We start from the raw sequence: 144,179 nt of genomic DNA on the forward strand, positions 1-144,179 counted from the left end.
AAGGACAAAGAGATCCTCAAGAGAATGATAAACAGATCCTTAGGAGGAGGATAGGAGATCCTTAGAGAGGGATGAAAGATTCTTTTGAGAAGGTGACTGTAAATCCCATGGACTTGGGTGAGCCTAACAGCTCTGTGTAAATCCTTTAATAGGGTAACATTCCAAGTTGAATGTTTTTAAGTCCTCTAATAGGGCACACTCCTAACAGGATGTAGAAATCCTTTAATAAGGTCACATTTAACAGTGTGTTGTAGCCTTTAATAGGGTAGGCCTTTAACAAAGCAGACCATCAGAAGTGGTTGAAATCAATTGCACAGTTAATTTGTGGGTATCATCCCCACCCCAATTTTACCTTCTTATTCTTGGAGGGTTTTTGGGTCATCAAAATCCTTAGTGCTATGGTGTGATGCATTTTATCTTTTATGGTTGTTCAATGTTTAATTGCATGCATGATAATTTCAGTTATGTGCATTATGGATTTGACAGAAAGTTTGAATTGGACATCATTGGACCTTGGATAACTGATTCACCCCCCCTCTCAATTATTCTAAAAGAATTCTAACAATTGGTATCAGAGCTCACTACTGATTTGTTTCAAGGTACTAGCAGCAGGAAGATCAAGATGTCCAAGAGAGAAGTTCCCAAGCTAAACAAAGACAACTTTGTTGCATGGCAAAGTCTAATGAAGCTACACCTTGGATCAATAGGTGACTATGCACAAACCTCAATCACAGTTGATCATGCAGACCCTATAGGACCTCTCACTGCAGATGACATGAGCAAGAAGAAAGAGCACAATCAAGCAATGTTAGATATTGCTTTAGCACTAAGCTATGTCGAGTATGATGACATCAAAGGATGTGATACTGCACATTAGATGTGGGAAACATTGTCAAGAATCTGTGGAGGAGATGAAAATGTCAAGAGAGCCAAAAGAGAGAGCCTAAGAGGAAAATTTGATAAAATGAAAATGGAAGAAGGAGAAAATGTTGCTCAATATGGTGCAAGAATGAAGGAAGTGGTAAGTGTCATAAGAAGCCTAGGAGGATAGTTATCAAAAGAAATAGTATGTAGCAAATACTTGAGAACTTTGCTTCCCAACTATGCTATAAGAGTGCCAGCCATCCAAGAGTTAAGGTGTGTACTAGGCAACACATTGTCATTTGAAGGAATAATTGGAAGGCTCACTGCCTTTGAGCTATCCAACTTTGACAACTACAAGTCAGAAAACTTTGAATCTGCATTCAAAGTCAAGATAAAGATAAAAGACAATGATGAGGTGCAAACAAAGAAAAAGAATGGAAAAGGAAAGTATGTATCCAAGATGAAGATGATGTAGACCAATTGGAGGCATTACTAGCAAGAAGATTTCACAGAGGAAGAGGAAAATTCAAAGGTAAGCTACCAATCATTTGTTTTAATTGTAATGAAGTTGGTCACATTGCAGCCAGATGCACACAAAAGAAAAATTACAAGGATGGAGGCAACTTCAAGAACAAGAAAGAGGACAACAAGGACTACAGAGGTAAAGGCAAAAGATGCTACATTGTTGAAGAAGACTCTGACGAGAATGATGATGAAGTAGTCTATGTGGCTATGAAAGATGAATTAGATGAAGATGAAGCAACTACTCCGGTAACCTGCATGAATAAGAATGATAGGTGGATCATAGACAATGGATGCTCTCATCACATGACTGGAGACAAAAGTAAGTTCATTACCTTTACTCAATATGAAGGAAATAGTGTTAGATTTGGTAACAATGCACCATGTCAGATGAAAGGGAAAGGTAGTATGAAGCTTACTGAAAGGATAACATGTGATAATGCATATTGTGTTGAAGGCCTAAATTATAACTTGTTAAGTGTCTCACAGTTAGGCAAAATAGGATACAAGGTTAAATTTGGAAATAGAATTGCTAAGATCTACGATTCTCAAGGAAGTCTAATAGGAAAAGGTGACCAAACTAGGAGTAATTTGTTTTACCTAGACATGGAAGATGCCTCTTGTCTCATTGTTCAAACTGATGGTGTATGGTTATGGCACAAGAGCCTATGTCATGTAAATTTTGACAATCTGATAAGCATCAACAAGATGAAGAAAGTCAGAGGTCTACCAAAGTTGAAAAAGCTTGATAACACCATGTGCAAACAATGCCAACTAGGAAAGATGACCAAGTCAACTTTCAAAAGCAAGTCCTATACTTCTAATGAAGTGTTAGAGCTAGTTCATACTGACTTGTGTGGTCTTATTGAAGTACAAAGCTACAAAGGTGACAAATACATAATGTTATTTGTAGATGACTATTCAAGGATGATGATGGTCATGTTTCTGAAACTAAAATAAGATGCATTTCAAATGTTCAAATGGTACTTGGCTAGAGTAGAGAAAGAGACTGGGAAGAGCCTAAAATGTGTCAGATCTAATAGAGGAGGTGAATTCACATCAAGAGAATTTGAAGAATTCTGCAATGAAAGAGGAATTAAAAGGAAAACATTAGCACCTAGGACTCCAACTCAGAATGGTATAGTAGAAAGAAGGAATAGATCATTCATTGACTATGCCAGGACCTTAATGATGGAGAAAAATGTTGCACTCAAATACTAGAGAGAAGTTGTAAGTACTGTAGTCTACACACTCAATAGAGTTCAAGTCAAGAAAGGTACAAATGCAACACCTTTTGAATTATGGTATGGGCATTCTCCTAATGTAAAACATTTCAAAATATTTGGATGTAAATGCTATATATATATATATATATATATATATATAGAGAGAGAGAGAGAGAGTCTAGAAATGGAAAGTTTGATGCAAAGAGTGAGGAAGGCACATTTCTTGGTTATTCTACTAGAAGCAAAGCTTATAAGTGCTTCAATGTTAATACTAACAAAGTAGTAGAAAGAACAAATGTAAAATTTGATGAGCTTGCAGAAGTTCAAAGTGTTGAGAACACCAAGAAAGCAGAAGAATACAAGACCTTTGTATAATTTTATGAAGGTATACCTAATAATGGTGAAGTTGCAACTCAGAATGACAATCAGCAACAAATTCCAGTATCTGCCAAATCACAGACAGTGAATGTCGAGCAACAGACACATTTAGAAGCCGAGCTGTAGAATACAGAAAATGTTCATTCAAATTCTAAGAACAACCAACAAGAAGAAAATGAACAAATACCTAATGAAAATATACATGAAGCTTCAGATTCTGAAAGAGATAATATGCAAACAAGGAAAGAACCAGTATTGGAGAAGTATGTAAGAAGAAATCATCCTGCAAATCAAATTGTTGGAAATAAAGAGGTAGGGCCAATGACAAGGAATAGACTCAAAAGTGAAACATGTCTGCTCAGCAAAATGGAACCAAAAATAGTAAGTGAAGCTATAAAAGATGATAACTAGTACAATGCTATGAAGGAAGAAATAGAAAAAATTGAGAAGAACAAGACATGGACCTTAGTCTCAAGACCAGCTAACAAGAATGTAATTGGAACCAAGTGGGTGTTTAGAAACAAGTTAGATGAGATTGGTGAAATCACAAGGAACAAGGCAAGACTAGTTTGTAAAGGGTACGCACAAGAAGAAGGACTAGACTATGAAGAAACTTTTGCTCCAGTTGCTAGAATGGAAGGTGTAAGGACCTTACTGGCATATGTAGCCTTCAAAGGATTTAAAGTCTATCAAATGGATGTTAAGTCCGCATTTCTGAATGGTATACTTGACGAAGAAGTCTGCATAGAGCAATCAGAAGGTTTTGTTAATGAAAAGAAAAAAAATAAGGTATAAAAATTACACAAGGCTCTATATGGATTAAAGCAAGCCCCTAGAGCTTGGTATGAGAGACTTCACAAGTATCTAGTGCAAATAGGATTTGAAAGAACTGATGACAACAACAACATGTACATCAAATCAGAAGAAGGTAAGGATATTTTTGTATCTGAAATATTTGTGGATGACATAATTTTTGGAGGAAAGGAAGTACTTTGCAAAAATTTTGCTGACAAAATGAAACATGAGTTTGAGATGTCAATGTTTGGAGAAATCAAGTTCTTTGTAGGATTGCAAGTACATCAACTAAAACATGGCATATTTGTGACACAATCAAAATACATCAAGGAGATACCCAAGAAGTTTGGATTGGAAGACTCCAAACTAGTCAGCACACCAAGGGCAATAGGACATAAGCTATCCAAAAATGATGAATTAGCTTAAGTCAATCAAACAATGTATAGATCCATGATTGGAAAACTACAATATGTTGTACATAGCAGACTAGACATAGCATTAGTAGTTGGAATAGTGGCTAGATTCTCTGCTAATCCTAGAGAAAATTATCTCATGGCAGTAAAAAGGATAATGAGGTATCTCAAAGGAACTGATAATTTTGGCCTATACTACAAAAAGAATCAGAAGTTTGAGCTCAATGCATACACAAATGCAGATTGGGGAGGCAACATTGATGATAGGAAAAGCACAAGTGGAGGAGCATTATTCTTAGGTAAAAGGCTAGTTACTTGGACTAACAACAAACAAACATGCACCTCTCAATCCACTGCAGAAGCAAAATATGTGGCAGCAGCAGTCAATTGTAAAAACATTGTGTGGCTTAAACATCTATTGAAAGGAATGAAAGAAGAGGTAACTAAACCTATGATACTGTATTGTGATAATACAATTGCTATAAACATATCCAAGAATTCAGTAATGCATGCAAAAACCAAGCATATTGCAATCAAGTATCACTATGTCAAAGAATTAGTGGAAGACAAACAAGTGAAGATGAAGTACATTCACACAAAGGAACAAACTACAAATATCTTCACTAAACCACTGCCCAAGGATGCTTATGAATATCTTAGAGGCAAGTTTGGGGTAATGCCCCTAACTCAAGCAGTCTAAAGCAACAAAGAAGCTACCCTGCATCAACAAGAATAGATCATTGAAATATCAGAAGAACGATGTAGAGGATAACAACAGGAGCAGAAACTTCAGATCAGTCACAAGCATGGTGACAAAGGGAGAAAACATGAAGATGCAAAGCTTATATTTAGCATGTTGAAGATGCTACATCTTTGGCATTTATGTCAAAGAGGGAGATTTATGAGAAACTGAAAAATGAAAGGATTAGATATGGAGATGTATGAGATCAGTAGTAAGGATGCAGCAGTCAAGAGGGAGAAGCAGAAATGAGGATTCAGTTTCTATCAACAAAAGAGGGAGTTACATACCAAATAGAAAACATATATAATTTTGATGGTAACTAAGTTGATCAGCTTAATCATTTGATCAGTTTGGTTTGCCATCAATGCCAAAGAGGGAGATTGTTGGAAATGATTAAAAAGATCATGAATGAAGAATAATGGAATTGGTAAAGAATGTTTTCAATCATTGTTTTGTCATTGATGTCAAACTTGCTACTTGTAGGAATGACAATTGCTTAAGTGATCCAAATACTATCAATTGGTTGATTGACAAGGAGGTGGCAATCAATAAGATGTAACTAAAGTACCTAGAGAAAGGTTGAAGTTATGATGTTGTAATGAAGTATAAGGATCAACTAAGTCATTGATGAAATAGTGTATTGATGACATACTCTAAGAAGATGGACACACTAAGACACAACAAAGATGTAAGGTTTAACTAAGTCATTTGTAAAACCTAACTAAGTTCATTAGAGTGAGTCGAGCAAGCTATTTAGAGCTGAGAAAATTCTTAATTGAAGCTAAGAAAGTTCAACTTTAGTGTAAGCCGAGTGATTACTCAGATGTCGAGTAACACATAATCCTTCAGGTGCCGAGTAGCAGAAAAAGATAATGGATGTCGAGTAAGTCTTCAAGTGTCGAGCAAAAAAATAAAATGCTATAGGTGTCGAGCACCAATAAAATAACAATAGAAGCCGAGTAACACAGAAGCAACCGAGCATTAGTAAATCAATGATGCCAAGTTGCTGCATTATTTGTTAAGTCAAAGATTTGCCAGATCAGCGGCGATAAGTTTGTTACATCAAATTTTGTGAATTAGTTGGATGATAAGGATGATGAGTAGATGTCACAGAATTTTATGTAAACCATGCAAACCCATTCAAGGTGAATGCTAATGGACTTATCATGAAGTTTCTAGAAGAAACAATTTGGAAGGAAAACAATACTGTTTTCTCTAGATCAAATTAAGATTTGAGCAGGAAATGAAGAACATAACTTCTTTATAAAGAGTTACAGGTCAGAGATCAAATGTGTGTGCATGAGAGGGAGTTGGTCATAAAGTATGGTCATGCAAGGAAGCCAAGAGGAGTAAGAATAGAGCATCAAGACTCTGAGTTGATCAAGTGACCATAGAGTGCATTGGCATAACGAGTGGAAGAACTCAAGGAGACAAATCTTGAAGGGTGAACAAGCTATCAGCACTGCAAGGAAGGAAAGCCGAGCAAAGAAAAGAACTGAAGAGTGATATGAAATCTGCACAGTTAGGGTTGCAATCTTTATCAGGTCAAAACCCTTCTAATACTCTCTTACCATTGTATTAGATATTGATATCCTACATTGCTAGGTTAGCTTAACAGCTAGGTGGATAAGCCTCAGGAAAAGGATAAAGAGATCCCCAAGAGAAGGATAAAGAGATCCTCAGGAGAAGAATAAAGAGATCCTTAGGAGGAGGATAGGAGATCCTTAGAGAGGGATGAAAAATTATTTTGAGAAGGTGACTATAAATCCCATGGACTTGGGTGAGCCTAACAGCTCTATGTAAATCCTTTAATAGAGTGACATTCCAAGTTGAATGTTCTTAAGTCCTCTAATAGGGCACACTCCTAACAGGGTGTAGAAATCCTTTAATAGGGTCACATTTAATAGTGTGTTATAGCTTTTAACAGGGCAGACCTTTAACAAGGTAGACCATCAGAAGTGGTTGAAATCAATTGTGTAGTTAATTTGTGGGTATCATCCCCACCCCAATTTCACCTTCTTATTCCTAGAGGGTTTCTAGGTTATCAAAATCCTTAGTGTTATGGTGTGATGCATGTTATCTTTTATGGTTGTTCAATGTTTAATTGCATGCATGATAATTTCAGTTATGTGCCATTAAGGATTTGATAGAAAGTTTGAATTGGACATCATTGTACCTTGGATAACTGATTCACCCCCCCTCTCGATTATTCTAAAAGAATTCTAACAGTTACTCTAACTACCTATGATGTTGGAACAATCCACCTATTCTGTTATCAATGGCTACAAGAGCAACAGAGTTCTACCTTACCTAGAAATGAACAGGAAAATGAATTCTACTCTAATAGAACAATTCACTCACTAAGTGGGCCCCCTTGGATTAGTGAATAGAAAATACAATCAAGATAAGAGATATAAACTTGAACTGAGCATTCTATTCATTCATGGAGAAAGATTACACTTGATTGGAAAATAGTATCACAATAGTTCTTTTATGAAAATCATCTCATTTTACTTCTTCGACTTCTTTCTAAAAAGTTACAATAATCATTTATTTGAAGGAAAACTTCCAACTACCTCCTAAATCTAAGATCACTCCATAAATGAGGATCAGTTACAGACTCATAAAGTTTTAGAATAGAAACAACATTAAACATGAATAAATCTTCCAGGAATATAGCATGTTGAGGGAACTACATCCACGTGCTACATGCAACAAAAAGTAATAATTGATTTGCCCCACTTGTGAAGGTCTTGCAATCCACAGTTGGTTTGAGTATTCCAATGCTACAATGTTGATCCTTGAATACCCACGGTAAACACCTGCAAAATAATCAATATGCACATAACCTTCCATATACATATATTCTTATCATCAATATTGTGAAAAAGGTGTAAAGTTCCAATTAACACTCTTGCAAGTCCCATGGCTATGTGAGCAAGACTACCCAAAACATAGCATAGGAAAGGAAACATTTATCGGCATGTATAGCTACTACATTATACCATTCATGTTCATGAATTCAAGCATCATGTCTTTAAACTATCCATATTTATATTCCATGTCTTCACACACACACACACACACACACACACAAAACCATAAGTTCATATGTTTGAAAACCATAAATTCATGTTTGCTTGCAAAATAACTATTTGAAAGGAGGATAAAAAGAACTAAGAAAGATAGCCATTTGGAGGCCCATCACTTATAAGTGAGGAAAAAATATGTTTTGTCCTGGAAAGATTGATATATGACAACTTCATTCTAGCCCAAGAGGCTATTCATTCAATTCAGAATAATAAGTTATCCAATATGTTCATTAAATTGGATATTATGAAAGCATATGATAGGGTCAAGTAGCACTTTTTATGAAAATATCTTGAAGCTTATGGCTTCTATAAATAATGGATAGAGTTAATATTTGAATGTATATCTACTCCAAAAATGATGTAATAAATAGCACTCTAGTAGTCTTTTTTAGTATTTCTAATGGATTGAGATAGGGAGACACTATTTCTCCCTTTCTATTTATTTTAATGGTTAATGTATTAGGGAGGTCAATTATGTGAGCAAGAATGGAAGGAGCCATAAAAGGTATCCCAATAACCAATGGGGAGGAACCATCTACACATCAATATTTGTTAGATGATACAATGTTATTTGGAGAAGGATCGACTAGAGAAACCTATGCTTGGAAGGATATTTTGGGTTACTATACTAAGGTGTCATGTTAGGAGATCAATAGAAATAGATTTGAGATCTTTTTCTTCAACACTTCCTCCAATTTGGAAGCACAAATTTGTGCCATTTTAAACTTTAACAAAGGTATTTTTCCTTGCATATACTTGGGTCTCCATCTCAATTTAGGTAACAATGTCTCTAAACTTTGGGATCCCCTAGTAGAAAACTTGAAAGTAAAAATGGTTGGTTGGAAAGGTAAGTGGATTTCCTTAGCAGTTAAGAAGACTATGGTTTCTATCATTTTATTACCACAACCTATTTACCATCTTTCATATATAGATCTCCCAAATAGAAAATTGTCTAAAATTGAAGGTCTTCTTAGAACCTTTTTCTGGTAGGGTAATGCAAATTGACATTAGTTTTCTATTCTTTCCTGGAACCAAATATGCAGGTCTAAGAGTCTAGATGGAGTTAGCCTTAGGAGAAAGGTTATTATGGAGGATGGTTAGATTCCCTTACCTTAAATGGGTTAGGATTATTTCCCACAAATACCTTTCATTCCCCAATCTAGTCAATATCTTTAGGGAGGTCAACCCTCCCAAAGGCTCAAGATTCTAGAATTTCCTCTTGAAATGCAAAAATATTATTTAGAATAAGCTCTCATGGAATTTGGGGGATGGTATGGAGGATTTTTTTAGGAAGACTCTTGGGGTGGCTATAAGCCCCTTGTTCATTATCCTTCCCTTTTGAAAGCCAAATCTTATTTGGTAGAAAGATGGTGAACAAAGGTGAAGGGCTATGTGATTTTTGGAAAATATGGACATCATTAGAAGTGGAGAGAACTTGATGATGAAGAAATTCCATTAGAAGAGAAAATTATTCTTTAGTCAATCCTAAGATCCAGAGTGATATCTTTTAAGGGAGGAGAGGACAATCTTATATGGGATGGGAGTAAAATTAGAGAGCACAACTCAAAAATGGGCTATTTATATCTTGAATCTCTTCAAGGTTTTTCTCCATCTCCTTTCCCTCTTCATCTATGTTGGGATAAGTTCTACCTTCCCAAGGTAGGATTTTTCTTTTGGATCATCCTTCACCAAAGGGCCCTTACAATAGAAAGGATTAAGAAGTTTGGGATTTAGGGGCCTAGCAAATTCCCATTATGTGAATCTGATGAGGGAACTATTGACCACCTCTTTCTTAATTTCCCTTACTCAAGCTCATGTTGTAATTGGTTATGTTTATAATTGGGAATTGTGTTGGCTTTTCCAATTTAAATTAGGAGCATGTTGACTTCTTGGCATCTTTTGAGAATAGGTAATATATATCATAGCCTCTAGATTACATCTCCTTCCATAATTATATGGGAACTATGAAAGGAGAGGAATCGTAGAATCTTCTAGGATAAGTAGATGTATGTTGACCAACTTAAGTAAAAGATTGAAGTCTATATTATTAAATTAACTAATAACAGACTACCTAATTCCCTCCCCAAACAAACTAAGATGGCTCGTTGGGATGAAAGGATGAGAGGTAGATGGATTGGTCTAAAAATTCCTCCCTTTATGGGTGATGGAGGGACTCAAAGTAAATCAAAGAGATTAGAATGTGTTTGGCAGGCTCTGAAAGATGGTTGGTTCAAGCTCAATTTTGATGGAGCCTCTAGAGGAAATCTAGGTTAAGTAGGCATAGGGTGTTCCATTCACAATTATCAAGGGAATTAAGTAGCTAAATTGGCAAAATACATAGGTGAAGCTACTAACAACTAGACAAAGATTTTTGCTCTAGTGGAGGACCTTAGATTGTGTATATCCTTGAATATTAAACTTTTAGAAATTGAGGGGATTCTTCCATTATAATTAATACCTTTCTAGCATCGAAAGTTTGATAATTGCCTCATCCTCCATATTAATTATTATTTGCAAGGCTCGAAATATCTAGTAAGTACAATATTGTCTTTTAAGTAGGAAAGAAAGATATCTTTAGTTTTTTTGCTCATCCCCTTTCTTGCCTTTCTTGCCTTTCTTACTATTTGTCTAGTCGGATTTTTAGATATATCAATCTGATTAGTAATGTTTCTTTAAGACTTATGACTTTCTTCTCTTCAATCTTCAGTTGATGACCTCATGCAATTTCATGCTTTTATCTTTTCAATTGTATTTGTATTTAAGTTTTTAACCCCTAACATTGAAATATGGAGTTGTCTATTTTGGTTAGTGTTTTTTTTTTTTTTTTCAAGTAATTTAAGACACAAAAGTGGATCTCTTTGAAGAATATGAAAATTATAACCATTGGATGTGGAATAAAGGTTATATTTTTAAAATTTTAGGCTAAGCTGAGGGACCATCACCCAACTCCATCCTTTCGGTGCCTCACAAGTTTAGTTGTACTCTTTTTATATTTAATATATGGCCTTGGCCTCTTGCTTATCAAAAAATAAAATAAAAAATGTGTTTAGTATAAGATTAAAAAAAATTATAATAAAAATATTTATGATTTGATTCTATTTTGTATGATAATTTTTTAAAATTATTATTCTTTAGTAAAATATTTTTGATATATTATATATTGAAATAGTTTTTGTTAGAGTAAAAGGTGTTAACTACCTTTTATCCCTTCTTCATATTCTCATTTATGCTTTTTTGACATTCAATAATTATTTTTTCATTGTTAAATGTTTATTTCCCTATAGGGTAACTTTAGGGTTCCTTTAGGGATTGCATGATCTTATTTTATAAGGATTTGATCATTTGTATTTGAAAACTCAAATTCATTCTCTCTTAAACATATTTTTCATCTTTAAGAGAAATCTTATTTCTTTTGCTTCACTCCTTGTAACAAGTTATTTTCTTGTTGTTGATTACGTGGACTCTATGAAGTTGGTTTTCTCAACTTTGACATGGTACCAAATCTTAAAGGAAAATATTAAGAAGGGATAAAAGGTGTAATGTCTACCCCTAGTTTTCTTTTCATGTTGGATTGTCAAATTCTTTTAGGCCAGTTTTATGATCACATTTTATGATTAGCAGTACTTGGTTACTAGATTTGTTTGGATGTTATTTCATACTTAGTTGATATATTTGATGAGCTACTTCATACATGATTATTTTAGGTATTTATGTTTATCCTTCCGATGATGATGTTTCATATGTTCATATAGTGATTTTATTTATTTCATGATGATAGATAGTATTGGAACAATTGATTAATTATGTATTATCTTTGATGTTACACAAAATGTCATATCATCACCAATCGGTGTATGTCAAGCTCACTCAGGCATTGAAGACAATTTTTTGTGTCTACCGAGCATTCTAGAGTTTGCCTAGTTTAGAAGATAGTATCTATTGAGTTCACTTGGGTACCAAAGGAAAGTTTGTGGAAGTTGAGTGTTAACCGAGCTCACTCAATTAATGAAGGAAATATTGGATGGAACCAGTGTTAACTAAGCTCACTCGGTTACTAAAGGACTTTGCGAATATGCAGTGTTAACCAAGTTCACTTGGTTAATATAGGAAAATCATTTCCAAGTTAGTGTCTATTGAGCAAGTCGGCTAACAAAGGATTTTCTTGTTTTGGCATATTGAGTTTAATTGATTTATATGTTGGTTCTAGCCGACTAGGGAGATGAATATTAAGTTATATTCTAGCCAACTTGACAATATGAAAGATATAAATATAAGGTCAAGTTGAGATTTAGCAAGTGTGTGAATGAATGAAACACAATTGAAGATTTAATGATGCTAAGAGGAAACAAATCAAAAGGATAAGTAGAATATCCTTGTGGAGTTGAAAAGACACATTCGATCAAGAAGGATCAAGTATACAAGCCAAAATTGAGATCTGTAATTAGCAATTCAGTTGCATTAGAAATTAGGTCATCTCATTGTTACTCTCAAACCATTGTAACAATGATCTAAATTTCTTAACAGAGTTGGCTTAACAGCTATTTGTAAATAGATTTTCATTACAACAAGGGAAACATTTCAACATTTGGCCAACCCCAAAGAATCGGGAAGAATGGCGAGTAGAAGTGGAAGCGGTGTGAAGGAATCAAGCAGGAAAGTGCATTTGAATTCTACAGGATCAGCACCAGGACTGCGATTACTGTCAACTGGTGATTTCTCTATTTTAGGTGTTGTTGAGGATGGAGGTATGCTAGAGGACCCAGGAGGAGGCAGGCTTTTGGAGGACTTGGGAGGAGGGCCCAAATCAATTTTAAAATGGTTGAGTTTGTTTGGAGCACGACCTACAGGAAAATCAAGCTTTATGTCAGTTAAAGATATGTCAGCTAAGGATAAAGGTAAGTTTTCCATTGAAATCCCTAACTAGATCATTGATAAAAACATTGCAAGCATGGATTCGACTCTGGTTGGGAGGTTTATTGGGGCTAGACCCAACATTGATGATGTAAGGAGTTTTGTGCACAAGAAATGGAGCTTCAAAGGTCAAGTTGATGTCTCTACGATGGTTAAAGGGTGTCTCTCTTTTTGTTTTTCCTATGATGAGGATAAATGGGACATCCTTTGCAGTAGTCCTCAGGTGATGGGGAGCATACTCTAATTCTCCAGAAATGGTCCCCTAATCTTTATGCTTTGGATGACTCTGCTATTCAAGTCCCAGTTTGGGTTCAATTACCAGGACTCCCCCTTGAGTTTTGGGTGGAATTTTTTTTTTTAGAGCATAGCGAATACCTTTGGTGAGCTCCTTTCCTTAGATCCAGTGACAGTATCTCAAAAAAGGATGAGCTATGCTAGATTCTGTGTTGGAGTTACATAAGGAGTGGATATGCCTGAATCTATCTAGTTAAAATCCAAACTAGGTATATGGGATCAACGCATTGAATTTGAATCATTCCCCTTTGTCTTCTTTCACTATAAGAAAGTTGGGCATTGGGCTAGAAAATTTCCCTCTTTAAGACAGAAGCCCAAAAAGAAAAATAAAGTGTGGCAGTGGAAGGCTATGAATAGGGATGCTGGTTCTTTGAAGGGTGATGAGGTTATTCTAGATGGGGTCATTTCCTCAAAGGAACAACATAAGGATGTTGTGGTTGCTAAGACAAATGGAGAGGTAGTAGGTGGTGGGGGTGTGCAACTAGAACCTCCCCTTTAGAAGCGACAAGCCAGTATTCCATCATAAGTTTTGGAGATAGGCTTGGAGATTAATGCTCAGAACAAGATAGAGATCTCCTAAGAATTTGAAGAAAGGTCCCAAACCAAAGGGAGGGATCTTATAGAGTAGGTCAAATAGTCCCTCTTCTAAGTCTCTTGGGACTACTCTTAAGAATGGGGATGTTGGGTCTTCCCTTTCTTCGATTGGTAGACCCTCTAACCAAAAAAAGAGAACAATTGAGACCATTAGGAGCATTGTTGATGGTAGTCAGAGAACCATCCTAGAAGCAAAACATTTCCATAAATTATGAAGATAATTTTGTGGAATATTTGAGGGTTAAAGAACCCTCATAAATAGGATATATTGAAGAATATGATCAAAGATAATAGGCCGGATATTTTGGTTATTCAAGAAACTAAGATGCTTAAAGATAAGGTGGAATGTCTCTCAATTTTTAAGAATGGTAAGATTATTGGAAATGATTCAGAGGAAGCTTTAGGTGGTATGGCTATTTTTTGGTCTAATAGATGGATTCAAGGGGACATTATATCCCAAAAATCTAATTTTATGAATATTAGATTCACAAATTCTAAAGATGACTTTAGTTGGGTCCTCACCAATGTTTATGCTCCTAACTCTAAATGGGGTAGGAAGGCATTATGGACTGAAATCTCTAATCAGAGGACATTTTTTACTGATGAGAATTGGATTGTTATTGGGGACTTCAATACTCCACTTAAAGAAAATGCAAATGGGGGGGGGTGAGCCAGACTAATATGGACAATAGAATTGATTTAATGGAGTTTATTGATCAACATCTTCTTCGTGATATTGATTTACATGGGATTGACTATACCTAGACTAATTAAAGGTCGGGTAAGGATCTAATACAAGTCAGGTTGGATCATGCTCTCATTAGTAATGACTGGCTCCTAAAGTATAAATGTAACCTAAGTGCTCAAGTGAGGGTGGGATCAGATCATTACCCTATTTTTCTGGTTGCTGAAAAGATTAATTTTCATAAGAACTTCCCATTCAGGTTCGAAAAAATGTGGACTCTCCATCTAGACTTGGAGTCTCTTATTAAGGAGTGGTGGGATATTCAAGTTGAAGGCACAACAATGTTTAAAGTTTCTGCTTAAGTGAAGAATGTTAAGAAAATGATTAAGATATGGAACAAAGATACTTTTGGTAATATCTTTGAGAATAAAAAAAGATCTTGGAGGAACTTAAAGATATTCAAGATAGGATTCAGATTGAGGGTTACGAAACTTTTTCTAGGGAAGATGAAAGTGGTAAATTGGTTGAACTACATGATATCATCTCTAAAGAGGAAACATTTTGGAGGCAGCGCTCTAGAAAGGTCTTTTTAAAGGAAGGTGATTGTAATACAAATTACTTTCATGTGACTACTCTCAAGAACAGGATGGCCAATAGGATTTGTAGACTCAATACGACTGAGGGACCTACTAATAATGAAGAAATTATCAAAAGGGAGACAGTGGATTTCTTTAAAACTTTCTTACAAGAATCCAACCTGGATCTGGAGAAGTAGGATTTGTTTATGGAGTGCATCCCTTCTCATGTCTTTGAGAATCAAAACATGTTTCTCACATCTATTCCTTTATCTAATAAGATTTATAAGGCTATTTTTTCCTTTGAAGGAGACAAAGCCCCGAGTCCTGATGGATTCTCGCTCTTGTTCTTTCACAAGTATTGGCATATTATTGGGGTGGATATCTGTAATGGAGTGAAGGAATTTTTTTGGATGTAGGAACATCCTTAAAGAGTTGAATGGTACCTTCCTTGCTCTTATTCCTAAAAAGTTGGGAGCTGATAGCATGGGCTTGTTCAAGCCCATTAGTCTATGTAACTCATTTTATAAGATCATTTCTAAGGTTCTCATTTTGAGGATTCTATCACTTCTTCCTAACATTATTTCTAGACAACAAAATGGGTTTATTCCTAGTAGACAGATTGTGGATTCAATTATTATAGTGCATGAAAATATTCATTCTCTTTTGGTGTCTAAGAAGGAAGGTTTTTTACTTAAGCTTGACCTTTCTAAAGCTTATGATAGAGTGGATTGGCACTTTCTTCTCTGTGTTCTAAAAGCTTTTGGTTTTAATAAGAGATTTCGAGATCTAATCTTTATGCCAGTGTCATCGGCATCCTTTTTGGTGCTTGTGAATGGTTCCCCCTCCTCTTTTTTCAAGGCTTCTAGGGGCCTCAGACAAGGTGACCCTATTTCACCTATTCTCTTTATGATTTTGGCTGAATGTTTGGGAAGATTTACCGATCGTATGGTTCTTAAAGGGGATTTTGTGGGTCTCAATCCTTCCTCTTCAGCTCTAGTGTGTTCTCATCAACAATTTGTTGATGATTCTATCATTATGGGAGAAGCTTCGATGAAGAATGATAAAAGTATCAAGAAGGCTTTGGGGGATTATGGTAATGCTACTGGTCAAATTATTAATTGGAATAAAAGTCTAATTTATTTTATGAATGTCAACGTGGAGAGGCAAATGAAGATAAAAAAGATTATCGACTATGAGATAGGCTCTTTGCCCAGTTCTTATCTGGGATTACCTTTGGGATTATCTCCTCCTAACAGTTTCTGAAACTCTTTGATTGAAAAAATCCATTCGAAACTTGTAGGATGGAAAGGTTCCTTGCTTAGTCAAGTAGGTAAGGTTGTTGTTCTTAAATCTATTTTGCAAAGTGTCCCACTTTATGCTTTGAGTCTTTTTAAAATTCCTCAAAAATATGCTCTTGCTATTGAAAAGATCCAAAAAACTTTCTTGTGGATAGGCATGGAGAATAAAAAAAGACTCCCTCTCATTGCTTGGGAAAATGTTTATATGCCTTATAAGAAGGGAGGACTTGGTTTACAAAGGGTTTCTTCTATGAATGATTTTTCAATGGAAAAACTATTATGGAGATGGCACAAAGTAGATGGGGAATGGAAGTATATTTGGAATGATAAATACAACTTTGATAACTTTGAATTTTACCATTTCCTTTATAGTAATGTGGATCAAGGGAGATCTATGATATGTAAATATTCTCAAAAACTTAAAGATATTATTAGAAAAGGGATTAAATGGAAGGTTGGTAATGGTAGGAGAGTTCATTTTTGGGAAGATGTTTGGATTTTGGATCACCCCATGTGTGATGACTTAAGATGGAATAGGTATATGGAGCTTTGTAAGACCCAGATTGGAACCCTTGTGGTAGACTATTGGAAAGAGAATGAATGGATGGACCTCTATAGAGTGGACCCCAATTTGGTTGAGCTAAGGAAGTGCCTAAATATGTTCTTCTTAAATCAAAATGAGGATGAGCTAATTTGGAGAAACGATTCTAACGGTGTTTTCTCAGTTGCCTCAGCCTATGCTAATTCCTTTGATGATTTTGAAGAACCGTGTTGGGCTAAAGCTTGGATGAAGGGGTTGACGCCCAAAGTCAATATTTCCTTTTGGATCCTTTTGCAAAATAAAGTTCTCACTCTGGATAATCTTAAAAAGAGAGGGATTATTATTATTAATAGATGTGTTCTCTGCAATAATGATGGGGAATCAGTTGATCACATCACCTTGCATTGTCCTTTTTCTAAGAAGATTTGGGATAAAATATTCTTCTTATTGAATGTTAAATGGGTGTTCTCTTCCATTATTCAGTTGTTCTTTGCTAGTTGGAAGGCTCCTTCAAAGAACACTCTGATTAGTAAACTGTGGGACTTCATTTTGTCATATGTTGGATGGGGTATTTGGAAGGAGCATAAAGACAGAATCTTCAGAGATGGGGAATCTAGCCCGACTTAGGTCTTTCATCAGATAAAGACTATTTTGATAAAGAATATTAATGCTATGGGATTTAAACAAAAATTGTGTAATGAATGGGAAACTACTGTTCTTCTAAATTGGAATTTGAAAATTAGGACTATGGATGATTAGAGACCTAATCCTAGAGAACATGTTAGATGGGACTATCCTCCTGACAATTGGTTTAAAATAAACTTTGATGGGGCCTCGAAAGGAAACCCGAGTAATGCAGGGTGTGGTATTATGATTGGAAATTCCAACAGAGATAATATGGGAAGTTTGGCTATACCAATTGTAAATCAATCTAATCACGTTGCTTAAGCCTCTGCTGCTCTTCATGGTCTTATTTTTGCCAAAAAAATTGAATTTGAATAATATTTGGTTGGAAGGGGATTCACTCAATATTATTAATTGTCTTAACAAAAAAACTATACCCTCTTGGACAATTAGTAATATAAGTTATGAGGCAATTAAAATTATAAATTCCTTTGATAATTGTGTTATTTCCCATAATTTTAGAGAGGCCAATGGGACTGTTGACTGGGTAGCAAATGTGGCATGTGGGAATGATCACACTATCATTTGGGAAATTCATGACCCCTTACCTCTGGAAGCTCGAAAAATTTTCCGTTATGATAAATGGAGGTCTCAGAAAAAGGTTTTTTAATAATGATAGTGTTAGTACAGGGGTATGATGTGGAGTTAAGAGGCCGCAAATTTTGTGCTTTAATTTACAATGATTTGTGCCTAGCTTCACATGGATTATGGGTCTTTTGGGCCATTATTATCATTTTTTTATGTGAGATTTTTTTCATTTGGAGGTTGCAGACGAAGAAGCTTTGGATTTTTTATGTGAGGAAAATGGGAGGAAAGAGGAAACGAGTTGAACCAGTAAGTTGTATGGAGTGGATAAAGAAGGAGGAAGTTTGGGATATTCTGAGGGCTAATTTTACCGGGTTCATGGAGAGGCTTAATGGCAATAACCCGGCCATCACACAATAGTTCATTAAAACTTGGAAGGAGGGTTCGATGATGGTGGGAAATCAGCATATGGAGATTTTGGAGGAGGTGATCACTGAGGATACTGGCTTGGAGCTTGAGGGTATCAATTTCTCTAGGAAGCAAAAATTGTCAAACATAGCTATTGAAGAATTTGTTGAATTCGAGCTTGAGAAGAGCTCTCTGATCAAAATTGGTAAGTCTTATATCAACCCGACTTCTGTCTCACAGCCTTGGCACTTTGTTTTGTTTGTGATAATGGAGTATTTAACTTTAGATGAGAGATTCACGAAATGCTATGGATATCATTTTATGCTTGCCAACCACTTTAGGCATAGTGTTAAAATTAATTTTCCCTACTATTTGAAGCAGTCGCTTAGTGTTTCTATTCAAGCTATCCAGAATGACCCAAATGGTGAACATGTCTACCATGAGGGTCTCATGGTTCTTATTATGAATATTCTAAAATCTAAGAGGATAGTGAGGAACAGAGGTCACATTAAGGATGCAGATTATGAAACAGAGGAGAGCATTTAGGAGAAGGGTTATGACTTTGAAACCCAAGATGAAGTTGAAGGGGGTGAGGTGAATTTGAACAAGGGCACTGGGAGTAGGTCTAAGAAGAAGAAAAGATTGGCTGGTCACTCTAATTTTGAGAAGGAGAGTGATTTTGTGAAGGATTTGGTGAGGGATTATAAGAAGAAAAGTGAGGTTAAGGGAAAGAGGATTAAGGATAGTATGGTGGTGAGGGCTTCTTCTCCTTCAGATGACGAGACCCTTTCCCGTAGATTGGAAAGGAAAAAATATCCTTCAAGATGCCCGGAGAAGAAATTTTGGTATAAAGGTGAGTAGAGTGATGAGGGTTCTCAAGAATAGGGGATCCAACCGAATTATGATGAGAAGTATGATGGTACTCCAAGATTTTTTAAAGGTTTGCATGGAAACCCTAGAACTATTCTAAAAGAAATTAGGGTTATGAAAAGTCAAATGTAGACGTTGGGTAGGGATATGCAAGCCTTAAGGAAGGAAGTTGGGCATGCTAGTCAAATTGCTCGTGGTGAGCGTACTCTTGGACAACATATTGACATATTAATGGAGGTGGTTGGGAGTGCTGAAGATGCCAAAAACTTAATGCAGAAAATCCTGCAATTGGAGGCTAAGAACAGGGCAATGGATAGAGATTTCAATGCTAACCAGGGCAAGGTCACAATGATGGAAGCAAAGATGAGCAACCTGGAGAAAATGATCAAACAAATGGCAGAGAATGTGAGTACTCTACTGAAGAAAATAGATATGGATAAAGGCCAATATTCCCCTTAGGTTGTTGATAGCAAAGGTCCCAAAAAATGCACTAGGGCTCACTCGAAGAAGATTGAAGACATGGGCAAGAAGGACGAGGTGAAGGCAGTGACTGAAAATATTCAAATTTTGGTGGATTAGGCACTAGACCGGATCAAGGCTACCTAGCTAGTTCTTTTTTGTCTCTTTTGTTGTCTTTTTGCTATCTTTGTGTTATCTTTTTGCTATCTCTGTCAACAATCCTCTCTTCGACCTCATCTTTGTTCTTTTTGGAGGTCTGTTTTGTGTTGACTTTTATATGCTCTATATGTTTCTTGAAATACTAGTTGTAAAAAGGTTTTGGGTCCTTTAAAACCTGCTTTTACTTAATCAAATTAGCTATTTGTAAATCCTCTAACAAGGTGGCATTTCTATTGAGTTGTCCAAAGCCCTCTAACAAAGCCACTCCTAACAAGGTGATTAAATCCTCTAATAGGGTCACACCTAACAATGTGTTTTGTAACCTTTAACAGGGTTGGCTCCTAAGAGGGCTCACTTCAGAAGAGTGAAAATCAATAACTAGTTGCAATTGGTGGTTTTTCTCAAATTAGGTTTCCACGTTAAATCTTGGTGTGAAATGTGTTCATACTATTTCTCTTATGTGGTTGCACCCAAGTTAAAGTATTAATAATCATAGATAATATCTTAAGATTTTCATGTTAAATATTTGTCAAGCATTTTTAGTGTTTATCGAGTTACAACTTATTTCTATGTGTTTGTCGTGCATCAATAGTGTCCAGTTTTCAAAGTTTATTTTGTACTAACATCTAAGGGATCTAGGATTTATTTTTGTGGTAATTGACTCACCTCTCCTCTCTCAATTACTCCTCTTATATTTCCAACAATATAGATGGATGTTTCATATGCAGTTTATATAGTTACTTACCCCATACTTGCATGTGTATGGTGTACTTGTATGTTTTACTTTATGTTTGACATTTCTGATGTGGTTGAGGGAGGGATTCATAGTTACCTACTAGTCGAGATCTACATGATGCACCACTCCCTACCATTGTCTATTTAGTTTAGATTTGTGTTTGTGTGTGTGTGTGTGTGCGCACATGCGCGCGTGTGTACATGCTAGGATATTATGCAGATTGCAGGTATCGGGCATTGACTTCCCTGAATTGCCAAGATGAGTGTGCCCTATCACAATATCTCAATGGTAAAAGAGAGGAGATAATTCTTGAGTCCAAATCCTAACCTTAAGCAAATTTCCCTAGAAAGTAGGACAAGCATCTAAGTTCTACCCTTCTAAATTCATCAAGTGACATGAATTTGTGATTTTGACCCTTGAGTTTGATCTAGTGCTCTGTCCTTTATTATGGGTTTTCTTATTTGGATTTGTGAGTCTGCAATGATTTTCAATTAAAATTAAATCAAATAAAAAGATAATTAAATGATTTAATTTAAAGATTTTTTTATAAAGAAAAATCAATATTTAATTAATTAAGAAATTAATTAAATAAAAGAATTAAATCTGTAGATTTAATTAAAGTTCTAATTTTGGCATAGTTATAGTTATTTATTTTAATAATAATTTACTTAGGAGTTTCAATTTTTTATAATAAACTCTAAATATTATTATTAGTTAAATTAATAAATATTTTATTAAAGATTTCTTATGATTTAATAAAAAAATAGAAGAAATAAATTTTATAAAGTTTATTTTAATTAAAATGCAAAAAGTTTGCACATGAAATTAAAATAAAATAAAATAATAAAGGAAAAGGTTTCACATGACTGCAAAATCGACACCCTAATTGGAGAAAGCTCTTTATTAAGAAATTAGAGCTCATTTGTCCACACATGGGTTTGGAGGAGCCAATTTTAGGGAAGAGGGTTTTCGAAAGAAAGGGAATTTGCTAGTGAACTCTAAGCATCTGATTCTTTAGCATCAAATCCAGGTAGGATCTTGTTGAAGTTTTGAGCCATAATTCTTCTTTTGAAATCTGTGTCTTCTCTATGTTTGTGGATCTGTATTCAGAATTTAATTGGGTTGAAACCCTTGTTTGTGAATTTATTGTTCTTTATTTCAAAAACATCTATAAATGAATTGAAGATTTGAACCCTTGTTTGGTAAATTTTAGAGATCCGTAATTTGATTGATCATAATTCGGGTAGGGTTTGGAGAAGAGATCAAAATTTGATATACAAAATTTGATTGGTTGTTCATATTTTTCCTATCAGATCTATTACATAATTTATTATTAAAAAATGTTAATAAAAATTACTACAGTAAATAATTATATTGTGATAATTTTATCACATATTATATTCTGGAAATCGAGGAATATTGTTTTTTTTATGGGGGGAAAGCTGTGATTTTTATTTATAAAAAATTAAAAATTAAAATTGAAAGAGGGAATCAGGGTGGTGACTTCCCCATCGCCACTTCCCGTGTTGCTACAGCCACCGACTACAAAGGCAGTCAAGGCTGCCTAAGAAGCTAGCACTACTGTTGCAACTATGGCCAACAAGCCTTAAACATATGGCATTGGAAGTTTTTTTTTAAATTTTATATATGTATGTATGTATGTATGTATGTATGTATATATATTTTTGTTTAATAATAATTAAATTTATTAATATTAAATATTATTAATAATCATTAAATAATTAGTATTATATTATTATTAATAATAAATTAATATCATTTTTTAATAATTAATAGTTATAATTTTAATAATTATTAATAATTATTTAATTTTAATAATATTTATTTAAAACATTTTTAGTTAATGAATTCCAAGATTTGGAAAATGGATTTTAGTTTTAAATCAACTAGGTATAATTGAATTATTTATTTTAAATCTACTATTAATTTAATTAAATGATCATTTATCTGTAAAAAGGGGAAATTTGTAAACCTTGGTAAATCTGAGACTTAAAATGAAACGAAAACTTGAACACTATTGTTTAAACAAAATCTTATGTTTTCAAAACCAAACAAAATTATGATTACTATGATGTATGTTTTGCTCTGTGTTGGGTTTGGGGTTGACTTAGTGTGTTGACTAGTTTTGGATGTTTACTAAAGGCTTGGGGGTTTTTTATTCTATGATTATATTATGTATACGATATTTTATACCTAACCATGTGATGTATTCATGTATTTCTATGATGAGTTTTGATTAGATGTTTGTTAGTGCTTTTTTGTTGCTTGTATAGAATTGAGGTGAATGTTGTGATTTTTCTTGCTGTAAGCTTTGATTTTTCAATCAATCATCCTCTGGTGCTTTCCAGTTGCTTGTATAGGATTGAGGTGATTATTGTGATTGCTCTTTAGGTGATTTCTAGTTGTTGGTTGGGTAATCCATTGTAAGTTGTTTTAATAAGCTCAATAACATTTTATTAAATAAGAGTAACATGAATTAATAAGAGTTTGTATTTTTCCTCACCCGTGCCTTGAGTGCTTGTACAAGCTAGGATGGGAGTAGAGAGGATGCTTGGTTGCAACCTTGCTTTGTTAGTATGCCTTATTGATATGAAAGGATACTGATGTTGCATAGAGACATTAGGGGGCCAAAGTTCAGAGAGGCTACTAGGATGACCTTAGAGTTGGCTTATGTGATGACACTTTCCCACTTGCATAGTGGATTTCATACATGTCTTTTTTGCCTCTAGGATTAGATGATACTTGTGCCTTAATACCTTTGAGATAGATTGTTATTAGGATTCCCTTGATCTAGATGTTGGTTATGACTTATGGATTGATATCCATATGGGATTTGAGATTATCTCATTAGCACAGTGGGAGTGGGCCATTTAGGTTCCATGACGTCGGGTGGTAGTGTTTCTTATACCATTGAGATCTAACAACTAGATGTCATTGATGGATGTACTTGTGCAATTGTTCCTTTCTTTCTGATCTTGTATTTTTGTTGGATGGTTATATCCTATTGTATTGTACTTGATTTATCAAAGATCTTATGAGATGAGGTATTGTATTGATGATGTATATTATTTAAGTTTTACATACCTTGTGACTTGTACAATGGATGATTATGCATTCTGATTTTTCCAAGTGGCATCTTATGTAATTATATATTATTGAATTGGAATTGTACTTGTAATAATGCTTTGATGTGGATTTGTTGTGTATTGGATTTAGTATTAATAAGACTTATTTATCTATGTGATTCAATGTCATGGGACCCTTAAGAGATGAATTCTATTTATTATGGTTGTATGTATGTAAGTTATTGCTTCTACTATATTATCTCTTATTGTTATTATCTTTTAAAAAAATGTATGACAAACTTAGTGAAACTTTAGGTTAATTTCTTTTGGGTTCCCTGGCAGAGCATTGCAAAAGGTAATTAACACCCCACCCCCCAAGATGAGAAATAATAAAATTATAAACAATGCATAAAAATCAAAGAAAACTAAAACGCAAAAGCAAACTTGGGTCTTGGAAACCTTGCCTAATGAGATGCCCAATCATAACCAAATCCTTGTAAAGTGGAGAAATAGAGATTCACCTAGAAGTGAGAGTTTCTCTAAGACACTTTTAAATCTACTTCAAAACCAAAATCCAATCATAAACATGGTTTTAAAGTCTAGCGAGTCTTTCTCCAAGACTAATTAGAAAATAAGTGATCCTTGGAGTTTGTATAGCAAGGAAAGACATCCAATTTCTCAGTGTTGGAAATTATTAGAATCTTTAGAGAATCCATGAAACAACATCATGTCTCACTACCTCAACCTCCTTCCCCATCCATAGGTAAAGTTCATGCTCTTTCTGCACAAGATTTACCTTCAGGATTTACATGGATCCTTGATTCTCATGCTTAACACCATATGACACATTCAAAGGATATGGTTGTCACACCTATCCACAATGATACTTTACATATTGTAGTTGGTGACTTAGCACAACTCCTAGTTATAGGTTCAAGCGTAGTTTCATTGGATGGTGTTTATCTTTAGGATGTACTTCTTGTTCCCAACATTCTGATGAACCTCCTTTATGTTTGTCGTATTGTCATTCTAGCTCTGGTAAGACATTTGAGTTCTCTATACATTATGTGGTTATTCGAGACCTTCATGCTCTTGATATGATTTTATCTACTAGCAATGTTGATCTATAATCTCACTTATATAATTTTCATGGCTTTGAGAGTTCAAATAGTTTGGGTTCCTCTCTTATTGCACATGCAAACATATTGAGAAAGCTTTGGAATGCATGTTTGCCATGGATGCGCTCTTGTTATTGGGCTACCAAATATCTCTTGTACTGATCATGTTTGCCATGGATGCGCTCTTGGAAAGCATCATCACGATCCCTTTCCTAAAAGAATAACCACATGTGCTAAGGCACCCTTGGAGTTGGTCCACGGTGATCTTATGTCCTTTCCCACTCCTTATTTAGGGGCCTAATATGTGCTCACTTTTATTGATGACTTCTCCAAGTGTACATGGGTGTACTTTCTTATGTACAAATATAATGTCTTTGATTCATTTCAAATCTTTAAGACATTTGTGGAGAAGTAGTCTAGATTTTCTATTAGATAGATACACACAGATAATGGGAGGAGTATGTGAATCAAGATTTTAGTGATTTTTGCACTGAGCATGGTTGACTTCATTGATTTTCAATATTATACCCCTCGTCAAAATGATGTTTTTGAAAGAAAAAAATAGAACTCTACAAGAGATGGCTAATTGTGTGATTCAACCTCGAGCTATGCAGTCTTTGTTTTGGAAGAAGTAATCAATTGTGCCAACTTTATTTAGAATCGAATGCTCCATAAGGCATTGTGACATATAAATCTTGAGGAGGCTTGGTTTCATGCCAAGCCTTCTATTTCTACATTTGAGTTTTTGGTAGTGTGATTTGGGCTTTTATTCCAAATGCTTAGAGGAAATCCATGGAGAAGAAGAGTTGACCACTCATATTTGTTGGCTATTGTGAGGAAGGTTTATAGGTTATTTGATCCTGATTCCAAAGAGGTCTTATTTCAGATAGATGTCAAATTTGACGAGTGCTTTCATCTAATGGATTCTTCATCACTAGATTCTCCCATTACCTACTCCTCCCTCTTAATCTCTTAAGGATTATAGATCACTTGAGGATGATGCAGATGATGATCCACCACCATCACTAGTAGTTTCTCTACCTTTTCCCAAGTGAGTACATTTTACTATTGAGGCAAATAGATATTTGGCAGGTGTTCCTTTCAACACACATAGTACTCAAGATCAAACATCTAGTTCTACTCTTCTAAGTCATGCTATTTCAAAAAATCCTCAGATGTTTTCAGAGGCAACATGGCACCTAGAGTAGGATAGGGCCATGGATGAGGAGTATTATTCTTTGATGAAGAATAACACTTGGGATCTTTATTCTCTTTTGAAAGTGGGAAAATTGGTTCGTTCAAGAGGGTGTACCATCCCAAGTATGCTACAAATGGTTCTATTAATAACTATAAGGAACATCTTGTTGCAAAGGGGTTTTCTCAAGTAGAGGGTAATTATTACTCTAAGAGCTTTTCTCTTGTCACCAATATGAATCCTATTCTCTTTTCACTTTCACTAGAAAATTCATAGGGATGGCAAATATATCTATATGGATGTGAAGAGTACATTCTCACATGGAAACTTATGTGAGGATATCTATATATATGGAGAAACCCTAGGGTTTTGTGTAAGGTTCTTCCATAGTTTTTAGGCTTCAACGATTATTTTATGGTCTCAAATAAGTCCCTCAAGCTTTTTATGAGAAGATGGACTTGTTCTTTCTTTCTTGACTATTCATACATTGTCATTCCAATCACATAATGTACATTCATTATTATGGGGGTTGATATTATGATTCGTGTGCTATACATTGATGATCTCAACATTACATGTAGCTCATCCTCCATGATTCAGAGTGTTCAAAGAGCTTTGATGGAGCAGTTTGAGATGATTGATCTTAGTCTTCTAAATTATTTTTTAGGCCTATAAGTTACTCAAACTTCATATGGTATTTCCATCTATCATCAAACTATTTTTTTGATATGCTCCAACAATTTGGAATGCTTGATTATCTTGGTTATGATCCTATCACACAGTCTTGCAAGAAGAAAACTATTATTGGATTACCATCTAAAAAGATTGAGTATTGAGCAATGATGTTAGCTAGTTAGGAGATTTGTGGCTTCGACAATTAATGATCAAGTTTGGGTTTCCTTTAGATAGTCCAACTACTCTTTGGTGCAACAACCAAAGTGTCACTCATATTTCCCACAACCCAATGGAGCATAAACATACTAAGCACATTGAGATCCACGTGAACTTCATTAGTTAGTTTATTTAGGATGATTTTCTCATCCTAGAGTACATTCCTACCAAGGAGCATGTTGCCAACATCTTTACTAAACCTTTGGCATCATGCGCCAACTTTAGTTGCACACCATGCTTGGGGTGAAGGAAGTTGTCCTTGGGGGGTCTTAATGAAGCCTTCCTTCCTTCATGTTTTCCAATATGCTTCTTTCCATCTCTTTTTAGGGTAGAGTTTTTCCCATGTGGTTTTCTCTATTCCTCCACTTTATAGAGATTTAGTTGTGATTTGGCACCTCATCATGCCATGTTGTCAGGACCCAAGTTTGCTTCTACATTACATTTTTTTTTCCCTTTTCATGCATTGTTTGTAGCTACATTATCATTCATCTTGAGGGGGGGTGTTAGAGTAAAAGGTATTGATTACCTTTTACCCTTCTTAAGGTTTTCCCTTTATGCTTTGTTGACATTTAATAATTATTTTTCATTATTAAATATCTTTTTTCCTTTAGGGTTCCTTTAGGAATAACATGATCTCCCTTTATGAGGATTTGATCATATGTATTTGACAACAAAAATTCATTCTCTCTAAAATATATTTTTCATCTTTGAGAGGAATATCTTTCCTTTGCTTCATTCTTCCTTGTAACATGTTATTTGTGTGCAATTGATTACTTGGACTCCATGAAGTGGTTTTCTCAACTTCTACAGTTTTGGTGTTTTTCTTTCTTTTTTTGAATATTTTCTCCTATTTGCATTTCATAATATATTTTATTACATGAAGTATTAAAAAAAAATACCCTAAAAGTGAGAGTAATTATAAAGATAATATAAAATTTTAATTGATAAAATTAAATATAAATGTATTATTATTATTCATTATATTTTTGAAGAATTTTTAGTATATAATATATTGATCCATTTATTATTATTTTTCTTAGTAATTATATTTATTGTATTATAAAGTAAAGATTAATACATTAAGGAGTCCTCAAATATCATAATTTTACGAGGCTCATGATTCAAAAATTACAATAATTTATATGTCCCAACAAACAAACAAAACACCATCTAGTGTATTACACAATCCTTTACAACCTAATTGTCATGCCTAAATAGCCCAATACAAGCTTCTTTACAAACTTGTCAAAATTGGTGAAGCTAGAACATGAACACTAGCTACATTTTGAAAAAAATCAGCACCTCAAAGTTGAGTATTCCAAAAAGCTTGAACTATAAACATTGACAACCAACCCTACCATTATGCTTATGTGCATTAAAACTCCCTTTACAACCCCAAATAAGTAACCATGAAGGAAATGGTGAAATTGAACCAAAAACATCTTTAAACAATTACTTGTGCAGTTACATATACACACTATCCACTAGAGCAATGAAGAAAAACAACCATAAATTTATCAAAAATTAGCCTCCAGGAAGAAATCATCAAAAGGGCCAAAAACCAAATGTTTGATAGTGTTTTTCTATGAGAGAAACCATGCCAATACCCCCAAAATAGGGCAATGTTCACTTGTTAATTAACAAACATTGAAACTTAAAACAATTGTCAAAGAATGTAGAAAACCATAAACATCCATACACACACACCCCACACACCATACCCACTAAAGGTTTGACCAAAAGTCATCATGCTTCATCTCAGGGCTCTCTAAACAAAGTCCTCAATTCTTTCCTACAACATGGCATTCAACTTAGCCTTAGACCAACAAATGTCTTCTTGGTTCTCTTAGTTGGTCATTGCATTCTCTTGTTATGTTCTTCAAGTTTTTCATTCTCTTGGTTGCGTATGTTCTTCATGGCCTTCATTTGACCTATGTTATCATCAATAATGTGCTACACGACTACCGATTTTAGGGAAAATCAACCCTTCCCAACATGCCTAAATTGCTTATATTTTTGGTTCTCCACACAAAAGGGGTGAGTTTAGTATCAATTATTTTCTCAATGCTAGTTTTTTTTCTCCCAAATTAACTCCCCAACTAGGAATATGGGTGGCAGGAATTTCCTCTAATCCTAATAGTGCTCATTCTAACACTAGCTGCTATATCACATAGCACACAATGTCTTTACACTCACCCACTTTTAGAGCCAAAGACATGATCATTTAGTGTACATATGTGTTTGTGTGATGTTGATTCTCCACTAAAAAGAGAATTTCCCCCATAAGAAACTTTGCAACATTCATGAGTCTGGGGTGAACAAAGTTGAACATATTGTCCATCCTTGCTTTCCCACATACACCATGGAAAGGATTTTTTTTCCTTGTGTTCTTCAAAGTGAAGGTTAACTCCATTTTCACCCCTACAATTACCCTTAACTATACTGAAAAATACCTTGAGAATGCCAACTCAAAGAGAGGTTAAAAAGTTGCAACTAAGGTGGTGAGTTGTATTTCCATAAATGTGCGTCACATCCACCTTTTCTTTCTTGAATGTGACACACTGAACATTAACCTTTACTACGTGGTCATTTATGAGTTTTTAGGATGTGTCCTATTATGGATTTTGGCCCAAGAATTTGGTAGAATTACATCATTCTATTGTACATTTTTTAAGTTTTCAATAACTAATTGAAACATGTTGAGATTTCATGCCTAGTTTGGTATTCTATCTTCTTCAGTGTTGTCTACTCTTTTAATGTCTGTGATTCTAAAATCCTATAGGGTGGCCAATTATTGGTTAATATTGATAATGTAATTTTCTAAGTGTTAGGCCTCCATGGTACCTTTGATGATGGCATCAATAATGATGAGTGAGTCACCTTCTACATGTAACTTGGCAACCCTTGATTTCTCTAAAGCTCTAATTACCAAGAAGGCTACTTCTGCTTCTACAACATTATTGGTCCCATTCTGAAGTTTTTTTCCCTCCTAATGCAATAAGGTCTCCATTTCCATCTTTGATGATAAATCATACTCTTGAGGGTCCTGGATTTTCTTTAGAAGCCCCATCAAAGTTGTATTTCCACCATCCATCCTTTGGTTTTTCCCAAATAACTAAAGTTACAAGAGAAGAGGGGTTGAGGATAACCTCATCAGACCCATTCACGGGTACAGGGCTTGTGGTAGTCTAGTGTGAATCAAATTGTGGTGTAGCACCAAGATCATAAGCCTAACAATTCACCCCATGACTCGTCTTCACACCAACTTGGCTATTCACTTACCCTTAAAAGGCTTTGTGACAATCTAGTGTGAATCAAATAGTGCTTGAAGTGTAGCACTGAGATCATAAGTCTAACAATATACCTCATGACTAGCTTTCACACTAGCTTGACTACTCACTCACCCTTAAAAGGGTTTATGGTAATCTAGTGTGAATCAAATTGTGGTTGATGTGCAGCACTAGGATCATAAATCTAATTCTACACCTCACCACTCACCTTCACACCAACTCGACTACTCACTCACCCATAAAAGGATTTTTGATAATCTAGAGTGAATCAAATAGTGGTTAATGCGTAACACCAAGATCATAAGCCTAATAGTAGGCCTCATAACTCGCCTTCACACCAACTCAACTACTCACTCACCCTTATCTATAATACAAGTTTCATCTGTGTTTTCTTTTATATTTTTATTTATTTTAGTTTTATTAATATTTGAGGAAAAAAAAAATCATACTTATGAACTAAAATTTATTTTAATTGTTTTAATCTATTAGTTCATTTTTTATGTGTCAAAGAAAATCAACCAATGAAAAGTAACAACAAATATTTTTGTATGATAATCAACTTCAAAGATAATAAAATATTTTTTTAACATGAAAATATTGAAACATGTTTGGTTTAAAAAAGACTCATTAATAACATGTTAACTTTGATTCTAACAAATTTAATTTTAGAAGTGTTTGAATTATTATACATTCATATAATAGTCATAAAAAATTTATGTCTTTAATTTGAAAGTAGATCTTTTTTAGTGTAGAAGATTTGAACTAGCACCATTTGAATGTCTTTTTAACAAGATCCATACTTATTTATAATAAAAAATTTAAATACTAAAATAAAAATAAATAAACCTTCAATAAACACTATATCAAAACTCATAGTAATCTATATAAAAAACCTTATCTTACCATAACTATTACATTTTTAAAAAGAAAATAAAAATTATTATTATTAAAATTGTAACTACATAATGAATACAAAATTTATACAATTTTAACTAGAAAATTATACTTATTAGAAAATAAGCTTTTAATGTGGGATCACCCTTATACATTTTACTTAGAACATTTGTCTCACACTATGAAACTACTTTTAAAGTCACAAAACAACCTTTAGAAAGTGTTAAACCATTTTGTGGTGGTCAAATATTCCATACACATTAATAAAACATTCTTCAACATTATAAATTTCTAATCTTATTTGAAAAAACTCTTCTTATCTAGTTTTTATTCATTAAAATAATCAAACTAATAATTTTTTTAATCTTCTCTCCCTCGGTGTACTAATAACAAAGCTGAGGCCTTAGCCTTGCTTTTTGGTTTGGAACTTGCAAAATCACTTTCTATATCTAAGCTAGATGTTGAAGGGGATTCATTAATTATTATTAATGTGTGTGTTAAATATCATGTATATAATTGGTCTATACAATATATATTACATCAAGTATGGATTCTTCTTGATTCAATCTCTAAATCTTACATCATGCATACTTATAGAGAAGGAAATCTTTTAGCTGATTGTTTGGCTAATTTGGTACTGATGGGGTTAATATTAACTCTTTACTTTCCCCACTTAACCTCCTTGATCTCCTCAACTTGGTTAATATTATGACAAAAGAATATGTTTAGAATAAGGATGAGTCCTCCTCATATTTTATTTGATAGTAAACCATGATTTCTCTATGATTTTGCATGTTTTTCTTTTATGGATCTCACTTGTTCTTTTGAGATATTATATGCAAGTCAAGGTCTTGGATTACACTTGCATTAGATGGCTTTCTTATATCATGGCCTTAGTTGAATTTTTGGATGTAGATTAGCGATGGTAATCATGCGACATTTTTCGTTGGGCTTTGGGTCTTGTCTCTAGCACCACTCAATGAATTGTATTCATATGAGTCTTGGGCTCTTTGTAATTACTATATTCTCGATCTGAGAATCTCTAGGACAAGATTCATTAGTGTTGATAGGTACTCTCTCTTGATGTAGTATTTCTTCTTCTGCATTCCTTTTTTGTATCAAGCAATGACCAGAGTTTTTCTTTTCTAGTTCTTTTCTCTAGGAGCTTTTTTGAACCAGTTATTATTAATATAAATATAATGTTTTGCCAAAAAAAATTTACTTAATCAATTTTAAAATAAAAATAAACAATAATATTGTATAAAATAATATTAGAATGAATAAAACTAATTATATAAAATATAAAAGTTATGTTTTTTGTGTAAAAAAGATATGTATTAATCGAACAAAGTATTAAAAGTATAAGAAATATGATAGTATAAAAAGTTTGTATATTTGTTTCGTAAAAGATAGTATAACAAGTTTAATTCTTCTAAAAAAATCAATTGTTCTCTTAGCAATAAAAGTATATATATAAGTATGTGTGTGTGTGTCTATATATATATATATATATATATATATATATATATATATATATATATATATAAGGGTATTATTATTTTTTATTAGTAAAGAATAAATTGTAATGATTATTTTAATTAATTAATATATATATTTTTAATTAATTAAAATAATCATTAGAATTTATTTTTTACTAATAAAATAATAATAATATCCTTGACTGAATAAAATAAAAAATATAACTACTATAATAATATCTTTAGATTTAAAAATAATAAATTCAAAATTTTATATACTAATTATAAGATCACTTTTAATACTAAAAGTTAAATAAATTGTTTCTCAATATTTTCATTTTCATTAAAAAAAAATCATCTATTTAATTAATTTAGAAAACTTTATATACTAAAAAATGATAATACAAATTAAAGGGAAAGCACAATCTGAGGATCATATCAATGAAGGAAGGTACCAAATTTCTTTGAAGTCAATCGCACAAAGGTCTAAAAATTGCAAATATACAACATCACAATTTTCTTCATCTAGGGCCACGGATACAACAATCATTCTATTTTGATTGCTATTCCAAAATGAAAAAGAATTCATACAACATTATAAGAAAAAAGAAGAGGCTCGTCTACAATTACTCTCAAAATAGAAAGGAAAGGAACGACCAACAACATCTACATTATTTACACTAATAAAGTTCTAATCAATACTTAATTAATACCTATTACTCACTACAATTTGACATATACTACATATTACTGTCTATGGATCTACTCTCAAACAAGAAGTATTAGGGATGATGAAGATTTACATACCTCCTCTCCCATAAAAGGTTTATTTCCTTTATACATTATTCTCTATTTAATGCTTCTAAAAAAATAAATTACTCATTTTTCAATTTCAAATCCAATGCAGGTAACAATTTACAAAATTTACTAAGTTTTAAAAAATAAATATTTATTGACTTGATACATCTATTTTTGCTACAATGAAAAAATGGAAATAACTTACATTACAAAGGGGATATGAAAAAGTTAAAGAACCTTGATTGCTAACATTTGTATTTCTTCTAGAATGGTCATTGTAATATCTCCAACACATTCTAAAGGTGGTTGGCTCATAAACAATATGGGTAAAGTCAAATGACAAGGAACCACTATGTCATCTATCTAGGAAGAATCATATAATGACTTTAGATAGAACCATCACACTATTCTCAACGAGAATTCAAACTAGTAAATTGTCAAAATAACACATCTATAGAGAAAAATTCTCTCCTACAATTACCATGCAAAAAAAGGGTAAGCCATTTATGTCAACAAAATTTATACTGACAAGATTGCATTGTATTATTTTTTATTAGCTAATAGTGACTAGCGCAAATAAAATACTAAGTCCAAGCTCTTCCAAATTAGGTAACTATGCACTCTCATTTATCCAAAGTACTCATTTCATGAGAAGAAACATTTTCAAGATGACTAACAAAATTAAGGTAATAACTGACTGTACAAAAAGGCATGCCTAAGAACAACGGGATACCAAATGAACTAATCTTATGTTCAAAACAATCTATTTGAACTAAATACAACACGTCGAGGGAGACAAAGGTAGCATACAAATGGTTACCCAAGTAAGGAAAAATATCGTCTTAGTATTCATAAAAATAAGCTTTCAGAATATTTTTGGCATCTTTATTACCTAATAGTTACTACTGCTAATCACTTACTAATTTGAGGTCTACATCCTTTACACATAAATGTCCACTAAATTCTTTTTTTAAAATAATTATAATGAAATTTATTTGTTTCCAATCTAAGTAAAGTTTGAAACAATTGACAAAAAAGGAAAGAACAAAAATTGAAAGAAGTGAGCTCTCACATAATTAAACATCGATTGACATGGTCATACAAGCTCCAAAATATGTCAAAGTGAAAAAGCATAGGAGGTATAGTTTGCTTCTTGAACAAAAATTGGTATATTTTTCAAACACATTAATGTCAATTCAATATGTGCATTTACATAATTTGTAATTATTTACATTCATTTTTAAAAATGGGATTATTTGAAAAAGACTGACAAAAGGAAGGCATTCCCAGATAGGAGAAAAAATCTTGCTTGTCATTGGTGGAATAAATTATTCATAAATAAGGTTGCAAAACTAAACATTGACTACTATAATAATTCCTACAATTATAGTTCACCAAGTCATCCAACACACACAAATTCTTGTCATATAGCAAAACAATTAATGGAGTAATATTCATGCACCAAGGAAATGTACACAAGTACACAAATCTCTTCCTTTATACCCAAGTTGGGCATTGAATTGTCTTTAAAATTTGCACAATTAATCTTCCTCCAAGCTATGCACACCAAAGAAGTGCCCTTTCTTAGATTGTTTATGACATAGGATTTTGTTTGACATTGTTAGCCTACAAACTCATACATCATTCGAGTGGACTTATTGTGTATTACATCAATGAGCATCATTCATTACATCTTTGGAGAAATACATAGTGAATCCTTATATGAGTTAGTTTGTCGTTGATCTACAAAATCATACTTAGTAAAAAATCAAAAGTTCATTCCTTGACAAAATAATGGTTTGCAACGTAGAAATGACTTCAATGTTTTTCATCTGTACAAGATAACTAACTAAAAAAGGAAAGGTTGAGAAAATTAGGTAATTTAGGAAACTCTACTGGGCTTTGGACATCTGACTAACAATAGAGCAATGTCATGTGGAAACTTAGACAATATCATCCTCGGTCCTGCAGATGTCTTCCTGGCAACGAGGCATTATTTGGTTTGATATTAGGAATAATCAAACTATGTAGCTTACTATGACAATGGATTTCAAACCATGCACTCTCCAAAGAGGAATGCTTCATTCACATTCACACACTATTATGAATGCTCAATTCAACTCCTCTAATGGAACAACATATGTAATCTACCTCTTGATCTATGAATTTGTAGCTTGATAATGTCATTACTAATCTTACGCATAGGGTTTATTGAATATTATGCATTGTAGTTTTTGGATTACGGTAAAAGTAGGTTTTGAGGGGACATGAACCCCAAAAAAAAAACAAATTAGAGAAGTATCATCAAAAAATAAATCCCACTAGGTTTTACAAGGACTTGGAACCTATACAAACAACAAAGTCCAAAAGAACCAGGTTTTACAAGGACCTGAAACCTACATATACAATTAGATTCCATAAAAGCCAGGTAAACACAAACTTGGAAACATAAACCTAAAACCAAAAAATACTTAAATAATAATAAAAAATTGAAAGCTACCAGTAGGGAAAGCCAGGACCAAAAACTGCACCCAGCAACCAAAACCAACAAAATCCATACACCAACTCCTTCATAGCCTTAGCAATATATTTACTAGTATTAGCCACATCTAGAAGAAGGCCTTCCACAGTCGACCTAGGAGTAACTTCAATGGCCTTCTTCGTGTTTTTCCTCTTATGCTTACTAGAGCCACCAATCAGATGGGTAGCAATCAGAGAAATAATCTCATCATTACTCCTCCTGTCAATGCTCACCACCACAACACAAAGGCTTGAAGTAACCATGTCCATCTTTTGACCACTTACGTTAACCAGGTGCCATAATTCAACTTCATAGGCCATAAGTTTACCAAGGATGATCCCAACTTTGCTATCCAAATCCATTCTTTTGGTTTTTTCTTTTTCTAGGTTGTCTTGTAATTCTCTAACACTCTTCTTCAAGGAAATAATCTCATTATAGAGCCAAGAATTGACCTAAAGAGAACCTTCCACTTTCAATTTTTCTTTGTGGAGAATCATCACCCTCTCACTTGTCTTCATATTCTCATCGTCCTCATCAACATTATTGTCCTCAGGAGCATCATTGTCATTTTAAACATCTTTGGGCATTGATTCCCCCTCACCATCAAGAACCTCTTTATCAATATCCTTCTTCTAATTAAGAAGATCAGTAATGAGTTTTGCATTCATAGGAGAGGTGTTAAGCTTATTATCATTTTTAATATCCACAGGATGCACAATATCCTTCCAAGCTTCAGGGGTAGACAAATTTTGTTTAGTTGGAGTGTCTAAATCCCTGGAGCGGTTAATGGATTCAACCTATATCTTTGAAACTTGATGTGGGGTACCCACATTACTCTTGGTACCACCTGATTTCACAGTAGAATCACCCTGGTGACCCGAATACCCTTCATTATTTGAATTGAAATCCCCATTATCTATTTCCCTTTCCTCTTCCTCCTCATCCTTAGTCTTTGTGGTCCCCTTATCATCTTTAGAAACTTTCTTAGGTCGAAGATCCCCCATAACACACTTGGCTTTACCAGGCTCCTTACTCTTCTTATTTTTCTTTTTCTTTTTCATAAATTTCTCCTCTCTCTGAAGCATTGTTTGACTCCACCTCCGTACCCTCCTCACATAGCTCTTAATCTTAAAATTATCCAAAAGAACGAGAGGGCTTAATAGTTTGATCTTTGTAATATTCTTCAATAAGAAAAATGAGCCCTTCATTAAGAATTGACCTACTCCCTTTTTTCCTATGAGCATTTAGTCCTTTTAAGAAGGAGATTTTTAGATAAAAGGGGAAGGAAACCATATCCTTATATCTAAAATGATTCAAAAAAACAAAATGATAATTATGAATTAACACACTTTGACTACCCATCTAGAATGAAATACTCCCTAATACATGATAAAATGTCCTACCAAATTTCCTTAATTTGATCAAGATCAAAATAATCCCCTTCTTTCACCAATTTCCTTTCTTCTTCTAGGATTTTTGGGAGTTCTTTCAGAGCCACATTAGAGATTTTGGTCTCTTCTTAAAATTTAATCCCCACCATAGGAAGCCTAGTGGTTTCAAAATACACTCCTTAGTTAAAGAAATAGTCACCCCATGCATAGACACTTTCTCCCTAATCCAAATTCTAAAGAATTCCTAAGTAATATGCAATTTTTCAAGGTAAAAAATAACCTTACCCTTTTGAAGAATCTCCCAAACAACAGATTTCTCCTTCCAATGCTTACAGTTTGTTTTGTCTTGCTTCCTTGACTCTCCACCCATCTTGGAAATCACATGAAATAATCAAACTCTACAATGAAAAAAGACTTTGACATAGAAGAAGCTGAAATCTCTTTCCAAAGTCACCCAGAATGCATGTCAACTAAAGAGGATAATAATTAATAGGTACCCCCTTGTAATTTGATTAAACCCATTATAAATGTCAAGAACTTTGTCACTTAACTCAAAAGAATTATTTGATCTTCCCTTCCACACCATTAGTCATATCATGATTAATGATTGCCTTAAGATTGACATTGTTGCTTAAGTCATCCACCCACGTCAGCATTCTCTCCTCATGAACAACTTTGTTGGCAATCCAATCAATCACCTTATTAACTTTATGATAGTTATGGGAAATATAAACATTTTCAAAAAAAAATTAAGAGATTTTTAATTTCCCCAATAATCATATCTATAGTCCATGTCGCCTTATAATTATTTTTCAACATATTAATAATGTTTAAAGAGTCATCTTCCAGTCATAACTTCTGATAACCAATTTCCACAACCTTTGTGACCACAAAAAATGTCGTAGTCACTTTGGCCTTATGACTTGTAGCAGTGCCAATGGGAACAACAATAGCGTTCACCACACAACCATTGTAATCTCTTAGAACACCACCACACCCCGCATTCCCCTTGGCAGACCCATCAAAATTAGCTTTGAGTTGTCCCATAGGAGGGGACATCTAGACAACACCCTCTCTGCTAGGTTTTTCCTTAATCACATTGTTCCTAATAGGATCAGAAATGTTGAAGTCCTTTTTAATATCATTCTAGGATAAAAAATAATTCTTTAATCGCCCTCACAATTTTATGACTGACCACCTATGAGGGACATTCATTGTTTCTAAAAATCTTGTTATTCCTTTCTTTCCACAAACCCCAACAGAGATGAGGAAGAGACAAATTCCAAATAAATCTAGCTTCAATACATCTAATAGGACATTTCCAACTTTGGAAACACTCAATAAAAAACAAAGGTTGCACCCACTGAATGTTCCAATACCCAAGAATAACCTTTCATACATCTTGGCTAAAGTTGCAATGAATAAAAAGGTGGTTGTTGTCTTCACAATCCATCTTGCACAAAATAGATCTATTCACAATGTAGATTCTCCTTTTTTGAAGGTTATCAATGGTAAGTATTTTATTTTGAAGTGCAATCCAGAAAAACATTTCAATCTTAGGCACCAACCCCTTCATCCAGGCTTTTGCCCAAGGGGGAGGAGTTGCATTCAAATTATCTCTAAACACCAAGGCTACCTTATAGTTACCACTCAGGTTACTTCCCTACACCATAGAATCTTCCTGGTCTTGACTGAGACAATAGGAACTTAGGGAAATTCGGATACATTTAAGATTCATATTGACCAATTGAAGATTCACGCAACCATCATTTCTCTGATAGAAGAAAATAAAGGTCCCAAAGATATGTTTACACCTTTCAATAGTTTCAACATTATTATAGAGACTGAGCAACGGATAATCTAAAATCTAACTATCCTTCCAAAACCTCACCTTCCTATGATCACTTTCTTTCCACCTACAACCACTTTGGATAATGTTTTTGGCTCCTTGAACTACCCTTCAAATGGAAGAGGAACTAGCAATCATAGGAGAATCCAGGAAATCCAAAAGAGTAGGAGGATGATGAAGGTATTTGTGTTTCTAAATGGAGCTCTATTCCTTAGCCTCTTGATAAACTCTCTACTCCTGCTTGGCAAGAAGGGCTTTATTCATACTTTTTATAGTTCAAATACCAAGGCCTCCTTCACTTTTTTGTTTATGGATGTTTTTCCAAGAAATAAGCACCATCACTTTCCTTTCCTCAGTTCCAATCAATAAAAAATTCCTTTGGATCCTTTTAGTAACCTCTACATATTTGGCAAGGATTTTAAAAAGACTTAGAGCATAAGTAGGAAGACTTTGAAGAGAAGATTTGAGCAAAGTCATTTTTTCTAGCTTGACTTGGCATGTTACCTTTCTAGCCCACCAGTTTCCTATTAAACTTCTCCACAATATCCTCCCAAAAGGAATCAAGAGGGATTTGACCCAAAGGAAGACCCAGATAAGTCCCCAACATAGAAATAATAAAATGCCCAAGGATATTAGGAATCTTCCTTTGTCTATGAATATGAGTATTAATGAAGAATATGGAACTATTCTCCTAGTTTATCAATCACCCTGAAGAATTAGAATAAAGATTAAGAGCCTTTTTAAAGCTCCTTGCCTCACTCACAGATGCCAGACCCAAAAAAAAGAGTCTCATCCACAAATTGTTCATGGGAACAAGAGAGGGGTTGAGATGAGGGCATTATGCCATGGATTTCCTTTTTTTCCACAAGACTCCCAATATTCCTTCCCAAGCATTCAACAATAATAGTAAATAAGACTGGGGAGATGGGATGTCCTTTCCTTAGCCCTCTCGATGATTTGTAGAACCTCAAGGAGGTCTCGTTAACCAACACCACTAGTGAAGCCATAATTAGTTGAGAAATAAGCTGCAGACATCTTTTACCAAAGTCAAACGCCCTTAGGAATTTCAAAAGGAAGCTCCATTCCACTCTATCATAGGCTTTCACAATATCCACCTTAATCACAAATCCTTGAAAATTAGAGGAAACCATAGAATGACTATTTTCATGCACCACAATAATGGAATTCACAATTTGCCATCCCAAGACAAAGCCATTATGCTTGGATATCAAATTTGGGAGTATCATTAGGATTCTCAAGGCCAAAACTTTAGAGATAACTTTATAGATTGAATTACATAGACTAATCAACCTCAAGTGCTTTGGGGCATCAACACCAACCTTCTTAGGGATCAAACATAAGTGGGTAGAATTGACCCCCTCAAGCAATCTACGAGGCCCAAAGAATTCCTTCACCACATTACAAACATCTCTACCCACCACCTCTCTGAGATCATGGAAGAAAAACATGGGAAAACCATCAGGACCAGGAGATTTGTCCACTTCAAAAGAAACAACAACCTTTTGGATACCTTCCTTGAAAGGAACAAGATTTAACATTTTATTTTGATCAGAAGAAATAATTGACAAAATAACATCTAGTAACTCACCTTGCCTATCCATAGCAATATTCTGATCACACGAAAGAAGAGAGGAAAAGAAAGACACCATCTTACAAGTAATTTCTTTCTCATTAGTGATATCTTTTGGCCCCACCTTCAACCTAGAGATATGATTAGCTGCCCTATGCTTCACTTTAGTTAAATCGAAAAATTTAGAGTTTTTGTTTGCTTCCTTCAACCAAATGGCCCTAGATCATTGCCTCCAAAAAGTTTCTTCCTTAGAGACAATATCATGATAACTAACCAACTTCTCATTTTCTTCCTCTAGAAGCTCCTTCGAGTAACCTTCAATTTGGATTTTATCTTGAATATGTTTTAACTCCATTTATAGATTATATTTGTTATTAAAGATATCCCCAAACAAATTCTTGTTTCAACCCTTCACCATATCTTTAACATGTCTTGATTTGTTGGCATCATGGAAGAGGGTACACACATCCACTTTAATATTCCATCACCTATTAAACTCCTTTAGAAAGTTAGGATGCTAAACCCATTTGTTTTTCAAATCTGAAAGGGAAGTTCTTCTTAAGCTTAATCGAGTTAACCACAAAAACCAAAGGAAAATGGTGAGAAGCAATCTTAAGAATAAGGATAGAGAGCAACAAAAGTCTTGGGCCCAACCCAGAGAAATAAGAACTCTATCCAAATGCACCTGAATACAATTTTCCTTGAATCTTTTACTACTCCACACAAAGCTAATACCTTGAAGATCCAAATCCATCTTGCCTTCAAAATTAATAAAATCCATTAACTCCATCCTCTCTTCTAGTTGATTGGGATTTCCCCCCCATTTTTTCATGATAATAAAGAGGGACATTGACATCCCCCATCATAATCCAAATTCCACCATAATCTTTACTTTTTAAGCTAGACAATCTCTCCCAAAACTTTTTTCTCGCTTTCTTGTTGTTAGGGGCGTATATGTTAACCAGATTTTAGCAATACCCCAATTTTAAGTGATGGAAATTAATAGCAACAAAATTCTTATTATAATCAATCAATTTTCCAAATACCACTGATTGATTCCATATTACCATAGCACCTCTAGAGATGCTTTCCAACACACCACAATTTTTAACAAATTTTAAAAGGTTTTAACTTTTCCACTTTGTCTTTTTCCATCTTATTTTCTTGAATTGCCATTATATCTGGTTTATGATCATCAATCATATTCCTAACCACATCCATTTTGTGGAGACTATTAAGCCCCCTTATATTCAATGATATTATCTTCGTTTCTTCTTAGGGGTGAACTATAGAATAGTAGCCATCTTTCTATCAACTATATTATTCAAACTCTCCATTTCTCTCTTATTCTTGAGACTCTTTCTTCCAACTTTCCTTGGAGAACCCACATCCGCTTTCACTACAGGGGAAACCAACTCCATTTTCTTCATCAATCCCTTTATCAACTTGTACCTCATTCTGCTTCTAGGAAATACAGTTGAGTTGACCCTGCCTACCCTCTTTAACACCATTCTTCAAAGGAGGAGGGATAGGAGAATCTCGCATCCCCATCATTGTATGAACACCATTTTCTTCCTCACCCCCTCTATCACCATTTCCATCTAGGCTGTCAATAACGTGATCATCTTTCTTAATAGTAACAACCTCGCTTCGAGGAACCGTAGGTTTCCACACCATTTTCTAAGTTTTCTTCTTCTTAGGTTCCCCCTTTTTATTCATTTTATATTTTTAGGACATTTCCTTGCCTAGTGTCCCATCTTCTTATAGAAGAAACAAGCATTCAAAAGGTCTTCAAATTCAATTTCCTAAACCCTTTTCCCAAGTTTTGAAAAAATATCCACCTTCTATGGTAAATCCTTAAGTTAAGATACTTACACATAGATTATGGCATAAAGAAACCTTGACCTAGCTGCAGTCATATTATCAATAGTAATGAGCTCTCCAATGGAATCAGTGATCCCTTTAAAGACATCTTCATGCCAGAATTCTAATGGAAGCCCAAGTAACTGAAACCACATCAGCATGGTAAGGAAGAAAGCATCTGACAAGTCCAAGTTTGGTTCCCATTTCTTAACTGTAAGAGAGCTTTTCCCAAAGTACCACAACCCCCCACATAAAACCATAATCAAGTCCTCCTTACATGTGAAGATAAAAGAGAGATTTACCCTATTGGCATAGGTGCAATGTCAACTTGACCATAGAGGGCCCATTTTATTTTCACCATGTTCCTTAAAGTTCCAATATCTGGCCTGACCCCCAGAAATTTTCCAACAAGGGTAAAGTCCAAAGAAGAAATAAAAGAGTCCACAATGGGGTCCAGAAGAAAAATATGGAATTTTCCTTTTTCCTAGCCAGATTTAGCAATAATAAGGGGGAAAGCTAACTCACCTACTGGCTTCTTACCAAAAAATGATGACAAGACTGACCTCCAATCTCAACCACTGAACCCTTTTGACTAACATCACGTGAATCCTCGAAAAACTAATTCCCTGCATGTGAAGGAAGGTCCTAGTGGGACACCTACGGTCCCCAAGACAATCATAGAAGAGACATGATTCATCTGGTCAATTCCTTCCTTGTCCACCTACAAGATCTCCCCTGATTAATCGTCCTTGTTCTCTTCCTTTTCCTCTTGGATTCCTTCCAAAATGTAAGAATCACCTCCATTACTATTACCTGCAACAACATTCTCTCTCGCAACCACATTGCCACTCACGACCCCCATTCTTGCTTCCAGAAGCTTGTTCATCCACATATTATGCATTGTAGTTACCACCACACTCTTCTCCTCATTTTTACAACCATTTATATTTTCATTCTATGCCACAATTCTTGATCTTTCTTGATTTTCCATTAATGTAGGCACTTTTTTCTTCCCATGCTTGCCCAAACCTTTCCCACCTCATATTTCTCCACCCAAGCCTTGGGGCTAGACAAATACATAAGAAAAAGGAAATTTTATGAATCTAACAAATGCATTCTTAATTGATACATTCTACAAATGTAAGTATTCCCATTGGAGCAAGAACAAGAAGCAGCTTTACTTCTTATTGTTCTTATCTCTATAGTGTGTTTCTCTATTCAATCCTTGGGGATGCACATATATGTAAGATAAAAGAGATTGTGTGAATCTAATTAATTGATACATTCTACAAATATTGAGTATAATGACCCATTGTGATATAGTTGTTCACAAACTTCTTCTTGCATAATGACAAATATTATGTGTATTTAATTAAAATGCATACAAACTATTACTTCAAGATTTAGGGTTATTATATAATCTAATAGCTAATGGTAAATATATTTGCGTTTCTCCATTCAAAAAAGAGGGAGAGCAACAATACCACAAAACTAAATAATAAAAATAATGGAAGTAATAATAACAATACTAATACTAATAAATAATAGTAATAGTAGTAATAATATAAACAAATAAACAAAACAAGTGAAAAACACCAAAGAAACTAAGAAATGGTACAAAAACTAAACATAAACCAACCTTGGATGAAGAATACAAAGCGAGAGCAAAGATTAAAAACATAATAGTAAAAACTAAAATAAACAAAAGAATAATTAAATAATTAAATAAAAATTAATCAAAACGAAAAAAATACAATCTTATATTGAAGTACACAATCTAGTCTAAAACATAACTCCATAACACTTAAAATTGACATCTTGACCCTACTATTCCAATTGTAAAACCTATTGATTTTCAAAGATAAAGTGATGTTATAAATTTATTGTCATGATCTCGAAAGTTACAAATAGCAATAATTTTATTTTCTAAAATTCTTTAGTTCTAAAAACATATTATACAAACTATCCCTCATTGCACCTCCTTATGATAGAAGTGCTAGTATATTTACAACATATTCCATGAGACAAAGTAGTATTTTCTCATCTTCCAATTTTCAAAAACCTTTTAATTACGCCGAAGGCATTCCCTATATGAATGTGAGGATCTAACTTGTACATCCGCCGGTAGGCAATCCTGGAGAGAGAATGACTACCATTGAGAGGATTTGAAACATAGATCTTACCTTTCACTTTTCAATAAAAAAGAAAGCCACCTCTCACGTTTGATTTAGTTAAGGCATTGAAGCCTCCATTCATTACATTGTCATCATCGCACTGTCTTTTCCGTCGTCACCTCCTTCCTATTGTTGGGCCCATTTACCGTTGCACCAAAAGCCATGATTATTAGTGAACATGGAACACCACATAATTAACCACCTGTGGGCAAGGGAGCGTGTCGCATCACCCAACAATCTCCCCCTTGACCCATGACCAAGCCAAAACCAAGCTCTGATACCAATTGTAGGGCCCATTTGCCGTTGCACCAAAAGCCATGACTATTAGTGAACATGGAACACCACATAATTAACCACCTGTGAGCAGGGGAGCGTGTCGCATCACCCAACACCTATAGATCAATCCCATAATGAAGAGTTGATAGGATAGATTTAAGAAAAGATCAAAAAAGCAGTTGGTGGCATCTACCATGGACAGAGAATTGAATTTACGGTTTGGCTGTTAATTTGGTCAAAAGCCATTTGGGATCATCAATTGCTTAAGAATTTGAAACCACCTTCTTCCCCAATTTAATACGTTTGAGAGTTTATGGTGCAGCAGTTGTAATTGGCGAGACAGAGGTTCGCTCAGAATGCAAAAGTTGTAGAGGAATTAATAACAGAGAGTGTTTTGCTTGAATTTGGGGATTGAGATAATGGCGACGACATCTGAATGCAGCTTTTAGTAAAAGCGTTCTCGAGCAAGTAGTTGATCAACTTCGCCATCGTTTTGTTCTCATCGAAGCAATCTATTCCACATGTTAATAAATTTTTATTTTCTCTTCTGCCATAGAAGCGATGACGGGTGAGCCTCCTTATGCAAACAAACTACCGGTATTCCCATATTCTCTCGTCTTTCTACCGACGGCCCTAATCTTTTAGTTGATGTGAATTATATGTCTGTTTGAATTCCAATTCCGCCAATACAATGCAGGAATGGGAAATTTTCGCTCTTAGCCTTTTCGTACCAGTTTTGAACCTGCTATCAAGCAAATGAAGTTTACAGATGCATGAACAAAAAAATCTCCATCATCAAATCTAAAGATTCACCAGTGCATCAAATTCATTTCTAGATTCAAGGATACCCGTCCGGGAAAAGGAACAGAGGAGCCAAAGCGAGATCATTTCTTGCGGCCAAGTAAATGGCTACCAGATATATGAGCCCTGAAGTTGTGTTATACCACCACAGTGGCTTGTAAAATTTGAAAGAGCTATCTGCTGTAGCAGTTGAAGGAAGAGCAACACCGATAAATCTACTTTTCGATGAGGTCGGGGGATTTTATTTTTTGCATACCTGCTTTTCGGGGAAGTTGAGTGCAGGGAACTTTTGAATATCAATGCAAGTCATACAGGAAAAAAAACTTTTAGACAAAGTTCAAATAGGCGTAAGAGTGGAGGTGTTCATTAAAATGAAAGTACGAAGTGATCATTTTAAAATGTTTTAGTTAATATACATTTCACAATCACTCAAACTCTATCATAAACAAGGCGGCAAAGCAAGTTCCTGCCACAATTATTATTGATAAAACTAGCTTATATATACCTTTATATATATTACGTTGAGAGCAATCGAAGCACCTATTTTCATTTAATCTTAAGGTTATTTTAATCACAGTTGGGATTTATAAAAATGAAAATAGGTGCTTCGAGAACGATTGCTCTCGACATAATATATATAGAGGTATATATAAGCTAGTAGTGGCAATCGCGACGCAATAGAAAAAGTATTTTTAATTTTTTTTCTTTTTTTTAAAGGTAAGTGCTGAATTATTGATAAAATAATAAAATAATCAAATAATCAAATATTATTTACATTAGTATTTTATTAGTTTATATGTTCGCTAATACTCATAGTACTAATAATATAAAATGACAAGCAACAAGCAATAAAGTTGTCCGTTCATCAGAGGGGAAAGATTCGGTTGCTATATAAAAACTGAGCGTAAAGAGTTAGTTCACCACATGTTAATGTAAGGAATTTCATTTAAATGTTTGTATATTTTATTCAGCCGCTCAAATTCATTCGAAATTTGGAACAGTGCCATGGTTTCTTTTCCATTTTGAACGGTGGAGTCACATTTTTTGATTAAGGAAGATATGGCGATTTGAAGACTCCATTTACTGGTCAAAGTTCAATAAAATAAAATTCTTCTACAGATCTAGGTTTGTGCCCACTGGCCAAGACATCATGGTGTGGTCATATCAGGAAACATTTACAACACAACATCATACAATCCCAAATATACCTATTCGATACTATTCCTTAATGGCAAATTAAGATATTGAGGAGAAGTGCTACAGTGCTCTATGGCTGGGGATTTGATTGGCAATTGATAATTTCCAGCGATATTTGATGGGAATAAGTCCTTAAATGGGGATGGGAAACAAACAAGTCCACGTCCTAATCCTCTTTCCAATTTGTTTTATTTTGTTTTACTATACGGTGAGTAGATCATCAAGAACTGAGATTAGTTGCTCCTTTGGTTAAAGAATCATGTTGGAATTAGTTTTATTGCCTGTCGTTGTAGACTGACATCTAATAAACATATTACTCTATGTTCTCAATCAAATCCATGAAATCATTATTCAACAGCCAGCTAACGGAGACACCATCCTACCATAAATCTTGCATTGGGATACACATTTATTCATTTTGCTAGGGAAATTATAAATTTAATAACAAGAATGGAACCTGGTAACAACCAATTGGTAATCTCGTGTTGATTTATTTCACTCCGCTTTTTAAAAATAAGGTTTGTTACTATATATCAAATCATCTTTTTCTCATTTCAATTTGTTTTTATGGAGAGTTTAGACCTCTGAAGGCCACGACTTGAAGATTTAAGACCTGATACGGGCCACTTGATTTTGATTATATAATATATATTTATTTTTATACAAGCAATAAATTTGAATGCTCTTTTTTTCATTTCAATTTTGGTTTTGATTATATAATATATATTTATTTTTATATGAGCAATAAATTTGAATGCTCTTTTTTCATTTCAATTTCAATTTCAATTTTGATTATATAATACATATTTATTTTTATACGTGTAATAAATTTGAATGCTAATAAAACTAACTTAGACGTAATCTACTATTTTATTTTCTATATCAAATAGTATACTTACATAAAATCAATAATCTATATTCTTATACTAACTTAAAAAATTTATTAATAAATTCCATATATCTACACTTGTGCTATGTACATGTGTATGAGACATGCTAATGTGCTCCAAATAGCATTTCCAATTTAATTCTATCCATGCGTCGGTTGTACCGTAGGAGTACTAATCTATGATGTCAACTTTACCTAGTTGATTAATTTTACATAGTTGATTATGAATTAATGTTTTAATAAAAAAAATTAAATTTAATGTTATTATAAATCAATTATTTATAGAGTTTTTTTAGTAATATTGTTATTAGTATTATTTATGTAAATCGTAACATTAGGCTTGTTGTTTATTTTTTATTTGTTTTGAATAAAATTTGTACATTTTTAAAAATAAATTGTGCTTTTATATGAACTTTAAATTATGAACTAATTTAAAAATAAATATTTTTATCAAATAAATGAAAATAATAGTATTAAATTATGTTCTTATTTTATATTTTTAATATTATATTTTTCATAATTTTAAAAAAGAATAAGTAATATAAATATAAAATATATGTAGATGTAATGTATGATAATTATTATAATATAGAATTGAAATATAATGTGATGTGATCTATTGAACTTATATATTATAAAAAAATTCTTATCCAATTATGTTAATTATTTATAAAATAGATATGTTTATATATATAAGTTTTTAACTTATAATATAGTCAAAAAATTATAATTGTTGGTAAAAAGGGCTCATATCACTCAAACTGAAAATATTCTGTTAAACAAATGGCATCTTTACTAAAAATAAGTTAAATATTTTACAAATATAAAAAAAATCTTCACTTTTGATTGGTGAAAAAAATCATGATTAATAACTAGTTAAATTTGATCGATGCTTATAGTTAAATATTTTACAAATTTTATTAAGATAAATTATTATTTTATATTATGATCAAGGAAAAGAGATACCAGAAAGAATTAAGAGCTTATTTTGTGAACTGTCTTTATCATTTTTCCAAGAAGAAAAACTACATAGTAAGCATTTTAGGCATAGGGGAGATGAGTAAATAGTCACCAGGCTAACTTTGTGTACCTACACCTTCGTAGGTGAGTGAAGAGCTCAAAGATAACACTTCCCTGCATTTATAGAATAGTTTGTAGAACTTATAAAGTGTGAGGTGGTCTAAAAGTGTCATTTTAAACATTCGTGTTATGTCCACCCTCAATAGCCATTCACCCAAAAAAATAGTATTTTTTGCACAAATGGACCTATCAAAAAATAAGAAAGATAAAATATGAGCAACAATTAGTGCATGTGTGATCGACTATTAGTACATGTGGTATCATTTTTGGGTTTTCTTATGTGAGGTAATTGGTGGGGATAGGTAACACTGAAACTTGGGAAGAAATTGGCTGGATTCTTCTAATATGTAAGTTGTATAAAGCACTCTCTCATAATTGATTTTTTCTCTCTTTTCAGATTCAATTTCTAATTCAAATTTGGGTGTTTAACATTAGACAATGAAATATTTACACATTGAGTGATATTCATACGTTTCATTTTACACCAATGCACACACAAGAAGTCATGGCTACAACAATGATTAAAAAAAATGACATCACTAATCATGTAAAAAGGTCATTTTTACCACAAGTAACATCATTTTGTATAAATTCAAATTATAATAATTTAACTACCACTACAATGAAATCTTTTAGAAGTGACATCTAATTAATAATTGTAAATCTTTAAGACACTTTTAATATTCCTTAAATATACTATTAATACTTATGTAAACAAAAAAATTACCAAATAAAACATGAGAAATATTTTGAATAACTATGACAAGTTCAGCGTACCTATTGCACACTAAGGTGCGATTGCTAGTTTATCTAAGTTTAGTTTGGTTAGTGTAGTTAATCTGATAGACGACCGTCTCTCATGCCCAGTCTTTCCCATTTCAAGACAAGCTGTTCGTCATTACCGAAAATTATACCAATCCTGTAAGTTACGTAGAGTCGCCACATAGCAAAATTGTTGCCACTCAACATCAAGAAATTCGTGAAATATCTGCAACAATCCATTTCATCCAAGAGTCCCACTAAAGTAGCTAACGTGAGATTCGCTAAAACTGAAGAATTCATGCCATCGGGAAACAGGGCTGTTTTTTTGTTATGAGCATTAAAATGTACGCAACTCTTGACCGCAAGAGCAGCCATGTAGGAATTAATTGAGGCCGTAAATTGGTTTTTACAATTTGGGTCGCTGATTATGATGTTGCTCTTGTCTGCAATACAGGAGGGCTTCCATTAACAGACCGCCAACGCCTGATGCAGACGATGACGGGGAAACAGAACCCACTCTTCAGGAAATCATTAACATCAAGGTAAACTTGTTTAGGGTTTAGTATGCTCTGTGAATTTACAGTTACGAAGAATTGTTTTTTAGGGACATCTTTTGGTGGGTGAATGGAATATATTTAGGGTTTGTCGTATATAATGTCGTAGGCCCATATTCAGGAGAATTCATAGGGGAATTGGTTTTAGTTAGTGTTCAACGGTAGGTGATTTTGTGTTAGGCTAGTTATGAATAAAAACTTGGAATTTAGTACTGACACGAGTTGTATTGTTGGGAATTTGTTATCTGTGTTTTATGAGAAATTATTCAGAAAATCTTCTTTTCTCTAGTATTTTTTTCATGAATTAAATAAAATTTTGAAAAGGATGTGAACAAAGAAAAAAGGTGATTGGAAATATAGCCCATCACAAATGCCTCCCTCATTTGTACTGTTTTGTGTTGGAAAACTTTAGTTGATTGAAAGTGGAGAAAAGGAGAAGCTAAAAGAGTTACTAAGGGAAAGGCTTATTGAATGTGGGTGGAAGGATGAAATGAAGGCTCAATGCAGGTAACAAATAGTCCCTGTCTTCCTTCAAGATCTCATGATTTAAGTTATATACATGCGACCTCCTTTATACTGCATATGTGTCTTCAGCATCGTAATTCTCATAAACACATACATAGAGCTACGTGTGCATCGTATGTAACCTCATATATGGGATTACTGTTTTACGCCTTCTCAAGGTTAAAATGATATACCTTGACTCGTAAGCTGCTACTAATCACATGTGTAACTTGTTTCGGACTTTGGAAATTCAAACTAAAAGCTGGCAAAAAAACTTAAATTTCTATAAACATCTCAACTTGCTTCAAGTTTGGAACTTAATTTACTGGGAAAATTGAAACATCAGACTTCCAGCGAACTTAAAATCTACGTGAAAAATGAAGTCTGAATATACTTAATCAGACATCCGGAAACTTAAACTTTGATGATGTGAGGTTTCAAAAAATTACTTTAAAGCCTGAAAATCTAAGAATCTTTCAATTATGAGCAATTGAACTCTAAAATTGCAAGAACTTTGATATTGAATGTTTGGTAACTCAATCTTTGTTTTTTTAATATTGAAGATCGTTTACAAACCTTGTGCTCATTTGAGCAACAACAACTTGAGACTTATGAACTTATTCGAGCTCCTTACAGGGAACCACACTAGAAACAACAATTGGAAGACCAAGAGTCACAACTTAGAATTCCACAAAGATGTCCCTCTTGGCATTTGAACCAGGGTCTCCACAACGAGGATTCATTTTTCAACCAACTAAGCTAAACCCTTCGGACAATCTTTGTTGTTTTTGAAAATCTGGGTATAGAAAAAATCTCTAATATAGAAGACCATAAACTGCATAACACAAAGGACAACTTTCTTGATAAACCATAGATACTTACAAAAACCCATGTTAGAGGCAGTATAGCCGCAACTTGTGTATAGCACCACTTTAATTTAAAACACAAGGAACTAATGCCTTGGGGCTTACCTATAGCTATGTTTTGGATTTTTAGGGTAATTACCTTTAACACTTTTACTGTGCCCAAACAAATTGATTTGTGAACATGCACACTTATTTGTAGTTGGACCCATTACCTAGAACATAAATTGGTGGGTAGATAAGCTACATCCCTTGTTTTTTGTTTTCTTTTAAAAGTTTTTTAAGGCAAATCTATTAAAAAAGGTGATTAAAATCTTAATCATGAAGGTTTATAGCACCTATTCTTTCTCTTTCTTTTTCTCAACACTAACTTAGCTGCATTCTAGTGGCTACAAGTGCATTCTCTTTCACTTGTGTCTCCTGCTAACTATAATTCTTCTCTAACTTGTGCACACGAGGCTTCTTTATGTTTCTAATGCTATAGTGTGAAATTAGAGGTGTTAAGAATCAAAATATGCGTGGGGTCTAATAGGGTTGTTTGATAATGAAGAGAGTGTTGTGTTGATTCCCAATTAGAGGATTACATTTGTTTTTAACCTTTGCCTCTTTCACAAGAGTTATATTTTCTATTCTAAATCTTGTTTTCTATTGCAAAGAGATGTATCTTTGTTATATACATTAAGGGAATTTTTCATCATCCTCTAGTGTTCCAAATAAATTGTTTCTACAAACTTTTAGACTCATCTAGGGATATGACTACCTCTGTGATATGCAAATTTACTTTACATTCCTTGATCTTTAGAGCCTAATCATTAACGAGGTGCTTCCATACCCGATTGCATCCTTTTGATGTTGACAACTCAATTTCTCTCATATTTTTTTTTCAAAAAAACATCTTTTTTCATTTGGCTTTGCTTTTTTTTTTTTTGGAGCTTTTGGAATTGAGAGATCACATTTGAGGTATTGTAATTCTTATTCTTTTCCCTTTTGGTTCATTGTAGCAAGGATTTTCTCTCATTCTTGTGGCTAGTGGAATGTCCTCAATGTTTTTCCTTATTCTCAAATTCACTATATTAAGCCCTAACTTCTTGGGATGATGATTTTTGTTTGTAATTTGTTCAAGAGGATGGGATAAGGGGTTGTATACCCATTTTTGTTCTCTTTCTTTTTCCCATACTAATGAAGATTTCTTCCTTGCGTATAGGCTATGATTCTCATTTCTTTTGTAACTTCTTTGGGGGATATTATTTCAACCTTGTTTTCTCTTTTAGACAAAAAGAGTCTGAACATTATTTCACAATGAGGGGTACTTCATTAGATAATTGTTAAGTTTAATTATTATAATTATATTATTTTTTAAATTCACCCCCCTCAAGTTGGTAGTTGTATGAGATATATCAATTGATGATATTGACTAGGTTAATTTGCATCAAACCTACTTTATGGATATTTTGTCATTTTGTAATGTCCCCAAAGTTGTCAAATAGTTCAATTAAAATTGATTGTTTGTATGGCCCCAAACTTAATAATATTTGTCAGGCCTCTTTTTGTTAATTAGTAAGAAATTATTTGGTCGTGTCGACCCGTTTGGAACCCTTTGGAAAATTTCCTAGAGCCCATTTATAAGGCCACATTTGGTATAGTTGAAAGTATGGTAAATTTTAATGTTTTCTTTGTATTTGTGGATTTTATTTGGAGTTAAACATTTGTTTGTTGTTTCAAAGGTGCAAGATCCTCCCTTTTTTTGGCACTTTGCAGTTTCAATGAGAGTTAATCATCACCCTATTTTGCTTGTGAACCTCACTTGTTGCAAACGAGGTTCTATTTTGTGTGAAAGTTCAAATACTTATTATTAGCGTATTATTCCTTTCTTTGTGGATGCATTCATGACAACTACATAATCCTATTTGAAGTTAATCATTGATCTAGCTACCAATATCCACGTTTAGATAAATCCCTAAATATTTATCTGCATCATTCAAAGATGGGATTGCTAGTCCTGGCATACCATTTTGCATAGGGAGGAAGGTATAGTTGTCGTACAAGAGTAATACTATATGGGTGACAACATTGACACCATATGGTCAGAACCAAGGAGCATGTGTAGATCATTGTACATGAAGGATCGTTTGACAACCAAGGTGACTACCATATGAAGTAAGTAATGTAGGGGCATCTGAGGTTCTTGGTAATCTTGCATCATTTTGTTTTTTGTTTGTTCTTTCGCTTCCTACTTTCTTGTCTAGATGATCATGTGTGCGGTTCTTTGACCGTGTATTCTAGATTGTGTGTTTTTGGTGGCTTATTTAAGACCTAATCTTGACCATTCTTCTATGATTGTTCATAATTTAGAATCCTATTCAATGAGTTCTCATTGTTTTGCTCTTGGGTAGTGTGGTCTTTGCTGACACCTTGACCGGTTGATGGATTTTCGTTGGGTGGTGTATGATGTGTATGTGCGGTGGTTTGAAATTCTTGGATCATGTGTGGACCTATATCTTGGATCAAACATTTTTATATGCTTATTTTCTAAGTGTTGATCCTATCTTTGGGGTTTGTCCTATTTGTTGTAACACATTTCCCTAATTATTGTTAAGTGTGAATCTTTTGGGCTGACCCATGTGTCGTGGTGACTATTTATGTGATATCCTTGATATATCCAAGAGAAGGAAGTTAGTAGGAAGATCTAGAGTCTCGTGCACACTGTGATCGCACATTGGATTTGTATCTGTTATAAGGCTACAACCGGTAGGCTTGTTGTAAGCAAATTGTCATTGGATATGTATATAATTTGATTGAATTCCATTACTTTATTCGAACATTGTGTTATTGCTTCCCTGTGATACTCTTGTTGCTTGGTTGGACATCTCCTTTGGGGATTCTGCATCCTTGAGTTGTGTCAGGTTGTACAAGAGCAAGATTTTATGTTCCTTGTGGAGATGATTTGATTGGGATTGTGTGTAAACCCTTGTGATTTGGTTGTAGGGTGGTAAATCCGAGATTTGACCTATAACTTGATGAGCCCTTACTAGATTTGGTTGCAGGGGTGCAAACTTGTCTTTGATCTATAACTTGCAAAGAGTTTTAAAGATGGTTCGTGGAAGAGGAAATGTAGATCAAGTGGTCATGGATATGTTGAGGCAAATTGCAGCTAGACTTGAAGTTGTTGAGACAACTCAAAGAAAAGGAAGACCAATTGAGGATTATATGAAGATGAAGCTGAGGAAGTGGAAAAGAAAGTTCCCGATCTTGAACAAGGTGATGAAAGATTCTTGAAAGCCTTGACAAGAGTAAATGCAAAGCCACATTTCAATCCTCCTGAGTATGATGCTAAGCTTGATGTTGATGAATTGTTAGATTGGATCTTTGAGATGGAGAAGTACTTTGAGAATACACCTGTTGACAAGAAGGTGAAGATTGCAAGTACAAAATTGAAAGGACATGCATCTCTTTGGTGGGAACATATGTAGATTAATAGACAAAGATTAGGAAAAGAAAAGACTAAGATTTGGGTAAAGATGGTTAGCAAATTGAAAGGTAAATTCCTATCGGGTGATTATCAAGTTAGTTTGTTGAAGAAATTATAGAATTTGAAGTAAAGGGATATGATTGTGAAGGACTACACTGAGGAATTTTAGAAGTTGGATATCAAATCTGGACACATTTATAATGAAGTGAAAAGGATTGCCAGGTACCTGAATGGATTGAGGGCTTCTATACAAGATGAAATCAATTTGGTCAAGATGGATAGCATTGAGGAGGCATATCCATTTGCATTGACGGCAGATGAAAAGTTGAACAAAAGGCATGAGCAGAGACAAAAAGTTAGAGGTGGTAGATTCCCTAGAGGAAGAGGGAGATCTTATGGTGAGATTAGCAAATCTTATTCAGATCGAGGTAAGACTAATCAAGACAAAGGCAAATGTGAATGGAAGGAAGAAAGTTCACACAAAGGTAGAGGAAATTATTTAAGAGGGAATATCATAAGAGAGAAGACATGACTTGGTTTAAAGGAACTTGTTTCAAATGTGGAGAAGGTCACCAAGTATTTCAAGGTACTAATTCAAATAAGGAGGTTGGTAGCAATATCAGAAATACACTTGTGTAGGAAGATTCATCTGATTCATTGAATGGACCAGAAGGAGCAAACTTGATGGTTAGGAGAACCTTGTGGAATGAAGAAGTTGAAGATCCTGTGTTGAGGAAATATTGAAGACTAGATGTAAAGTTGCAGATAAATGTTGCAAAGTGATCATTGACAATGGCATCAAAAGAGTTGGTCACCAAATTGTAGTTACCAAGAATGAAGCACCCTAAACCTTATCAGATTGCTTGGAACATATGTTATTGATAAGTGAAATTTTAGTTGGGTCATATTATGATGAAGTCTTGTGTGGTATTATGCCTATGGATTATTGGGTAAATCTTGGCAATATAATAGACAAGCCTTGCATGATAGTAGATTGATCCCGTATACTATTGTGGCTAATGGGAAAAGACAAGTTTTGTTTCCTTTGATAGAAGAATCTAAGGATGAGAATTGCACTACTATTAAAGTCTGCTTGATTGAAGGAAGTTAGTTCATAAAGGATTTAAGGAAGGAAAGTATGTGGTTTGCTTTGGTCCTTGGAAAGATTGAAAAAGGAATTGAAAATGAACAACCACAGGAAGTCAAAGAATTGTTGTTAGAATTTCAAGATATCATTTCAGATAATGACTAGACGGGTTACCTCCAATTAGAAGTATCAATTATTGCATGGATTTGATACTAGGAACTAGTTGGCACTTGTAGAGAATAAGGAATTGAATAGACAAGTTCAAGAGTTGTTGTAGAAAGGTTGATCAGAGAAAGTTTGAGTCCTTGTGCAGTTTCAGTTGTGTAAGCACCTAAGAAGAATGGAGAATGAAATAACCCCAATAGGTTATAACTTCTTCCAACACCAAAAATCTTTATCCTTCAGTTGTTTGACATTTCGTCAAACACTTTGCAAGCAAGGGTCCTCTGACTGATATAACTTTTCAGAGTGCTGCAGTGATTCTTGCTTGGATTTGCCTCAAAGAGAATGCTTACAAAAGACTCCAAATTGTCTAAACAATGACCTAACATAAATATGCAACTAATTTTTGGCAATAGTGAATGCATAATGAGTTCTAATCATGAAAATGATCACCTACCAACTGGTATTTTAACAAACAGTTGGTATGCAAGCTAACAGGCTGATAAAAAATGATATATTAATGCTCAAAGACAACTATTAATGACCAGCAATTGTATCTCCTTAATTGAGAATGAGTATCCAATACAATATTCATACTAAGTTAGCCAAGACTCTTGGCATTTACAAAGATATCAAAATATGATGATTGCTGGTAAAGTAATATGCACCTACAGCTGCCAATGAAAACTAATGCAACACTAAATATCTAACTTCAATACTCCCCTACAGCAGTACACTAATCACATGCATGATTAAATACAACTAAAGCCATGGATTGCTGATACCGTTGTGAGGAATGTAAAAATGAATGATATATCTATTAATGAATGATAGGTCTGATACGAAATGACAATTACAACAACACTCTATAGTGAAAGGCAACTATGAAAATACACATCAGACCTGGCATATGAAGTCGCCTTAGAGAATAGATGTATTGCAATACCATTGAACAGAAAATAACCTCCTCAAGTGCCCACGTCGTGCCTCTCTAGCTGCCGCCCCTGATTGTAGATGGCTGTAATAATTTTCTTTGCGTTTTCGAGTTTGCTTTTTTGGATTGCTTTTTTTTTTTTTTGGATTGCTTTTCCGAACCTGCTTTTTCGGCCTTCTTTTTTCGAACTGCTTTTTTGGCCTACTTTTTTCGAACTGCTTTTTCGACTTGCTTTTTCGAATTGCTTTTTCGGCCTGCTTTTTTCGAACTACTTTTTCGGCTTGCTTTTTGTACTCAAATATTTTTTCTCAATGTAGCACAAATAGAAGACTGAAGTATCTTCCTCTCAGCTGCAATAATTCAAGTGATATTTCACACCCTCAAAATCGCGTATCAATTGAGAGTTTTCGTTCTCAATGGCCACAAATATTTTTTCTCAATGTAGCACAAATAGAAGACTGAAGTATCTTCCTCCCAACTGCAATAATTCAAGTGATATTTCACACCCTCAAAATTGCGTACCAATTGAGAGTTTTCGTTCTCAATGGCCAGTTGTGACTATTGCAAAAACCCTAGGCTCCACAATGCACATCAACAACAACAAATCTGGATGATTAGAATGAAGCTCGGGGTGCCTATTTATTCTTTGTCCTCCACTTTCTCCAGAAGCTTCTAGAACATTATTTTGTTTTATCTATTAAGTGACTTTATAAAATATTTTATAACTCAAGTCACTTTATTAAATTAATTAAATATAAAGTTACCTTTTAATATTTATTTATTTGATAACTTTATAAATAATTAACTTAATACCACTTATTTATTTAATTAAAATAATTAATTAGTCATCCTCATAAAATATTCATTATTTTGGACAACCTAATTAATTTAATTAAATCAAATTGCCTCCAAAATGGGGACATGACAGTCCGCCTTTCCTGAAATTGCTTGTCCCCAAGCAATGGCTGAACAATAAACCAATCAATCCGCCCGGATCCCAAATGTAGTCATGTACTATACTGCTATCAATCAACACAGGCTCCTGTAATATCCTCTGCAATATAACCAAGAGGAATCCATAATCAAACTGACAATTACAGCTCAACCAAACTCCAAAATCACAACTGCCAACACAGTAAATACCATCAATGCATCCCACTGGCTTATATGGAATGTACAATCCAACTCTGCAACAATGGTGAACGCTCTTGAATGAAACTGTACCAAGTATGGAGAATCCACACAGTAAACAACTCCTGCAGTCAACACAACTCTGCAGATCACCGACCACTGTCTCATAGCCATAACTCCCATGCACTGCTGATGGTGAAAAGACATCACAAGATAAACAACAAGAAATGGAACCCAAACCAAATTTGCCTGCCATCAACTCTTCAGCACAAGGATCAAATGCTAACTGATGCACATACCCTGCAGTATAATGCTGATAAAAAGAACCAACCTCAGTCAACAGCTCACCATGAACAAGTGATACAACCCACTGTGACTGATCACCAACTAAGTCAGGAGATGTCATAGCCAAAGGAGTAGAATCAATAACAACAACTACTGAAGCATCACTCCCAAACTCCTACTCTAAGTCGTGTATTATCAAGCTGTCAACCGCAAAACCTATCGCCATGTCATGCTCATCACAACTCTCATCTCGAGGCGTCAAACTGTCCCATAACTGATGACAAGCACTAGGAACCAAAGTACATCTCTGTATCATCATCTCATCAACATGGTCATCAAAGGTAAATTGATGAACATACCTCACAGTGTAATGCTGATAGAATGTGCCAATCTCAGTCAGTGGCTCAGACTGCAATCCAGATGAAACTAACTGCAATCAATCACTAACCAAGTTGGAACTAACTACTACCTCCGAAGACATCGCCAAGGGAGTAGTATTACTAGCAGGAACCATGCCAACTGTCGGCTCGCCAACATCACACATGATTTTTGATACATCTCTAGTCTCCGTGCCATCAGTACTAGAGGCCACCACCATGTCAGGCATACAACAATCTGTTGCAGCACCCAACTCAACTGAACCTGACTCTAGTGGGAATGAACCTGATATGCCAATGTTAGTATCAAGGATGGATGCATCCCCATCTCCACTGTCTTTGATAATTTCGACCATGGACATCCTCGGATCACCAGACACCACAGCTTGTGACTGTACAGAATCTGGTAAAGACTGCAATCGCTCTAACTCCATGGTCACCTTAGCCAAATGAAACTGTGACTCCTCGAAAGCCAACTATGTACTCTCAAGAATCTCAGAAGTCACCTCGAGCTGCTGAGTAAGCTCACTCACCTCATCTTCCTTGGCCAATAATGCATCGTATGCTGTACTCCCCCACTCCATAAGATAACCTCTGTCGGCTACCAGCTGCATATAATTCTGTCTCAGAATCCGAATAGGCTCCCATAAAGAGTGGATCTCTGTCAAGGAAAAATAACTGCCTCCCTGCTCATCACTAGTAGGAGAACCCCATCCATAAACTGCTAACAACTGACGAGCAGCATCGAAATGCTGGCAAGTGATAGCAATGTCTCGCTCACTAACTCTCAACTGACTAGACACATGATAGCACTAGCTAGACTGTCTCCTACAAACCTCCTCTGACACACTGTCTAAGGGAGTATCTTCAAAATTACTGGTCTCTAGAGTATTACCAACCATATCCTGCGAATCAACTCCAAAGCTCATATCAACATACGGAGTATCAAAAACTGTAGCACTGCTGTCCAACTCCTCTGTACCAAAAGAAACTGCCAAGGAAGCTAAATCTTCAAAACTACCCACTGCATCCTCCTGGATGTCATCAAGGCCAATATGATCCTGGGACTCATCTGTACACACTGCCAAATATGAAAGATCATCAACACATTCCAGCAAGAATGGTCGACTGGATATATGAACAAAGCCCAACACCGGTGTATAAAAACTAATACCAACATCGGACAAGCTGTTGGCACAAGAAAAGACAACACCGTGCAATCTGCTAATCAAATCCATGATAGCACCCAAACAATCACTGCTACCAAAAAGTGATAAAGATCTCTAGTTGACTAAATCCCAAACGCCAATATAACAATCTCAAATCCATATCCGTAAACTAGAATCAGCTGGTAACTCAAGCAAACTCCTCACCCGAGTAATATGACCAATACCAACTAACTCCACATACCTGTCTGACATTGTCCCTGTATCCTGGATGTGAATGCAAGATGAACTCGCAACATTATCAACGACCACATATGATCCGCCTGCCGCAGAAAACAGAGTATCAGGAGTGCAAGATGAAACTAAACTCAGCTCCATGCCATGCTCATTCCCATGTCTCTCCCAGTCCTGTAATGCCAATGGAGTATTCATCCAAGAAGCTCGAATGTCCTCAAGCTCGCGAGAAAGCTTGTCAACTTCCTCCTCCTTTCTCCTCAAGGCATCTGAATAGTCTCCGACAAGGCTAAGAAGATGGTCACGATCTGATAGAAGATGTAAATATCTCAACTTCATCGTTCCGATTCCTTCCCTAATCACCTGTAAGTCAACACAAGAAGACTTCGCCTGAACTCCCTTATGTCTACCTTGTAATTGAATCATCCGAATGTGATCCTCTATCATATCCCGCATCCTATCATGATGAGATAATGAAGTCACAATACTATCTTCGCTCACCTTCAGCTGGCTGGACAAATCATATGAAGTACTACCAGCCTCAACCTCATGTGATGAAGCATCTATCTGTGCCTGGTACTCTCTCTTAGCAAAGTCATGAATGCTCAATGTCTGCTCATCTCTACCAAGTATCTTACCATCATGCACAACAACATCCTCATAATCATCATCTGAACCCACTACGTTGTAGTCACTACCTATTTGAACTAAACCATCCCAAGTACCTGTGACATCACCCTCTGACGACCTGTATACAATTGTTTGAACTTGAGTATCAAGTTGACCGTTACTATCTATCTGCGTAATATCCATTCCCACTACCTTTTGAAGTATTGTGTGCCCAACATCTTCCTCCAAGCTAGTCTGATTTTTGTCCTCCCTAGATTCGGCGATATGCTGGTCACGAACTGCTGCAAACTCCTTGTAGAGGTTTCTAGATACCTCACTTGTAGAGACCTCTTGTTCCTCTTTGTCTTTGTTCTGTGATGTAGTCCTCCTAAACATGGAAACCATCAATTCATTCATCCTTTTCTGACTTTCATCTAACCTTTTCAAATTTTGTTTAAGCTTCTTCATATCCTTGTCCCACTGCTTCTGGGTACTTGAAGTAAACATGATTAACTAACTGATTTAATGTCCAATCTACCCAACAGGATGGCAGGTCAATAGCTCTGATACCACTGAAATAATCCCAATAGGTTATAACCTCTTCCAACACCAAAAATCTTTATCCTTCAGTTGTTTGACATTTCGTCAAACACTTTGCAAGCAAGGGTCCTCTGACTGATATAACTTTTCAAAGTGCTGCAGTGATTCTTGTTTGGATTTGCCTCAAAGAGAATGCTTACAAAAGACTCCAAATTGTCTAAACAATGACCTAACATAAATATGCAACTAATTTTTGGCAATAGTGAATGCATATATGAGTTCTAATCATGAAAATGATCACCTACAGCCAATTGGTATTTTAACAAACAGTTGGTATGCAAGCTAATTGGCTGATAAAAAATGATATATTAATGCTCAAAGACAACTATTAATGACCAGCAATTGTATCTCCTTAATTGAGAATGAGTATCCAATACAATATTCATACTAAGTTAGCCAAGACTCTTGGCATTTACAAAGATATCAAAATATGATGATTGTTGGTAAAGTAATATGCACCTACAGCTGCCAATGAAAACTAATGCAACACTAAATATCTAACTTCAATACTCCCCTACAGCAGTACACTAATCACATGCATGATTAAATACAACTAAAGCCATGGATTGCTGATACTATTGTGAGGAATGTAAAAATGAATGATATATCTATTAATGAATGATAGGTCTGATACGAAATGACAAGTACAACAGCACTCTATAGTGAAAGGCAACTATGAAAATACACATCAGACCTGGCATATGAAGTCGCCTTATAGAATAGATGTATTGCAATACCACTGAACAGAAAATAACCTCCTCAAGTGCCCAAGTCGTGCCTCTCTAGCTGCTACCCCTGATTGTAGATGGCTGTAATAATTTTCTTTGCTTTTTTGGATTGCTTTTCCGGACCTGCTTTTTCGGCCTGCTTTTTCGGTTCTGCCTTTGCGGCCTACTTTTTTCAGACTGCTTTTTCGGCCTGCTTTTTTCAAACTGCTTTTTCGGGCTGTTTTTTCGAACTGCTTTTTCGGCCTGCTTTTTTCGAACTACTTTTTCGGCCTGCTTTTTGTACTCATATTTTTTTCTCAATGTAGCACAAATAGAAAACTGAAGTATCTTATTCCCAGCTGCAATAATTCAAGTGATATTTCACACCCTCAAAATCGCGTATCAATTGAGAGTTTTCGTTCTCAATGGCCACTAATATTTTTTCTCAATATAGCACAAATAGAAGATTGAAGTATCTTCCTCCCAACTGCAATAATTCAAGTGATATTTCACACTCTTAAAATTGCGTACCAATTGAGAGTTTTCGTTCTCAATGGCCAGTTGTGACTATTGCAGAAACCCTAGGCTTCATAATGCACATCAACAAACATTAACATTAGCAACAACAAATCTGGATGATTAGAATGAAGCTCGGGGTGCCTATTTATTCTTTTTCTTCCACTTTCTCCAGAAGCTTCTAGAACATTATTTTGTTTTATCTATTAAGTGACTTTATAAAATATTTTATAATTCAAGTCACTTTATTAAATTAATTAAATATAAAGTTACCTTTTAATATTTATTTATTTGATAACTTTATAAATAATTAACTTAATACCACTTATTTATTTAATTAAAATAATTAATTAGTCATCCTCATAAAATATTTATTATTTTGGACAACCTAATTAATTTAATTAAATCAAATTGCCTCGAAAATGGGGACATGACAGTTCGCCCTTCCTGAAATTGCTTGTCCCCAAACAATGGCTGAACAATAAACCAATCAATCCGCCTGGATCCCAAATGTAGTCATGTACTATACTGCTATCAATCAACACAGGCTCCTGTAATATCCTCTGCAATATAACCAAGAGGAATCCATAATCACACTGACAATTACAGTTCAACCAAACTCCAAAATCACAACTGCCAACACAGTAAATACCATAAATGCATCCCACTGGCTTTAATGGAATGTACAATCCAACTCTGCAGCAATGGTGAACGCTCCTGAATGAAACTGTACCAAGTATGGAGAATCCACACACTAAACAACTCTTGCAGTCAACACAACTCTGCAGATCACCGGCCACTGTCTCATAGCCATAACTCCCATGCACTGCTGATGGTGAAAAGACATCACAAGATAAACAACAAGAAATGGAACCCAAACCAAATTTGCCTGCCATCAACTCTTCAGCACAAGGATCAAATGCTAACTGATGCACATACCCTGCAGTATAATGTTGATAAAAAGAACCAACCTCAGTCAACAGCGCACCATGAACAAGTGATACAACCTACTGTGACTGATCACCAGCTAAGTCAGGAGATGTCATAGCCAAAGGAGTAGAATCAATAACAACTGCTGAAGCATCACTCCCAAACTCCTGCTCTAAGTCATGTATTATCAAGCTGTCAACCGCAAAACCTATTGCCATGTCATGCTCATCACAACTCTCATCTCGAGGCGTCAAACTGTCCCATAACTGATGACAAGCACTAGGAACCAAAGTACATCTCTGTATCATCATCTCATCAACATGGTCATCAAAGGTAAATTGATGAACATACCTCAGAGTGTAATGCTGATAGAATGCGCCAATCTCAGTCAGTGGCTCAGACTGCAATCCAGATGAAACTAACTGCAATCGATCACTAACCAAGTTGGAACTGACTACTACCTCCGAAGACATCGCCAAGGGAGTAGTATTACTAGCAGGAACCATGCCAACTGTCAGCTCGCCAACATCACACATGATTTTTGATACAACATCTCTTGTCTCCGTGCCATCAGTACGAGAGGCCACCACCATGTCAGGCATACAACAATCTGCTGCAGCACCCAACTCAACTGAACCTGACTCTAGTGGGAATGAACCTGATATGCCAATGTTAGTATCAAGGATGGATGCATCCCCATCTCCATTGTCTTTGATAATTTCGACCATGGACATCCTCGGATCACCAGACACCACAGCTTGTGACTGTACAGAATCTGGTAAAGATTGCAATCGCTCTAACTCCATGGTCACCTTAGCCAAATGAAACTGTGACTCCTCGAAAGCCAACTGTGTACTCTCAAGAATCTCAGAAGTCACCTCGAGCTGCTGAGTAAGCTCACTCACCTCATCTTCCTTGGCCAATAATGCATTGTATGCTGTACTCCCCCACTCCATAAGATAACCTCTGTCGGCTACCAGCTGCATATAATTCTGTCTCAGAATCCGAATAGCCTCCCATAAAGAGTGGATCTCTGTCAAGGAAAAATAACTGCCTCCCTGCTCATCACTAGTAGGAGAACCCCATCCATAAACTGCTAACAACTGACGAGCAGCATCGAAATGCTGGCAAGTGATAGCAATGTCTCGCTCACTAACTCTCAACTGACTAGACACATGATAGCACTGGTTAGACTGTCTCCTACAAACCTCCTCTAATACACTGTCTAAGGGAGTATCCTCAAAGTTACTGGTCTCTAGAGTATTACCAACCATATCCTGCGAATCAACTCCAAAGCTCATATCAACATACGGAGTATCAAAAACTGTAGCATTGCTGTCCAACTCCTCTGCACCAAAAGAAACTGCCAAGGAAGCTAAATCTTCAAAACTACCCACTGCATCCTCTTGGATGTCATCAAGGCCAATATGATCCTGGGACTCATCTGTACACACAGCCAAATATGAAAGATCATCAACACATTCCAGCAAGAATGGTCGACTAGATATATGAATAAAGCCCAACACCGGTGTATAAAAACTAATACCAACATCGGACAAGCTGTTGGCACAAGAAAAGACAACACCGTGCAATCTGCTAATCAAATCCATGATAGCACCCAAACAATCACTGCTACCAAAAAGTGATAAAGATCTCTAGTTGACTAAATCCCAAACGCCAATATAACAATCTCGAATCCATATTCGTAAACTAGAATCAACTGGTAACTCAAGCAAACTCCTCACCCGAGTAATATGACCAATACCAACTAACTCCACATACCTGTTTGACATTGTCCCTGTATCCTGGATGTGAATGCAAGATGAACTCGCAACATTATCAACGACCACATATGATCCGCCTGTCGGAAAAAACTGAGTATCAGGAGTGCAAGATGAAACTAAACTCAGCTCCATGCCATGCTCATTCCCATGTCTCTCCTAGTCCTATAATGCCAATGGAGTATTCATCCAAGAAGCTCGAATGTCCTCAAGCTCGCGAGAAAGCTTGTCAACTTCCTCCTCCTTTCTCCTCAAGGCATCTGAATAGTCTCCGACAAGGCTAAGAAGATGGTCACGATCTGATAGAAGATGTAAATATCTTGACTTCATCGTTCCGATTCCTTCCCTAATCACCTATAAGTCAACACAAGAAGACTTCGCCTGAACTCCCTTATGTCTACCTTGCAACTGAATCATCCGAATGTGATCCTCTATCATATCCCGCATCCTGTCATGATGAGATAATGAAGTCACAATACTATCTTTGCTCACCTTCAGCTGGCTGGACAAATCATGTGAAGTACTACCAGCCTCAACCTCATGTGACGAAGCATCTATCTGTGCCTGGTACTCTCTCTCAGCAAAGTCATGAATGCTCAATGTCTGCTCATCTCTACCAAGTATCTTACCATCATGCACAACAACATCCTCATAATCATCATCTGAACCCACTACGTTGTAGTCACTGCCTGTTGGAACTAAACCATCCCGAGTACCTGTGACATCACCCTCTGACGACCTGTATACAATTGTCTGAACTTGAGTATCAAGTTGATCGTTACTATCAATCTGCATAATAACCATTCCCACTACCTTCTGAAGTATTGTGTGCCCAACATCTTCCTCCAAGCTAGTCTGATTTTTGTCCTCCCTAGATTCGGCGATATGCTGGTCACCAACTGCTGCAAACTCCTTGTAGAGGTTTCTAGATACCTCACTTGTAGAGACCTCTTGTTCCTCTTTGTCTTTGTTCTGTGATGTAGTCCTCTTAAACATGGAAACCATCAATTCATTCATCGTCTTCTGACTTTCATCCAACCTTTTCAAATTTTGTTTAAGCTTCTTCATATCCTTGTCCCACTGCTTCTGGGTACTTGAAGTAAACATGATTAACTAACTGATTCAATGTTCAATCTACCCAACAGGATGGCAGGTCAATAGCTCTGATACCACTGAAATAACCCCAATAGGTTATAACTTCTTCCAACACCAAAAATCTTTATCCTTCAGTTGTTTGACATTTCGTCAAACACTTTGCAAGCAAGGGTCCTCTGACTGATATAACTTTTCAGAGTGCTGCAGTGATTCTTGTTTGGATTTGCCTCAAAGAGAATGCTTACAAAAGACTCCAAATTGTCTAAACAATGACCTAACATAAATATGCAACTAATTTTTGGCAATAGTGAATGCATATATGAGTTCTAATCATGAAAATGATCACCTACAGCCAACTGGTATTTTAACAAACAATTGGTATGCAAGCTAATTGGCTGATAAAAAATGATATATTAATGCTCAAAGACAACTATTAATGACCAGCAATTGTATCTCCTTAATTGAGAATGAGTATCCAATACAATATTCATACTAAGTTAGCCAAGACTCTTGGCATTTACAAAGATATCGAAATATGATAATTGCTGGTAAAGTAATATGCACCTACAGCTGCCAATGAAAACTAATGCAACACTAAATATCTAACTTCAATACTCCCCTACAGCAGTACACTAATCACATGCATGATTAAATACAACTAAAGCCATGGATTGCTGATACCATTGTGAGGAATGTAAAAATGAATGATAGGTCTTATACGAAATGACAATTACAACAGCACTCTATAGTGAAAGGCAACTATGAAAATACACATCAGACCTGGCATATGAAGTCGCCTTATAGAATAGATGTATTGCAATACCATTGAACAGAAAATAACTTCCTCAAGTGCCCAAGTCGTGCCTCTCTAGTTGCCGCCCCTGATTGTAGATGGCTGTAATAATTTTCTTTGCTTTTTCGAGTTTGCTTTTTTGGATTGCTTTTTTTCTTTTTTTCTTTTTTTGGATTGCTTTTCCGGACTTGCTTTTTCGGCCTGCTTTTTTCGGTTCTGCCTTTTCAGCCTGCTTTTTCCGGACTGTTTTTTCGGCCTGCTTTTTTTGAACTATTTTTTCGGCCTGCTTTTTCGAACTGCTTTTTCGGCCTGCTTTTTTCAAACTGCTTTTTCGGCCTGCTTTTTGTACTCAAATATTTTTTCTCAATGTAGCACAAATAGAAGACTGAAGTATCTTCCTCCCAGCTGCAATAATTCAAGTGATATTTCACACCCTCAAAATCGCGTATCAATTGAGAGTTTTCGTTCTCAATGACGACAAATATTTTTTCTCAATGTAGCACAAATAGAAGACTGAAGTATCTTCCTCCCAGCTGCAATAATTCAAGTGATATTTCACACCCTCAAAATTGCGTACCAATTGAGAGTTTTCGTTCTCAATGGCCAGTTGTGACTATTGCAGAAACCCTAGGCTCCACAATGCACATCAACAAACATTAACATCAACAACAACAAATCTGGATGATTAGAATGAAGCCCGGGGTGCCTATTTATTATTTTTCCTCCACTTTCTCCAGAAGCTTCTAGAACATTATTTTGTTGTATCTATTAAGTGACTTTATAAAATATTTTATAATTCAAGTCACTTTATTAAATTAATTAAATATAAAGTTACCTTCTAATATTTATTTATTTGATAACTTTATAAATAATTAACTTAATACCACTTATTTATTTAATTAAAATAATTAATTAGTCATCCTCATAAAATATTCATTATTTTGGACAACCTAATTAATTTAATTAAATCAAATTGCCTCCAAAATGGGGACATGACAGAGAATGACGTATGTGTACTAATTCCAAAACTATAAACAAGATCATAGTGAAGTGTAGGTTTCCTTTATTGAAAATGGATGGTCATGGATTGTTTGAGTGGAGCAAGACTCTTTAGCAAGATTGATTTGAAGAATGGCTATCATCATATTTGAATTAGAGAAGGGATGAATGGAAGACTTCTTTTAAGGAAAATGAAATTTTGTATCAGTGGTTGGTTATGCCTTTTGCTTTAATTAATGCACCTAGTACTTTAATGAGGCTGAGGTTTTTTGATTTCAGTTGATGGTTTGAAGATGGATTGTGAGAAAGTTAAGGTAATCTTGGAGTGGCCTACACCTGAAAGTATTGGTGAAGTTAGATTTTTCCATGGATTGGCTAGTTTCTACTAGAAATTCGTCATAAATTTCAATTCAGTTTGTAATCCTACAGAAGAGACTATGAGAGGGGATAAGAACCAATTCAAGTGGACATATGGAGCTGATAGGATTTTTGAGACATTGAAGTAGAAGGTAGTTGAAATACCTGCATTGGCTTTACCTGATTTTGCTAAAGTATTTCAAGTTGATTGTTATGCAGTTAGAGCATTATTGAGTTAGGAAGGTAGACCTATTACTTTTTATAGTGAGAAGTTGAATGATGCAAAGAAAAGGTATTTAGTCTACGATCAAGAGTTTTATGTTATTGTTCAAGGTTTGAAGAAGTGGAGACACTACTTGATGCCTAAGGAATTTATGTTTTGTACATATCATAAAGCTTTGCAGTATTCAGGTAGTCAGAATAAGTTGAATCAAAGACACATAAAGTGGGTTGATTATTTGCAGAATTTCAGTTTTGTGTTGAAGCATAGAAGTGGACAATTTAATAGAGTTGTGTGCATTGAGTAGAAGGAATTTGTTGGCTGAGATGAGAATTGAAATGCTTGGGTTGGATGATTTGAAGACCTTGTATGAAATTAGTGTTGATTTTGTAGAACTTTGAAAAGCTTGAAAGACACCAATGACCAAATCAAGGTAAGTGGATAGATTATTTCATTCAAGAGGATATGTTATTTAAGGGTATTCAATTGTGTACACCAAGAAGTTCAATTAGGGAGAATATAATCAAGGAAAAGCATTGTGAAGGACTTGCTCGGCACTTTGGTATTGATAAGATAGTGACTTCGATTAGTGCTAAGTACTTTGACCTCAAATTTATAAGGATGATAAAAAATTTGTCCAGAGTTGCAGAGTATATCAGATTGCTAAAGGAGTTAATAAGAATGTGGGAATGTACAAACCATTGCCTATTCCTTGTAGATCTTGGAAAGATATTAGCATGGATTTTGTTCTTGGATTACCTAAGACTCAAAGGGGTAATGATTCTATTTTTGTTGTTGTGGATTGATTTTCCAAGCTGGCTCATAGTAAACCTTGTAGGAAGACATTAGATGCAGTGCATATAGCTGACTTATTCTTCAAGGAAATTGTGAAGTTGCATGGGTTACCAAAGAGCATTTTTCTAGATAGAGATAGTAAGTTTGTTGGCTATTCTTGGAAGACACTTTGGAAAATAATGAATACTGATCTAAAGTTTAGTTCTACATGTCATCCCTAAATTGATAGACGAATAGAGATTGTGAACAAAAGTTTGGGTAACTTGTTGAGATGTTTAGTTGGAGACAAACTTGGTAATTGGGATTCAATTTTGGCTCAATTAGAGTTTGCCTATAATAATTCAGTAAATAGGAGTATCGACAAAACACCATTTGAGACTTATTGACATGCATCCTAGAGGGATTACAAAATTAAGGGATACTGGTCAATAGAAGAAGAGAAGTGCTAAGGCAAAGGGTTATGTAGATTTTATGAAGACTTAGCATGATGAAGTGAAATTTAACTTGGAGCATAGTAATTAGAGATACAAGGATAGTTGATAGATCTAGGAGACATAAGGAGTTGTAGTGGGTGATGAGGTTATGATTTATTAGTATAACACTAGTGCTGGGGTATGTCAGGACACCAGGAGGAGTTTCCGAGACGAGGGGACAATGGCCCTTAATTTCAGGACCGGGGGGAGACAGAGGCAAGGGGATGTGGCGGGGCAGGGAGGGGTGTTGTATACAATAATATAGAACTTGAAAGGCTAGTTATGAAATGATATTTTAGTATGACATACCAAATTGAAATACTTGAGCATAGCAAAATTGTAACATGAACTAGAACCATTGAACATTCAACATAGTAACATCGTACATAGCTAATAGTAACCTTCAAAGATCAAAAGTTAAATAGAACTTCAAGTACCCATCCTAGTACTCAAGTCCTCCAAGTACCCGTGCAGGGATGTCTCGGGGATAAGTACTTCAAGATATGGAGGGGCACGAGTCCCTAGGTTATACTGTGATTCTTTTGAAGAAGAGCAGATTTCTAGTTGGAACATATAGTAAGCCGAAGATGAAGAAATTTGGACTATGTAGGATTTTGAGGATATTTGGTAATGCTTTTGAAGTTGAGTTGCCTAATGATATGGATATTTCACCAGTATTTAATATTTTTGATTTGTATGAGTATTGTGAGCATGTTGATGCTTCAATTAATGGAACAAGATTATCCTAAGAAGCAGATGGATGAGGTTGAGAGGATTTTGGATGGTAGAATTGGGAAGCTCTCATGCACATTGGATTTGTATCTAGTGTAAGATTGCAACTAGGTAGCCCTGTTTTCCGACATGTTGTAAGCAAATTGTTGTCGAATCTGTGTATAATCGATTGAATTTTGTTATTTACTTCAAAGATCAAATCTATTTGGTACTTGAGTCAAAGATGAAGGAGAATATCTTGAGGGAAGTTAATGACTCGCATCTAGTGAGATACATTGGGTACCTCAAGACATATAGGCGAATTTGGGAAGGGCTCACTTGGAAGGCCCTTAATGATGATGTATTGCTGTACTTGCCAATGAAACAAATTCGAGCACACCTTGCTTGCAAGGCTACTTCAGCCTTTGCTAATATCTGATCAGAATGGAAATCATCTTGATAGACTTCATTACGAGACTTCCCAAGTACAAGGGAAGGATTGAATTTTTGTCATGGTGGATTGTTTGACCAAATATGCTCATTTCTTTGCCATTCCCATGGGTTGTCGGGCAACTTAGGTGGTCTAGTTGTTTTCGAAGAGGAGTTCTACTTGCACGGCCTTCCACATAATATAGTCAGTAACAGGGATAGCCACTTCCTTGATACTTTTTGGATGGAATTATTTTTCTTGGCAGGAACAAAATTGTTGTTGAGTACTAACCACTACTCGTAGATGGATGGTCAGATGGAGATTGTGAACAAGTGATTGGAGGGCTACCTCAAGAATTGCATTTTAGTACAACTTAAAGTGTGGGGTTGTTGGCCTCATTGAGGAGAGCACTAACGCTACCTATCAAATGTCAATAGGTATGTCATCGTTTAAGGAACTTTATGGTTATGAGTCTTCATCCTTTATTGATCTGGCATTAAGAGACAATCGTGCGCAGAGGGCTAAGAATTGGTTGCATGAGAGTTTGGATATCCTGAGATCTCTCAAGGACAACCTATAGAGGGCTCAGAATCAACAGAAGATGAATGTTGATCGACAGAGGGTAGAGTTTTGAGGTAGGAGACTTGGTCTACCCCCAGCTACAGTCGTACAAATAATCTTCCTTGAAGAAAAGTGGTGTCAAGAAGTTGAAACCACACTTCTATGGACCATATAGAGTGGTTTAGAGGGGTGGGTGAAGTTGCCTACAAGTTGGAACTTCCAGAGGGAAGTCGAATTCACAACATATTTCATTTTTCATTGCTTAATAAGGTTGTAAGTCAATGTGTCACGATTTATGAGGAACTTCCACCCATTGATGAGGAAGGAAAACTTATTTTGGAAGCTGCAGAGAGTGTTGATATCAGAGAGAAAAAGTTGAGGTCATGCACCATAACGGGGTATCTAGTTTGATGGAAACACCTATCAGTCAAAGATTTCACATGAGAATGCAAATAGATCTTGGAGCATCCAAGTCCGCAATTGCACAAGGACAAGCGATTCTTGGGCTGGGAGGACTATAATGCCCTCAAAATAATTAATAGTTTAATTAAAATTGTTTGTTTGTATGGACCCAAATTTAATAATATCTTCCGCACCCCTTCTATTCTAAGTTGACGGTTCAGGTTTGGTTCCAAGTTCAAAGTTCGAGAACTGATTCACAAGTTCGCCAATATTTTGAAAAGGGGTATGGGTTCGTTTGGGTTTGTTGGTGCAAAAACATTGAAATTTTAAATATATAAATATATTTATGAAGCATGAGTTAAAATTAGAATGTAGCATAGTAGCATAAACACATTTAAACAACAAAAACTTTAAATCAGTAAAACACCATAAAAAGCGAAACTTGTAATCATAGTGATCATACCATCATATAGTAACATAATTCAATTAACTTCAACATCAAATATTCAAAACATTTAAAATATCAAGTTCAAGTATCATTGTTTCACGTTTATTGTTTAACTAATGGAATGAAAATCTATTAATATTCTTAGTTCTAAGTTCTTCAATCTTCATCTTCTTCTTCTTCGGTATTAATTGCGCTAAGGCCAATGGGATCAGTAGCATAATCAACAATGGTATTGACATCAAAGTCATCAAAATCATCAACTGTGAGCTGAGCAGTGGAAGCATTCAAGTCCGCAATCTCTGCACCTACATCCCACTTCTTTGTCTCCCCTTTTTTGTATTCTTGACTCTTGTGCGAAAGAAGGTGCAAGTTGTTATGCACAAATGCCAGGTTCTTCGCTTTTTTTTATTGCAACCTATTGTGCTTCACCGAGTGGATGAAAGAATAGGTGCTCCAATTTCTTTGTGACATAGAAGAACTAGCAACCTATAAAGACAACATAGGGTAAGCAATTAAAAAAGAATTAATTCAATCTTATAACAAAATTAAAATCACTTTCTAGTCATGATTCTTTTGAAGATAAAGTGAGCTAATTTTTTTAAAATAAAACTTGTGATATAACTTTGATTGCAAGGGGCTGCAATGTTTGGAATTTTTGGCCATGGAGGTACCACCAACCATGAGCATCCTTCTTGAACCGATGACGAAGAGCATCATTACTTAGACCTCTAGCATTGACAAACTCTATGAACTCGTCCATGATTACATCTCTCATATCATCATCAAGAAATATTCTTCTAAATGCTGCCTAGTACCTGTCAGACACTTCCATATCTCTATATGGTGGCAACCTTCCTAGTAGATCACAGTATTGTGAGCTATAGTAATTGGGGGTCAAGGCATAGGCAAGCAAATGAAATGGAGTCGTCATTTTGTTCCATCTTCCATTAATAATTTTTTGCACTTGTTTGAAAAAGGTCTCTTGCGGATCTTACTCCTCCTCATTTATAACTTGCTTGATCTTCTCAATCATTGAGTCTATGCCATCATAGATCTCTCCAAGGCAAGGCCTATCCATGTCAGTGTACCTAAGCATGCTCATAATGAGCTCGGTGATCTTAAGGAGATATTCCACATGTTCCCACCATGACTCAGCCAATAGCCTATCCTTTATTTTGTTTGCCCTTTCAGTGTTCTTTTGCTTCCATACACCCCAATTGTGGCTGATTACCATACCTTGAAGTGCATCTTTCACTTGCGCAAGTCGTCTTAAGATGATTATATGTGATGCAAAACGGGTCTTAGCAACCTGTGACATAAATTAGAGCAAAAAACAACTATTAGATACATATTTTAGAAAAGTATACACATTGCACAAGTAAAATATGAAAAATCAGAAATTGTCAAATATGAAAAATTAAATTACTAACTTGAGTTCAAGTTCATTTACCTTCAATAACTCCAATTTTGAGTAGTTACTGAAAAGAGATTGAGTCATTTGGTAGTTTGTGACAAACATTTGTATGTCCTCAACCTCTTCATACATTGTTTTGATCCACTCAATTTGGTTCCCAATCTTTTGTAGCATAAGATTGAGTGAATGCACTATACAAGGTGTCCAAAAGATATGTTGATATCGTGATTCAACCAACAAACTTGCTGCTCTACAATTCTTTGTGTTGTCCGTTATGACTTGGACAACGTTTCTTGCACCCACTTGTTCAATGGCCCCAATTAGGATATCAACAATAAATGGCCCATCTTTACTTTGCCCTCACAATCCACCGCTTTCAGAAAAATTGCCCCTTTAGGGGACACCGCAAGGACATTGATCAAGGGATGGTTCTTGGAATCCTTCCAGCCATTTGAAATAATTGTCACCCTTATCTCAGCCCATGAGTCCCTTATGCACTTCAATTGATTTTCAATCCATTAGACCTCGTCATCCAACAAGGTGGTGTGCACTTTCTCATACCCAGGGCCACAATACCCTTTTGGAGCTTCATTGGCACCCCTCAACATGTCCTTCCAAAATGGAGAGCGGACAACTTTGAAGGACAACACATTTGCATACAAGCATCTTCCCACCTTAATGTCAGCCATTTCCCGGCCCTTATTTTGAAAAGCAGTTTCTAGTGGCCCATTTTGTTTGTGTACAACGGGCACAGATTCAGTGTCAGTGTTTGTTGCGATACTAAAGAAGGGGTGGTCTTGTACTATAACATCTAGGGGGGGCGGCATTCCCTTTTCTCATTTACTTTTATTGGCATTGCTACTGTGTTCTGTTGCCTTGTGTCCTTTTGTCTCGTGCTGCATCATGCTCTTAAATATATTTTAACACAGTTTGATTTGGTATAGGGGCACCTTTTTTGCCAGGGCATTTCTCGACTCCTCTTCCAGTGTAACCACATAAATGACCTACCACACGATAATAAGAACTATTTCTTTCTACACCACATCCCCGACATCTCCGGTGGAATGCACCACCTTGTCGCAGGGGTTTTAAAATGTCTACATACTTCCATAGCTGTAGGTATGGTAAGTTTTATGTTCCCTTTGTATTTACAAATTCCAGTTGGAGTTCAACTTTTGTCTACCGGTTTGAAGTTGCGAGATCCTTCCTATTCTAACGTTGTGTAGTTTTGGTGGTAGTCAGTCCTCACCCTATTCTTGTGAATCTCATTGTAAGCAAAGTTTTATATTGCGTGCAAGTTCAAATACTTAACATGAATATATTCCTTTTTTTGTGGATGCATTCATGACAATTGCGTAATCCTATTCCGAGTTTATCATTTATCTAGCGACTAATATCCATGCTTACATTAATTCCCTAATATTTATCTGTATCATTCAAAGGTGAGATCTCAAGTCCTGGCGTACTGTTCTCTACAGGGAGGAAGGTGTAGTCGTTGTAGAAGATCAATATCGTACGGGTGACAACATTGGTACTGTACAGGTAAGACCAAGGAGCTTGCAGGTAGATCACAATACGGGAAGGATTGTATGGTTGCCAAGGTGACTACCATATAGAGTAAGCCTCGCATGAGGCATTTTACATATATTGTATGGTGATGAGCAAGCCGTACAACATTGTAGAGCCACATGGTTTAACATGTTTGTGTACAAGTGTTTGTGGGCAAGGAGACGTACGGTGTGCTGTAAGGGAGCCATATGGCTAAGAGTGTCGTCAGAACATTACACATTCCTTTCAAATATTTTTGTCATATAATTGTATGATATGTTATATAAATATCTCGGGTGGAGTCTTTACATTAGTTAACAACATTCCATTTTGTACTCCAAACACATATTTTGAATCAAGGCCATGAATAACATTATCTCTTGCAAGTAATTGTTGAACAGACCAAAGTAATGTTGACCGGTGGGGGGGGGTGTGGTGAATCAATTATTCCCACACACTTTATAAAATCTTTGCTCTATTGGTAAACTATTAAACAACAACAGTAACAACTTTTTATCTATCAGTTCAGCTCATTAAACATTCACAGTAGAAATAAACATGAAAGCACAGAAACACTTACACAAAGAACGCCAAGATTTATGTGGAAATTCGAACTGGGAAGGTGAATTTTTACAAAGTCTCAGTGCTAGTTTTGCTCACTGCATATTAGCTTACTACCCTTATATATGAAATGGCTAAGTGCCAAAATAAATAGGCTCACTGCCAGAGAATATTAAAAGAGTTTGAATCCACCTTTGAGATCACTATCACAATATAACAATACAGAAAAGATATATCAATCTGCTATTAATTGCACCCACGCACGTGATCTTCAACACAAATCTTCTGTAAACAGATTTGTAATCACTTTGCATACAAACAATACATAAGCACATCTTTCGGTGAACACATCCTACCGATATGCACAAACTATTGGTACACCTACTGATGCACCAAGATTATCTGTGCACATCAATGGATACAGCCAAAACATGAATATGCATAGGATATGTTGATACCAATGACAACAACATGAATAGCATCAACATCACATTCTAGCAGTAATTTATAATTTGTTTTAAAATTGAATTATTGAAAAAATAGTATAACATGAATTTTTCAGACTGCTAAAATACCATATTTTGTAAGAGGTTTGCTTTAGAATATGAAATTTTATTTTGTAAAAAGCTTGTGAAAGGATAAAGAGACCCTCATGGCAGCTGATTTCTTGGTTACTTTGATCTCCAGGGCATTTACAAGGAAAAAAGGAAGAAGCAATGTCACTGTGGATGAGCTTGTGCATGCAATTACCCCTAAGGGACGATGTAAGTAATGTTTTACATTTGAGCTTGTATGGCGGCATAAATTTAGAAGTTCAGTTTTTCAATTTCTCATTCTTTGGTACCAATTCATAAAATACTACAATGCCTTCATAAACTCAACTTTTAAGCATTGTATGATTTAGCATTCATAATTGTCTTTTATGCTGAAATTATTAATTATTGCTGGTGCTGCTATTGATACTTATTTCTAAGACTTTTCACTTAATAAATTTGGGAAATTGCATTAACAATATTCATGATTCCTGCTAACTATTGTTTCTGGCTTGTTAACATACTCAAGTATATATAACATACAAGTTTCATATGAAACTAAAATTGTCTTTACTTCAACTCTTAGCTAATATCTCTGCCAGTGTTCTTAGTATGCATCTATCTGAGCTCCAAGAGAAGGATGGTAGAGAAACTTCTGAGCAGGCTTCATAAAGATCATTAAAGGGTAGTCTGTAAGCATACTTTGGGCATTACAAATAAGACGGGCAGAAGCTTTTGAAGTTTGAATGTGTAGAGCTGCTTGATTCAACTGTAGATTTTCCGTGTGACTCATTCCCCTGACAATCCAATTCAGGCTTATTGAAATTGGCATATCTCTGTAGACCAGACTCAGCCATTTTCAGAGATGCACATACCAGATTGGATAGGGCACAGGTTCTGTGTTTGATCCCACCCAAGTATTACCACCATTCATACCTGGGACTGTGCATTCACGGCCACCTAATTGCAGTTAGACTCTGCCAGCTTTCATCTTATAGACATTTTCCCTTCACATCACTGTTCAGCCCTGTAAATTTTATTTTCATAAGTGTCCATGAGAGGGTCTTGTCTAGGCATAAATTCATTTCGAAGATATGAAATGTGAGCAATATCTATGACACATTTTGTCATCATGCACTCTGAATTTGTATCTTGTGCATGCTGCCTGAATCAATTTTTTACTATTTGGCTTCAGACTCTTCTATACAGTTTATGATTATGCTACTTGATATGCTAAGTCAATGTACATGAAGATTTGACAATATTCTTGCATAGCACCTATACTCGGGCCTCCGTGAAGAAAATATAGCACTGAACAGAGTAGATACTGCTCTACATATGGTTCTTTCACTTTACTTGGATACTATTTGTTACATGTGAATCTCATATATCTATCTATGCTTGATTGTTTCAATTTTTAATCTGTGGATTTATATTAATAAAAGTGGAAACATATTTTATATCCATTTATATAACTAAATTAAATAACTATATAACTGTATACAGTTATATGGATGGATATAAAATATTATTTCAATTTTACTAATATATTTATATTTTTTTTACTGCGAAAACCCAACCATAATGAACCCAGATTAAAAGAATTTGCCAAACCTGAACCCTTACTGGCAATGAAGGTCCATATCTTGATACTTCCTGGGACTGAAGTGAGGTTCTTTTGGACAGCACAGGGCCTCTCTGATCATAGATGAACCTTTAACCTTGAGCAGGGATGTATGTATAGGTTGCTACACATGCATGAAATGGTTTTATCCTGCATGATGGCTTTATCTCTGGGCTTCTTGTTGTAAATGGTGCAATCTGTTTTAACTCTCCTGGACAGTCTCTGTTTCCTCAACATTTGCATTTTTGTGATCCCTGGAAGCTTGACGTGTAAGGTTTATAAAACTAAATATACTCTTCAAGAGATGGTTATGCAGATTTTTCACCCTCCAAGAGATTGAGGTCACTTCCCTTTTCGGTATGCAATCCATTACGATATAATGTCCCCAAATGTTTGTGTAATAAATAAATAATTTTGAAGTTGTCCACATAAATTAGATATTTGAAGGATGAATTTATTTTAGTTAATTTAATTAACAGTGACTTCAATAAAATAAGTATTATTAAAACTCAATAAATAAAGTGACATTAATTATAATGTCAACTTTAAATTGCTAATATAATGTTGCATTTTGGAGGGAAACGAAATAAATTTTTTATCCCAGAAAAGGAAAAGGCTATTATAAAAGGAGGAAAAAGGGAATTGTGAAGGCATTCTGGAGATTTTTATCTTTTAATTTTTATTGAGTCCTTTCCATGTGAGCTTGAAGCTTTGTTTCAAGGTCCAGTAAAACCCTAGATATTCTGTTGATTTGGATGATAACCCAGATCGGCCCCCCTTAGTGGATTCGCTTCAGGATTTACAAATGTATTACATTGTTTCGTTTTGTGGATGGATATCCCATTTAAGGCTGTGATTTGGGGATGATATCTGACAGGGGCTTGATGATATTTTAGAGGGATCATATGGGTATGTAGCATGTAAATTTTATGCACGTTCTAGCATTGTAACAACTACGTATTTGATTGAACAGCCACATATGTTTATATCAAAATCATTTTGAATAGTTTTGTCCTTGTAATCACTTATTTCCTTGGAAATCTATATTGTTTCCTTTGCATGTTGTTATTTTGCATTGAAATGAAACATATCATGTCAAAAACTGAATCCAAATCAAATTTGAGCCAATATCCTAGTTCAGGATATTTCAACGGTACTAGAGCCCCAAATCCTACTCGCATGTAGAGTTTATCAGTGCATAACAGAGATTTCAGTTGCATGTTAGCATTTTCTGTTGTATGTATGTTGGATGTTATTGCATGGCAACTTGGTAAATACCCAGATGATTGCATGTTAGTTTAGGAATAGTTCATGACGAGGGTTACCATGCATGCTATTTCCAAGAAGTCCTAGTCAGTGGATTTGCATTGCATGTCAGTTTGGTGCATACTCAGATGGTTGCATGTTACTTTTAAATCAGTTTAATGAAGTGGGTTTCTTTTGCATGCCATTTTCTAGCAGTAAATTTTTTTGAATTTGATTGACAGTTATGATCATTGCCAAAAGGTGGGTTTACTTTACATGTTAGTATTTTGACCCATGTGTGTTAGTGAATGAACTCAGGTTTATTTCTAGGAACAAAGGAAACAACTGTAGTGTTTATTTCAGACATATGCTACAGGGGCATAAAAGGTTTACCTCCATGGTTAAAATTAAAGATGGAAGAGTGTTACGTACTTTCCTTCCCACCTCACCTGCTACAGAAAGGGATAGAAAAAGTAGTGAAAGTCCACAAAGAAATGATTGACAAATGTTAAAAACTTATGAATGTTTTGAATGACTTCTTTCAAGCATTTCAAAAATATCAACCAGACATTTCATTTATCAATTGAAAAAATGCTTTTGGAAGAAGCTAAAAAGATGGAGAAGAGCCATACCAATGATGAGCACATTGAAGTCACTAATGATGAGCATACAGATCATTCTAATTCTGAAAATTCTTTTGAAAAAGAAGCACATGGGACTTGTGGCAGCTATGGTAACATTTGTGTGAAAGGGAGAAAGTTAATTCTGATTTGTTATGCATAATAATAGCGGTCCATTAATTTTGCTTGATCCATTACTTAAGCACACATCTTCATATGTTGAGGATATGAATAAAGAAGTGGAAACAATGGATCCTATAGAAGAATGTGTGGTGAAAAACATTACTGATTCAGATTTTAAGGACTTAACCAATTGAGGAGAAATCAAAGAGTCTATTTATGTTCTAACATTATACCATAATGATTCTTTGACTAGGTATAAAGTGTCCAAGAGATTAAGGAAGCCATAAGTTCACTTCAGCCATTTGAGGGTTTAGGCAAACAGGAAGCACATATTGCTCAAAAGTTTGTCCCAGGCTTTGCCAAACTAGCAATAACTGATCGGCTATGTGGAGGCAATTTTGAATTTCCAGTATGCAGTGAACCAAGACTTGTCGATGACCATCCACTCATGAAGAAGAGGTGATTAAGATTTATCAAGACATCACACAAACACATGAAGAAAGGACTGGTTCCCCTGATTTTGAACAATAGTCACTTACTCGTGCAAAATTTTGAGTTGTCAGCCCTTACACATGAAGATGACGGTATTGTTGAGTTTTTTAATTTTCGCACTCAGCTTGAAGGTGTAAAAACATAAAGTATATATTGCGGATTTAATGCACAAAGGTTATAATTTTGTAATTATACCATGGAAGCTGATGTCAAAAGGGCACAAGATATGTGTGATGAGTTGCTTCACAATTTAGGACATTTTAATGTTGTTATTATCAGAGTAGCACAGCATATGATTGGAGTAGTGTTCCTAAGGTTGACAAGGGATCTAGGTATACTGGTTTCGACATGCAGGTGCAAATTGTTGGAGGGCAAGCAATTTCCAGGAAGGGAGGATCATAATGTCCCAAAATGCTAGCAAAATAAATTAATTATTTTGAAGTTGTCCAAATAAATTAAATATTAAAAGGATGGATTTATATTAATTAATTTAATTAAAAGTGACTTCAACAAAGTATTGTTAAATGTCAATTAATAAAGTTGACTTTATTATGACATCGACCCAAAATTATAACATAAAGTTGCATTGCAGATGGAGATGAAATATAAAAGAAATGAAATAAAGTTTTTCTCTCAAATTAGGGAAAAAGCTAAGATAAAAGGAGGAAAAAGAGAATTGTGAAGGCATTCTAGAGATTGTTATTTATATTTTGAGTCTGAAACTTTGCTTGAAGGACTAGTAAAACCCTAGGATAGAAACCCTAGATGGTTTAGTGATTTGGATGATAACCCAAATCAATCTTTTGGGAGGATTCGCCTCAGGATTTACACGTGTATTACATTGTTCAGTTTTGTGGATGACTATCCCATTCATGGTCGTGATTTGAAGATGATATCTTTCAGGGACTTGATGATATTGTAGATGAATCATGTGGGTATGTTGTATGTAAATTTTATGCATATTCTAGCATTGTAACAATTCATTTGATGTAAGTGTAACAACCATGCATGTTTATATTAGGATCATTTTCAATAGATTTGTCTTTATTGCTTCCTTTGCATGTTGTTATTTTGCAATGAAATGAAACAAATCATACTAAAAACCAAAAATCCAAATTAGATTTGAGACAATATCATAGTTCGAGATATTTCATACGATGTTTGATTGAGGTATTCTAAAGACTCTGGTATACCTTTCTTGCCTCAAAATATGTTAACCTAATCACTCTGTTCTACAAATTGTTTTTGGTAGTAGAATTATCTAAGGGGTACTTATTTGCATTTGGTTTATAGATAAGTACCAGTCCATTAAGTTTGAATAGGTTGCTAGCAATTCCAATCTAGTTAGTATTTTGAAAGCATATCGTCAAATTGAGATTAAGTTGTACCAATCTATTGTTATAAATAATTGTTGTTTCCATGTATAGCTTGCTGTGCACTACTGTTGTTTTATGTCTTTCATTTGTGCTATCATAAGGAAGTTAATTAGCAGAACAACCGCCTACCTAACCTTGGGGGAAGGGTAATGTAAGAACTTTCTCAAATATTTACTACGGTTGCAGAAACTTAACATGAATAACATAAATAACATGCATACCACAATACAGTAATTTACATGGGGATAATCCTTTTGGGAGAAAAATTCCACACTCCAAAAGCTGCCTAATATATCCAAAAATCAATAAAGATTACAATATACATTTAGAGCCAAATTTCTCTAAAGAGTATCACCAACTAAATATCTAGAGGTAGCTGAATAGCTATGAGACTCATACACATAACCTCAATCTCACACACCTAATATATAGGAGGTGCAATGGATAAGTCATAATTGCAAATAACGGCAATATGTTTACCGCATAGGTTAATTAAGAAATGCACACAGATAATGGACACGAACAGTAGAACTCTTTAGATTATTCGCATATGCCAGAACATTACATTATGCTTCATAAGATGAATGATTTACAATGATCCCAGATGGGATATAAATACTATTCGCCAAACCTTCCCGAAGGAGTCCGTCAGCCACAAACATTATGTCCGCTACAAACTATTTACTCGTTGGCCACAAAATCTTTACCGACGATGTCGGCTACAGAATACAAAAACACCGACGACAATCAAGTCGACTAACATCACCCCCCCCCAAAAGAAAAAGTCGTCTCGAGACGATAATTACAAAATATCTGAGACAAAAAACAAAATACATTAACGGATTGATTACAACAACATAAATCTGCTTCTGACACATCACTTTCACCTTTGTCCCGTGCCTGTAACCTCTGGTAACCCAATACTGCCTTCTTAATGAAGTTGACCTTGATAGCCACGTGTGCTGCTTCTCTGTGTTCCACTCCTCGGAACCTTGAGCCAAGTGTCGCTGCACTGCGTCCAACTGGATGATTAGCTCCTCCTGAGCTCTCTACACATCCATCAAGACAGCCTCTCGGCCAACACTAACCCCCAGTGCCTCTAGTAGACAGACACTCCATGCTTGCAGCAGCTTCAAGTCTTTTCAACTGGTCACACTTCACACGACTGATATCCGCAACGATTGGGGGTCCAAGGGCAACGCCCCCGGCGAGGTCGAGGGGCAGCGCCCTAGGTGCGCTCCCTGTCGCAATATAGGGTGGGGTAGCACCCCTCGCCGCCAAGACCAAATTAACACTCCGAACCCCATACAAAATTGCATGAAACACACCATTTCTGTCATTTTCTACCGATTCTACACTCTTTCTGACAACCACCAATGCTTCCTCTTTCCTTTGGCATCATCCGTTACTCATTTCGGACTGCCTTAATTTGTCCTTTTTTTTTTTTTTTTTTTGTTAACTCCTTCACTTCTGACTGAGAATGGCAATGATAGAAAAACCAATCCGCATGAGATATCCAGATGCCTATCTGCCTCCAATCGATCCAAAGCAAAAATCCACACAGTTTCGAGCTACAATCAGAAGCTCCTCTGAAACCCTTCCAATCTCACGACTTCATAGACATGCCAGGTCCAAATCCCAGCAAAAATCAGAAGCTTCTTTGAGTCCTTCAAAATCCACCAGCTCCAGGCCACGATTTCGTATCCCAAGCAAAAATAAGCGACTCAGACTTCCATACAAATCACCAGCTCAACAGCCAGAAATGGCGTGAATGGAAACTCTGCCTCAGGTGTCCCAAGAACAAACGACTCTGTTGCAACGGTGCCTTATTCAAAGGTGACAGCAACAGCCAGGAAACCAGCAACTAGTTTGGATTCAAAAGGGCCAATGCATTCATCCGAGGTACTACAACCCTCATGTGCTCCTGGAGGCAAAATGCGTCCCATAACACAGGCCCTCAGAGTTTTAGATCCCTAACGAAGATTCCACAGCACGGTTCAACTGTTCCAGTTGTGGTTGTTCCAAAAGCTCTCTTCAGTTATGGCTCATGAATCCTCCCACCACTGCTTGAAAAGGAGTCCGAGGTAGAAATGAACAACCTACACCCAAAAGAGAGTCCGCGTCCAAATGAAAAAGCACTTCATGGGAATATGGAAAGACTCCGAGTGCAGGAAGATGTCAAATCCCGCGAAAAAGAAATGTCTCCGCGAGAAGATGGAAAAAAACCTCGCGGACAGACACACGGCTAGGAAGAGAGGCATGTGTCCGCGGGAAAAAAACTTACATGTGGCAAAATGCGGAACAAAAGGTCGCAAAAAGGTTGACGGAGATAAAATGAAGACGCTTGCAGAGAGTAGTCCGCGGAAGAGTCCATGGAAACTTTGCCGCGGAAATAAAACCTTGAACCGCCACGGGTTCGCGGAGAACACGAAAAGGAAAACTTCTGCAGGAAAAGATTAAAAAGGCTCCGCGGAACCTCCCACGGGATACATTCCGTGGGACTACTGTTGTTTTTTCTTTTCTTTTCTTTTTTCAAGTTTTTTTTTTTTTTTGTTTTTGTAAAAAAAATATAGTACCTTAATTTTGCCTCAAGGTGTTGCCATTCTGCAACGACAACGACGAGAGAGTCATTTGGTCATTCTGCAACGAAATTTTCTGTGACGACGAAGTCTTCCTGGCACGATATATTTTCAGCTTCAACCCGTTGACTTCGTGAGGTACATCTTGCCCGCTCAACGTCCCCAACTTTATCACTCGATTGTCGTTGACCTCTCGGATTTGATATGGTCCAACCCATCTTGCTTTAAACCGTTCCTGTTTGATTTCATGCCGACCGTCATACTTGAGTACCAACTGCCCCGGTTGACACTTGTTGAGTTTGTCATGCCACGCCTTATGTCTATTCTGTGTCACCTCTGTCGCCCACTGTGCTTGTGGTTGTCGCACATCTATATTATTTTGTTTCTGTCGGCACCCTTCAACTAATTTTATGGTGCGTTGTAACCCTTTCTTTCCACGCAGTCTGTTCACTGTGTTCTGGACGGTGGAATTTTTCTTTTTTCTGGGTTTGTATTGTATGTCCTTCCCTTCTTCCGCCGTAACCTCCATTGCTTCATCCGCTTCTCTATATTCCTTCGGACATTCATTTTCCTTTGTTTTCTCACCTTCATCGACCCTTAACATATTACAACTCGGAAACAATTCGTAGTCTTCTATCTGCCAATGGTAAAGGCCATTCATTGACTCTAGGTCGTCATCATTCGATCCTCCTTCTAGTGTCAATACTCCTTCGTCCGGTTCCATTCTCCTTTTTCCTTTGTCGTCACTTTCGCCTTCACCTTCACCTTCTGAATCTGACGATGCTACCTGCTCACCTACCATTTGTGTGTGTAGGTCAATTATGAATCGTTTGCCTTTGCGCTCCATTGATAGGGTATTACGTTTCCAATCATGTTTTACTTTTGCTTGCACCAACCAATTATGTCCCAGAATAGCATCATATCCTTTTCTTTTCAATGGAATGACCACGAAGTCCAATAAAAATGGTTGCGTTCCAATGGTTACCCGTTGCGCCCTCAAGGTTCCCAACGGTTTGATCCTGTGCTGGTCTGTCGTGAGCAACTGGAATGTAGGTGGCCACAACGTCGATTTTTCCAACTTCTTCCAGGTTTCCTCCAGTAAGATGTTTACGCCAAACCCTCCGTCGACTATTGTGTCTGTGAGAACATGTCTGAGGATCCCCATCTCGACAACCACCAGATGCCATCCGGATGTGAGTGCTAGCAGCATTGGGTCTGTTGTCGTCACTTCCCTACTGTCCCTTCTTGTGTCCTCCGTTGCTTTTGAAAATGGTGTATGATTCAAAATGGCCGTTCGTAACTGGGGCATTGTGAGAAGGTCACTTATCTTGACCGGTACCTCCGTTTGTAATATCTGTCATACGATGTTTTGTTCCACGTAGTTCCTTGCCAAGGTGTCGGTGATGTCTTTTAACTAAGATGTCTCCGCGGATGATGCCTTCTCAATTTCCGCCTGCGCTTCCCCCAGTTTTCTCTTTTCTTCTTCCGGGTCCGGGTACACCTTCGCTTGCCTCCATGTAATTGCCAAAACCTCCTCTTCATCCATGTTGACAGTGATCAAATTGACTCCAGATTTTGGAAATTTGGCATCTTCATGATCGCTAGGTCCGCACCATCTGCATAATAATTTTGGTGTGTTCGCCATTGTACAGTCCCGCGCAAAATGACCCCACAAATTACATGCTCGGCATTGTACGATCGGCCATCCGTTTGCATCATATTGGATTCGACTTCGGCTGCCATTGTTATTGTTATTGTTCTCATTGTTGTTGTTTTGCCCTCTGCTATTATTCCTGTACCCACCCGGAGTGGCACCATCAATGTTTGCATTTATGTTCCCTCCTGACGTGGAAGCTGCCTGTGTAAGAAGCACTTGTGGAGATCCTCTTGTCTTTATGTTAAAGGGGCACTCCTTTATCGAATGGCCCATGATCTAACAAATGTCACAGAATTGGTTCTTTGGACAGGATCCTTTAGTGTGACCGTCGGTCTTACACTCTGTGCACCACAACTCACTGCTTTTTGTCTCCTGCATATTTTTAAACTCCATCATGTGGATCATGTCCTTCTGTAGGGCGCGGACCTTTTTGCTATTGCCTTCATCGCCGTTGCTATCTTCTCCGGAAGGCTCATCGTCATCAGAATCAGAGGAGCTAGTCTTCTTCTTCTTCTTTGTCTTCTGCTCGCTTTCCAAGTTCAATGCTCTGTTATAAGCTTCTGTGTATGATGACAGTGGCACGATTTTCATTTTCTTCCGCAACTTTGGGTGTAGACCTTCCACAAACCATCTTTTTTGAAGTCCGTCTGCCAACTTATTTTCCATTTTGTTTATCAAGTTTTTTAATCTCCTGGCGTAGACGCGGACAGTTTCATTCTTCCCCTGCTTAGTATTGAAGATCTCGCCAACAATTTCATTATCATCGCGCAACAACTGAAATTCTGCCAAAAACTCCTTTTTAATGTTATTCCAACTGTCTAGCTTCTGTGGATCTGTACTAGTAAACCAGTCAATTGCCACTCCCCGTAGGGTGGCTGGAAATTGCCTCATCCAGTCGTCTTCATCAGTTATCCCATTTGCCTTCCAGATCATTTCACATGTTTTGCAATGTTGAATGGGATTGGCTGTACCATCGCCATCGAACTTCGGCAATTTCTCTTTTGATCCCGCCATCACGATTGGTTTCTGTAAACAGGCGTTGCTTGGTCCTGCAACACTAGCGCTCTTCACTCCCACACCGGCGGTTTGCACTCCCACATCGGCGGATTGATCTCCCACATCGACGGACTGCACTCCCACACCGGCGGTCTGCACTCCCACACCAATGGACTGCACTCCCACACTAATTAACTGTTCTCCCACACCGGTGGACTGTTCTCCCACATCGTCAGACTCAACAGCTACGAACCTTGGTGAAGAAGGGTGTTCTGAAGTTGTCCCTTGCGGAAGTATTTCCTAGACGAAGAGTTCACTCCACACTCTTGCTTCGTCAGCACTTCGAGCCGTGTGAGTCGATGCTCTTCCGTCTGGATTCTCTTCCCTGGGCGAACACAAATTCAAAAACTCCTCTCGTGCTTCTTCCACCAATTCCACCCGCTGCCGAGTTTCCTCTGACAAGTCTTCCGTGCTTTGATTTCCGTCAGCAATCTTCTGGAATCTCCTTCGGCGTTCAGCTTTCTGTGCCAGAATTAAATTTACTTGTGCAGTATAGATTCCATCTTTTCCCTTGACCTTATTTCAATCCTTGTTAAGCTGATTTGGCATTAATCTTCATTCCTCCCACCTTCCAGGTTCATAGGGCAACGGCGCCAAATGTTTACCGCATAGGTTAATTAAGAAATGCACAGATAATGGACACGAACAACAAAACTCTTTAGATTATTCGCATATGCCAGAACATTACATTATGCTTCATAAGATGAATGATTTACAATGATCTCAGAGGGGATATAAATACTATCTGCCGAACCCTTCCTGAAGGAGTCTGTCGGCCACAAACATTATGTCCGCTACAAATTATTTACCTGTCGGCTACAAAATCTTTATCGACGACGTCGGCTATAGAATACAAAAACACCAACGACAATCAAGTTGGCTGACACAATATATCGCCAAAACCATAATATATCGCACCTGAAATTTGGTTCTGTTATTAGCACTAAAAAACCATTACCAATATTTGATTATAAATTGCTTTGATTTCTTGTGAAAAAGTTACCAAGTTTTGCGCTATATGCCAAAAGAAATTGTTGACCGAGTCTTAGTAATGCTGTTTTTGATACATTGTTTTGTGGAGAGCGACTTCACCGCCTTTGTATAGCTAGTACTGATATTGATATTGTCTTGTTTAGTCTATTCTGATTAACAAATTAACATGGTGCCTTTCAAATGGTCTCTAAGTGAGTAAGTGCCAGGGGGAATAATTTGGATAGGTATGGTATTTTACTAATTTATTTGGTCATGGTTGAGAGAGTTTATTAAAGGTTTTCTAAAGTGCCCTTTAAAGGAGTTGAAATTCCCTTTCAAAATTCATTATGGTGCTTCCAAGATACACATTTGGATTCAATTTATATATTGTTAAGATAAATTTTATTGCTTATTAGAAATATAAATATATTTTAGAAATATTTGTGTTTTGAGTTTATGGATAATTGATATGTATATTCTGAAGAATTTTTTTTTTAATGTATTTAATGATCAATTTTAGTTACACCACCTTGGGGGATGGGGGGACGGCGGAACGGGGGGACAAGTTTCTGGGATGCGAGGATAAAGGGGCCTTAATTTGGGGATGGTGGGGGGATGACAGGGGGATGGTAGCAAGGGACAGGAGAGGGGTGTATATATATATACATATGGTACTTTAAATGCTAGTTATGAAAAGATGTATTGCGATATAAGATATAAAGATGTAAAAGAGTAAATACTTGAACATTGGCTTGAATTGGAAGATTGAACATAAATAGTTGAATCAACAAATAGTCAACATTGGGACGTCCCCCATCCTTGGCGGAGGTGGTAGAATCTGGTGGCGCTGCTGGGGACGAGGCAACGGAGTCCTCAAATCCCCAGTGCGGCCAAGTCTTCGGGACGTGAGGCAAAAGAGGGGGGGACGCGTCCCTGTGTTACTATGTGATCAAATTAATCTGTCATCATATAAAATAATTATTAATATATCTTCATAAATTAACTAATGTTACAGTTGAATACAGTAAATATATTGGATCTAATATGTATTCAGGAAATGTAGTTTCATGGAGTTTGACTTCTATATGTATTGAACTTATTTTTTGATATGTGATTCTTTCGCTATGTCAATTCACTAAGTTTTACATTTTAATTGCTATGAATTACTATTCAACTCAAAACTTTGATTAATATATGGTGGATATCTCAAATTAGTATATATTCTATGAATTTGTGTAAATGTGTGTTTTTTAAGAATATTTTATGAAATTTTATATTTTCAATTGTTCGATAAAAATGTCAATTTTTTGCCGATTTTTTTGCCTAGTTTTTGACGATTCTAAGATTTTCAATTTTTTTGGGCCAGCCATGATATTGTCGAAACTGAGTTCTTCAACAATGCGTAAAATTGTCAAACAACCTTACAAAACCATGGGCTAAAAACCACTTAGGGATGCCCTTCTTATCTTCAATCAAAGATGTCTTATGATGTATCAAAACATACACCAAATTGTGCAACTCTTTTCTACAGCTCATTTATGTGCTCAACATTTTTTTACATTTCGTATTTTAGGAGGCCGAACTTCCAAACTCCGTAACTTTTGAATAGGGTTCCTGATTGATGAACTCTTTGAAGCATTGGAAAACTCACAACATGCTCTATTTTATAAGTGGCTACGCTGGTTAATACACATTTTCAGGCCGTTTTGGAGCCTCTTAAGCCTTCAAAATTGAATATATAAAATTGCTTTAGAGATAAAGCACGAGAACTTTAGTGCCGTCAAAACTAGATGCGAGTTTGCAACAAAAAATTATTGGCATGCTTATCCAGCCCATCTGAAACTTTGGGAAAGTTTAGGGAAAATCTGTGCTCAAACAAGAAGTTACTATAAATAGTAACTATGTAAATGAAGGTTGAGACACGTATCTTTAACAATCATATTGCCATTGTACTTTCTCAACTAAGTAGTCATATTGTTTGTAAAACAATATCTGCATGAAACATCTTATAGCATCCATTGGCATCAAGGTTGGAGGTATTAAAATAATTTATTATTTCTGTTGCCTTTTAGGATAGGTTGACCGAGTCCTCTCAGTCTGGTCTGAGAGGACATGATTTGCCTTTGTATTGGTGATTTCATGGTGTTTGTTAGCTCTTTTTACCCCACCCTTTTCTCAAATGATAAACTTATTTATTCGCTTCAATTTGATTTATCTTATTTATGTGGACTGATGTAGCTATGTCCTACTTTTTCAACTTAATGTTGTTAATGTTTTAGTCCAAATACTAGATAAACAACAACAAGGAAGACTAAAAACAATACACAAAAGACTCAACAAATTTATCCTAGGAAAGCCCTTCCACTTGAAGGGAAAAACCCAACCACACCAGCAAAAATATCTTTTATTGATCATAAAATATTTAAGTACATGGATTTTCACTTGATGCCTTCACAATATACTAAGCAATCCTATAAATAGATTGCATAAGACTCTTCATCTTACACACAAAGGTCTCTTGAGTCCCAAAAATGAGACCCTTCATATTTCCACATATACAACACCACATTTCCATGTGTATGCCTCTTCGCATGACGTGTGACACGTCTTTTTACATAATATAATCACAAATATCTCTTTCAGCTGAAGATGACCATAACGGTCATAACAAACAACTTTTTCGCTCATAAAATTAACACTCCCTCTTAGCAAGAGAGAGATCTTTAGAAGGCAAACACGCATAGCTGCAATCAAAGATGATGAATTCACATCACATAACACTTATTATCTCAACATAACATAATTCACCATAGTTACTTCATAAGCACATAAAAGTATAGTCATGAAGTCACACACATGACTTTCACCATGCCTACTTGCAGAGGGTGATCGATCATACCTACTTGTAAAGGGTGGAATGAGGGCTTTTACCTCAAACATCTCCCCAAGAAGAATACATTTCCACCGTACCTACTTGTAGAGGGTGGAATGAGGGCTTTCACCTCAAACTTCTCCCAGAGAAGAATGCATTTCCACCATGCATGCTTGCAAAGGGTGGTCCACCATATTTACTTGCAAAGGGTGGAACAAGGGCTTTCATCTCAAATTTCTCCCAGAGAAGAATGCATTTCCACCATGCTTGCTTGCAAAGGGTGGAACGAGGGCTTTCACCTCAAACTTCTTCCAAAGAAGAATACATTAATTACGAAGATTTTTTCTTAACAGAGATTCCCTCTCAATAGGAACAACTGTAATAACTAGAGACTCTCTCTCAACAGGGACAACTTTAATCATCACAATAAGATGGTTGACTATTGCATAAACTTGCAAAGGGTTGGATATCTCATCTCTCTCTGTTACGTAATCTCCCTCTGAAGCGGAATAGTCTCCCTCTGAATATGTATTACCAAAATAATATTCATCTTATTGCTTCTTTGTTGCACCCTGCATTTATGAGAGATAACTCGTAACAAAAAGAAATCACTATTTAAAAATCAATTTTCAAGAGATATAATCATAAATACTTATCCCTTTGTGGTCTAATCTCAACATCCACACAAATATACTCACAAAAAAGATTTTGTCTCATTCCTCTAATGCTCATGGCATCAGAACAATTAATCTCCTCATCATCTAAACTTCTTCACAATTTACCTGTTAACTTATTCACAGCTTCTGAAGAAACACCTCAGGCCTCGAAAGCTGTGGATAAACTCTGTAACACAAAGGCATGATAATGACCTACACAACCAAGTTAACAACTTCTATGGTGCAAGTAACTCGACCATTTCCACAAATTCAGAACAAGGTTCACTCACAATAATATCCTATAATGAATCTAAGGTAAATTGAGGTAAACTTTCAATGGACAAAATGTGTATACGGAGATTGTTGTAACAACATCAAGAGCTATGCAAGCTCAAAAACATATTGCATAAATAGATGACCATACTCTGATATTGCGGCCTCTTGCCAAAAGAATACAACCATGAGAGATAAAAACAACCTATCATAAATACCCAACAAAAATTTATGATCAATACAAGAAATATGACCAAAAACAAATACTTATCTCTTAGTTAGAGGCAATCCATTATTCTCTCACATAATCTCCAATCAATTTTGCCAACCTTTTCGTAGGATTGATTGTGCTTCAATACAATAGTATGATGTTTTACCACTTTTGAATGTGCTGGCACCCCCATTACAAAGTCACAGACGATTTCTGAATACCAGTAACCTGTATTGACATGTTCTGCCTTTGAAGTGAACCTAAGATGTGCAGGGATTACCAAATTAGAGGAAGCTGTATACAGACTACTAATCAATATAGCCTTTGATCAAAATCTGAATAGAGCTATGAACATCACAAAACAAATTAAAGAAACTACCCTGTTTCCTGATATATGCTCCAAAAATAATTCTCCAAATCACAAATCACGTCCACGACTTCCTAACTGCACACTGCATAACTGGGAGCCTCTGAAATTTTTTCATTTAAATCATCGAGAGTTGAGTAGCTTCGAATCACATGGTGCCGAGGAATATAGAATCGTATGGTGCCAAGGATTTATGCAACCAAAAACCTGTTGATCATCCAATCCCGACAAGAATTCCACAACCAAGAGCAGGCAATAGAAATTACAATTCCATGTATCACAGATCCAGCAGTGACAAATGAACATAGAACTGAATTGATGTTCTTGCCATCTTTGTAAACTCTCTTGAATGGAAATCGAAGACTAAGCCGTTAACCAACAAGGAGAGAGTCATGAACATTTGTGAATACGATGGAAGGCAAACAACGCTCGAGCTGAAGAAAGAGACAAATAACGACACCAATAATATGCATTTAGCAGCTATACTAAAGAAGAACAACACCAGAAGGAAGATATATACACTGTAGAATAAAATACGATGCCTCCGATAGCATACTCACGATCCAAGGCACTTAAGAGAGACGTTGGAGCATAGTAACTTTCCGACACAGCTGGAGATTATAAATTAATACGTGAGATAACAAGAGGAGTGCTCAAACTTGCATAACGTCCAACTCGCCTTCTGCTACACCCCATGCTCACGCTTTGGCCTTTGACACTTCATATCTGCCATCACATTGATATATTCCAAATATACTGATATTTCTGAGGAAAAAAAACTGAGGAAGCTAAATGGATTTGATCATGATTATAATCCTCATGTGAAGATAGAATGAACAGGGTATCTTCCGTTGAGCATAGTATCTTGGAGAACTTGCAATTTAACTTGACTGTGAGAATCTGATTCCATTCTGATATGTGAAGTTTCGATTCACACAGTACACTTGGAAAACCCTCTAAAATTTTCACATCTACAGTTGAAGCATCCATATTGAATCTTAGGGTACTTCTCTAATACTGATGAAAAACTCAACATGCTCAGAAATTCACAATCACTAAGATCTAAAGATCAAACATTGACCATGATATGTAACCATAAAAAAAATCAAGAAGCTATCCTCAAAAGAACTTCCTTGATAGCTGATATCTAGCGAGGCTCTGATACCATGTTAATGTTTTAGTCCAAATACTAGATAAACAGCAACAAGGAAGAGTAAAAACAATACACAAAAGACTCAACAAATTTATCATGGGAAAACCCTTCCACTTGAAGGGAAAAACCCAGCCACACCAGCAAAAATATCTTTTATTGATCATAAAATATACAAGTACATGGATTTCCACTTGATACCTTTACAATATACTGAGCAATCATATAAATAGATTGCATAAGACTCTTCATCTTACACACAAAGGTTTTTTGAGTCTCAAAAATAAGACCATATTTCCACATATACAACCAAAGTAGCAAGAATCAGAATCGGCAAGGCCAAATCGAATCATGAATCGGCCATGAATAGGAATCAAATTGGCCATGAATCAGCAAATTAAAAAATCCCTTGAAATTTAGTAACTTATTTCATAAACCCTTCATCGCTGATTTGATTCACCGATTCACAAAAAATCGTTTGGCTTGAATTGAATCGCCGAACCGCGTGAATCACATGAATCGCTGTGATTCTTGGAACTATGTATACAACACTTCACATTTCCATACGTATGCCTCTTCGCATGACATGTGACACGTCTTTTTACATAATATAATCACAAATATCTCTTTCAGCAGAAGATGACCATAATGGTCATAACAAACAATTTTCTCACTCATTAAATTAGAGATAGAGATCTCTATCGCAGCTACAATCTTCAACAAATGTTATCTAAGTTTAAATTTTATTAGTCCATAGATTTATGTGGATATCTAGAGTTTTTCTTGTAGAAGTTCTTTATGCTCTCTTGTTGCTTGATGTCGGTATATTGCTATTCAAATTCTTTGTTTTATACCAATAAGTCACATATGTAATATGGTGCATACCCAAAATATAATATTAATAATTATAATAAGAATCACAATAGTTGACTGTAGACGTTGATAATCATAATAATGATAATGTGACATGCTTAAGCATGATCATAATTGTTAATAGACTAGTGGAGCCATGCTATGAAGATTTGGTATAATTTGAGATCATAAATAATGTCACAGTTGGAAATTATTTGTAAATTAATAATACCCCTTTTAGAGTTTCTTCTAGAGGTGCATGGACACAAATACATATACAAATATTTGATATTGTACTGAATACCATATCAGATATGGATATGGCCATTCTTGAAGACCCCTATTATGGATATGATGGATGCAACATTTATAAAAACAATACACTTGTACTAACACAATTTTTGAAGTTATTAGAGGAGATTTGCATTACTTTAAAATCAACATAGACACACAATTGCTACTTATGAATAATTATAAGTTGACTACACAATTTACAATATTGTGATATTTCTATCAGGAATTAACTGTATAGTTTTTGGGAAACGGCTAAAGCGTAAACTATTTTGTTTGCCCTGCCGTTGCCGATGGCCAACATGCATTTTATTGGCAACGGCAAGGCAAACAAAATAGTTTACCCTTTAGCCGTTTCCTAGTTTTTGAGTCAAACTCATTGACCTGTGTTTCATGAGTAGTGTTTCACACATGAATCCATCTCTCGTGAGAATAAATGGCTTAGCACTCATTGGATCTAGGTGATGCTCATAGAGGTGAAGCACGGGAACTTTTTGGGAGGTCACCCGCCCCAGTACTACTCCAGCTCAAGCGCACTTGACTACGGAGTTTCCTCTATGGTTAAACCCACTATGCTTGCAACCCCATTTGCAAAACCTTCACCAAATTTTGTGCCTTATGAACCATTCATTACAAAGCACCTCAAGCTCATCAATTGATAAGTGGGAGATATTTTCCTTAAGTCAAATTGTGATATTTCTATCAAGATTTAACTGTATAGTTTTTGAGTCAAACTCATTGAACCGTGTTTCATGAGTCGTGATTCACACATGAATCCATCTCTGATGAGAATAAATGGAACACTTAGCACTCATTGCTCACAGAGGTGATGCTCACATAAATCCTACTTATCAATTTACATTATACAAGTAATAATAAACCAAGACCTATAATTAAATTGATAGTAATGGCATTTATATGTAAAATTAATATAAACAAATTTAAATTTAAATATTAATTAAAATTTAAAATTATCAATGTTCTCGGAGACATGCCCCTTCCAAACAAACTTGCATCTCGAGTAGGGAACAATTCCGAGACTTGGGGGACTTGGGGGAAATCTCCCGCCCCCCACATAGCCACCTCCATTGCCACCTCTGCTAGGAATGCCCATATGGCAAAATTCATTACATAATAAATGTTACCCTAAATTTTCATAAAATTAGTTTGTCATTCATTGTGTACTTATAAAGATGTTATATTTCAGATTTTGCCTTGAAACTTTAAATTCACTTCAATTTGTGTACCAGAGCCAACCCCTCCAGTGACCTCCACCATTGCTCTGTTGGCGTCCCCCCGTTGTCCCTTTGCCATCCACAAATTTAGGCCCTTGGTCCCATATTCAGAACTTCCCACATCCCTGTGTCTGCTGTCAATAAAATCTATATTAAAATTAAAATAAAATATAAAGAAAGAAATAAATGGAGAATAAACTTAACTCAAAAAATAAAATTTGTCAAAAACAAAAGGAAAATAAAATAAAATTGCAACAATGAAGTTTTTTCTATAAGTACAGGAATGTTCATGTCAAACAAATCAATTTTTGGAGTATCGGACATGGCTGGAAAATAAAATTTGTCAAAAACAAAAGGAAAATAAAATAAAATTGCAATAATGAAGTTTTTTCTATTAAGTACAGGAATGGTCATGTCAAACAAATCAATTTTTAGAGTATCGGACATGGCTGGAAAATTAGTGTTTTTTTGGGGCATGTGCGAATATGCACAACCAGAGGGGCATGTGTGTATCTGGCTCCTCTGCTTCCAGATGATATAAGCCTGTTTAGTCAGTCACAAGTAAGGGTAGCTTGATACATGAAGATTGATGATGGATATTGTTAATATGGGTTTATGAGATTAACAGAAATTGTGGTTTAGACCTTTTCGCTGTATAGTTCCATTTCAGAAGTAACTGTAGTTTGATACATGAAGATTGATGGTGGCATTTCTTTATGTGGCTTTGAGAGATTAATACAAATTGTGATTCAGACTTTTTTGTTGTATATTTCCGTTCTTGTTTAGGTAAACTATCAACTATCCATGTCTAATATTGTTTCACAAGGTATTAAGGATTCTAATATAGCCATGGGGCAATTAATACCTTTGTAGACTCGTACTTTTGCATGATACTTTGTTAGATTAGTTTTGCTTTGTTAGATTATTTACTCCTTGTACATTAAAATTATTGTAACACTTCCAACAAAATCAAAAGTGACGTGTTCTGCTCCAACCTGTGGTCAATGATATGCTAGCCCATCAGCATTATGTGCCTTACACTGACAGTCCCCCTATGAAGAGTTCACCACCTGTTCCCCCTGTGGATGATGTTCCTAATGATTGTATTGCCTGGACTGTTGTCTGTTGGAAGAGGAAAGATTATTCTTCCTCCACTTTCCAAACTATTCCCTGAGTAGTGGAAGTTCTTTCTACCCACTCCCGATGTGGGTGTTCAGCTAGTATGCTGTTAGTTCTGACCTTCGTTGTCTGTTGCCTGTTTAGACCTGTTGTAAGTAGCCTTTTTTAGCTTGTCTTTTAAGGGTCAGCACCCTTGTTTTGCTACTAATTTTAATCAAAAACAAAATCTCAACGTCTTTGGAAAATAACAGTGTTACACCGGTGCGGGGATGCGACAGTGTGGGGGGGTGTCGTGACAAGTTTTGGGTGCAAGAAAAAGAAGGCCCCAATTTGGGGACGGCAGAGGTTTGGCAGCGGGGTGTGGAGGAGGGAGGGGAGGTTGCATGGTATACCTATATGATTGGAAATGCTATTTATGAATGATACTTCAATATAACATACCAAATATAGTTGAATATAGAAAAATGAAATACGATTCATGAATCATAAGTTCAAACTTGAAACTTGAAACTTCATAACCATTAACAATGACCATTGAACTTAGTAACACATGCTCATGGTATAAATTTTAAACATAATAATGATAATGATAAATGAAAACAATAAAAGCAAAATAAAAATGTGTTTGGAAAACAATTAGACATGGAGCTGTTCAGAACTTCAGTGCTTGCTATTTTACTATTGCAAACTGTTGGTCTAATATTTTTAACCTGCTTTTAGTTGGCTATATATATATTTATATTTTGTTATGCATCTCTTAAATAAAAAATTAAAAAAATTGTATCTCTCAAATCTGAAAGGTTATTAATTTGATTTCAAAATGTGTTTGCAGCCTCAGTTCCTGATAGTGTCAAGGCTGAGCTTTTGCAACGAATTCACTCGTTCCTTATGACTGCTGCACTATAAAGCTACTGATTTATCTTCCAGCATTTATGAGAAGCAGCCATGGATACCATACAGATTTTTTTATTTAGTTACATTTGATGACATTTGTGCCTATTTATATCTGGTACTAGGATTTTTATCAGTGTCTGCTACTAGGATTTTTCAATGTCTGCTGTTCACAGTGGAGAGTCTTCAGTGTTTGGAGGAGACAATGTATCAATATGCTTATGTAAATATAGGAATACAAATGCTCATTCTTTGCTCGGAGTGGGTTGGATCAATTATAGTTACCGAAAGAACCAAAGGGTTCCCTCTAAATTGGCAATCAGGCAATCGTGAATGTAAAGATATTGTAGATTAGTCAGTTTCTGTTGCTTTCTAACATCTTGTTTTGCTGGTTCACGTTCTTTATTTGTTCGTTCTTACACGGTAAATATCTATTCCCCCAATTAACTCTATACCTGTTATAAAAGCTAGAAATACAGTAGAGCAAGATGATCCATAGGTTATTTTCCAAAAGATTTATGATGAAAACAATGCATCCTATATCTTTTAGTGCTTAATGTGGGCGCTTTATTTAAAGTTCACTAATTAAAATAAGGAAACTCTATTCATGCAACTAGACCTTGCGATGATTACAAATCTCCTTTGGTTGCTTGAGACTTATATGGCGCTTGCATGTCGCTTTTACCAATATTAAACGGTTGTGTTAGTCATCAATAATTTGTTTTTGTGGCCAAACTGGTGTCCATGTCATAATTGGGAATGACTAATTGGATGAGTCTGTTATAAAAGAGTCCTTTGCAGCATCTGTAACAATCTAATAGGATAGAAAACCAAAAGCATCAATTTCTACCATGCCACGTTCTCAATATTTCTTGCATCACATCCTACATGCCACTTTGCACAACATTCTTATGGTTCTATGGAGGCTAAGCCCATCAGCATTAATCAAGGGAGACTAAAATTGCTTTAAAAATTCGAAGCGTTATTATCAAGGAAGAAGTTAACAATGATATGTGTATGTCCTAAATTGTAACAAGACCTGATCCCTGTCCTTGCAGAAATTTGAAAATGTTGCGTAAGCAAGGTAGCTTTTGCTATTAAGTCATTTGATCGTCGTCTGTATTTAATGCTAACGTTGGTCGTGGAATTCATTTTGTGTTTCTGCAAATTTGCCTACGTACATTGGTATTTAGCCTGCTTAAGCTTCTCTCCCATTTCGATTTTTTCAAACTGGTTGTTTCATTTGTAACGTAAAGAGGTTAAATAAGTGGATTACACATTGTGATTTACAATGATATTAAAAAAAATTAGGGCTTTCGAAGCATTATAATCATATTCACAATAAGCGCGTCTTATAAATTTGCGTTGCTATTGTTTTAAAGTCAAAAGCGTCTATAGTTGTATAATTATCTTTGGTTTTGTCTGTGCATTTTTTCCCCCTTCTGTAAGATACGAACTAAGGTTATGCTAATTTCTTTGGCGTGATCTTTGCTTTAAGTAAGTGAAATTAAGATTCTGTCACGTAGCGTAGTATTTTAGAATAGGAGATGCAATTTAAGAAGATTTAAAAAGGGATTTTGAAGAAAGAAAAGCAGGAAAAAGATTTAAGCGCAGAAAAAAATGAAAAATGGGAAGGTGAAAAAAGTTGAGCACGATGGATTAAATAATGAAAAAGCACGAAATGTGTTTTTTCTAAGAGGGACAATTGGTATGTGCAATGAAATAGGAATTTTCAGACAATGTCTACGTGGAGTTAAGATCATCTATACATGTCTTCCAAATGAAAAAAAAGAAGACTTGTTTTTGGCGCAGCTAGGAAACTATTGTTGGTGCTCTGCAATGAAATGAAATCTGAAACTCGTCGTTTCTGAAGTTTGTTCATTATCTATGTTCAAATTTATGCCTATGGATTTATTCTTTTTAAAGTTTAAACTTATGCTTATGAAGTAATCTTCTTTACCTGGATTCAAATTTATGCCAATGGAATTAGTATTTCCACCTTGAAAGATGGAATCAAACTTCCTGAAAATGAAAAATACCTTCCTAAATGTTTGCCCTTTTGCGTGTACTTTTATTTAAAAATCAGGTTGACTAAAATGCTTTCAGGAGTGAGATATTTTGGTTTTTGAGAAAAAGCAAGGAAGAAATTACAGGAAAAAAGGGCAATGACAAATCATATACAAATGTACTAGATATTGTAATTATGTAAGGAAAGCAATGGTGCGGAAACACCTCCTTAATGTCAATTTATAAGAATAATGATTTTAAAGAGTGAATCAACTCTATGACATTGAGAAATCAGTCAAAAACATAGAAAATAACAAACACAAGATATATAGGAAAATACTATATTTACGTGGGAAACCCTTTCGGGAAAAAGCCCACCAGCCAAGAATTCGAGTAAATTCTTTTTATTATAGTAATCAATATTTACATATAGATGACAATGGATTCTTGCATAGGCTCACAGGGTCAGGGTTTGCTACAATCAATTCGACACTTAACTATTTCAGCCTACCATTCTTAACAAATCTCGCACACATTTATATGCATTGTAATTCGTTATAGAATTTGGTATATCAATAGACACTTCATAAAATGATTTACCAACTCTACCTCTCAACATACGAGAACTCATCGTACATTTAAATGACACCATTACCATACCGAAATTGGCACATAGTAGAACCGCCACCATGTTGACGCCATATTGGAAACTCCCACTATACTGAAATGTATCCGAATTGGCACTTGTACTGGAAACTTCCATCCTACCGAACTTGTCACTGTACGAGACGTAACTGACATAGAACTTGCTTCAATGTATCGAGACCCCAAATACCACGGAAACGTCTAAAGCCTAAACTAGAATGTAAAGGCTACCAAGGGAGATGCTTAGTTTTTTTCTCGTGTCTCCCTTGATAGCCTTTATGTTTTAGTTTAGGACTTATCCAATACCAAATACTACAAACATTGAAGCCTAAACTAAAACATAAAGGCTACTAAGGGAGACAATTTGTTTTTCCTTGTCTCCTTTGGTAGCCTTTACATTTTAGTTTAGGATTTTATCCAATACCAAATACTGGACATGTCTAAAGCCTAAACTAAAACATAAATCCAGAAATGTCTAAAGCCTACACTAAAACGTAAAGGCTACCAAGAGAGAGTTTTTTTTTTTTCCTATGTCTCCCTTGGTAGCCTTTACGTTTTAGTTTAGGATTTATCCAATGTCGGAAATGTCTAAAGCCTAAACTAAAATGTAAAGGCTACCAAGGGAGACACTTTGTTTTTTTCCTCGTGTCTCCCTTGGTAGCCTTTACGTTTTAGTTTAGGCTTTAGATCCTAAATTGATTGTACATCCTGACATCATCACACTATGCCATTAAAATGTAAAGGCTACCAAGGGAGACACTTAGTTTTTTTCCTCGTGTCTCCCTTGGTAGCCTTTACGTTTTAGTTTAAGCTTTAGATCCTAAATTGATTGTACATCCTGACATCATCACACTATGCCATTGTGTCTCGAACAATGTCTCACAATACATGTATGTTGTAGGGTCTCAACGATGGATTTCGTACGTCATACTCCATATAATGCAAGTCAATACAACAAACACATCGTACCAAGCACAAGTGTCACCATTAGACAATTCGGTTTCACTTTCCACGTGGATAAAAAACAAAATCATACGGTGTCTCACATTACATGTACAACGTTTCATCATACAGTGCAAAACCACCTTACGTAATTCATCATTCTCAACAAATTATACCCAAAAGCATCAAGGCTACCAGTGACAAAATAATTGAAAATTAAAACTATACATTGAATTTTGAGTAGTCTTTGAAGTTGTCTAGAACAAGTAATTTCTTTTTTTTCAGATATTGGAGAAGTTATTGCTTGATGTAGTCCAGACAATTACTAATCTTCTTCTTGTTCTTGGTGACTTGAAGTAGTTGATGGTGAAGGGAGAGAATTTATGTAGCTTGATGATTTTGTAGTATGGAATGAAAATAAGACATTATGTAAGATGTCTCAAATTTATGCTAAATCTAAATTGATAATGCCATAAGTGTGCTGATGTGGAAATGATAATGTTATGTGATGCTCAAATAAATCAGAACTTTTATGAATCAAATTTGGTTTTTTATAAATTAATATATCGTGTTTAAATAAGCAATTAATGACTACTGTAAAGGGAAGTGGTTTGGGCATATCACCTAATTTCAATTTACAATTTCTAAGGTTTGTTTTGTGTTAGTTGATTTGAGCTATAGATAAAGAGCAAATAATTGGCAATCAAATTTGGTTCTAGGAATATATGAAGGTATGATTTAGTTAGGTCAACTTATTTGTCAATTTTAATGTGTGACATGCCCACTTACACACTAGTAATTATTTAGGGATAATATATTCAAAGTGAGTCTAAAAAAGTTCAAGCTAATCTTATATATTTCTCCCTACTTTAAGTTATATATAAACAAACTATTATAACTAGTTATAGCTTCTATTGTATTATTAAATAGTCAATAAACTTGGATATTAATAACCATTTACCATTATTTTTATTGCTTAGCCTAAAGGGTCTCAAATATATTTGCACCAACAATTTGACTTTGGGTGTTGTTTACAACAAAGAAGTGGGACAAAAGTACTTCAATTTTTGTTCTTATGTTTTGTCCCCACTTTAAGTTATATAAAAACAAACTACTATAACTAGTTATAGCTCCTATTTTACTATTAAATAGTCAATAAACATTGATATTAATAACTGTTTTGTTAAGCATTTTTCTAGACCATTATTTCTATTGCCTAGCCTAAAGGGTCTTAAAAATATTTGTACCAATAATTTGATATTGTTTTTAGGTGTTGCTTACAATAAAGAAGTGGGTTAAAAGTACTTTACTCTACTCAATTTAACGATTACTTTTAAAGATACCTTATTGTGTTATGCTAAGTACTGAAATTAATAACAAGAATAATTTTATTATAATTTAAGACACCCAAACAAAAATAAACAAATGACAAAGTTTTAGAATCAACTCAATGTAAAGGTGAAAGAGAAAAAAGTTGAACCAAAGAAAGAGAAGCACACATATAGAACAATATTTTCCAATGATGAAAGGGATTTTGACACAAAGTTCGCTCTAATGAAGGTAATTAACACTTTCCCCACATTAGGATAATTGAAGTGGGATGAATTTCATCAAAGGAAGATTTGAAAAGTGTAATTATGTTTTTTTGGTTAGTTTTCAATACTCTATATAGTAATATTAGTTTTTTTTGTATTGTTATTTGTTTAGTGACTGTTTATAGATCTAATGATTAAGACTATAAACTGAAGATGAATAATTTTGTAATGTGTTTTGTCTATACTTAATATAAAATATTTATAATTTAAGTCATGTGTCTTCCCTATAATGATATATTTGTAACATGATACATTTGGTAATTTAATCATTCTAAAATATAATAATTCTTCGAAAGAAAAATGAATGACATAATTGTTTATTTTCTTGTACTATGCACATTAGAAGCGACATCACTTATTAAACACATTTGAATGTGATATTCACTTGCTACCAAATTTCGCCTTTATACAATTCTAGTGTGTTGCATACAATACAAATATTTGACACATAAAGGTTGACAGAGATATTCAAATAATGTTCTATATATATATATATATATATTCATTAATCTTCAAAACATATCTTTGTTTGGTAGGGGTTTCTTTTTTTGTCCTTTGTCTTTTGAGTCAAGATCTTATGCTTAGGGGCCTATTCACTCAAGTGTTAAAGGAAAACCTAAAAATCCTTGAGTTTATTAAGGATTATCATGCATTTGTCACACCTATCATATAAGATAATCCTCAACCTTCTAATGTAGTTGTTTGTACTTTTCTCTCACCTTCTCAACCCATGCTTTCTTCTCCTCCTGCTCTTCCTCAAAATATTGGAAAGGAGTATGATTTGGTAGAGCAATTATGTAATATCCATGTCAAGATTTCTCTTTGGGAACTTCTTCAAACTTCTCCTACAAATCAAAAAGCCTTGTAAAAGCTTTAACCACTCTTACAACTCCACCTCCCAATCGAGATAATACCAATTCCTTTTCACAATGCATGAATGTTACTCGTGTTTCATCTTATATTGTGTTTATTCAAATTGATTTACCTCCTAAAGAAGTTCGAGATCTATATAATGCTCTTATGGTAGTTGTCTTTATCAATGATAATTTTATTCTTAGGACCTTAATCGATAATGGGTTTGGGCTAAATTTATGCTATATGGACATGCTCAAAGAGTCAATGTTGATATTTCAACTATTGAACTAATAACATTCCTATACACAACTTTGATAATATTTTTAAGAAAACATTAGGCGTCATCACTTTACCTATTAAAGTAGGTCCAGTTATTATAGATACTTATATTCATGTGATGCTTGGACCTCTTAACTATAAACTTATTTTAGGAAGACCTTGTTTAGGAATATTGGGTCTAAGATAGAGTTTTAATAGATTTCAAGATATCACTGATATTGTTTATTGTTTAAGCAGTTATGATACAGTACAATTTCTGCACTATATATATAGTGACAATTATTTATATTGATATAATTGTGTTGATGATGTCTGATAACTGTAAGTGTAATGGACGATCAACTGCAGGTAATAGAATGTCTGTTGTGATTGATTGTTTCCTAGCTGTGACCGATAATCAATATAAATATGTATATGAATGGCCACCCTTCACATAGAGCCATGATTCTATGTGGCTTGGGCCACGTAGGGTCATGACCCTACATGGAAGGTGATCCCAAAACCAAGGTTACTTTACTTAACAAATACATGAGACACATGATATAACATGGTCAACAACGATAATGTGAACTTTGATATCGTGTGCCATGACAAATAATGTGGCGCTTCAAATACAAGTTTAATTTGGTGATTACAATAAGATAATGGTGCCAATATAGATGCAAGATTAACTAGTGATTATCATAAAATAATAGTACCAATACAAATACAAATGCAAGCTTAATAGATTTTGATCAGATGTTTAGTATATGAGCAATTTGATATGATCATACTATAAAATTAAGCATGCCTACATATGTATGTATGTATGGATGTATACATTCATACATACATAGATATATATATATATGGATGGATGGATGGATGTTCTAGTTTGGACCTCTTTTATTTAGGAACATGAATATACACAGGACAACCAATATCTTAAGTGACTTAGGTCTGGTTTGTTTCTAGTAAAAGCTTCTTTAGGTTTTATATTTTCTAAGATTGAACTAGGACACCTATTTTGAATGTATACAGATGTATTTGAGGCTTCAATCCAGGATGAAGTGTGAAGATTTTGTTTGTGCATCATTTCTTTTGCAACTTCAATGATAGTTTAGTTTTTCCTTTTTGCCACTATTTTGTTGCAGATTATAAGGTAATGCATGCCCCTTCTTAATCCAATAGAAGTGCAAAATTCATTAAAGTTTTAGAAATGTATTAACCCCCATTGTCTAATCTTAGAGTCTTAATTTGCTTCCTAGATTGATTTTCATTAATGCCTTAAATTATTTGAGTTTCAATAATACCTCATTTGATTCTTTAAGTTTTAGAAAATAAATCCAGGTTTTCCTAAAGTAGTCATCAACAAAAATCATATCATACAAAAATCCCCCTAATGAGGGTACTAACGTTGGACCACTAACTAATTACATAGTCAACGTTGTGCCCTAGCCGTGGATGGACGCAAGTTAGCTCTCATAGGCCTTGCTATGGCTACTGGCCTGTATGCTATGCTATCGACGCTGGTTGGTTCTGCCCTTGACGTGGCCTCTGGTCTTGCTCATGTTCCAGTTCGTCTGGGTGTTGCATTTTTTGTTGCCTCTCAATCCTGGTTGTGGCCACGGGGTGTAGTCCTTTGGCTGCTCGTTGGTTGTTAGTTCAGGGTGTGGGAGTGGTCTGGTTGCAGGTAGCTGCTCGTTGGTTGCAGGTTCAAGATGTGGGAGTGCAATGCCTCCTACCATTGTTGCTGGTTCTGGGTCAGCTTCTTCTATGCCTTCTGGGGGTAGATCTGCCTCTTATGTCGATGTGGCTACATTTGAGGCGGGTCTTCATGGTGCTCGAGCTGTTCAATCCGAGCCTTCTCATCCCTGTGAAGTTTCCCCTATATGTGTTTCAAACCCTATAAGGGTACTCTTGGACTCTGAAACAATCAATAATATTTTAGGTACGGTAGATGAGCTCTCTTCTTTTGCTACTATCTTTAGATTTCGGTGTTTTTGGCCCTCTCTTTCTAAGCTTCATACTTGGATTTCTAAGCATTGGGAGCTTATTTTAGGTAGTGAGGTCCACATCTTTTCGATGGATAAAGGTTTTTTCATAGTAAAGTTTAATTTTGTTAAAGATAGGAAGACTATTTTGTGCAATAATTGTTTTTCATGGGAGGGTAGATATCCTGTTATGGCCAAATCGTGGCATATGGATTTTGATCTGCTAACTGAATCCTTTAGCAGGTTTCCTATTTGGGTCTAGATATCGAATCTCCCAATGCATCTCTGGCTAGATTCAGTTTATGAACCTATTGGGGCTGCCATTGGTGATTTTTTATATGTGGACTCAGACACTTCGGATATCCTTCATTCGACATATGCTTGATTTCTTTTTGAGATGGATATTTCTAAGGGCCTTCCTGAGAAGGTTTGTTTGGATTCTTCAAGGGGTTCTTGGACCTTAATTTTGGATTATGAAGGTATCCTTTTTCGCTATAGAAAATGTCATAAGACTGGTCACATTGCTTCTCGTTGTGCTGCTACGAAGACTAAATCCAGGCGACCACCTTCCTAGTGGTCAGGGGCCTCTTTTGAACACTATAGGGTGGTTAAGTCCAGTGATGTGCCTCTGGGTTCAACGGTTGTATCTGCGGATGTCTCCTCCATTGATGATCTTTCAGAGCCAGTGTTAGAGGAGGTTCCTATTCCTTCTCCTGCCCCAGTACTGGATGTTCCTCCTGGTCCTATTGGGGGCCAAGACCCTTTACCTCTCTTGCCCTTGCCCCTATCCTTCCTCCTGGTTTTGTGGGGGGCCAGTTGGCAATAAGCTTTTCTAGGATGAGTGTTCGTGTTTCGGATTCCCTTGGGCTTCATTGTTCAGTTTCTTCTGGGGATTGGATTGCTAAGGCAACTAAAGTGGAGGATGGTTGGACTGCGATAAAAAAAAAAGAACACTAGACCATCTGTTCCTCCTTTAGAAATGAACCTCTGATTGTGCGCTCTAAATCAAAGGGCAAATCGTGATATATCTGGCTTTGCCCCCTTGCTGGATCTTTACTTTTGGTTGGTGATAAGCTTTTTGTCACCTTGGTTACCCTATGTTCAGGGAGTGACCAGTTCTGCCTTTGTTTGTTGTATCTTTGTATCTGAACTCATTGAAAATCTTTAGACTTGTACAGGGTTTCAGGCACCCTTCAAAATCTATTTATCTTAATAAAAAACATTGGACCACACAAATCAATGTGAATAAGTTCAAGTACAACTTTTGATTTATGTTCACTACATGGAAAAAATTCTTTAGAATTCTTTCCTAAGGCACATCCCTTGTAGGTTCCAACATGTTTAAATTTTAGACTAGATAGGTCTGTTACAATCTTTTCTATGGAGGGTAGAACACAAAAATGGAGGTGTCCTAGCCTTCTGTGCCAAATTTCATTGGTCTTAAAAATTTCATGATTTGAGGCTAGGTTTTGAGTGTTACAAAGTTTATATAAACTTTCATCTCTAAACCCTATAGTTATTGCATTCTTAGGGTTAGAATTCTTAGGCCAAGATAGAACCTATCTTCTTGAAAAATGACTCAATATCCTTGGTCTGGAAATGGAGACCAAATTTCTCTTGATGCCTGGTACAAATAGTACATCTTTTACTTGTAGGGTAACTCCAATTTTTATTTTATTGAACAAGTCTCAATTCCTTTCACTGGATAGATGGAGTTATCCCCTATTGTGACTTCTTTAGTTGAATATCCTTCAAAGATTTCAAAATGGTCATTGAATCCAATTATGTGTTGAGATGCTCTATAATCAATTATCCAAGTATTCTTGTTAGTGTTCAGTTCACTTGATAAAGCTAAAAAGAATAGTGAATTTTCAACTCCCTTGACTTCAGCTATAGAGACACAAGATTTCTTTCTTTTTGGGCAATACACATAAGTGTTACCAAATTTATCACACTTGTAACATTGTAGTTTTGACATATTGATTTTCTTGTAGGTTTGATTATTCTTTCCCATTTTTCATTTGAAATGTATTTTCTTTCCTTTATTGTTTGAGTTCCCATGCAGGGCTTCTATTTCTCCCTCTTTATTTGGGTTGATCCCTCTTGTAATTAATCTTGACTATTCCTCTGTGCAATCATTCTTAAGTTGATCAAATTTTGGTAGTTCAAGTCATGCACTGATCCCTTGAATAAAAGATTCCCATGGAGTTGTTAACCCTTTAAGGGATATCAAGGATAATTCCTTATCGTCTACATTGTTTCCAATAGTGGAAAGTTAATCTTTTAATTCAAAAATTCTCATAAAATATGATGTAATTATTTCGCCTTTACTCATCTTGATATGAAGAAGCTGTTGCTTGAAAAAAAGTAGTCTGCTTGTATTATCGATTTTATATATTTTTTGAATGGTCATGAACATATCATAGGTGATTTTTAATTTTAATGAAGTCGGAAGTATATGATCCTTTACAACATCTATAATAATTTTCATGGCCTTATTGTTATGCCTTTTCCAAATTGTTTTATTTGGTTTATTTTCAGCATGGATTTGTTTTCTTCAGCATATGATTCCATTTCAAATTCTCAAAGAAAGATCATAATATGAATTCTCCTTGATACAAATTTTGATGCTCTCAAGTTTTCCCTCAAGTCTAACATTGTTCACCATGGTTGCACCTTTTAATTCTATTTTGAGTAAATTTGAAGTATGTGCGATAATCTTAGTATTTTGTTAAAACTCTATCAATTAAGCTTTGATACCATGTTAAGGAATATTGGATATGAGATAGAGTTTTAATAGATTTCAAATATCATTGATATTGTTTACTATTTAAGCAATTTTGTTATAATGTAATTATTGCACTGTATATATATATATATATATATATATATAGTGAGAATTCTTTATATTGATATAAAAATGTTGATGATGTTTGATAACTGTAAGTGTAATAAATAATCAACTACAGGTAATAGAATGTTCGTTGTGATTGATTGTTTCCTAGCAGTGATCGATAATCAATATAAATATGTATATGAATGGTCACTCTTCACTTAGAGTCATGACTCTACATGGCTTGGGCCACGTAGGGTCATGACCAAGCCACATAGAGTCATGGTTCATTGTTCATTTTTGTGCTAAAAGAATCCTATACTTGTAATCAATCTTTCACCTCCTTGTAGGCTCCATTATGTGATCTTGCTTGCCTCATGTCCCTATTTCTTCTTTGCATGTATGTTTGAAGGAATTTTAAGCAATGAAGGATGAAGGAATTAAGGTAATACCAACTCTTTAAAAAGGAGAAAATCTTTAAAGCAAGGTTTTCTAGGATCATCGCATGTGAATGGACAAGGCGTTTTTGGTGAGAAAATAAAGCATGGACGAATCCATTTCATTCTTGTTGATGTACAAGTATAGATTTTGGAATTTTGGCCTATGGAGATGATTGGAAATTATTAGGACAATGAATGTGTTGGTTCCCAAAACCACAAATTGGAATCCTACAAGCCTTGCTTGCTCGATGCTGGGATATCCAACCGGTTGAGGCCAACTTAACGGGATTGATCAATGTGATCTAAATCCCCTGCGCTTTCAACTCTACAAGACCGAGGTGGGTGTACCTGATCCTGGACGAAACACTTAAAGGCCAAGATGCTTAAAGTAGATCGATTAGAACATGAATACAATAAAAGTTTTCTAAATGGCAAGAAATATAGGAAAACTTTAAACTTGCAATTTATGAACTGAAAAGAAAAGTAAATGATTGAAGTAATATTTAATTAAAGAATAAATATAGATTAATACAACATATGAATATATTAATTCCTCTAATGGAAAGAAATGAAACAATTGCCAGCATATGGATTATGAATCAAGAGTAAAAGATCAATGCCTAATTAAATGGGCAATTAGAGTCAACATTATAAGCTGAGACATACAACTTTATAAAGTTCAATATATTAAACTATAAACAATTTTAATAATTCAAATGTGATGGATCAATTATATAAACGCAATTTTAAATAACTCTAAAATGCACTTTAACTCCTGTGGAGACAAATTAGACATAAATACAGAAATAATAAAATATTTCACAATATTTACGTTTATCAAATTCAAAATGCAATAATGATCCAATCCACTTATCCGAATATTAAAATATTTATAGAAAATAAATTAAAAACATTTACAAAGGACACAACTTAATAATAATTTAAAACTCTGAAATATAAAATAAATAATAATGCCAAAAATAAAATCACAATAGAGACATTCCTTACAGAAGATCCATCTATTGCGAACATATCCGGATCGTACAAAATCCACTCACTAACTCAAATCCACGGACTTAGTTCAAAAATCCATTTCTTTGCCAATTGGAAAAATATAATATATCATAAAGCCTAGGCAAGGAAAAAAGTTTTAAAATATGAATGTGTGAATATGGATTCTCTCATAAGTCTCTTGTATGAATTGATCATATATTTATAGACTATGAAAAACTATGAAAAGGTGCGAATGAAAGGATACAACCACTCGAGCACCTAATCCCTATAACTACCATATAATGTAAAAGAATTAAGGATATAAAACGTGCTTAATATAATTTTACAAGTATGATAAAAAGGGCATACGATATATCATATAAGCGATGATGAAACCTATATATCTCCGATGATGACACCTGTATATCTCTTCTTTGAATTCAACATTTTCCTCATACGCTTCAGACATTGAACTATATCATCCATCTGCTACATATTCAAGAAAATATCCCGCGGGTATGCACTCTCCTTTCGTCCTCCTGATTTCTTATGCGAATACCATGCTGCTAGTTCACTGTGAGCTTTCGGGATTGTGTCTTTCAGTTGGTGTTGCATCTTTTTAGCATCATATCATAGACCTGGTGTTTACGGGAACCACTCCAGGACTCTCCTCCATGCACGCATTCATGCCCTCATCTACACAGACAACACCCTTCACACCTACAAGAAACAACAATAACGTTAGATTCAAAATCCTTGCTTGGAAAGCTGCATAAACGATGTATTTGGCAGAAGACACACTTCAAATCGATATTACCATTGCTCTATTTCATTAACCTATATAATATCGACTTTGTTTTTCCCTGCACAATGTCATCAGTATTTAAACATTTTTGCCTCGTGAATGCTTTAAAAAATCTCAACGTTGGTATTCTATTGCCATGGGTATACGATTGCTTTGGATTTAGATCCTGATCATCTTAGACATCTTCCTTTTGTCTTCAAATCTTTAGCAAGTTGCTTTTGTTAATATTTTTAATCGCTTCTACTCATGTGCATACATGTTATATGAACCTGGGTAGAAATCCTTCGTGCTGCATGATTCATTTGTTGTCCAGTAGTCATGCTGACATCTTTTGGGCCACACATCTATCCATGGTAGTGAGCTCATAGGTTTCATAGCTTGTCTGTAACTTCCAATCCTTTCAGTTTCAGACATTGAATCATTATTGACGGATGTAATCAAATGATACTTTCTTTATGCCTGACTTGCAACTGTTCTACATCTTTCTGTCATCTTGACCTGATCTAAAACAAGTATATCCATCTCCAGTCATAGAAAAGTAATACACAAGAAATACCAGTGTCATGATATTTCCTTTTAAAATTCATGAATTTGACATCACTAAATCCATTTTCGTCACCATTTTATAAATATATCTCTACCATATATCATCCTTTGTTTATTTTGATTTTGTGGTTGTCAACATCCATCATTAATAGAAAGGCCATCCCAAAGAATCATATTTTTTATTGTTGTGTGGATATGTTAGGGTTATAAATGGTTGTCTCAAACTCAAAAAATCTTTGACAAATGATACCATGAACCAACGTTTTTGGATATTGCATAGTCATCATGTGTTAGTAAGATTTTTCTTTAGCTTGAACATTAAAATCACAATGTCTCCTTCATCCGACTACAAGTACCATAAACTAACAGATTCTTCATTTCCCAGTCAAGCATAGTATTACCTTATGCAATGCTTATATCTGCTTATTTCAAAAGGCAAGAAATCAACCATATTGTAGCCATTGATCAGTTCTGCTTGTGACTTATTTAATTTTGCTGAGTGTGAAGCCATATTTTGATCGAGTTCTGACAGCAATAACCTTGTACCTTGTTATGTCTGAAACAAACTGTGAGTCAAGCAAATATACAACACAAACATTGAAGCTCCAATGCTTGAGTCAGTCAACAAAAGTTCAAAATAAAGGAACATGTGAATAAAGCTTTATTTGACCCAGATATTCGAACACAAGACAATTATCATCTAAATATCCTTCCAACTGCTATGCAAGCTAATCATCTATATTCTCCTCCAGATGTTCCAAATAGTAGACAAGACCTCCATTTGAAACCTGTTGCTGTCTTTTTGGATAAATGTATGTTGCTCAAGCAAGTCATAATGAATATATATAGTTGCTTGTATCAGTGATTTATATTTACATATGTTTTCAAATAATATCTGGTGAATCTTAGCATAATGAAACCATGGTAAAATTACATATCAAGTGAGATATTTATATTCCTTCTCTAAACAAGAACAGATGAAGAGGATGTTGCATATAAAACCTTCAACTGTAACTAACTTGAATCTGATATATGAGATTCTGACAGGTAGACTAGTTGATATGTTCAACCACAATCTAATGCCTTCCCAGCATATCCCATCCTCTCTGATAAAAAACATTGCCTTTATATATGCTGCTACCAAACCACATAATGGTTGCTCGATTAATCCTAATTGTGAATCAACAAAAGAATATATAACTGCATTCTAATGAATGCATCCACTATTGATTTTCCTGAAAAAAATGAATGATGACTTCAACTTCCTCCACATTATTACTCATTCCCAAGATTTTCACGAAAATTTTAGTTGCAAAATTTTGGAGCTCCATTAGAATGGATGCAAATGTTTGAACTCAAAAACATGCATTTTGTTGTGAAAACCCCATAATGGGTTTTTGGAGTGTAAAAGCATATGGAGATGACAATGATGTTATATAAAAAAATGTGTGGAAATGAATGGAAAGACATCTACTTGTAATAAACCTTTATGATTTTATTATAAGTAAATGTGCAAACATGCAAGAAAATACCATCACAAGTTTTTAAGTCATGTGGTAGCAGTATGTAAAATAAGTATGGAGTGTTTGTAAGCATGGAAGTGGAGTTTTTGAAAAAAAAAATGCAATAAATGAGCTCACTTTTTATTAGCCGATAGACTATTATATGATAAATTTTGGCCGATAGGGGATGCCTCATATCGAAAAATTAAAGGTGTTGCAGAAAAAGTTAATAACCAACCATAACAGTTGAAGGTGGACAAAGAAAAGTTTTTCTTCACCTTCTTTCATTGGAAAACAGAAACCACCACAATACTAGTTGACCATATTTTCCAATGCTCGTACTTTTAATCCACTTTTGAAAATAATATCATCATTTGCCCATGACATATACAAAGGTTGTGATCTCATCGATTTTAACCTCCATGACATCCAATTCTACTCATGTAATCCCCAAAGACTTCATCCGCATAGACATTTCATCTGCAAGAGTTGATCGAGATCATAGAAGGTGATAACCATATTCAAAGGAAGACACTTTGTCTATTAGCAACATACCAAATGTGTTGTTTCGGATCAACATCGACAATATATAAAATTGAGATCAAAGTACACTATGATTTCTAAGCGTTAGTTACAAATGGATTGGGTTTCACCATGAGAGCACCATGAGAAAATAAAAAAAATGCTCATACTATGATGTCTTACAAAATCTCAAGAAGATGGGTGTGGGTTTAGTTTTGTCGCACGGTCTAAAAAATCAATTCAAACATCAATTTGTCTCTTAATTTCCTCCTTTCCGGCTTCAACCACCTTGCAAAGCCTTAAGGTTAGCAATGACCACCTTCTCATTCCAACGAAATCATACTTTCAAGCCATACAATAGTACATCATTTTTGACATTCAAGACCAAATCACACTGAATCTTTTCAACAATCAAAGCCAAAACAAACATACTCATTCCTAATCTCCTTATCATCACTAATTTCAGAGATCAATGAATTCCAAATGCTAAAGTGCAGATATTTCTACAAATGTAAAGTGTGTTCTGAGGGAGAGCAAGAAGTCCCCTTGCTCTCATTTTTTAGCCGATGGGCTATTTGTGGGAACTTTGTTCCTAAAATTTAATTTTTTGACGGAAAAGTTGTCAGTCGGTCAGAAAAGTTGTCAGTTGGCTGGAAAAGTTGTCAATTTGGCCAGAAAATTGTAAATCATTCCCATTAATTATTTACTAGTCAATTTTTATCTAACTCCACTCTTAACTTTTATTTTGATATTTATTAGTTGTTATCTCCACTTTTAATTATTCATTTTCTTTTTCTGTTTATTAAAAAAAAATTACTTGTGATCTCAATATTAGCTCATGTAGTGATTTTTATTTATTTAACTTTTGATTTTTAAAATTGATTTAAGTTATAGTTTTTAAATTATTTAAATTAATCTTTTATATTAGTTTAGATTTTTCTTTAAATATAATTTTTAAATTTCTATAATTTATTTAGTCAATAGAATATATATTTCTTAGAGACATTATTCTTTCATATTTTTTTTTAATTTCTCTTATTAATTTTTCATAATAGATTTTTTCATTGGGTTATTTAAAATGATTTTTTTTTTCATATTTGATAAATTGAATTTAAATAAATAATATTTGTTAATCTATTTAAAAGATTTTTTTATATTAATAATTGAGGGATCAAAAAAAGAGATTAAGAGAGCAAGGACGAGGGGAGGCAGCGCCTCAACCCACCAAAGTAGCACAATTAATAAAAAAAATCATATTATATTATATTATTTAAATTAAGAATTATTAATAATCTAATTTGTTAACATAAGATTATATTTTAAATTTCCACTTTTAATTATATGTAGGAACTTTGTCCCCAGAAATTGATTTTTTTTGGAAAAGTTGTTAGTTCGTCAAAAAAAATTCAATTTGGCCGAAAAATTATAAATTCTTACAGGTCTTTTTAAAAAAAAATCTAACCCCACTCTTAACTCTTGTTTTGATATTTATTAGTTGTTATCTCCACTTTTAACTATTATTTTTCTTTTTATGTTTATTTAAAAAATAATTACTTGTGATCTCCACATTTTAAAATTGATTTAAATTTTTATCTTTAAATTATTTTAATTTTTAAATTATTTAAATTAATTATTTATATTAGTTTAGTTTTCTCTTTAAATATTGTTTTTTAGTTTCTATAATTTATTTAGTCAATAAAATATATATTTGTTAGAGATGTTGGTATTTTTCATATTTCTTTTATTAATTTTTCATAATAGATTTTTTGATGAGATATTTTAAATGATTATTATTTTTATTTGACAAATTGAATTTAAATTAATAATATTTATTAATTTATTTAAAATATTTTAGTAAATATTATGTTATTTAAATTGAAAGTTATTAATAACCTAATTTGTTCACATAATATTATATTTTAAATTTCCACTTTTAACTATTATTTTCTTTTCCTATTTATTTAAAAAATTATTACTTGTGATCTCCACATTAGCTCATGTTGTGATCTCTATTTATTTAACTTTTGATTTCTAAAATTGATTTAGGTTTTACTTCTTAAATTATTTTAATTTATTTTTTATATTAGTTTAGTTATTTCTTTAAATATTATTTTTTAGTTTCTATAATTTATTTAATTAATAGAATATTTGTTAAAGATGTCATCATTATTTTTTATTTCTCTTATTAATTTTTCATAATAGATTTTTTATGGAGTTTTTTTAAATGATTTTTTTTAGAAATTAAATAAATTTAATCTAAATAAAGAATATTCATTAATATATTTAAAAGATTTTAGTAAATATTATGTTATTTAAATTGAAATTTATTAATAATCTAATTTATTCACATAATATTATATTTTTAAAAATAATTTTATTATCGAGCACCTATCGACTTATCGTTGCAAGCATAAAAGCATGCAACTACTAGTTTTATAATTGTTATGGGATTTGTTTGATTAGCACTTGCCACACTTTTTCCTTGAAGTTAAAAAAAGGAACGAAAATGATTAATTTCAGAGATATTTTTAAAAACAATCTAGTATGTTTTTCTTCTTGAATGGTAATTGAAATGAATATTATGAGAAATGTTTGATTAGAACTTATATGATTTACTTATGAAATAGAAATGGAGACAAAATAAATATTATGAGATATGTTTTTGATTAAGTAAAACAGGTTTTATAGGGATCCTGAAACCCAAAAGTTTACAGCATAACAGAAAGAAAATTAAAAAGTCCAGCAAACAATAGACTACTGCTAAAAGCCAAAAACTAACAAGAGGCCCAAGGCCAGGAGGCAAAGGTCAGAAACCAAAACAAAGAATAAAACCAAAAGTAAAGCAGACTATTGGTTGTCTTTCTCCAGGTCCTGCAGAGTTTTTGCAGCTTTGTTGTCCTTTTGACTATCCACTCCTTCCTGGTTCCTGTTCTGGATCTCCACCTGGTCCCTGGCTTCAGTCTGAGCAAACTCCACCTACCTAAAATCCATCCTAGTCTTTTGTACAGTGTCCCTACCTAAGCCGGCTCTCATCAGAGAGTCACCCAAGTTGACAATGTTCTCATTCAGAGTCTGCAGGGTGTCCACAATTTGTTTAGTCAACACCTGGTGGATGGATTCGACCTTCTGGACTTTCTGTTCAACCAAGGATAGTCTGTCCTCTTGTCCGTCCCTGGTGTCCTGGCCATCGTGGATGTTTTGGTTACCAACCTAGGCAATATTCTTTCTTGTGGTCTCCTAAACCCTACGGGTATTCTGACTGGTGTCCTAGTTGTTCTTTGCCTCAATTTCTTGAAATAGCCATTTGATAGAACGAAAATTGTCTACCAAGCAATTCTTTGCATTATTCAGGAAATTGAAGCCAATTTCCCACGTGTTGTCAGAGATGACCAACATAGCAGGGTCAATTAACTCGTCATAGTGGGTTCTGCCATCAAGGTCCTCCAACACTTGGATGTTCACCGGTTCTCTGACAATACCCAGCCTAGTTGTGTCCATGTTAAAATTTCTCCAAGCCCTCCTCCTATTCTTCCTTGCCACCTCCCCACTTCTTTCCACCATAATTTCATTCATATCCTTAGGTGAGGATATGGGTGGGTCAGGGCCATGGGTTTTGAGAATCTAGGCTTCTTCCTGAATCAAGCCCTAGTCGGCCTTTCTTTTCTTGGGGTTACATGGAGGGGAAACAAGGGCAGCCTCCTCCTTGTCGCTATCCCTCCCTTCTCCACCTCACTCACATTTTCCTTCCCCAGCTCCTTGTCCTCTTCCTCTAAATCAATATCTGTCTCCTCCTCTTCCCCACTATCAATTTTCTCCTCTTGAGGCTCAGCTTGGGGGGAGGCAGCTTCTAGGACTCTTTCTACTGGGTATATTGGGGTTGCAAGCAACAAAGGTGGCTTTGGTGGGGTTTTCCTCATCCTCCATTTTAACGACTTGAACATCCTCTGAGTTCGAACTGGCAGTATCCTCCAATTCACTACCCGGGTCACCAAGGGATTTTCCTTTGGTTTGGGTTTTCAAAAACTCGTAAACCAGGAGAAGAAGGCCTTTGTGGAGGGTGAGATTAGTAACAATTTTTTTCTTAGAACCCTTAATACCCTTAGACATGGAAGTGTAAAGATAGAAGGGAAAAGAAATTTTAACACCATACCTAAAGTGGTTCAGCAAAACAAAATGGTGTGTTCTTATCTTGTCGAACCTGGGATCAAGAGTGATGCACTCAATGAGGATTCTGAGAACATACCTCCATAATTTCTTGATGGATTCAATATCGTAGTAGGTGTCAATCTTAATGAGCTTGTCTCTCTCCTTGTCATCCTTGACAAATTCATTTATAGCATTGGCTGACATCTTTTTGTCCGTGTAAAATTTTATGGCATCCAGTGGGATTTCTGTCACCTCCGCGATTAAGCCCTCAGAGATTTGGTGGGTGACACCATCAATTTTGACTCTACCGTTGCTCTAAGAATATTATGAGATATGTTATTAACACCTTAATATACTTTTCTTTTTATATAGAAAGGGTATGGAAATGAATATTATAAAATATGTTTTAATGAAAATAGATTAAAATGAAAGTTATGAGATATATTTGGTTTATGTATGACTTCGACAATATGATACAAAGCATTCTTCACACTTCTTGTAATGTATGGTTTTTCTTCTTCCCTTGACGTTTAATTTTTTGGTGCAACAACATTCTAAGCTTTTTTTTCTCTTAATTCATATTGATTTTTTTTACAAATTGTTAGTGTTGATAGCTTTTGGTAGCCCCTTTTGGGTTGAATCTCAATTTCCTGATAGATCAAGCACCATAAATGGATTAAATGAATTAGGGCACAAAAAATCTAATTCTCTTCTACTCCACAATATGGATCTTGGTACTGTGCCCATAACAAAATTGTTAAGTACAATGTAATCATAACTTGTTGAGGCAATAATATCTAAGACCTTTAGTTGAATATTGGGCTTTAGAGGCATCAAAATATCTTGAATTAGGGTCGAATTTGAATTTATGGTAGCACTCTTTCAAGTTGAATTTAAATTTTCTGAATGATCGAGCATTGGATATGGATTTTCCTCAATTTGGACATAGTTATTTGAGGTGGCAAATTGGGGCATGGAAAATACGATTCTTTTCCATCCTACCATTGTTCTAGATCCCCAGACTATTATTGTCTAGCTCATAAAAGTTCATAAAAGTAGTTATATAATTGATAATATGATTTGTATACATAAATTTTGAAATTAAGCAAAACCAACCCCTACAAAAAGTTCACCTACTAGCATATCACCACTACCCCGTTCAATGTTAATATACACATATTCAACATCAAAATTGGGTAAAACGCAACCCTTACTAGTAATAGGCAAACTAAAATAGACCTGGATTATACATACAATATATGTAGTATGAACACTATGACAAAAATGTACAAAGATTAGACTCTTACTCATCCAGAAAACCACATTTTCTTTTAGAATGTTGTTAGAACATTGATCTTGATCTAGAGTAGAGGAGAACCTTCTATAGCTAAGTGTCATTCAATTATGTTTGCAACTTGCTCCTACACTAAGAAAGGTTTTACTTTTAATTAGTTGAAGGAGACACCTTTTCTTTTGAAGTAAGGTTATTCAGTTTTGTAAAAGAGGTTAAAAATATGAATAATCATTGTTGGTCAAAAATGGTTGTGTTGTGGAGGAAGGTCTATAGAAATAAAACTTGGATGAAGCACAAATAAGACATTAACTTTCAAGAGTGTGCATTTTATTATCATTATTTCTTTGATTTGTAGTGTTCAATATATTATCTAACATATATTTTATTGTCAACAAGACCATTGCACCTCCTTTTGGTGCAAGTGCTAGTGATAGTTTCTTTCAAAAACAAGGTTTTTAATCCCAAGTGCACATACAAGTAAGGTGAAGTACTTGCACATACAACTTGGAAAATTTAGATGGAAGATAGAAGGAACACATCATATACAAAAAAAAATGCAATTAAAAGAACACATGTATACAAATTTTCCCTATGAAATTCACAATAAATTTTACCTCTTTCCACAAAAAAACAAGAGAAAAAGGTCTCTTCAAATAGTTGTGCAAAATTTGAAGTAAATCTGAGATATTTTCAGATTGAGAATGATTGCATGAGTGAGAGTTAAATAGACTCTAAATCTTGAGTCTATCTTTAGAAAATGAATGTATTCTTGCGTCAGAATTCATAGCTTGCCGAGTGTAAGAAGTTGGAGATTAAAAATGCATCAAATAGAAATTGTTTTGACCAAGCAATATGCAATGTAAAATGCATATTAAAAATGGCATCCAAAGCATTATATGCAACTTGAAAAGGATTTTATGCAAGATATAAATGGTAAACAATGCTTTAGATCTTACCTTGAGCCAAAGAGTTGAAGATATGATGAAGAAAAATGTTGAAACACAAGGCATTTTGGGTAATAATGTGCCTTAAATGAGCTATAATATTAGCAAAAATATCTTTAATCTACACTTTTGAAAAACTAAGATTGATCTTTGGGTGATTTCATGCAAAAATGACCCTATGGAGAGCAAAATCCGTCAAGCATTGACCAAAATATGAATAAATATTTGCTGCAAAATCCTTTTTTTTTAAATGGCGAAAAAAAGTGAGTTTTCACAAGTTAATATCATTGGCTTTTTTCTCTAAAAACTACCACTTATGCTTGGGTAAAGAAAAATGCATTGTAAAATGAATAAAAATACACTTTTTGGTGATCCAAATTTGTGATTTTAAGTCTAAGTTCACCACCCATATGCATTTACATACAAAAAAAAATAATGGCATACTTTTTGGGGTGAAAAGCATGTGTTTTGGAGACTAAAAAGCCAACCATGTGCATTAACATATCAAAAAAATTCTATTGAAGAAGTAGTAACATATTTATAAAGAGGAATAACACATTTTTAGCCAATAGGCTATTATAGGTGGGCTTTCTGTAGGAAACCTATCCGTTTGAAAAAACAACTATTATTGGCGGTATTTGTAGTTGGAAACTACTCATCAAGCAATTAATGCAATTCCAATATTAATATAGTGCATTGACCATATCTATTAGGATATCTTTATATATCTCAATAAATCTTTCAATGATTTGTGAGATTTATAGATTGATTTTTTATGAGAGATGTTTAGTGGAGTTAATTCCCCCTTTCCCACTCCCTGCATTCTCTATAAAACTCCCTTAAAGAGAGAACAACACAGAGATTTCAATTAAAGCTGCTTCAAGTAGCATGTCAGTGGGTGACTTATTTAACAAGGCCTGAATATCTATGGCTTATTTTACTGGTCAATAGTAGAAGTAAAATGAATGTGACAATTTTGAGGTTAAAGTGAGATTTTTAATAGTAATGAACGACTCTACAGAGGATCCTCTCAATTTGTGTCTTGCTAACCTTAAAATGTAAATATCACAATTCAATTTTAGATAGATGTGAATAATGGATATCTGCACACCCATCCTCTTATTCAATATGCTTTCTTTCATTAACACGTTTTTCTTTTGTTTTAAATATGCAATCCCTCTCTCTTATCATCTGCAACATAAACTTCTCCATATTCAAGTGTTCTTAAATCATGCACCTAATCTCATCCCACTTTTTCAGCCTCGCGAATCACTTCTTTGTTCTCTCTGCATACTTTTCTATTTCTGTCCTCTATTCCTTCAGTGTGATCACTCCTCCTCCTCCTCTCTCTCTCTCTCTCTCTCTCTCTCTCTCTCTTCACAATCTCCTCATTCTTACATACCCTTCATTTCTGCACATTTCTGTTTGTTTTAAGAGTCTTATTTAGAATCTTTCAACACCCATTGCTCCATTAATGCCTTGTAGCCTCTCATTTGCAATGTCCAATGTTAAGAACAAGAAACCAAGATATTTGTGATTTGAGAAGGTAGGAGGGCCAAAAACATGAGAACCAAGAGTATTCCAACTGGTACAACCATGAGAAGAAAGGGCGGTGACAACAGAATTAACAGAAGAATAACCAGAGAAGCAGTAAGCATTAGAAATATCATCAAAGATGTGATGTTGAAATAGTTAACCATCGAAGAAAAGGAGGCCAGTGAGGCCTTACAGACATTGTTGTCACATGTCTTGGGATTCTATTCTATCAATGCCAACAATTCCAGCCCTTATTAAATTGGTTTCCCATGCAAAATCTGCCACAAGTTTCTAAAATTTATAGAAACATTGGGAAATCCATTAAATTTACAATCAATCCAGAAAACGGAAACCCCTACCATTACTTATGAATTCTTGTCTTTTGATGGGCGACGTGCAAAGGCGATCTCTTTTTATTTTTAATGATGTTGCTCCAACCTATACATAATCACATGGGTTTTTCATCTTCCACATCCAAAACTACTCGATATTTATTTTGGTGCCTCATCTTTTCTTGTATTTGAATTCTACAAATAAATTGAAAAATTTATTGCTAACTAGAAACTCCTCCCAATTTTCTTTAATTTGTCCCTTTCATTGTATAAAGCCTCTAGAATTTGACCGTACTTTCCCATACAAAATCTGCACATAAAAAATAAACAATTATCGCTACTCAAGTGCCATTTATGAACAATTCCTTTTTTCTTTTAAAATAAATTCCAACCCCTCAATTTTAAAAAAAATCTTCTCAATGAATTTTGAAATTTTTATGCCATTGCAGACGAATATGGGGTTGCTTAAGAATATGAGGGTTGCTTCTTTGGCTTGAAACTACCCCTGCACATGTTGAAGATTATTTGGGTTATGCCTAATTTGAATTTTCCAGGAATGAGAACTAGGATTCAAACCCACAATCTTCTACAGAGCAACTGGATTATGTTGAAGAATCAACATTGCAATTTGATGCTGCCGGAAAAGGGAAAAATCTTACAAAAGTGGACTTGGCACAATATTTGTCATCAAAAGTAGTGCAAATTGATCATAACAAAAGTATATAAAAAGTATATAAATGATAATGACACCACCTATATATTATTTAGAAACAAGAGACCATATATGATTTATATCTATTGTGGAAGTATCAAACTAGGTAGGTTTACAATTCAAATAACAACAATCTTAACTACTAATATAATTTTAACTAATTAATTAATTATCTTATAATAAATTTTGTACTAGACAACTACTGTAAGGTCCCTCCTTATATGTAATTATCAAATATGAATTCTTCGTTAAAACCTTTATGGGAGATTGAAATGGATATGAAGTAATGTTTTATGTTGTGAATGCCCAAATGAAAATTGAGATCAGTTGATACATCCATGTTTTAATATTTAGTGATTCGAAAAAACTACTACATTATCTCGACTATTTAAATGTTAAAATTTCACTAACGATAATACAAGGTGTTTTCACCCAATGATGATGATGTTGATTGTGGTACCTTGATGATTGGGTTATATGCAATTCAGATGGTTCAATATGCCTATTGGTGATGTTATGATGTCTAGGTATATGCATGCCTAACACTGATTATTCTAGTATTTTAATCTAAATTAATGAATAAATTATGTTATATTGATTATGTGCTTGCTGATGATTAAATGTGAGTAGAAATGAATTAAACAGTTAATTATATGAAAGATTCATGTTTTGATTTATGTAACTATCCAGATAAGTTTTGAATATATGTATGTGATTTTCTTGAGCTACGGATGTGTGCAATGAGTGTGCAAGATATTTTAGCTGAGAAAATTGAACGTAGAAATGAAACTGAACCTTATGTACCATTGTGGAAACCAGGGTTGAATCTAGTGAAAGATAAAGACCCCGTTGTTCGTATTTTATTTGTGTCGTGAAATGAATGAATGTATCATTTTGTAATCTTTAAGTGTTAATTTTTTGTAACAATAATTTTTCAATGCCGCTTGACACTCGTGAATTGTATATGCATTCCAGCATGATAGTTAGGGTTAACCGAGTAACCTAAAGATCTAAGTCGGACTAGGTTAGTGACCTTCTTGCTAATCTGTTTGTAATCGAGGTCAATTACCCTAATCAAGATTAGTGAATAATCTGCATTTTGAGGGTTGTTAGAAAGTCTTAAAATTTCCTAGCTTTTGATAGGTCCCTAATTAATCCTAAAGGCCAAAAATCATAAAATCTAAGTACCTAAGGGGTATGGGTATGGGTTGGGGACATTTTCCACCCACTTAGCCCCTTTTGTTGACTTTTATGGTCAATCAAAAACCCCATTTTTGCTTTATTGCGAAAATTTATTGTTTCCATCATGGGTTGGATAACTTTAACTCCACCTTGAGGTTAGCCTATGTCTAGTTGAGTTAGAAGACTCTAGAACTTTTAGGCAAGTGTGGGAGTTATTGCTTTTTGGGGTGGTTGAGTTTAGGATCTAATTTAGAGGCAATTTTGAGAGGGTTTGAGTGTTCACCCAACCTCTAGTTTTAGAGTGGAATTCAAGGTTGAAGGAGAAGGAGAAGGAAGGGAATGCTCATCTCAAATTGTTCATTTGCCATAACCCGATTTTGAAGGTAGGAATCCCTTAGCTCATGTTGTTCATGTTTTGTTCATGCTTAAGTTATTATGTTTGTATTTGTATGTTTGTATGTGTGTTGAGTATGTTTGGGAGGGATTGAAACAAATTTTCTTAAATGTCTTTCTTTTGTTTTTTTTGTTTTGAATTTAGAAGGGATTGTATAGGTTGTATTGGCATTACTCACCCTTGGATAGGGCAAAAGTGGCCATGTATGGGGGAAGGTCTTTAGTTGGACTCCAACAGTATAGAGTCTCTTCTCAGGACAAGAAGAGGGAGAGAGGGTAGGGTGTTATGAGCCCCTACCTGTCAACACAAACCACGTTTTGAGTTTTGGTATGTAAGAATGAAAAAACAAAAGTTTTTAAGTTTTAGCCCTGAAAGGGCACCTGTTTTGGTGTTGTGTCTAACATCTCCTGTTGGAAAAATCCACCTTCTCCCTAGTTTGGTTCAATGTCAAATCTGTTGTGTAAATCCAAGATGGGAGTGAATGTTTGATTTTGTCTTCATGTTATGATTGGTTGTCTCCTGGTCAGTTTTCGTTCTCTCCATGATCACCGTGATGTATTGTATAATTCATAATGGATCCCTTGTTAAGGACCAAGAAGGAAATTCAGAATTGTGGTTGGTTTTAAATTATATTGGAAATTTTCTCCTTGGGATTGAAATCCTGTGTAAAAACATTATTGTTAACTTATTGTGGAAATGGCAATGATGTCGAGTTTTCTTCATGGTTTTTTCCGAGTGGAGCCTTTGAATCAGGTGGTCAATAAAAAAAATGGTTGAGTAATATCCTTGCTTATGAGTTTCTCCTTGTAATTCAGTTATATTTATGTGTGTATTGGAAAATAGATAAAATGGTGATATACAATTATGCAATTCTAAGTTCAAATATGTTAAGGAAAATTTTATATGGTTGGAACTTCAATTCAATTTTGTGCTTAAAAGGAGATGAAATAAATCTCATATTGTTGTTAAAACAAAATTTTCAACCCCTTGGATTAACTAAGCATTTGGTAATTCCAATTAGGAAAGAAAAATATAAATATAAACCTCCCCCCAACTTGTTATAAAAATAAGTTGCTTGGAAAATCTATACTTAGAGAAAGGAATATATATATATATATATATATATATATATATATATATATATATAGACAAAAATACCACGCCCCACCCCCCTGTGGGAAATTATTTAAGTTAGAAAATTTCAATACTTAAAAAAAAAAAAAATTACATCCTAGAGCAAATGCTCACTGGATTTTGTATGGGAGAAATAATTCATCCCTTTTTGAAAACAGAGAATCTCAAAGAATCTTTAATTATCCCTTTTGTGGACTTGTTAAATATTAAAATATTTAAATACAAAGAAACAAAGCAAATAAAAAAATAAAATTACTAAGACATATTTCCTAAATATCCTAAAGTCCCAACTACAAAACTTTATGTCATAAAACCTTACCATGTTTGGTGCAAGCAAGATTGTTTCAAAAATGCAAACTTGTAATTAATACCTTGACTCATTCATTTCCTTTAATTCCTTGTCTCCTCTTTTCAAGCATCAGTTTGTTTGTGGAGGGCATGGAGTTTATAATAAATTTAGTTAAAATGTTCAATGCAAAATAAAGTTACGACTTGGTCATCCTTGATGAGACATCACCCTCTTTAACTCCTTGTCCCCTTGCTAGGCGTACATCCTCCTTGCAGACATTTTTTTGGGCTGCATTTTTTGTTGCTTGGGAAACATGGGTTGTTAGGATGTTAAGTGAGTATGATGGTTAGAATGTTAGTGGGTTAGTTAATTTTAGCGGGTAGTTTGTTGTCTTTTGTTAGTATTTAATATGTGTTAAATGTTAGTATGTCTTTGAAATATTAGTATATGTTAGATATTAGTATTGTTTTATTTATTTATTATTTTATTTGTTAGTTTTTTTAAAAATATGTTTAAATTTAAGTTATTTAATATGTGTTTTAAGTATTAGTTTTAGTTTTAAATATTAATTAGTTTAATTGTTTTTTGATATATATATAAATAAATATGTTTAAAGTTTTAGTATATTTTTAATGTTAAGAGACTTTTTTGTTTTAAATTGAAGTTAGTATATTTTAGTTTTAGTTAGTGTTAGTTTTAAGTAATTTTTAAATATCATGTTTTTGTGTATTAGTTATTTTAGTATATGTTTGTTAGAATAATGATATGTTAGATTATGTTGAGATAAGTTAGTTTTGTTATTAGTCTAATTTTTTTGTTAAAGTGAATGTTAGAGAATTTATTTAATTTTAATTAATTAGATAGATTAGTTATGAAAAGAGTGTAATTTAGACTTTAAATATTAAGTATATAATTACATGAAATTAGAATGTTAATGTTAATGGTTTTCAATTAGTCCTTTAGTACTAGTGGTGTTAATAGATCTTGATGTTTGGTCGACTATAGGCTTAGAATTTAGAAAAGTAAATGGAATATATATATATATATATATATAACTTAAAAATTAAAGTAGTAACGAATGAATGTCAAAATCGATTTGATAACGAAATTTTAATTTAACAATCTTGTCTTACACATTGATTCTTAAACCTAAATGGAATGTCAGGACGTTGATAGGAAAACTCCTCGTTGTCTTGCAATGTACCTATGTCTTAACTGAATTAAACTTATCAATGTATTGGGTTTAATTATTATTACTCTTTTTTATTAAATAAAAAAAAATTACGTGTGTTTTTGCCCTTGTATTTTAGGCATGACAACTATAGCTTTTTCTTAACTTTAAAATGATTTCAAATCAAAATCAAGACATAAATCTAAGAATTATAATTCTTAAAATAACATAGCTAGTAAAACTAAATACTATCTCAAAATGAACTACTTAAATTCTCAAGATTTAATTACTACCGACTTCCACTCAGTTATGTCTTACTGGAGGCATCCTAGGAGGTAAACAATCAAAAGGAAAATTTTATTTGATTTTATAAGTTACAAGATATTGAATAGTAGTTTGAATGACTTTTTAAGAACTTTTAAATCTTTTGTCTATTTAACAAGATTAGAAATTATATTTCCACCATGTAATACAAGGTAATTTAGACAAGAATATTCATTCCTTTTCTTTTGGATTCCTTTATTTAGGAGGACTTCTTTTATTTGGAAAAGAAATTTGATAGTAAGTAAAAATTCTGGTTATTGTTAAGAATTTTGAGATGATTATTGTAAATGTCTAATATTTTAATATTGTTTTGGGATGGATGATCTTTTGGGAAAGACCTAATTGTTCACCTTTGTCAGCACCACCTAGATGCAATAAGTGTTAAGTGTTACATTCATTCTTTTGAGAGATGGGTTTTTCCAACCATTACTCATGAAAGAACAACCAATGAATTTTACTTGACATTGATCAATATAACTATTAAAATATTAGAATTTACTTATGTAAATATAGCAAATTTATATTTTAATCATATTATCATCTATTTGATTTTTAATTTAGTATTAATGATAATGTAAAAGAACTAATAGAAACTCCAAGTCTCATAAATCATCCAAACCAAACTATGAATTAATTGGCTCAACACAAGCTTCCATATCGCTAAAGCAACCTCGTAAGGTAGTTCATTAAGAGCCCATGTAAACTAGATGTATAGATTTAAAACATCACATTGTTTGCTTTCATGTGGGGATTTATGTTGAAACTCATATTGATTCAAATAATAAATCAACTATTTTATTTGGACTACATGGCATATATATAAAAATAGAAATAGGTTACATTAGAATTATATTTAAAATAACACATGTATGATAGCCATGTTTATTATTTGAGTAGGAAAATTGTGTATAAAACAAAACATACCATGTTTGTAGCTACAAGAACATATTAAATATAATTTGGCTTGATTGAAGAAATCATGCCTAATGAAAAAAGAACAATTATGTTGTATTTGGGCATTTGAACAACCACAAGTTATCAAGACAAGGTTTTATGTGTAGAATGTTGAATGAATCCTCGTTGGATTCATCCTTTGTTTAATATTCTTGAAACTCATTTTGAATCTACTTTTAGAAAATTAATCTCAGTTCAAATGGATGAGTTTTATCTTACACGGGCTGAGGGTGGCTGAGGATACAAACACCAAATTATTGGAAATGTAAAGAAAGGAAACCGGTTGTGATTCACAATCAAAATGACTCTATTTTGCACTTGCATTTGAATAGTTTACTTAATCAATCTTCATCCTTCATTTTTATCCATGTGTGACTTGGTTTCTGAGAAATTCTATCATTTCAAGGCCTTAGACTAGCTATAGTAAACTAAGTCTTCATGATGTTAGGCATAGTTGCAAACAAAGTACACAAATTATAAACCATCTTATGCAAATCTTTTTTTCTTTTTTTTTTGGGGTGGGGGTGAGGGGGGGAGTCATTCTGAATGCTTCAATAAAAAGCATGTTCATATGGAATATTTTTTATCATGTTGACCATAAACCTTTGTAATAAGTATATGACTTGCCAAATAATATATTCTAAATAATTTGGACCAATTTGAAATTTTTACATAAGATTTTAGAAGTTTGAAATTAGGATGCTCAACTACTAGGTTATCTCCCTATCCCATAGACAATGTTTAATTTTATATTCAAGCTTTTATGTTTACTTCGCTTTATATTAAATGCCTAACAATGTGTGTGTAGACAACCATTTTATATAGAATTGTGTCTTTTGTCACTATCGGCGTACCCCTTGCTCCTTTGGGTGCAAGTGCTAGTTTCATGATGCATGTACTTTTGGGTTCAAATTCCTTGCCTATATGCATTTTAATCCTAAATCAAGTCAATAAACATATTAATAAACTTTTAAAGTGCAATAACGTGAGCTTTTGGGTTCAAATTCCCCACTTAAGAGCACTTAAGTGAATATGTTATTGTTTATAAAAAGTCCACCTATATGCATTTAAGATTTATATTTATTGGTTGTGGATTTTTAATAAGTGTTTTGCATGTTGATATGCGATGAGTGATAAAAACACCACCTTTATGCATTTTAAATGTCTCATGTAATTAAATTTAATAAATAACTATAGTTTTTAATAAAGTAATATGAACATAGACTTTAAAAAACTATTTTTTATAAAACAGTAAAAACTATGGTCAAATCAACTCAGAATGAGCTAAAAATTTAAAATGGATGCCAAAATCCCCATTAAATAGTAAGCATGATTTTACTTTTGTGCAATTACGAATAAAAAAAACCTACTTTTGGAGGTTTTAAACCACAATGTGAAAAACCCCACCTTTTCCTTCATAACTTGAGCTAGAAAACTTTGTTTGTGTCCTAAGATAGCTCAAAATGAGCGAAGATTGCGAGGGCTATTCTCATAAGAAAAAAAACAAAACTTAAAACTATTTAAAAATACAAAATACATAAAATATAGGAAAAGTTTACTGAATCCAAGTGTTTGTAGTTAGAGAAGAAAAATGCTTTCTCACAAACATTTGGGGTTTTAACTTGACAAAAACCTTCAAAAGAAACATATGATTAAATTTTGATAGAGGAAAAATAAAGGATAAAGAATTGTCTTCACGATGCTTTACCAATATGTTAAAATAAAGAGGGTGCACCTGTGAATCCATGAGAAATTGTGTAGGGTTGGCAACAAGTTTTAAAAGTGATTCATCCTTGTTCTTCTTTCCCTCAAGATGAAAAAATAGTACTTTATTTTTTCGTCTTAACTTCTTTTCCTTAAGATAAAAAATTAGTACTTATTTTACCATCTTAAGTGGGAGGCAACACAAACGACCTCCATAGTATTGGTCTCAATCTGTACTAAGATGGGGGTGAATCAATACCGTTCACAAAATTGATTTCTCTTCTTACTCTTACTCCTCTACTTATTGTAACCCACTATACACTTAGGAACAAGATAAATGTAGTAAGATAAAAATGGATCAATTCACACACAAAATCATTCATCAAGTTGACATATATTTTGTACATGGAAATCCTCGATGAGAGGATGAAACTGCGGTGGGGATAATCTACCCACTAGCCCTTATAATGCATGTAAATGGATGCCATGTTAAGAGCTACAAATGCTTCTTCTAGAAGCACATCTTGTTAGGTGACTGTAACCTATTAGAGTTACTATAGCTTTGTTAGAGCTACCTGGTTAGAGGATTTACAAATATTCTTCTAAGAGACACCTTGTTAGAGGATTTTACAATAAGATTCCCTATGAAGCTAGCCCTATTAGGAGCCACCAAGTAGGTGCAATGGTAAGAAAGCACACTAGATGTTTGACCTAAATGTGGCATTGATTTTCCATATAGATCTCTACTCCTTCTCCTTTGAAGATGCACTAATCTTCTTGCTTGACTAGTGAGTGCATTAACCTCAGCTCTCCCTCAGTTGCACGACTCATTTATCACCCCTTTTTTGTTCTATCACTCTTGCTATAGCTTTCGTTGTGATTGTATCTTCTTGTTAACATCTCTTCTTTCTATATCCTCTTTTTATTTAATAGCCACTTCCCTCTATTCAACTTTGTTGAATATATCCCACTTTTGATGTGTGGGAACAATTACCCATGACCATAATTATCCCACTTGATTTCAAATTCAAAATTTAAATTTCAAGCCTACTCTTTTCATGAAAGTCCCATGAACCCTATGCCTAGAGTCTAGGCTAGTAGCATTTCCATTTCTTGGTTGCTTGTGTTGTAGTTGCTCCCTTTTGTCACATCAGAGGTGAATCATTACATTGAAGACTCAGATCAGGTGATATACATTCTTGTCTTCTTGCCAGGTGTACTAGAGTATATGTTAGTGCTCCTCGACCGGTAACTCCAAACATCTTCCTCTTGACCGGTTGTCATGTATTTTGCCAAACACTCAACACTTGTTTTTGTTTGGCCATCAATGACAAAACTCAATGATTCTTCTTGTTTTGCATGCCAATGATACATGTGGGGTCAACAATCTCCCCCTTTGACATTGATGAAAAAACATTGTTTACCACCATGCTCCCTCTTTCCTTCTTACAAAGTCCTTCCCTTTTTGCTTGTACCGGGTGCCGATAGATGGACTTTGTGCTCCTATTTGTTTGAGTTCTTTTTCCTTTGATGTTTTGTCATGACTAATATTCTCATTTTCCCTCTTTCATATATTCCCCTTTCATATTTTTGTTATCTCTTTATGTTCTCCTTGCTGCATTATATGTATACTTTTCCCATGTGTATTGCATTTTCCATTTTTGCTTCTGTGTATTCTCCCCCTTTTTGTCATCAATGACAAAGGTGGGACTAGATATATATATTTTCCATAATCTCCCTCTATGTATGCTCCCCCTTTTTTGGTACTATATGTTGTTAAACGCATCTAGATATTGATGAAGGGTGCTCCCCTTAATACCATAAACCATAATAGAAACAAAAAAACAACAACAAATGCGAGAACAAAATATGGACTTCTTATTTGTGCCGCAAATGCGGAATTATAGAATTCACAAGCACAATATGTTAACCCACTTGGGCACCTTTGTTATAGTAGTCTACAAGAGAATGATGTGAACTATCACCTAGAGCTGTTCTAGACAATATTCGGGCCTTTCTTAAATAGGCAATTTTATGTCGCCCGGGAAGGTTCTAGACTTTGAAATTAATACCTAGGGCCAACAGACCCTAACAATACATATAGAATTGACTAAATACATCTTTGACAAATTATTTTAGAAATTTTGGTAGCCCAACTTTGGAAGGCCATAACTCTCAAACCGTTGCTCTGATTGGCTATTATAACCACTTTTTGGAAATGTCAGCTTCTGATCTATAGGCTAGGAATTGTGTAAGCGCCCTTAAATTGAGTTTTTAGACCTCATCTAGGCACTCTAAGGCCTCCAATGGTGAGCCTGAATATTTTTTTGCAAATTTCTCCACTGAAAATCCATAATAACTTCTCTGATACATAAGTTGGAGCAATGAGATTTTTATGGTAGGCTTATAACTCTAAAATGAACCTTCATGTAGAAAATGAGAACATTTTGAGTTTTAATGACAACTTACTAAAAATAGCAAGTTCCCATAAATAGTAACTGCCCCATCTACTAGTCCTTATTAAAATAGAAAAGACTGAAAACAAAAATATTTTTAGGTGATGCAAGATTGGTCTTACACCTAGGATGCTCCTGCATCAGATATTGTTGTTGGATGGTGGTAAGATGGGTGTTCTATAATATCTGCAATGATCTCGCTCTTCATTTCTACCAAAGGTGTCTCTACTTCAATCATGCTTGTGTCACAGAGTTGACTCTTACACCCAAGATGCTCCTGCATCAGACACCTTGGATAATTTGAGAAGTAACTTCGTCATGTTTCAAGTGTTCAAAGGAAAACTAAGATGGTTAACCTCCTCTCTTGTTATCCATGATGAATCCTCTACTGGCCTCCCTTTTCATTTGACCAAGATTTTCTTATAAGTTTTGTACCTTGTACTTTTGCCAACACAATTGTCTAGTATCTCCTCAATCTCTTTGTAGTCAAACTAGTTGTTGGAATACTCCATTGTCCTTCTGCAACTTCATCTCCATCACCTCCTTCATAATACTCTATCAAATTTGAAATATTAAATACTAGTGAAATATTCATTTTAACAAGCAACTCCACTTCATAAACATTTCCAAAATCATGCCTTTTCACTATACTTCATGGTCCAAACTTCTTCATCTTCAGCTTATTATATGTACCCACTAGAAAATGCTCCTTTCTCAAATGAACCATGAATTCATCTCCAATCTAGAATTCCTTATTCCTCCTTTTCACATTTTCCTTGTCCTTGTATTGTGTATTCTTCTTTATGATGTGTTTCGTCACCTCCTCATGGATGTTCTTCAAATGTTCACCAAATTCTTCTGCTTCAACAAAACTTATCTCTCCTCTATCCAATTGTCGTAATTCAGAAGAATTTTTGGGACTACTCCCATATACAATCTGGATTGGTGATTTACTAGTACTTCTATTGATAGAATTATTTTATGCAAATTATGCCTGTGGTAAAATCATATCCCATCCTTTTGGCTTGTCTCCAACCAAATATCTCAACAAATTTCACAAACTCCTTTTCACCACTTATGTATGTCCTTCAGTCTGTGGATGATGTGATGAATTAAACTTCAAATTTGTATTCAATTTCTTCCACAATGTATGCTAGAAATACCCAACAAGTTTGGTATCTCGATCTAAAACTATACTCTTTGGTAGATCATGTAGTCTCACCACTTCTCTGAAAAACAACTCTACTACATGAAAAACATCACTAGTCTTCTTGCAAGGAATGAAATGTGTCATCTTTGAAAACATGTTAACCACCACAAAAATAGAATCATGCCCACACTAAGTCCTCGATAATCCAAGAACAAAAGTCATGCTCACATCCTCCCACGGCTTCTTTAGTATAGGTAATGGCTGATACAATCATGTATTTTGTTCACTCCTTTCACCATCTGACATACTTTACAACTCTATACAAACTTCTTCACATCTTGTTGCAACTATGGCCAGTAATAATTCTTAGCAACCAAAGCAATGGTCTTATCTCTGCCAAAATGTCCAGACAATCCTCCACTATGCTTCTCCTTAATGAGATTATCTCTCATTGTACTTGTGGGAATGCACAACTAGCTTCCTTTGAACAACATACCATCATGGATCACAAAATCCAACCACTTTGTCTTATCAAGTGTAATAGGTTCTGTACAAGCCTTCCACACTTCACCAAAATCAGGATCATCTGGATACAAAGTAGTGAGTTCCTTGAACCCAACCAGCTCTATCTACATTTTTGTCAACAAAAGTTGTCTTCTACTAAGAGCATCTGCAACTTTTTTAGACTTCCCACTCATGTGTTTCAAAAAAAATGTATAACTTTGCAAAAACTCAACCCACTTCAAATGCCTTTGGTTCATTTTTCCTTGACTATTTAAATATTGCAAAGCTTGATGACCAGTATACAAAACAAACTCCTTAGGAAGAAGATAGTATCTCCACTTCTTCAATGCTTGAACTATAGCATAAAATTCCTGATCATAAATAGAATATTTTATTTTTGCATCATTCAACTTCTCACTAAAACAAGCAATAGTCTACCTTCTTGGCTCAAAACAACTCCTATTATAGTACCACTAGCATCATAGTCTACTTGAAACACCTTGTTAAAATCAGAAAGTGCTAAAATAGGTTGCTCAGTAACTTTCTAGTTCAACAGATTAAAACTCTTATTTGCTCCTACAATCAACTTAAATTCTTTTCTATCCTTTCTCATTATTTCAATCAAGGGTCTAAAAATACTATTAAAACCTCTTATGAACTTTCTATAAAAACTAGCTAGTCCATGAAAAGATCTTATCTCTATCACACTCTTTGGATTAGGCCATTCAAGGATAGCCTTCACTTTCTTTGGATCCATTTTCAGACCTTCTACTGAGAATGCAAATCCCAGGTACACCAACTCCTTTACAAAACTGCACTTCTTCAAGTTTATTAACAACTTTTCTTCCCTCAAGTTATCAAACACCTTGTGAATATGGTTCAAATGCTCCTCCAATGTCTTACTAAAGATCAAAATATCATCTAGGTAAACAATAACAAATTTACCCAGAAACTCCTTCAGTACCTCATTCATGAGCCGCATGAAAGTGTTCAATGCATTGGTTACCCCAAAAGGCATGACTAACCACTCGTACAGTCCTTCCTTGGTCTTGAATGTAGTCTTCCACTCATCACCTTCTCTAATATGAATCTAATGGAATTCACTCTTCAGATCTATCTTTGTGAAATACTCAACTCTACTCAAACAATCCATAATATCATCCATCCTTGGCAATGGAAATTTGTACTTGATTGTGATCTTGTTGATGGCACAAGAATCTATGCACATCCTCCATTCTCCATTCTTCTTTGGTGATAATACTACTAGTACAACACATGAACTTAGGCTCTCTCAAATCAACCCCTTCTACAACAATTCATGAACTTGCCCATTCAACTCTTCACTTTCTGTTGGTGTCATTCTGTGCGCTACCTTGTTTGGCAAACTGGCTCTTGGAACCAAATCCATTTGGTGACTAATCTTCCTCATTGAGGGTAATCCATCAGGTACATTATTTGATACAATATTAGAAAACTCTCCCAGCATATCTGCAACTTCTGTAGGCACCTCATCTACTTCTTCTTTACTATCTTTTGCAATTATAACAAAACATATATGCTCACGCTCCATATTGTTGAGAAACTATTTTCCATCAACAAAACATATTTTGGTAGCTCTACATACCTTTTCTTTTTTCTCCTTCAATGGCTTCAACTTATGTTTCACTCCATCATTGGTCAGAGTGTAGGTATTTTCTCGCTCATTGTGTACAACATGTCTGTCAAACTACCACAACCTACCCAACAACATATGACATATGTCCATAGGTATGATATCACAAAGTACCTCATCCTGGTAACTTCCAATCTTGAACTTCATTGAGCACTGATCATTGACCATGACCTTGTAGTCATCTTGCACCCAAGCAATATGGTATGGACATGGGTGTTTCTGTCTCTTTAGCTTCAACTTTGTGATCATCATTTCTAACACCAAATTTTCAGTACTTCCACCATCAATGATCACATCACAACACTTATCTTCACATCTACAACTTGTGCAAAACAAACTCCTTTGATCAGGTTCATTGTCACCACTCAGCAGGACTCTTCTATTAACAAGGACTTCTCATCTTTCAACATCTTCATAATGTGAGGATCTGGCATCTTCATCAACATGTGCAACTCTAGCCTAGCATTCTATTCTTTGATATATCCTTTCTTGGTGCTGGGAACATTCAAATTATCTATGCCCTTAATCTCCGCAGTGAAAACATTTCCCACGGAAGCCTCCTCTTTTAGATCCTTGTCCTCTGCCTATTCCTCTCTAATCTTGATTATTCTAATCATGGAAACTATTGGAATTGTTTCCCCTCTAGTTCTTACTACTACTTCCACACTCATCCTTGTTCTTCTAATCATCATTATGGCCACCATAAGATCATCCACCAAATCTTCCACCACGACCTCTTCCACTATTCTTGTTGTCAAACTTCTTGCTTAGTTTCCCCTGAACTCTTAGGGAAAATTGGTATGCCTCCTCAATACTGTTCATTCAAACCAAACTCATCTCGTCCTAAATACTTGGCCTTAACCCATTTAGATAATGGGTCCCTTTCTCCTTATCAACTTCTGCATGGCCGGCTCTAATGAGAACTCGGTAGAACTCTTCGATATACTCTTCAACAGATTTTCCCTCTTGCTTCAACCCTTGCATTTTCTTCAATAGATCAAGCTCACAATCCACAAGAATGAATTGTCACTTCAACTTAGCTATCATCTGATCCCATCTGGTGATTATTTCATTTCCCTTTCTATTTTGTTCCAACTAAACCTCCTGCCACTATATCTTTGCATGTCCCTTCAGTTTTGCCTTTGACCCTATCAGGATCCTCAATATCTTCATACTCAAAATATTCATCCAATTCATTGATCCAATCAATTAGTTCCTCTGGGTTAAGATTTCTCAAAAATGTGGGAACTTCAAACTTAGGTCTTTTTCCAATCTTGGAGATGGCCCTTAAAAAGTCTCTCTTCCTCTGGATTAAGAACTGCCTTTTCTTTAGCATTTTCTTCTACTTTGTCCTCATCCTCACTTTCATCTCTTATGGGAATATTTATTCATCTACGCATTTGTTCTTGTAATGCTTGCATTTGCCTTTGGAGGGCTCTAAAACCCTCAGGTGTAACACCTACAACTCTTCTGCTACACTCTCTTCATGGAGGCATTTTTGCACTTCTGCTGAAACCCAAGTGCAAACTACCTCACAATTGACAATTTGTCTACACGCTTAGCCCAACCCATGGTCCTAGTGCGAATTGCCTCACAGTTGGTGATCTTTCCACACACTTAAGAACTCTAGCTTTGATACCACTTGATGAAGGGTGCTCCCCTTTAATATCATAAACCATAACAAAAACAAAAAACCAACAACAAATACGAGAACAAAATATGGACTTCTTATTTGTCCCACACATGTGGAATTTTAAAATTCAAAAGTACAATATGCTAACCCACATGGGTGCCTTCATTACAGTAATTTGCAAGACAATGTTGCAAACTATCACCCAAAGTTGTTCTAGACAATGTTCGGGCCTTTCTTAAATAGGCAATTTTATGCCACCCAAGAAGGTTCTAGACTTTGAAAATCAATACCTAGGGCTCACAGACCCTAACAATACATATAGAGTCGACTACATACATCTTTGACAATTTATTTTAGAAATTTCAGTAGCCCAACTTCGGAAGGCCATAACTCTCGAACTGTTGCTTCGATTGGCTATTATAATCACTTTTCAGAAACACTAACTCCTCATCTACAGGTTTGGAACTATGCAAGCAAGCTTTTATCAAGTTTTTGGACCTCATCTAGGCACTCTAAGGCCTCCAATGATGAGCCTAAAGATTTTTCTACAAATTTTTCCACCGAAAAATTCGTAATAACTTCTCTGATACATAAGCTGGAGCAATGAGATTTTTATGGTAGGCTTATAACTCTAAAATGAACCTTCACATAGAAAATGAGAACATTTTGAGCTCGTATTAAAAACTTACTAAAAATAGTAAGTTCCCATAAATAGTAACCACCCTATCTACTAGTCCTTATTAAAATAAAAAAGACTGAAAACACAAATATTTTTGGGTCAGGCAAGATTCCTCTTACACCCAAGATGCTCTTGCATCAAATATTGTTTTTGGATGGTGGTAAGATGGGTGTTCTATAAGATCTTCAATACTCTAAGAGCAATGATCTCGCTCTTCATTTCTACCGAAAGTGTCTCTACTTCAGTCATGCTTGTGTCACAGAGTTGACTGATAACAAATTCTGCACTTATCATTTGTGTTTGGATGATGCCTATCAATGGAGATAGTTTTCATTGCATTTTTATGAGCCTAAGAGCTCTCTTTTCCTATTCATTCTTGATCTCATGTATGAGATGTAGTGTACCTTGAGTTTTGGATAGATAGTTAGTTGCAGGGTCACTAACCACATTGTAATTGCCTTTTAGATTTTGTAGCTCTTATTGATCTTGTTGAAGTTTATGCTCTAGATACGGTGATAGGGTGTGTGGATTAGATAGCTTCTTTAGGACTGGGTTTGTGGTCTGCAAGGTTTCTTTTAGTTTTTTGGTGATTTCTTCCAGAGTGGTCTGATTCTTAGTTACGTGTTCTTGTCACATGCTTACCCTCTTGGATTCAATCTTCTTTTTGACTAGTGCTTCTACATTTCCTTGGCTATCTTTGACTTTATCAACCAATGTGGAGAGTTGGTTGATGAGATCCATGTTCGAATCATATTGCACATCATAGACTAGCTCTATAATGATATTCATGGTTATCACTAGTGTACTAGCTTCTTGCTCCTTTTTGAGTTCTGCTTGTCTTTTCAGTTGTTGTTGTGTTCATTAATTTATTCAAGATTCATGTTTTGAATTATCTATTTCTTCTCAGTGATGAGTGTATCCACCTCATCTTTTCCTTATGATATTCTAGCATCTCTTTCATAAAATTATCCTTCACCTTCTGAGCTAGAAGATGATGGTGATGATGTTGTTGAATATCTGGTTGGTCTTCTTCTCTTTCTTACTTTCTCTCCACCTATCATTCTAGACATGCTTAGGGATTTTATTTTACTATCTGGTATATTTTTCTTGCTCTTAGAAACCTTTGATTGTGACGTCTCATGTCTAGTTGTGATCTCTTGTCTCTCCTTTTGTGATTCACCTTATTGTGCTCTTGTCTTGGGTGTTGATGTTGCATCCTCTTTCATAACTGGAAAATTTTCCATCAGAGGTTCCTCATTTTGAATATGAACTATGATAGGTGATTCATTTCCTTTACCTTCTTCCTCCTCTTGCGATGAATCAATAGAAATGGTCATAGTTTTAATCTTTTCTTCAACCTTATGTTGAGTCACATATTCTAGTGACTTGACTTTTTCTTTTCTTGTGTGTTGTTTAGTTTTTGTGACCAGTGAAGTATCTACCAATTGCCCATCTTTCTTTGCTTCTGGGCTAGAATTTTCTATCATCGTTTCCTTGGGCACCATTGTCTCTACTTGGGCCACTTTGATCATTTTTTGTTTATCTTTCAGTACATCTTCCTCCCTTTCAAGACTACAAGTTCCTTGGCTCCTTTCTTATTCTTTTCTCTTTGCTTCTTCCCTTAAGTGGATCACTGTGCATTTTTTCTTGAGCTTATTCATTCCCTTACTTGCTTCACTTCCTGGTAGTTGATTATTTTTCAGATAGGCATCTATTTATGGTGTTAACTCTTTCAAATTTTGACTGATACTTGTTTTTTCTTGGCTACTTTGCCTTGTTATGAGGTCAATTATATCTCTTGTGTTATTAAATTTTCCTATATATACTCCTATTATGCACCTTTTTTGAGACACATTCTTCTTGGGTTTCATTTTCATTAGTGAGTCTTCCACCATTTTCTCAAAATATTGTACTCTAGTACCCCACTTATCATTTAATGTTTTCCTTAAATCTTTGGTAAATTCCATCCCAACATCAATTGGTCTTCTATTGATGATCCTTAAACTAGATAAAACAACATTTATAGTTTTTTCTTTGTTTTCCTTAGTGAATTGTGTAAATCTATCTTAAGAATAGTGCAATCATGATTCTTTACAATTAACTCCACAACCTCATTGATAGGAATTAGTTTAGACATTTTCTTACCTTTCTTAGGTGTTGGTGTCACTTGCTCTTGAGTAGCTACAGTAATCATAGCTACTCCAATTACATCATCATCATATTTAGTTTCTTCAACTTCTGGTTCCTCGGAAGATGATTCTTTCCCTCTCTCTACTGCTTGACTCTTTGTCATCATTGATAGAGTGAGCTTTTGCATTGGTTTTTGCTCCAGTAAGAGTTTGTTTTTTAATTTCTTTATAGGTACCAAACCTTGGCAGAATGACGCTTTCCTCATAGACCAAGAGCCTTTCTATGTGGTTCCTAGCTTCCTCATCTTTCACTTCGTAGCCAAAAGGTGTCAGCCACATAGCTCTAGGTTGTGTTGAGCAAACAATGCACTTATATTTGCTTGCCGGAAAGCATACCTTGCCATTGTAGCTCTTCATTAGAATTGTGGCTATGCTTTATCTTTGATTCATTTCCTTTTGGAATTTTTTGAAATAATCCCACAACATGGTGTTTCCTTTTCCTTCCATTTTCCTCTATACTTCTCCTATCTGAGTCATGACTTGTTGATCTATAATCCAGTTGATTTTTGGAAATCAAGGAAACTCTTCTTTGAGATAGAAGAAGATACATACCAATGTAGATATGTATCTCAGTTGTTGACTTTGATGATCATTCATAATTTTCCCAATATTTTCCAATATTTACTTGTGTAGGTACCCACATAGATCAGCCTTCAATTTGTTGTGGATTAGTTGTACTGCTTCGTAGGTGATTTGGCCTGGAACATTTTCAATGTTATTGTTGTAGCACAACTTGTAGCCCAAGACCATGGCCACAAACCTCAACTTAGGGTTCAGAATGTCATTTATGGTGCACCCCATTCCATTCTATGTTGTCTTTCCTCTAGTAAATGTTGTCTCTTGTTTTGCTGAGATAACATTCATAGACAGATCAATACCAGATGCATTGAACCCAATTATGCTCTCAATCACGGCTTTGGTGATGTTGTGTTGTTTTTCTAGCCACATATATTGATCTTGAATCTTGCACATAACAAACCTTACCCATTCCTCATGGAAGAAATCGGTATTTCCATTTCTCAATTTAGTGTGGATTATATTAGATCATTGTGATTTTCTTTTAGGGCTCCTTCTGATTTTATTGTCCCATACATCTCACTTATCTCTTTGTCTCTAATTTCTTGTATCTCAACTTCTAGGTACACACTCACGTCTTCTGTGAGAAGGAAATCATCATGTAGGGATGATAATGTAGTTCCCTCTTTGACATCTCTTCCTCTTGCCATGATTTTTTGATACTCAGGGTGAATGTGTACCCTACTATCAATCAAGTTTACTTTGTTGATCTTCTCTACCATTTTATTTAACTCAAGATTCCTTCCTGTGCAGGCAGATTATGCAAGAATTAATTTCTTCAGATGATGATTTCGCAATCTTTTTCCTTGGTCCCTTGGGATTTTCACAATATAAAAGTACAAGTATTTTCATTGTGCAAGGTAGCAAGTAACTTGCTACTCTCATATTTATGTAAGATATTGTAGCACTAGGGTTACAATAGTTGACAAATACTTTACCTATTAGATAGTGTATATCATAAATGTGCTAAGTTGCTTTGCAACGTCTGAATTTTCTTAGTCTTTAATAAATAGGTTTCACCTAATGCTTGGATTCCTTCCCTTCATAGACATTGCTATCAGTTTTGATTTCAAGGACCGATTTTAGATTATTTCCTTAGTTTTTCTAACCCCTCTAAGTTGTGTAGGCTTAGTGAGTTTGTGAGGTCTCACTATGACTGATGAGTCCTTTATGAAGGATTTTATCAATACAAATCCACAAAGCCCTCGAATACCTACATGTAAAAAAACTTGTCACGGAAGAAAAAGACAAGAGGAGGCAAGGGTTTTACTCTAAAAATATGCAAATTGTATTCTCAGAAATGAAAAAGATGTAAGATAATTACAAAAGATCAATCCTTATAAAAGGAGATTGAAACCCAAAAAAGGGTAACCTAAAAGGAAAAAGCTATTTAATAATTACTAATTAATTATTAAATAGAGATGCAAAAGGTGCATAAAGAGAAATCTAAAGAAGGGAATAAAGCGAATTTAATAAATTAAATTAAATTAGCACTTTATTCGAACACTCCTCCTTAAGATGAGAAGCAATGCAGGTACAAACAATGCAGAAAGAGCAAGGAAACTATAATGCAACACTGAAAAAAACTTGGGTCCCAGCAACAAAGCCTGATGAGGTACCCAATCACAACTAAATCTCTATGAAACAAAGAAATAGAGAAAACCTAGTGGGAAAAACTCTACTCCAAAAAGAGATAGCATGAAAAAGAAAGAAGGAAGAACTCATCACTGAGACCCCCCAAGGACAGCTTCCTTCACCCCAAGCATAGAATGCAGTTGAAGATACCACAAGGACACAAAAGGTTTAGTGAAGATGTCTGCAACCTGATCAATAGTAGGAATGTACTCCAAGCTCAAGGTGTCATCTTGAATGAGATGTATGATGAAGTGCATGTGAAGCTCAATGTGCTTGGTTTGTTGATGCTCAATTGGGTTGTGTGAAATGTGTATAGCACTCTGATTGTCACACCACAAAAAGGTGGGACTATCAAGAGAAAATCCAAACTTTGTCATCAACTATCAAAGCCACAAAACCTCCTGACTAGCCAATACAGCTCCCCTGTATTCTGCCTCTATAGATGATAATGTGTGAGCATGCTAGCTCTTGCAAGACCATGTGATAGGACTAGAACCAAGACAGAATACAAAACCAGAAGTAGACTTGTGATCATTAATATCACCAACCCAATCTGAATCTGTGAAACCAATAATGTGATGATCCCTTGATGTGTAATGAATTCCATAACATGTTGTACCTCTAATATACCTCAAGATATGTTTGGAAGCTTTCCAATGACACTCATGAGGATCATGGGAAAATTAAGAGACAAGTCCAACCACAAACGAAATATCAAGATGTGTGTGTGTCAGGTACAACAAACTACCCACAAGTTGTTTGTATAGAGTGAAATCCATTATAGGAGTAGAGCAAGTGGTAGAT

The 144,179-nt window shown here is 34.9% G+C and overlaps 1 protein-coding gene across 1 annotated transcript; it reads left to right on the forward strand.

Annotated features, from left to right (window-relative positions):
- Nucleotides 1-49,976: 49,976 nt before the first annotated feature.
- Nucleotides 49,977-99,204, forward strand: LOC149549592 (transcription/mRNA export factor). Its single transcript, XM_089792915.1, has 5 exons — nt 49,977-50,262; nt 50,373-50,460; nt 50,885-50,979; nt 77,322-77,398; nt 98,770-99,204. The coding sequence occupies exons 1-5, from the start codon at nt 50,249-50,251 to the stop codon at nt 98,841-98,843; spliced, it is 348 nt and encodes a 115-aa protein (XP_089649041.1). The 5' UTR covers nt 49,977-50,248; the 3' UTR covers nt 98,844-99,204.
- Nucleotides 99,205-144,179: the final 44,975 nt, after the last annotated feature.

The sequence above is a fragment of the Cupressus sempervirens genome, chromosome 7, assembly GCF_028749045.1.
Source record: "Cupressus sempervirens isolate cs-2001-9-10 chromosome 7, ASM2874904v1, whole genome shotgun sequence".
In the NCBI taxonomy this organism is placed as follows: domain Eukaryota; kingdom Viridiplantae; phylum Streptophyta; class Pinopsida; order Cupressales; family Cupressaceae; genus Cupressus; species Cupressus sempervirens.

Bases quoted from the DNA above. Each gene is read 5' to 3' on its own strand.
- LOC149549592 (XM_089792915.1), top strand. The intron at 50,980-77,321 runs GTAACAAATAGT...TTTGATCTCCAG, and splicing joins GAAATGAAGGCTCAATGCAG to GGCATTTACAAGGAAAAAAG. The intron at 77,399-98,769 runs GTAAGTAATGTT...ATGTGTTTGCAG, and splicing joins AATTACCCCTAAGGGACGAT to CCTCAGTTCCTGATAGTGTC.